Source organism: Pinus tabuliformis, chromosome 5_2, assembly GCF_031772625.1.
Source record: "Pinus tabuliformis cultivar Carrire ecotype Pingquan chromosome 5_2, CPIR1, whole genome shotgun sequence".
Taxonomy (NCBI): Eukaryota; Viridiplantae; Streptophyta; class Pinopsida; order Pinales; family Pinaceae; genus Pinus; species Pinus tabuliformis.
Genome location: NC_142306.1, coordinates 466,765,137 through 466,909,315, shown reverse-complemented (window position 1 = coordinate 466,909,315; position 144,179 = coordinate 466,765,137).

The window sequence follows — 144,179 nt, the reverse complement described above, 5'->3', positions numbered from 1 at the left end:
CTCAAGTGGGAGCTCAAATATTATGAGATAATCATGGTGAAAATGATAATGATCATGGTGAAGAATGAATGGAAAACTCTGTTATTTATAACAAGGTATTTGGTTAAATTAGGACTTGGAAAATAATAAAATATTATTGACCAAATCAAAATCTAGCTATTAGGAATACTTTGTTATATTTTTGTAGAGGACAAAGATATTCTAAATGGTCAAATATCTTTATTTAGAAAATGGTTGAAGTAATTAAAAAATAAAATTATTTATTAATCACTTTGTGAGGATTAAGAAAAATGTGAATTTGAAATAATTATTAAATAATGGTTTAAAAAATATTCCAAAAATAAGAATAAATAATAATAAATAAATAGTGATTTAATTATTCCAAGGTGATTTAGTCGGATGTGTTAAGAAATAATTATCAAAAAATGATTCAATAATTATTTCTAGATAAAATTAAATAAATAATGATTTATTCAATTATTCTCATGGGTTTTTATTTTATTTTTTGTTTTATTTTAACATAAACAATTTAAAAAAAGTGGTTTACTAAAATATTTCATATGGTTAAAGTGACTTTAATATGGTAAAATTAATCCTACATGGTGTAGATTCCACTTTCCATTCAGATCATTCCTCCCTCATTAAGAAGCAATGGTCCCCATTACATGAAGTTCCCTCCTGAGGAGTTTGTGTTGAATATGAAGAACCATTAAAGAGAAGAGTTTTGTGTGGTTAACCCATAACCATGATGAATGAAGATATGAGGATAGAGATACCCTGTAATGCTTGTGACCAACTGTGATATTGACAATGTGTGGCCCATAAAATGGACTTTGACGGTTTTTTAGATGACCCATAACCATGAAAAACAAAGATCCTGGGATAGAGATACCCTATAATGCTTGTGACCAACTATGATACTAACAATGTTTAGCCTAGCAAATGGACTTCAACGATAAGGATTTTGTGTGGTTGAACCATAACCATGATGATGATTTTTGATGAAGTAGAAGGTGCCCACATAACCCAGGGTTGGAGGATACATCTCCAAAGAAAAATCACAATACTACTTACAATACCATGGGTGGATAAATACCATGGGTGAATGATTACCATGGGTAGACGCCACTTTACATTTGGATAAGTGAGATCAGTGAGGTAGAGATGAAACCAAGGTTGGACTTGAACATTATCACACACTCAAAATAATCGTTGATATAACATTAAACACTTAGGACTCAAAATCAACATAATCCGCTTGATGCAATGACAAAACAACATTCTCCTCCAAGTGCGACACTTAAGATATACTTTGCGACGATAGGGACGACACTAGTATGATAAGGCATAAAAATTTGGGAATGTGTCTAATACATGTCTACATGATATATAGGACCCATTGTTACCAAAGTTTCCTCTTGAACTTAATCATAACTTCATTTTTACAATGTGCAACACTTCCCATGCAAAAAGATGACACTTGTAAGAGTAAGTGAAAAGTGTGAATGGCACTTGCCATTGCTTAAAGAAAGTGAAAGTGACACATTATAGATTCAGGATAACATGAAAACGATAGTTGTTAAAGCAAAACCAAGCCAAAATGACAATAGCGAATGTGAAATTGACATTTGTGAAAACAAAGGTGTGCTAGAGCGATAGTTGAGAAAAACCACCGAAATAATAGTACATTTGCAATGAAATTGAGGGAGACTATAAATGTAAAGTGCACACTGAATGTCAAAATATGTTACACAGTACATTGTGCTTATGGATTGCGCAGTCACTATCACTAGTGATTGCACAAGGCTTACCTTCAAGAGTTACACAGTGCCTATGTAAGCTTGCATTGAAAGAAGTGCACTCTTGAATTCTCCGAGAACTAAGCATGCATAAGAAAGTGAGTTTGATACTTAGAATTTGAAGGAACATCAATTGAACATGAATTAAATATGAATTATCATGGAATGACAAATCCTAAGATCATAAGTAGGCTCCAAAATTCAAGTGTAAGCAAAATTTTGGAGGGTGTTTGTCGCGATGACAACACTTGGTGACACATTGGTAGAACTCTAGCTTCTCTATTTAGGTTTTACATTTAAGTGCAAGGTATTAATATTTTAGGAAGTATTGATTCACCATGTAGATTACCCCAGCTTTTTCACTTATTCAAGTTAAAGCTATAGTCTCTTCTATTCCTTGCTCAACTTAAAACAAATCAACATATGACTAGTCACACCTCAATGGTTTCGATAAGGGAGAAGGATAATAAGTATATCGAGATTTTGATATTCATAGTTAAGCACATTCCCTGGTGTTTCTCCATTTCCAGTGAGCATGTTCAGTACCCTCATGGAGTCACCTCAAGGAAACACAGGCATCGCTTTGCTTCTAGCAGGCCTGTTCAATACCTCGACAAAGTTTCTTGCTTCACTTCTCTACATAGGAAGCATTTCTCTTCACCTCTTTATTTAGTTACTAATATAATGTGCAAAGGAAATTATTTATTTTGAAGGTGGAATAGGGACCTCATCTTATTTATTTGCAAGAGAGGTTGTTCCTTATTTAAGTGTTTTGAAAGATAACCGAGGTTAATATGCTCATTTACAATTTTCTACTTTTCCTTCTCTACATGGTTGATTTGACAGGTCGAAACACCATTTGATACAAGGCTATGTTAGAATGAATATCAATAAAGATACGAGTTTTGTGTTTGACCAAAGGCTTTCCATCTGGAACGAATCATAGTTTCCATTCTGACTTCATCGACTTTAAAGATATTTAAACCCAAATGGAGAATATGTAACAGATTAACCAAGTGTTATTCATCACCACAATTTCCCTTTTCAGGTTTCACCACATTACCTTTTGAGCCAAATCGGAGAACCTTTCATTCAAAGTATTAATAAGAAAAACACGCAATAAAAAACAAGACAAAACAAAGAAACAAGAAAAAAAGGAAAACAAATGGAGGGTGAACATAAAGAAAGCTGCTGCAAGAAGTAATAAAACAAAAGAAATGCATAGACCATATGGAGAGAAAATGTAGGATGAGTGTGAAAATGGAAACTAGAATACAACTAGACATACTCCTAACCTAACCAGCTAGAAGGTTAGGGTCAAGTGTAATGAAATTTCTAATGTGTCCATTGCAATTTCTCCTAACCTGCATACACAAAGAGCCCAACAATTAAGACCAATATATAATGATGTGCAATAGAAAAGATAAGAACTCAAATAGTTTGCACAAGATATTGAAGGTCTTGCCAAAAGGTATAAATATGTGTCATAACAACTAACCTTAACCATCTTGCAACCTTACCTTTTTTATTAGCACAACAATCAAATGAACCTTGAGAAATTCTTGTGAATGTACCTACATCTATGTTTTCCTTCTTAGCAAACATCAAGAAAAATCAAAGATTAATACTAGAAAACATGCTTTCTAAGTAAGATTCTTCCATCTAGTCATAGATTCGACCATGAAATTCAAAACAAGACTTTTGAAAACATTGATACTCTCGAGAGAATGAACTTTCAATTAGAACATCCGAATGATGAGAAGAATATTACAAGGGAAACATCCCGATCTGGCTCAAAGGCTTTGTCAAAATAGTGAGAACCTAACATAACCATCAACAAAGACTAAAGTGCCTCAACTATTTAACAAATATCTAAACAATGAAATGATAAATCATAAATACCATTGGATTCAACTAGATAAAATAATGTAAAACAACCATCATCAAATATACTAGTCGGAAAATGATTATTGAAATGTTAGTTGTTAGATCTAGCATTATGATTAGATTGGTAGCTTAACATACAAGACTCTTGATTATTGATCGATTCCCTTTGTGTCCAATTCCATACTAGACTAGTAATATGAAATCTTGTGGAATTAAAAGCAATTGTTGGCCTTGTAGATATGGGAAACTAATAACATGTTGACAAAATATTAGAAGGACATATCAAATTAGATCTAGAATCCATATCAGCATGGGGGTTTTGATCCACTAAATGATTCAATACTTGAATTCTGCTCAAAAGGATTGATTGGGCTAGAAAAAAATGGTTTGCTCAATGAAATTCACAATGAAGATTAGGATTTGATTTTTCACCATAACACTCAACATATATGAATTCTTCGGCCAAAGATAATATTTAAATTGATCATCTTCACAATTTTGAGTAGCCATGACAGACATACATTTGAATCTCGAGTTAGATACAACAGGTCTACATGAAGGTGAATTCACTACAACAATATCCTCTATCTTATCAGAAAATCGATCTTTAGAGATAGAAAAATTATAACGAGAAATCCCAAAATCCATAAAGGATGAGTTTTCATCTAGTGAAACAATATGAAGTAAAGAATTTTGTGAGGAAATATAGATTTGACATGGTTCAAAGATGTTACCAGGATTGCGAGAACCTGACATAACCATCAATGAGAGTTGAAGTTCCTTGACTTCCTGACAAGTTACGGAACTTTGAAAAAACAAATAACTACATTTTGAGAACTAAGTCAAATCACAGATTGCATGTGGACAACTAAACTTAAATTAACAAGACTACTGTTATCGGGAAATCTAGTGTCTATGCAGAGCTGCTAGTCCCACTAAGGCTAGTAGCTACCTTAGAAACAAACAAACTAAAACCACTTTCGTTTTCCTTTATGAGAAGTAGATAAGAGGGGAAAGAAGGAGACCATCCTTTGTCTTGTGCTTGGTTCCTTGCTTGATTCCTCTCCCTTCTGATAGATCTTTGCCACTCGCTTCCTCATTTACCCAGCTTCAAAGAGTACCTATAGAATCAAAGCAGCATAATACTATCCAAGAACATAGATCTACTATCATAAACAATATAGGACCAGATATATATTGACCACACAAACGCATATATCGTCAATCATACAAGAATGTGGAGGAAAACTTGAATAGCTTTATTAATAATCAAGAATAGCAAAGAGGATTACAACCAATTGTTCTGACCCAGCATCATCCTCTCAGCAAGAAAGCCCTTCTTCACCTCATGAAAAGCTTAGATCACCCAACACTATGATGTTACACCAAGAAACCAGCAACACTTCCTTACAAGATACAAAATTCCAGCCTCCGGATCTCTGGGATGAGGGATCCATATATAGATGTTTGCAAGGGGGGTGAGTCAACTTTTGAGATTTGATTAGTGTCCTCTCTCTGATAGTTCTTGATTCCACTTGGAGATTGATGATCTCTTACTCATCCCTGGGCGAATGCAGAGAGGCAAGTGTCACAGGAGAAGTTTCTTGAAGATTTCATGATCCTCCACCTTGCAGATTGACCCTGCCATTTGTCCACTCTCGCCCATCGCACCCCATAGAAGGGCTTTTCAGTATGCATCGCACCTCCCATGTGTATTTAGGTGGGATGCAGCACACTTTGACCATGGAGCAGGTGAGATGGTCCAGTTTTGACCAGTTCTGAGTAGTTTTTCATGGAGAACTTCTGGGAGAAGATGTAATCAGTTGACCTTGTTCTTTTAGAGGTTGGAACAACAATTTTAGGGAGTTAAGAGCCCTTTGTTTATGGACATTTATGATTGGGGTTGCAGTGCCCAAAAATGTCTATAACAGTTGCCCCCTAAAGCATGAGGTCGTTAATCTGTTGATGTCAGGTGAAATGATTTATCATGAGGATCTGAAGTTTTTTCGAGCTGGAAGGCGACCTGTAATAAGATACAATACAATAAATTATCTTCATAACATTTTCATGATCTAGTTGAGGCAAGCATTCCCATGCTCAGCTTTATAAATTCATTTTCATGTACATAAGATAGACAATTGTTTGAGTGTAGACTGATGATTCTGGTAGAGCCATCATCCCTTGGATTGGATGATTATCTGTGCAGCAATAATGTACATTTGATGTCTTTATTTTCCTGAATATATATATATATATATATATATATATATATATATATATATCGCAGCCTGGATGGATGAAACTAGATCCGGGGTCTTCAATCTCATTCAATCTTCACTCAAAGTACAAGTCGATCCACGTGAGAGATGTTCTGGAATCGAACATGGAAAGACATCGCTTGATTACCAGCCAATGATGTAAGTTGTTAACAGGCGTGAGAGGAATCACCGATAATGATGATGACCCTCAAGGTACTACAGTACAATCACATGGTGTGAATAAGGGACTTGGCATCGAACACCACACAAAATCTTTCGGTCGAAGGCCATTGATGTAACCTGTCACCGGAAGTGAGAAACTTGCCATTGAGGCATGCAAGCTTCAAAGTACTGAAAGGGTTGTTCCTAGATCGACTTCTTGGATAATGAGCTGATGTCGACAAGAAGCGATCCATCATAGGAGGGCCTTAGTGAATCCCACATCAATGACACTGAACGGAGCAAATGATTTTAATGGAGGTGAAAACGATCTGGTGATATAAGGTTCAGGTGGCGGTCATGAAAGAATGGAGCGTAAATGTATTGTAGTGGATGAGACACAGGTGAATTCTCTGAGCGACTTCTCTTGAACATATCGGTGACACTGACATGATGAATTGGTAGCGTTACCCCAAATATGGATGGTGTGATGGACCCATGGTGATATGACCAGTGAATGGAACAACCCAACCCGACTCAGATGCAGAGTGAAAGTGTCATGTTCAAGAAGGACTTGCTACGAATAAAGTTTCTTCAAGTTTTCTTCCCAATTTTTCCCCAGTGATTGCTGACCAGTACCTCTTTATTTTGTCAAGCTTGAGGAGGATAACATATGCTTGTTCTATAATTTTCCCTTCAGGCAAACCCATCGCTATGTTTTAACGAGCCTAGCGATAGTGAAACTCGTTCTTGTCTGTATGGACAAGTTTGTCGCTATTTGGTTTTAACGAGTTTAACGACAAGGATAACTTGGTCCTTTTCAATTTTAGAGAGTCTGAAAAAGGGACGTAAAGAAAACTCCAATAATCCTTTTTCGTCATATAATCCCTTGAGTCTGAAAAAGTATAAAACAATACAAAAGGGATGAATTTTCGGTACTTTTAATGAGCCGAACAAAACAAGCGCTTGATCTTTTTGTGTAATAATCCCTCAGGTCCAAAAATATTAAAATCTAAAGGAGGGATAGCACTTCCGGTCACTTTAACGAGCTGGAGAGGCCAATCGCTCGGCAATATTTTCATATTTTACGAGTTAGTTGAAAAGAGCTTAAAGGAGACTTTTTTTTTTTAGAAACGAGTGATAAATTTGGGTAGCAGCTAATTCCAGGTAAGGTTTGGAATTTTCCAATCACGGCAGTGTCATAAGGATGGCTAACAGGATCACTCTTCGCAGCTGTTCCTCAAAAAGGGTAAACAATGAAACAGAGGTGAATGATCGGCCAATACAGAGTGGAGGTGATGATGAGAACACAACCAAGGATTCAAAGGCTGATGATAATACATTCACGATGGTTATTTACCGGAACTTGGTTCATTTTTTAATGAGCTTAAACTCTGGGGGAACATTTGCTCATTGCTTATGTTTATTTTTTAACGAACTTGAATTCTGCGTTAAAACTGCTCGATATAATGGTCATTGATTATCTTGATTTTACCATTGACAACTTTGTTCTTTCAAAGGTTGTACTGCCTACTCAATTGCTTCATCAAACTAGTTAGAAACGAACAATATATGTTTGAAAAATGAGTTAAAACACTAATATTTTACTTGAATTATGTGAAAAGTAATTTAAAAGTGATTTTTACCTCTCATTTTACCATTTCATTTGAACTTTGGTTTGTTGGAGCTTTGGAGGTTCTTTCCCCCTTGATTTTCACTAGCTGATTCTGGGAGATTCTATGGACGATTCTCGGCGCCGTCTGGACTAGGTAGGAGCTAAACTTGAGCTCTTTAGTTTCATCCTTTCCTTTTTGAATTCTGAGCATGTTTTGTAGTTTTTCTGAGCCTCTGGGGTTTGAAAAACTTGCCCTGGCTCCATCACACCTCTTCTATATCGAAAGGTGCAATGCATGCCAGCTTGGCCATTGGCCAGTCAACATGCATCCCACCTAGAACAATACTGGGGGTGCAATGGGCGCAAAGAGGGCAATTTATGCACAGTTTTTCATGGAAATTTTTGCTTGTTTTTCACCAAATCAGGATTTTTACTCTTCCCTTGTTTGTTTCATAGATTCATTGGAGCAAACTTCCTATTACATGGCGAGAACGTGAGCATGAAGAAGAGGAAATGCTTGGTTTACATGATCCGGTTACGGTAAATGCACTGCGGAACTGTGGCCTGTTCAAGTATTTCTGCATCTCTTGCATGAGGCAACAAATCAACTTGTTGCAATATTTTCTCGATGCATGGGATCCTACCACCCAGGTGTCCTATATTACGGGCAATTCCATCCCCTTGACTATCGTGGACATCTATTTTTTGACTAGCTTATCGAGGTGGGGTGCCCCTATCTCGTTATCAGGTTCGGCCCTGGCTTCATTGGAAGTTTCATGCTCCTTGAGCTACAAGTGGAGATTGCAGTTTATAGGGTAGGTAGGAATGTGCAAATAAGCTCAAGGTAGGTTGATTAAGCATCTGTTTCAGTAGGTGTAGTTTGAATTCTTCTTTTAGACATCATTAAAGGCTTGAGGAGCAGATTGGGCAGAAGTTCAAAGTTTTATTCTAGAGGATGGATAGCGGCATTGAAGCTACAAGTTCTTAGTATACCACAAGGGCACACTATCCCTAGTGGAGCCACTTTTATCACCCTAAAATTTTTGTTTCTAAGCTTTGGAAAGTTTTCCTTGTTTCTAGTCATAGTCTAATAGGTTTTGAGTCATCTCATCTCAACAAGTGTCATTCTCTTTTCCAAAAAGTTTCATAGCCTCATTCCATGTCCTAAAAGCCTCACCATGTGTTTTGACATCAGTTTGATTCCAAAGGATTCATGTTAGTCTTGGTCTAGTATTTCCATGGTTGTTTTCGTATCTAAGATCTATAAAAGAGTCTTGTTGGTATGGTCAAATAGGGTCAACACTCCGTTCTTGCCCATCACTGGTCCCACATCACCTAAAATTCCATGTGTCAAACTTGTGTCAAGGTTTTCATAGTGAAAAAATCACTCTAGGTGTTTTCATAGTGCAGACAGTGTAAAAAACCAATTTTGCGCTACGAAATCACTGAACTAGGAGTTTTCGTAGCGCGCTACAAAACCCCTGAAGCAGCCTGTTTCAGCAGAAAACCCATTTTTACTAGTTAACTTCCAGAAGGTTTCCTGAGCAGCTGCAAACTAAATTTTGAAAAATGAAAGAGGCTTTTCTTCTTAATATTCTGAAATACAAAAACCTATTTCAGTTTCTTCAAATTCATTCTAAGGTGGGAGGAATTTATGGTTACACTTGCGCTATGAAACAGCTGAAAGTCAAGCTTGGTCTTCTGTTTTTAGCAGTCTTTTTCAAGATCAGTTTTTGGTCACATGAAAAGGTATTTTGGAATTCTGAAGGAGGTTTCTCTTCATAAAATCTCCAGATACAATAAAATATCTCAATTTCTTCATATGTTTTCTCAGTTGGGAGATAATAAGCTTTCTTTGAAACCAAAAATTCAGAGAAGGGATTTTTCCTGTTTGACACGTGTTTGTCAAGGATAGATTCTGGACAGCTGGAAAATTATTTTAAAAAACCAAGAGAGGGTTTTGTTCTAGACATCGTGGAATAAAAACACCTCCTTCAGTTTCAAAAAATTTATCATGGATGAGGAGATACAGGCTATTCCCCACGTGCCATTTTCAGGGATCCTAAACCTAAAAACAGGGAAACATGTTCCCTAATTTCTAGGGTTTGTCTTCAGCAGTCAGATGACCACGTGGGAGGCTTCATCAAATTCGACTTCTTGAGGTTGCAAGTTGTCAAAGAATGCTTTAAATTCTTAGATAATGTTTTTGTAATCATGATAAGGAGTTACACTCCTAGTTGTATTAGGTCACTAGCACTCCTAGTTAACAGCTAGTTCTAATTAATGGTTTGTTTTATGGTTAGAATAGGTGTCACTGATGAAAAATTCGAATTCTCTTGATGAGGGATGATGGAATCCTAATTGTAAATGCTTTATATAGAGCAAGAGGTCGAATTAGCAAAGGGTTGGATACTTTTTGGCTCAATTGCTGCTCTATGTGCAGACTGTGTATATTTTTAACCTAATGCAGATTTCTACTTAGACAACTCAAGATTCATGAAGAGTTCTTGTATGTTCTTGTTATGATGGCATATTTCAATACTTAAATTGCAGTGGTGTTTACTTATGATACTCAGAATGCATCAATGATGCTCTGATTTCCTTCATAGATAAACTAACTATGTTTCACTGTTTTGTATTTTCATTTCTGCACTTGAACTCTATAATGCCTTGACTTCCATGCTAGGTAGAATGCTTTGGCTTCACTACTCAGGATTCAAAGAGAATTTTTAGTTTCATAATGTCTCATGGATTTCCTCTTTCACTTACTTGCAGTGGTATGAATACATGTTACTTAGAACTCATCAATCATGCTCTAACTTCCTTCATGTATTTATAAACTGTGTTTCCTTGCATTGTATCTTTGTTTTGTTGATGCATAAAAAATATCTATGCCCTGAATTCATGTTAAGCTTATCTTGATGTGTACTGAAACATACTTTGACTCCATAGCCCAATGGTAGCCAGCCTTCATCTTTCAGCCTATAAACATATACAATTACAAACCATAGAGTTAGCCATCTATTCATATCATTAATCTGAATCATTAACCCTTTGAGAGAGCCCTCTTAGGCTGAGGAGGCTAAGCCTTAGCCTAAAGTAGGTTTGAAACAGTTACTTGAAGTCTTCCTGGTCTGCAGGCTTCCAGGGGTGTTATAGACATTTTTGTGCCTTACAGCATTGAGCATGAAATGTCCATAATCCAAGGGATCCAAAGTCCCTAAATGAGTTGTTCCTACCCCTAAAGGAACAAGGTCAACCAAAGACAGCTTCTCCCAGAAGTTCTCCACCAAAAACCACTCAGAAACAGTCAATTCAGGATCAATTCAGAGGCTCCACTAGCTGTCTGCGCTGAAATGCAGAGATTACACTGGCTAGGTGCACTGCAACGCAGGTAGAAGCACTACCAGGGTGCGCTGAGCGGGAAATGACAAATGGCAAGTTCATTCAACGAGGTGGAAAGACCCTGGAAGCTTCCAGAATCTTCTCCAATGACACTTGCCTCAATGAATTCGACTAGTGATGAGTAAGAGGTTCTCAACCTCCAAGTGGAAGCAAGAACTGACAGAGAGAAGCCAAAAGTCAAAACATGAGCTGACTCATCCTCTCTGCTCACATCTATATATGGATCTCTCACCCAGAGGTTCAGGAGGCTGGAATTTTGTACTTTGCAGAGAATTGCTGTTGGTTTGAGATTGACATTAGCACATTGGGTGATTTATGCTTCGTTGGAGGAGAGGAAGGGATTCCTTTGCTATCTCACTTGGTTGTATCTCCTCTCAGACTTTATTATCTTATCAATAAACTATTTGAGTTTCTCCTACATGTTGTATACCAATGATGTTTTGTTATGCTTACATGTTTAGCTTAATCTGATCTTGAGCTTTTTATGAATGTATATCTGTATCTTCGTGTAGTTTCTCTCTCTTGTGATCTTGCAGGAATTCGGTGAAGCTGGGCCATTGAAGGAGAAAGAAGCTGGGAGCTACTGAAGAGAGGAGTGATTTGGATCGACAAACTAGCGGAAGATACAGGTTAGTTAGATCCTTCTTCCTCATTTACATTTCATAAAGAAGAATACTCAAATAAGTTTACCTGTTTGTTGCTAAGGCACTATCACCTCTTAGAGTGGGATAGGGGCATTCCGTATTGGATACTTTTCCCAACAACAAATTGGCGACTCCGCTAGGGAGAGTATCTTGTTAGTTTATTTGTGTTTCTATTGTTGTTCTTCTCATAAACTCAGGAGTGCCGAATCGAAATGCACTTGCCATTTTCAAGTGCAAAGTAGAGATCTGCCGCTCTAGTCTAGTCACTGGGCCTGTTTTTATGATCTGAACAAACTGATCCACAAGTGCTCTAACAGCCCTTTGTGATAGATCTTAGTCCTCTTTTAAATCATCCTCCTAATTGTACCTAATTGATAGCTTTGATCTGGCCAAAAACTGTTGATTTAACTGCAAACCGTAACCCAGAACCCAGAAACAACTCTCGTTTCTGCTTCAGCGCAGACTCTGTGAAGAGGTTTTGCATTTCAACGCAGGTCCCGTGAAGGCTACCTGCGCTGAATGTCAAAACCTCTGTGTTGGGAGTGCGCTGATCAGTCTTTGCCTTGTGCAGCTGTGGTTCCCTGATTCCTTTTGCTCAGTTTCATCTCTGTTTTTTGCAGCCTGTTATCAGTCAGTGTACCTATCTGAAACCCCTTTTCTTTGCCTCAATTCCACCTCAGTTGTATAAAGAAACTGTATTTGTTCTTTGTGTATTTGTTACATCATTTGCAGTTTCCCATTACAAAAGTAAACTAGTCATACTGTCGCCCTTAGATCTAGACCTGTCGTAAGTGTCGTTTTGATCTTAGGAGTGAGTTTGTTTGTTGTTCACAGTTGATTTAGCTTTTACTTTTGTCGTTTGGTTTGAATTTATGCATTTCTAGTGTCGAAACAAGTAAATCATAAGGTGTCGTAATCGTCTTTTTGATTTTGAAAAAGGAACTTGTTTATGTTTTCACTTGAAATCGAATTCAAATTTGTACAACAACTTTCTTTTTAGGCATCAATATTAAGAAAGCGAAAACAAATACATGCATTTGTGCATTTGCATTTTGATAGTTTGCATGTGTTGATTTAGGGAAAAGTGCATTACAGTGTGCTCTATGCTCTTTGAGAAAAGTTGTATCTTCCTTTTCCCCTTGTAGCTAGGATTTTCATTGTTGAAAAGATATAAAAGCTTGCTTATCATCTTTAGACTGCATTTAGGAATTGTATCATACATCTCGTGGTGATCCAAAAAGGAAAACTTCTAAGAGAGATCAACCTAAAATAAATTGAATGAACTTAACAACGCTTTGTAACTTAACGCACAACATAGAGGTCTAGGCTAGAGACGTGTTCCGGCGTCGTAAAACCTGGTGACTGTCGATCTCGCTGATGGTTGGGTGATTCCTCCTGAGGGACGATAGCGCCAGTACGGATTGTGCTCCCACGTACCGTCGAGTATATATTAGGGGACCCCTATAGGCATAAAACCCTTATCCTTAGGAAGCCGTGTCGGCCGCCCTACTAATCGCAATGCACTGAACACAACATTCGGGAAGATTGACCGCCCGTACCTTAAAAAGTATTCTGCGGTTTTGCGAAAAGTTTGGCACACCCTCTACCTAGAACTCTAGAGCAGTTCCTTTTGGCCTTTTTGAGACTCTATAACAGAAAAAGTCCATCTGAGCATTTGTCACTTCGGGCTCGTTAAAACATCGAAGGAGACTAGAGTCATCTTTAGCTTTTTCTCGACTCTTTAAAATTGAAAAAGCAAGTTGTGTCTAAAGCGTCAAAAAATTCATTTAATTTGGAAACACACTTTCTCCTTTTTGTATTTTGGTTGACCGAGTAATCCGCAATCGTGGAAGAAAGTCAATTGAAACCCCATCGTTCGTGGAGGCTTACGAGTCAACCGTCTTTGTCTCCGGAATCGAAAACAGTACGGACAAAGCGAACTCGTTTAACCGGTTCGAAATCTCCTATCAAAGTTAGAACAAGTGTTCCAACCACATCTGAGATTCTGGTTACTCCAAACATTTCTGGAAACCCTGCCTCTACAGAAGAAGTTCAACAGCCACAGAGGGACAGTCATACTGATCCTAGTCTGAGAGCAAACACTTGTGTTACTGAACCAGTTCCATCTGTAACCGGTTCAGAGAGTCTTGTTCCTCAAACATCTGTCGCTGTTGATTCAACCCCTTCTTCAGCACCAGAAATATTTTATGGACCTGACGGTCTTCCCCTTCCACCTGGTTTGATTGCGATAGAGGAAATTGTAGAAGATCCGCAAGCAAGTACTCCAACCCATTTTGGAGTCGGGGTCACTCTATTTCCTTCAACATCAGAAGTTAGTCTACCACCAGTGGAAATTCCTGTAGAATCGCTAGGTAATCTTTTGGATAGACTCAAAATGTCTAAACAACCGTCAACATCTAGGACTATGTCGAATGACACAGCGACAGAAGAACTCCCTGCCGTCACTCCGACAATGTTTGCCGGCATACCATCTGTCCCGACTAGCTCACAACCGCTAGAAGGAGTCCACCCAGGGACTATTTCGACAGTGTGGTCCGTTCCTGTTTGTTCCTCCGGAATAATATCCGGCAACTCTTATGTTGATACTCGCCAAATTGATCCATTTGGAGGTCAATTTGGGCAATCCAGTCCCCAAGGGCAGACAATCCCCTTGAGTTCCGGATTGCCACCGTATGGGGGACAGTATGCTCTTTCACTACCCCCTCCGGGAGGATATCCATACGGGAGTTCACAACAGTATTCAGGTTATACTGGAGTTACATCAAGTGGTTGGGTACCTATACTACCCCAACAACCAAGGGTTGTGTATTCTATGCAACAATGTGTACCTATGTCGAACATTCCTACAACACCAGCTATTGTAACAGTGTCGCAAGTTCAAACGTTGCCTATTGTATGTCAACCTCAGATTTCTCAGGTTGTAATGCAACAGCCCCTTGACCCTGTGACTCAACCACAATCGCCAACTGGTGGGGCGACACAGGTCCAAACGGGTACAATTACCCCACACCTTGGTCCAACGGTTAGTGTAGCGCAACAGAACATGGCTTCGCAACTGTGCCTGGTGCAATATCAACAACCACAATTCCAACAAGTATACCAAGGTTCTGAGCAGCAGATCTTTGCAAACAGTGGACAACCGTACATTCAAAACGGTCAAAATCAACCACTTTACGGTGGTCAGGTCCATCAACCGTATCAGTCATACCAGCATCAATTACATTATGCTGGTATGCAAAGGCCAACTGCTCAGGCAATTCCATCGTATCCTGGGTATTCTTCACCTAACCTGAATAAACAGTTACCATTCGTGGCAACTTTAGAGTTACCCAATTTACACCGGTCAACAAATGATCCAATTGCTTACGCCGCTTGGTGGCCAGCGATTCCTCACAAACTTCCTTCAGACATTCCTAAATTTAATGGAAATCCAGGTGAGGACCCATCGAATCACATGATGACATTTCATCTATGGTGTTCATCAAACACTCTAAACGACGATTCGATAAGGCTTCGCCTTTTTCAGAGGACGTTAACGGGTCTAGCGGCAAAATGGTATATTGAATTACCTAGAGCTTCATTCGACAATTTCAGCACCTTAGCCACGACTTTCTTAACCCATTTTCAATTACCGATAAGGTATGAAACGGGAACGGAAATCTTAACCAACTTCAAACAGACAACGACCACTCACATATCTGATCATATACATGAGTGGCGACATCATCGTAGGATGGTAAAAATGTACGTTCCCGATCAGCTATTAGCTGAATGGTTTATCAAGTCGTTACTTCCTGCTATAACAGAAGATGTGGCAAAGGGGGGAGTCGTAACGGAAGAGCAAGTTATCGCTCGTGCGCAATATCTAGACTTGGTCTATACTCAGTCTGGCACGCTCTACGACAAAATACCTGACGCCCCTAGACTGGAATTCTCAATTCCTCCTCCTCCTAAATCAAACAATGACTCTCATGCTGGCGATGGCGTGATTGGCACGACAAACGCAAAGTCGACAAAGGCCAACTCCAAGAAGGCCCGTAAGACTTCAGATCAAAATGCAAAAGACAAAATTCTTGCTTCGGAAGTAAATGCCGTATCAGCAGATAAAGGCAAAGAAACCAAACAACCAGGAAGCAAGAAGAAACAAAGCAAAGGGAAGAAGAAGAAACAGGATGAATCATCTCCTGAAAAGACTTCTTCGAACCCTCCTGGAAATAGGAAACCAAAATTCCATGTTATATATGCGATGAGGATCATTGGACTGCGGAATGTCCGTACAGGGCTGAACTAAAAAGATTCTTTAAGAGTTCGAAAACCTCAGCCGTGTTAACTGATCCGTTCCCAAATCCAGGACAAAATCTGGTTGATAATGGAAATGCTTCCCCGTCGCAAGTGCTTATGTTGTCGATTTCCAAGCAACAAAATGATGCTTTGATTTCGACAAGGAACAAAGATTACGGGAATCCGCAGCTGTCGAACGGCAAGGAAAAATATCAACCAAGCAGTTCGACAACAACTTCGATAGAAGTTGTACCACCCATCATTCCTGAATTAACAATAAAACCGCCAAAGGGGGTAGTACACAAGTCAACATTTAATCCTCGCGCCAGAGCAGCGCAGCATTATAACATAGTGGAAGATTTGGCCCAATCGCCATCCGCTATGTCGACTCTTGAAGTACTACAAAATTGCCCATCCCAAAGGCAGGCTTTGTTATCAGCCATTGGTGGGGTTGATCCTAAGGATTCCAATCTTGTATCCTTTGACCACAAAGGATACGATCCTCAGTTACCAGCTCAACTAGCTTTCCTTATCCAAGTGAAAGCCCTCAACAAAACTGTTCACCGAACAATTATTGATGAGGGGGCATCTACATGTATTATGTCGATGAGTTGCTGGAAAACTTTAGGATCTCCAACCTTGTCACGATCTTCGACAACATTAAAAGCATTCGACAGAAGGACATATACCCCGTATGGTATCCTAAATAACTTGAAAGTTGAACTAGGGGGAAAAATAATAGAAATAGATGTTGAAGTCATCGATGGGAATCTTGATTACAACATCCTACTAGGAAGACCGTGGATCTATGCCATGGCGGCTGTGTGTCGACCTATTTTAGAAAGATTTCATTCCCTTTTCAAGGGGGGATTACGATCGTCGACCAACAAAACTTCCTCCCTAATGGTTCGCAAGTTACAGGAAGCATTCCCATGATCCATGGAAGCCCCCATTCACTTCAGAATATTGGAGTAGGCCTACTAAAAGATCCTATACTAATGGGAACTTTCGCTCTTCCACCTCCAATCGACTTGGCAGAAGTAGCGTCGATAGGTACCTGCAATATGATATCTTCCGCGAAGATCTCAGAAGACGATATCAACATGGATCATGCAATGGTTCTGCCCCCAAGCCCAATAGAAATATTGTAGAAATCAATGTTTCTGGCATGGGAGGCGAACCCAAGTCAACGCTCATCAAGCGTTTGGGTAGATAGGTCTAGAGAATATGGTACCCCTTTAGATCCTTGGTCGCGAGTGCATGGAACCGACAAAGGAATTATACAATCAATGTTGATTGAGGGGGCACCATGGAATGATTGCCACCATCATTCCCTTCTTCCAGATTATGAAGAAGATACTCGAGATGACCTTTATCACCCTACAATTTTTGAATTCCTATCAAATACTGTAAATACGGTGGATTCCGAGCGAAACTTATCCAATATTGAAGAGACTATGCCCATAAATATCTCGACTAAAACAAATGTTGTAGAGAATATTTATGTCGGCAAAATTTGTTCTCCTTCAGAACTGGAAATATATAACGCTCTTTTCGCGAGTTCAGAGATGTCTTTGCTTGGTCATATGATGAGATGCTCGGCATTGACTCGAGTATAGTTGAACATGAAATTAAGATGTATCCAGATGTCAAACCGGTACGACAATGGCTTAGGCAGGTGCACCCCAAGAAAGCCACTGCCATTAAGGCAGAAGTTGAAAAACTTCTCCATGCTGGTTTCATCTATCCGGTTCCTCTAACCGATTGGGTATCGAATATTGTCCCTGTTATGAAGAAACAAGGGACAATTAGAGTGTGTGTCGATTATAGGGATGTAAACCAAGCTTGTCCAAAAGACAACTATCCTACACCCTTCATCGACCAGATAATTGATGAATGCGCCGGATGTGAAATCTTTTCATTCATGGATGGATTTTCCGGGTATAATCAAATAAATATCCGCCCACAGGACCAGTCAAAGACTGCATTCATTTGTCCGTGGGGCACATTCGAATATCGAAAGTTACCCTTTGGTTTAAAGAACGCAGGGGCGACGTTTCAGAGGGTAATGAATTATGCCTTCCATGACATCAAGCACATCGTTCAACCATACCTCGACGACCTTCCGGCTCATTCGCGAAAGCGGACTGATCATCCGCAACATTTAAGAGCGATATTTCTACGTTGCCGATACTACAAGATACGACTCAATCCACACAAATGTGTATTTTGCGTCAGTTCTGGTCGTTTACTTGGCTTTGTAGTCTCAAAGGATGCGATTCGTCTCGACCCTTGCAAGGTCTAGGCAATCATCAATTTGCCTCCACCTTCAAATTTGCTTCAGATTCAGGAACTCCAAGGGAAAGCAAACTTTCTAAGGAGGTTCATTCCAAATTACGCCAAACTTGCTAAAGGTTATACACGTCTTTTGAAAAAGGAGGTACCCTTCGTCTGGGATCAGGTTGCGCAAGCTTCCTTTGATGCTTTAAAGGATTCCTTAATAAAAGCATCATTAATGTACGCGCCCGATTATCAAAGAGACTTTAACCTGTATCAAGCTGCAGCAGATACGACCATCGCAATGGTTTTAGTTCAAGAAGTCGATGGAATCGAACACCCTATATATTATTTAAGTAGAAACGTAAATGATACAGAAAGTAAATATTCTTATGTTGAAAAACTAGCGCTTGCAGCTGTTCAAGCGATACAAAGGTTTCGACACTATGTCCTCTTTCGGAAAACTACCATTCTGTCTGATTGCAACCCCATGACTTATATATTGTTGCGACAGTTACTGGGGGGCAAATATTCAAAATGGATAGCAATCCTTCAAGAGTTTCATCTGGAATTTGTAAAATCCAAATCAAAGAAAGCTCTAGTTTTCGCAGAATTATTGTGCGATCTACCATCGTCGTCCAACGATGAAACATCCGAAGAATCAATCGTGGATGAGAATTTGTTTCTGATATCTACAAGCAATGAGTGGTATGGAGATATAATAATTTATCTCCAAACCCAAAAGTTTAGGCCTAACACCTCTCACTCAGAACAGAAACGTATACGATACCAAGCAAAAGACTACATGATCGTCGGTGATACGCTTTACCATCGTGGTATCGATACAGTTCTGAGAAGGTGCCTCACCCATGAGGAGGCCGAAAAAGCCCTGAATGAGTGTCATTCAGGCGCCTGTGGGGGGCATCAATCTGGATATGCTACAGCACAAAAAATCTTACGAACAGGATACTTCTGGCCAACCATGTTCAAAGATTGCATAACCGCAGTCAGAAGTTGCCATGCTTGTCAAATTTTTGATAGCAAAACCAGAAGACCACCCGCACCTTTACAGCCAATAGTTGCTGTTGGGCATTTCGCCAAATGGGGCATCGATTTCATGACATGTAACCCCACCTCGATCGGGGGGCATGGGTATATTATAGTCGCCGTTGACTATTTTACCAAATGGGCCGAGGCGATGCCTACATTAGATAACACTGGTGAAACAGCTGCCCTTTTCTTTTTCAATCATGTAGTCGCCAGATTCGGCATACCATAGGCTATAGTTACAGATCATGGATCGTATTTTCGCAATCACATGATGGTTGAATTAGCTGCCAAGCTAGGGCTATCTCACGACAGCTCTACCCCATATTATCCGCAAGCCAACGGACAAGTTGAAGCGATCAACAAGGTCCTGAAGCGTATGTTGCAAAGGATGATCGGGGTTCACAAAAGAAGGTGGCACCTAATCCTGTACTCAGCCTTGTGGGCCTACCAAACATCGGTAAGGAATGCGACCGGGTTCACACCTTTCCAACTGGTATATGGCCTGGAAGTAGTCTTACCAGTCCAGTGTGAAATCTCGTCTCTTAAACTCGCAATTGATCTCCTCCCCGGGACTTCAGAAGAAGAGGCTCGTTTCTTGGAATTAATCCAATTGGATGAAACCCGTCGTGATGCCGCGTTGGCTAACGAAGCCCATAAGAAACGAGTCAAGGCGCAGTTCGACAAAAATGTCAAACCCTGTGTCTTCTCAGAAGGTGACTTGGTCTTGATTTACGACCAAGAATCCGATAAATTGGGAGCAGGTAAATTTAATTCTTTATCGATGGGCCCCTATATTGTTAAACGAGTGTTAGCAAAAGGATCCTACGAGTTAATGGATTATGATGGAATTCCACTGGTGCAACCCCGTAATGGGTTGTACCTCAAGTGTTACTATGCTTAAATAGTAACCAGTATGCTTTTGTTGTATTTTGTTTTCGCTAAAGTGTTTGTTTTGGTCGAGTAATCCACCTTTTTACATTTATTGCAGATGTCAAACCTTTTGGAGACATGTGTTGGATATGCTGACGGAGCGAGTCGTAGTTCGCGGAACCTGTCCTCCGTAGCCTGGGCCATTTTTGATCCAAGCGGCGAGTTAGTAAGTTTTAGAGGTGTATGTATTGGGCAATCAATGAATAACATCGCTGAGTATAGCGTGTTGATAGAACTGCTCTCTAATGCCATCACCCATGGTATACACCGAATAATCGTCAGGCTAGACTCACAACTCGTAATACTACAGCTCAATGGTATATATTTCGTCCGAAATCCAGCCATTTATCGCATGTTTCTAAGGGTTAAGATTTTGGAAAGACAGTTTGATTTAATTCAATACCAGCATATTTCCATAAACTTAAACACATTAATCGACTCATTAGCAAACTATGTGTTAGATAGACATTTGCGACATTTATAAAAAGAAACACATCATTAATGTTGTACATATGGATCATATAACTCAACCAAAATAAAACCCCGAAAATCAAAATATATATAAAAGCTGTTTATGGTTTACATATAATGTTCTGTAACCAAGACAAAATCGGTCGCATGACCCAAAAACTCAAAAATGCTAGGGGGCACCCTAGTCTAGTGATGCTCATGATAGCACGTCACGGCCTGTGCAATCATGCGTAAGAGACGAGTCCATCGTCTAGGCACACCAGTAGTATGCCGCTGCAACTGTAAAGGTAACTCGTCAATCCTCACATCTGGAATGCCGAGAGTAAGGCTCTCAACCTGCTCCTGCACAGCTGTAAGGGTCTCGACCACATCAAGGTCACGAAGAATAACCCTCCCAGCAGTCTCCCCTGCTGGGGCAGCGGCTAGCGCTCTCGGGCGAACTGCTGGACGAACAGGACCAACATCTGCATGCACACATGAGTTTGATTAAAGTCTTGATAGAATAAAACACAAGGACATTATAAATAAAAACAGTAAACAGTGATATGGTCGAAGATTTTACCAATAGTTCCCCACTGCTCGCCGGCCGGCAGTACCAAATCCGGATCGCCCCGGAAGTCCATGCCAACATATGGATACTCGGAATAGACCATCTCCTGACGCTCGAACCACCTGAAGAAGGTATCAGAGAAAGAAATCTGAGATTGACCGGCATGCCTAGACATGTGATCAACCCATCTCTGCATGCGTGGTTCAGTAGGAGAAAGCAAGTCGAGTGCAATGTACTGTGGCTGCATCAGTGGTATCTTCTCCAAAGCAAAGGCGGTCAAAATAGAACCAAACCCAAAGTTCTTCAACTTCCCATCCTTTACCTTGGTTAACTGACTTTTCATCTGAAGAAGTACTGCATCACACCAGTTGAAAATTTTCGGTTGGAGGCACTCGAAGGCATGCTGCATATAAGATCGGTTGGCCACATGAAGAGACGCACTACCGACCATCCTACCAATAGTGTACAGGATAGACCTGAGGGACCTGTCAGCAAACTCACGGATAGCAATCTTGCCGTCTTCACTCGGCTGAGATCCTTCCCTGCAATATTGGCAGACATAATCTCTCACAGAGTCACTCCCTCGGGCCGAACCTGACAAAGAAATGGGGGCACCCCGCCTCGACAAGCCAGTCAAGAAGTAAATGTCTACTGCGGTCAAGGGGATAGATTTGCCCCTAATCTAAAATACTTGGTTGATAGGATCCCAAGCATCGAGCAAATACTGCAGTAAGGAGATCTGTTGTCTCATGCTAGAGATGCGGAAGAACTTCAGCAGGCCACAGTTCCGCAGCGCGTTCACCGTGATAGGATCATGTAGGGCAATCATGTCCTCTTCTTCATGTTCTCGTTCTCGCCATGTAAGGGTCATTTTGCTCCAATATCTCTGAAAAACAAATATGAGATGAGTTAGATCCTGGTTTTGATGAGAAACAGGCAAAACTTTTCATCAAAAACTGTGCAATAAAATCCTTTTCTGCGCTCAACACACTTACACAGTGTTCCACCTGCGTTGAAGGTCAAACTGCCTTCATGCCACTTGACATTCAGCGCAGATTTCGAGTGAACTGGGTGCGCTGATGGCAGAGCGACCCCATCAAACCCCAGGGGCTCAGAAAAACAGGAAAACAAGCACATAATGCAGAAAGGAAACCATGAAATGAAATAGCTCAGGTTTAGCTCCTACCTGGTCCAGACGGCGCCGAGAATCGTCCACAGAATCTCCCGAAATCAGCTGGTGAAAATCAAGGGGAAGAGGCACCTCCAAAGCTCCAACAAACCAAGTTCAAATGAAATGGTAAAATGAGAGGTAAAAACACCTTTTAATAGCTTTTTACGTAGTTCAAAGTGAAATATTAGTGTTTTAATCTCATTTTCAAGCAAATGTTATTCATTTCTAACTAGTTTGATACAGCAATTGAAGGTACAGTACTATCTTTGAAAAGGGAAAAGCTAGTTATGGTAAAAAATCAAAATTAGACCGTGTTATCGAGCAGATTTAGCACATAGTTCATGCTCGTTAAAAAATAAACATAAGACTAAGCAGTGTTTTTCCGCGTTTAAGCTCGTTAAAAAATGAACTATCTTCCGGTAAATAACCACCGTGAATGTCACATTATCAGCCATTAAAGCCCTGGTCGTGTTTGCACCGTCACCTCCACTTTTCCATTGGCTGATCGTTCACCTCCATATGATTGTTTACCCATTTTGAGGAACAGTTGCGAAGAGTGATTTCACTAGCCATCCTTGTGACACTGCCGTGCTTGGAAAATTCCAACCCTTACCTGGAATCAGTTGCTAACCCGTTTCATCACTGGTTCCTCAAAAGACGAGTCTTCTTTAAGCTCTTTTCATCTGACTCGTAAAATATGAAAAGATTGCCGAGTTTTGGCCTTCCAGCTCGTTAAAGCGACTGAAAGTGCTATCCCTCCTCTAGATTTTAATCTTTTTGGACCTGAGGGATTATTACACAAAAAGATCGAGCGCTTGTTTTGTTCGGCTCGTTAAAACTATCGAAAACTCATCCCTTCTGTATTATTTTATACTTTTTCGGACTTAAGGGATTAGATGATGAAAAAGGACTTTCGGAGTTGACTTTACGTACCTTTTTAGACTCTCTAAAAATGAAAAGGACCGAGTTATCTTTGTCGTGAGACTCGTTAAAATCATTAAATAGCGACAAACTTGTCTTTAGACGAGAACGAGTTTCACTATCGCTAAGCTCATTAAAACATAGCGATGGGTTTGCCCGAAGGGAAAATTATAGAACAAGCATATGTTATCCTCCTCAAGCTTGACAAAAATAAAGAGGTACTGGTCAGCAATTACTGGGGAAAAATTGGGAAGAAACTCAAAGAACTTTATTGGTAGCAAGTCGCTCTTGAACATGACACTTCCACTCTGTGCCTGAGTCGGGTTGGGTTGTTTCATTCACCGGTCACATCACCATGGTCTCGCCAATACCATCCATCTTTGGGGTAAATGCTACCAATCCATCACACAAGTGTCGCCGATATGTTCAAGAGAAGTCATCCAAAGAAGTCAACCATGTCCCATCCACTACCATACATTATCCTTCATCCTTTCATGACCGCCACCCTGAACCATATATCATCAGATCGTTTTCACCTCCATCAAAATCATTTGCTCCGTTCCGTGTCACTGATGTGGGATACATTAAGGCCCTCCTTTGACGGATCGCTTCTTGTCGACATTAGCTCATTATCCAAGAAGTTGATCTAGGAACAACCCCTTCAGTACTTTGAAGCTTGCATGCCTCAATGGCAAGTTTCTCACTTCTGGCGATAGGTATACATCAATGACCTTCGACCGAAAGATTTTGCGTGGTGTTCGACGCCAAGTCCTTTATTCACACCACGTGAATTGTACTGCAGTACCTTGAGGGTCATTATCATTATCGGTGATTCCTCTCGCGCTTGTTAACGGTTTACCTCATTGACCGGTAATCAAGCGATGTCTTTCCATGTTCGACTTCAGAACATTTCTCACATGGATCGACTTGTACTTAGAGTGAAGATCGAACGAGATTGAAGACCCCGGATCTAGTTTCATCCATCCGGGCTACGATATATATTCAGGAAAGATAAAGACATTGACATGTACATCATTGCAGCAGATAATCATCCTACCAAAAGGATGATGATTTCATTAAAATTATCAGTCTACCATCAGACGATTGTCTGTTCTATGTATAGAAAAATGAATTTATAAAGCTGAGCATGGGAATGCCCGCCTTAGCTAGATCATGAAAGCAATATGAAAAATAATGTATTGTATTGCATCTTATTACAGGTCTCCTCCCAGCATTGGAAGAACTTCGGATCCTCCTAATAAAGCATTTCACCCGATAAACGACCTCATACTTTAGGGGGCAACTGTTATAGACATTTTTGTGCCTTACAGCATTGAGCATGAAATTTCCATAATCCAAGGGATCCAAAGTCCCTAAATGAGTTGTTCCTACCCCTAAAGGAACAAGGTCAACCAAAGACAGCTTCTCCCAGAAGTTCTCCACCAAAAACCACTCAGAAATAGTCAATTCAGGATCAATTCAGAGGCTCCACTAGCTGTCTGCGCTGAAATGCAGAGATTACACTGGCTAGGTGCACTGCAACGCAGGTAGAAGCACTACCAGGGTGCACTGAGCGGGAAATGACAAATGGCAAGTTCATTCAACGAGGTGGAAAGACCCTGGAAGCTTCCAGAATCTTCTCCAATGACACTTGCCTCAATGAATTCGACTAGTGATGAGTAAGAGGTTCTCAACCTCCAAGTGGAAGCAAGAACTGACAGAGAGAAGCCACAAGTCAAAACATGAGCTGACTCATCCTCTCTGCTCACATCTATATATGGATCTCTCACCCAGAGGTTCAGGAGGCTGGAATTTTGTACTTTGCAGAGAATTGCTATTGGTTTGAGATTGACATTAGCACATTGGGTGATTTATGCTTTGTTGGAGGAGAGGAAGGGATTCCTTTGCTGGGAGGTAGATGCTGGATCGGAACTCACTTGGTTGTATCTCCTCTCAGACTTTATTATCTTATCAATAAACTATTTGAGTTTCTCCTACATGTTGTATACCAATGATGTTTTGTTATGCTTACATGTTTAGCTTAATCTGATCTTGATCTTTTTATGAATGTATATCTGTATCTTCGTGTAGTTTCTCTCTCTTGTGATCTTGCAGGAATTCGGTGAAGTTGGGCCGGTGAAGGAGCAAGAAGCTGGGAGCTACTGAAGAGAGGAGTGATTTGGATCGACAAACTAGCGGAAGATACAGGTTAGTTAGATCCTTCTTCCTCATTTACATTTCATAAAGAAGAATACTCAAATAAGTTTACCTGTTTGTTGCTAAGGTACTATCACCTCTTAGAGTGGGATAGGGGCATTCCGTATTGGATACTTTTCCCAACAACAAGGGGTCTGATTTTGAGATAACACCTAGGGTCAATTTTGGGGTTAGTTAAACCAATTTTTTTAAGAGTTTTGTAAAAATTTATAGTGCGCACAGATAGATAGGAGTCAAAGGGGTCTTAGCCCCTTGTTTGGATAAGAAAATAGGTTGGTTTTGAGACTCACCCATGGTCTACGAACCATGGTATTGTATTGAAGAAAACTATATATATTCGATTCATAGCGAGTCTAGGAGGTAGTGAAAAAAAATAAAGTCAAGATAGAGACTATTTTGGTCAAGTGCTAAGGCAAGAAGGCTCTACTTCCTGTACTTAGCTGAAAGGGGAAGGCTCTTGTAGCTGAGTGCACAGGAGGCCTTGGTAAGTCGCAACTAAGTGCGTAGGGTGAAAGAGTCTATAAGTTTAACGTTAAGAACAAATAAAGACTAATTTTGAAGAATCATCTTACAATATGAGCATTATTGTTTATTTTGTTTATGTTATGATATGTTGCTTTATAATATGTTTTCTATGGAATAATGAATAAATGTTGCGCGAAACTACTAAATATATCTTATTTCTGCATTAATGAAGTAATTATCTATGTTTGTGAAGTTAAGGGGTTAATTCTGTTATGCTTTCTACTAAATCGGATAGATCTGTGCGAAGGTAGATCTAGGGTTATTGATTAATGTGCAAAAGTGGATAATATTCCCATTTAGGTTCCGCAAAGACTGATCATAGACCTTCTCGAAGGTCTAGAAGCCATTTTACCCAAGTTATAGTAGCAAGCCCTAGAAGGATACCGATCTGCATGAGGGAAAATATGAAAGGTCAGAGCTTAAGAACCACTTATCACATGTCCTTGGATGTAGAAACCTAGTTCTAGCATCCCCCAATATTGTTTCGGGTGAGATTGTAGCCTACACTATGCAGGTTGTTGCCAAAAGGGCCAACCGTTAGGGTTTTTTTTGTTGGCATGAACAACTTTGAACCTGGGTCAAGCCCCCTTAATCCAATAAATGGTTTCACTGTTGGGACCGGGATTTATCTGAGAGATGTGTGATAAGTGGTTTCCTATGAAGAAAGAGCTTGATAAGTGGATTGATAAAAAATCGCACGCATTCGTGGCTCAAGAGAATAAGAGCCGTCAATTATCCAAGGAGTAGTGGTTGCAAAGATTTTTGTACACAGATGAGACCGACATGTTCTTTTGTTTCTTCCCTGAAGAACTATACGAGTGGTTGTCTAAATTGGTCGATAGTCAAGGGATGTGGAGGCTCGAAGGCCCTATAGTGTGGAATCCTGAACTGGTGCAATGTCTGGAAGCATCAGAAAGAAATATCACATGAGTTATGGACCACTGGATTGATAGCACATTGGGAAGCTTTGTGACTTATTTCACGATTGATATAAATACCAACTATAGCGAAGCGGAACAAAGGATATTTAAAGGACCGTGAGGTAAGTATTTGAGATCATTGAAGACTTGGATTAAAATGTTGTTATGTGAAAACATGGTTATGTAGTTACCTTGATGTTTGGGGCTATGCGAAGCGGGATATTCTTTAGAAGAAATGTAGGATCCAGCCTAGAATATAGTCCGCTCATTGAACCCCCTTCAAGAGACGATGAAGGGATAGTGATGACTACGCCGCGAAGTGGAGTTCAGTTAATTATGTAGGGTATTCCAAGGATACCTCATCCATCCACTCCACCTCCACCTCTGCATCCGCCTCATACACCTATGCCTTCACACCCTCCACTTCCATTTCCACCATTCAACATGGTCAACACGATGAAGACGCTGATTTTTAAAGGAATAGGGACCAAAGATCCTAAATAGTTTTGGTTTGTCGCAGGAGCTGTTTGGATAGCACAAAAGATTACAAATGATAATATTAAGAAAGCGCAGTTGGTTATAGCCTTAAAGGATCGTGCATTAACATGGTATATCAAGTATTACACTGATAACCCCAACATGACGTTGGCGGATACCCAGCTAGATTTGAACAAGGAGTTCAATAAGCCTAAGTCAGAGGTGTGGTCTGTAATTGAATTTAAGGAAATCCAACAAAAGATAGATGAGACACCTTGGGATTTTGATCAGAGGTTGAAGTTCCTGATCAGGCAGGCCAATATGATAATCTCAAATTCCCAGCATCGCGACTGGTTTATAGCATCACTCTTGCCACATTTAAGAATACCTTTGTCATAGTAGAAGATAGTAGCACAAGTAGAAGTCTTGGAGATCGCAATGAGGTTGGATGCCTCACCTATCTAGGATACGAACCTGGGAGTGCAACAGATTCATCCATAGCTGGAAAGCCTGCACTTGGAGTTGCAGAGCCTGAATAAAGGAAAGAAATCTCAGCCAGAGGTGCGGGATGACGTATGGTGTCTGAAGCGTAAGATCCATGGACATGACAAGGACCATTTCCCGGTCTTTAAGAACTACGTTATAGGGGGAGGGCATATTCCCTTGAAACCAACGAATAATGTCGGGACGAGCGGGAGAGCTGCGCTCTGGTGCACTATCTATCAGGTTACAAGACCGCATGCTACTGATAACTGTCATTTATTGCAAAAAATTGTACAGACCCCTCAACAATTGTTTTTCAATTTCTGTAAGTCTGTAGGACACGATGAACGCCACTATAGGAGTTGTGAGCTAATGATGGATAGAACACCTACCTATATAATGCAGGTAGAGAACCAACCTCGGGATCCAGGTGCAAGAGCAGCGTGTAGAGGATTCCAAGGCCGAGGATGAGGAAGAGGTGCTGGACCAGGTCGAGGACATGGGCAGGTAATCTTCTATAACTATGGAGAAGTAGGGAACTTCACACGAGATTATACAAACCCCACACATCACTCATGTCAGTATTGTCGACAGTTTGACCATATCATAGAGGAATGTCTGGTGCTTATGGAAAATATGTATGAAAAGAAGGCGAAGCCCCAGTAACCTACGTAGAACATTGAGATGATAAGGGCGGAGCCCCGCAAAGAGGATCAGAGTATAAATATCGTGTTGAGAAGTGGTATGAAAATTGGTGCATATAAAGGTAAGCAGCCTGACAAAGACAGATGGGTGCGCAAGGCTGCTGAGAAGGAAGTAGATTTTGATATCAATCAATCAGGAGACCTTCATGGAATCAAAGAAGAACTTCACTGAGGCCTCCAGATTAGAAAATCATGAGAAAACACCAGAGACTAGTGTGACACAAGAAGTAGATCCTTCAATACTAGCTACATCCCTAAAGACTCGTATGGAGTTGTTGCATGACCGGAAAGCAGTAGATAGGTTGCAAGAGCTAACAGACAAGTGCACTAATAAATAAAATACTCGTACTGAACACTGCATAGTAAGAAAGATTAGTAAACATAAAATGTGAATGGGGCATGAGATGAGGCTAACTGCACAAATAGGAGAATATGAAATGGATGAGGTCATCTTAGATCTAGGGTCTGATGCGAATGTGCTACCTAAGCAAACATGGGAAAGGATGGGGAGACCTACACTATAGTGGTCCCCTATTTAGTTGTGCATGGAAAATAAACAAAAGATTATTCAAATGGGACGCTTATATGTTGTAATGGTGGACATTGAAGGTGTGAGTGCATTGGCTGACTTTGAGGTCATTGAAATATTGGATTATAGTAACCCATACCCTACGCTACTAGGAATTGACTAGGCTATTGATATGAATGGGGTAATCAACTTGAAGAAGTAGAAGATGCCGTTTTAGAGGAAGTCACTCAGTGTTGTAGTGCCACTAGATCCTACAGAAGGAGTGCGTTATACTGCACCTGTCCATGATTATGTATAAAGTGACGATGATCTGGATCAGATATAAAAGATAATAACGCGAGATGAAGATTGGGTCAATCCAACTGCTGATGGACGAATTGAATGGGACAAGGATAGCTCCCATGCCTTAGATTCAAATGAAGAACTTGAACACTAGCAAAATCTGCAGCATGAAGTATCTACGCTCTGCTGCAATATGACGACGAAATCACTGAGATGTATCTCGACTGAGGTAATAAATCTTCTGCATTATGATGCTTTGACTAACATGGAGTTGTTTCTGGATGAACTTGAAAGGGAAGTACCGGAAGAGAATCAATTCCAGGCACTAAAATTGGCGCTACACACTACGCCTTCCCATTGGTGGGGTATGCACAAGGAGAACTATGATGGATGGAAAGAATATAGGAGAATGATGAAGTTAAGGTTTGGTTATGCTAATGCTAGAATGACAAAAAAATACAGTGGGAAGGATGATCCACATGATCATTTGACACGATGGACCAAGGCCTGGGGAATAGAACCACAACCAAAATGGGTGCACATCTTTTTTCATATGTTAGATATAATCCCAATGAAATGGTATTTGGAGGTCGAGCTTCGCCATGGGACTACTGAATGGAACATTTTAAGGGAGAGTTTTCTATTAACCTTCAGATTTGAGGAGGGTTTTGAGAGCCTCGATGAGGCGCTACAGGAAATAAAATCAGCTATATTCAAAACGTCGAAGGAACCAGTAGAGTGGACTCAACCAGATTGGAGTACATAGCTGCACCATCCACTGGAATGTTATAATGTGACTGCTGAAGAAGAAGAGGATGATCCGCGGAATATTACCATTCCTGAAATTGAAGGACTGCGTGAACTCAAAGAACAAAAGGTGGCGAACCCAGATATATCAGAGCCTTTGAAAACTCGACAAGTGAACATTGGATTTGAAGTAGATCCTAAGTTCGTGAAGATAGGAGAATATTCGGATGAAGATACAGTTGATAAGGTCGATGAGCTACTGTGCAAGTACCAGGACTTATTCCCAACGAAGCTTTCAGATTTGAAAGGGATTATCATAGATTTAGGTGTTATCAAGATCACATTAAAACCGGATGCAAAGCCTGTTAAGCAGCGACCTTATCAGTTGAATCCAAAATATAAGGAGAAGGTGCATGAAGAACTGGATAAAATGCTGGAAACTAGTATTATTGAGCCAGTAGAAGAATCATATTGGGTAATCCCAATGGTGGTCCAAGAAAAGAAATAGAAGGGTGAGATCTACATATTTGTAGATCTATGGAAGTTGAATGATGTCTGTGTTGGGCGGGGGATTCCCCAAGAGAATTTTTGGGGCTTAGAGCCCAGATTTTGGTCAAAGATTGTAATTCTGATGTAAATACTCCGCATTTTATGGGTGTGGAGTGCGTATTTTGTAAAAGAGTCATAGGGTGTCCACCCTTAGTTTTGTTATTGTAATGTCGACTATAGAGATCTACCCATGGTCCGCATACCATGGGATTGTATAAATAGAGTGAGGCTCTAAGTAGTTAAGAGATCAATGGATAAGAAAACATGAACATATGATGTATGTGAGATAGATTTGTGGAGCAAAGTCTAGTTTTGGGTCGTAGAGTAGGAGAAGGCTCTGCAGCTGAGTGCGTAGAGGCCTAGTAGTCTGCAGCTGAGTGTCCAAGGCAAGTTGAGTCTGTAACAGTTTGAAGTATTAATAAAGAGAAGTTTCCTATCATTTATGTGTAGTTATTTCCTGTTTTATTCATCTATTATCTTGGGTATGAAATTCACTTCTAATACTTATATGATGTGCGAATTTGTATAATTGTATTGATTAAGTGAATGCAAGATAGAATATATGTTTACGAGAAGTTAACTAAGATCTGTTACGAAGATAAGTAAGATACGTGGTGTAGTTTGGGGAAATAGTGTAGTTTGCTCTCCTAGCAGCGTGCAAGCATCTCAGCCCCTAGTTAAGGCTGCGTGAAAGGTGATTATAATAGATCGCGAAGGTATTGAAGGTTGGAATAGTCTCCGAAATGACCTATGCAAAGACAAATCTAGTTGGACTAAATCGACATCTCAGACATCTCAGGGTGCAAAAACTTGGTTCCGGCATCCCCCCATACTCCTTCGGGTGAGACTTCAGTCCGTGCTCCACGGGCTGATGCTGAAAGGGCCAGTAGTGTAGGGATTGTTTAGTTAAATAACTATGAACCTGGGTTAGGCCTCCATAATCCAACAAATGGTTCCATTTCTGGGACTGGAATCTACATAGAGATGTCTGATGTTGTATCACTAGAATCCAACTAAGAAAGAAATTGAAGGCTGGTTGGACATAAAAATTCATGAGTTCGCGGAGCAAGAGAATAGGAACCCGTGACTGTCAAAAGAAGAGTGGTTAGATTGCTACCTGTATACAAAGATCCATGAAATATTCTTCGCGTCCTTCCCTACTGAGCTATACGAGTCGCTTGCGAAACTAGTAGATAGCCAAGGAAGGTGGAATCTTGACGGTCCTATTGTGTTGACCCAGAGTTAGTGCAAAGGTTGGAAGCATCGGAGAATAATATCGCACATGCCATTGATCATTGGCTCGATCGTATAATAGGAGGATTCATTACTGAGTTCACGGTTGACACCTCAGTTAGCTACAGTAAAGCAAAGAGATGCTTTCTCAAAGGACTACGAGGTAAGTACGTAAAGTCTTTGAATACTTGATTTAAAATTCTATTGTGTGAAAAGAGGGTTATGTAGTTACCTTGATGCTCAAGGATATGCGGTGTAGAAAAGCTTACAGGAACAAAGGAAATAAGGGAACAAAAATTAGCCCCTTGATTTCACCTTCACGAGGGGACGAGGAAGAGCTCGCGAAGGTCTCACCACAAAGTGTGATCCATCTGATAAGGCAAAGAATTCTGTGAATACCACCTCCACCCACACTGCCACCAGCTTCACCACCATCACCTCCATCTTCACCCATACCACCTCCACCACCATCACGATTCAATATGGCAAGCACAATGAAGTTGCCTGTGTTCAAAGGTTTGGGAAATGAGGATTCGGACCAATTCTGGTTTGTGGTAAGGGCTGTATGGGAAGCACAAGGAGTTACAGATGATAATATAAAGAAAGTGACACTGGTTAGTGCCCTGCAGGACCACACGCTGACCAGGTATATTAAGCACTCCAATGATAATCCAAATGTAGGAATCATAGATATCCAAGCAGCGCTAAATAGAGAATTTAGCAGGCTAAAGTCTGAAGCACAGTCGATCATTGGATTCAAAGAGATCACGATGCTACCAGGCCAGACTCCTTGGGAACTGGATCAAAGGCTAAAATGTACAATTTGTTGGCATTATGTTTCTTGTATGTCTATATGTTACAGATGTTGTACTTGATGGCAACTCCCGTGGCAAGGCTCTCAATATGTTGAAAATTAAGAAGTACGCAGGAGATCAGTTCAGAAGGCGCGTACCCGCAGGTACACCGTGAAGGGACCGCGGCCAGATATGCAGGTCAGCCGTTCAGGAGGTGCGTACCCCCAGTGCACTCATTTCAAGGCAGAGAAAAGCTCACGTGGGGTTTCTTATGTTTAACCTTTGGTATTTAGCCGACGGTATTTGTGTTACTATGGTTTTGGCTCATGGTATTGATCCATGATTTTAGGAGGAGCTTGCCTATATAAAGCAAAGGAGATCACTTGGCTAAGTATCTTTTGCAATTGAATATCTTAAGATCTGAAATATTGGGTTATGGTCTTAAAAGCTTGATCTATATGAAGTTGAAAGCGAATCTGTGAAGGGTGATCTCTCGAGCGCATGATCAGATCTGGGTATCTGAGCATCTGTGCCACTCTGGTGGAATGCCTATTCGGCCCTAATCAGAAGTACGCAGGTGTTTAATAGGAGAGCTACGCAGGTACGCAGAGCAGAAACAGAAGATCTGCGTGGGTACGCAGAGCAGAAATAGGAGAGCTGCGTGGGTACACAGAGCAGAAGAAGGAGAACTGCGTGGGTACGCAGGGCGACGAAGGTTCAGGTGCGTACGCACAGTAAAAGTACGCGGCGCGATAGTATATCTGGGTGTGTACCTGCAGTAACAGTATGCGGCGCGATAGTGTCTCTGGGTGCGTACCTGCAATAACAGTACGCAGTGCGGTTGAAGGAACAGTGCGTGGACACGCAGTGTGGCAGAAGGATCTCTGCGGATATACGCAGGGAAACAGAAGGTGAAGTGCGTAGCGACGCAAGCCACAGAAGGGAAAACTGCGTATCTGTCTTAAGATCTTCTGTTGATTGAATTTTTCTGTTGATAAGGTGTTCTGGGTTAGTTCTGTTATTGCTGATCTGATAACTGTAGTGGACTGTAACTTATATGTACTTGATGATCATTTGATGCTTTATGAAAAGAAGTAGGGGGTTGTAGCTCCCTTCCAGGAAAGACTGGAAAACGAGAGAGAGTTGTAGCTCTCTGCAGGTTGCAGCCTGTGTACTGGTAAAGGACTGCACCAGTACAAAATCATTGTAAAAGAAGTTTCTAATTTGAAAGAAGATAGAGACATATTGCAGCAGGTGGTTTTCACCCACATTGGGTTTCCACCTTACATCTGGTGTTCTTTGGTGTTTTTCTTGTTCATGCTCATTATTTTTATGGTACTGATATGCTGAAATAATTCAAAGTATAAATAAGGAAGATTTGCTAAAAAGAATTTGATAATACTGATTCACCCCCCCTCTCAGTATTATTTCCAACAATTGGTATCAGAGCAGGTCCTTCGGAGAAGCTTGATCGCTTGAAGGAAGATCATTCATCATGAGCAACTACGAGAGGGAAGCATCAATCAGGCCACCAATTTTTGATGGGACGAACTTCAATTATTGGAAGGTAAGAGTTACTGCCTATCTTCAATCTCTTGGTACAGAAGTTTGGGATATCATAGATACGGGCTACGCTTTTCCTTCAGCTACTCCTACAGATGCGGCCGAAAAGAAGAAATATGAAACAAATGCTAAAGCAGTCAATACTTTGCTGGGATGCTTATCTCAAACAGAATTCGTAAAGGTTATGCAATATAAATCCGCAAAAGAAATATGCGACAAAATTGTCTTGAGCTACGAAGGAGATGAACAGGTAAAGCATGCTAAACTTCAAACTCTCAGGATTCAGTATGAGAATCTCAGGATGTATAATGATGAAAGTGTGGCTAACTATTTTCTTCGGGTAGATGAGATTGTTAATTGCATGAAAATTTTGGGTGAAGAAATAAAAGAGGCTATTGTGGTCGAAAAGGTTCTAAGATCATTGTCCCCCAAGTTTGAATCTAAAGTATCTGCAATAGAAGAAAAAGAAAATTTACGAATTCTTACTATGTCTCAGCTTCATGGAATTCTAACTGCTTATGAAATGAGAAAGGGAGGTCCATCAGACAGAAGAGAAGTTGCTTTCAAGGCATCAGGCAAAGGAGATTATTATGAAGCAAGTCACGTACTAGAAGAAGAAGAAGAAGAATCAAATTTTGTCACAAATCTTCAAAGGGGTTCTGGAAGGTTCAGAGGTAAGTTACCTTTTAAATGCTTTTCTTGTGGAAGAGTAGGTCATTATGCTGCAAAATGTCCTTATAAGGATAAAGGAAAGGAACCTGCTAGATGGAACAAGAAACAGGGTGCAAATAAGAAAAGCTACTACACTCATGAAGATAGTGATGGTCTATCAAATAGTGATGAAGATGAACAAGGTAATGAATATAAACTGTTAATGGCATTTGAAGATGATGATTATATGGATGCTATAGATGTGGATAACCTTTTTGAAGAAATTACTAGACTCAAGAGATGTATAGAAGAAAAGAATATGATCATTGATACTCTACAATTTCAAATTGATGAAAAGGAAAAACATTTTGAAAAATTAGAAGGTGAAATTGTTGCTCTTAGAAAAGAGATTGAGAAAACAAAAGCTATTAATCTTAAGTTTGTCAAAGGATCTGAAACTTTGGATGAGATTATCAATGTACAGCGTTCTCCTCTAAACAAGACAGGTCTGGGCTATAATGGAGAAACTTCTCAAGCATCCACTTCAAAAAGTTATCTTGATGCAGCAAAAAGGAATGAGCAAAAGCACAATGGAGACTATCAGGTAAAGCAGGGACGAACTGCAAGCAAAGACTATCAGGGTGTTATAGCTCCAAATCTCACTCTTATGGTTTGTGATGCTGCACTTATGGCCTAGGGCAACCCCTCCTTCCAGACCTGGTCCAAAAATTTAAAAAACAGTGTTTTATTCCCTGTACGCGACTTTGCCCTGTGTTAAACGCGTGTACACGCGGGTCTGTCATACCCAACCCGCGTGTATCTATTAAAACACTTAAAAAAATATAATTTCCTCTTTTTCGGGCGGTGATCGCGGGTTTACCTGCTGGATCACCTGTTAGTGCCCGTGGCCCAACTGTTCCCAACCAACTCCTAACTAAAAAACTACTTTGGAGAGGGTATAAAAAGACATCAAAGGGAAGGCCAAGGGGAGAGAGAAAGGAGAGCAAGATTATTATGCTGAGATTTTTCCCTTAGACCAGGTCTGAAGTCCTTGGTGCATCCTGCACTTCCCCCATTTTGCATAGGAAACCCTTGTTTCCATGTGTATTGGTGATCATTCATCCTTGACATCATCATTGAGTAAGACTTGGAAGGAGCTCTTGTTGGAGGCTGGAGGCTGGAACGAATCCGGGAGGAAGCTTGCTTGGAGCCTGCTGAAGGTGTTCAGGTGATATCTTTCCGATATATGTACTTTATTTGCCTTTATATATAAAGAAACACGTCTTTGTTCCCGAATAATCTTTCTTTATGCTTATGAGATTCTTGTGTTGAATTCTTATGAAAGTGGTTACTTAAAGATTATTTATAACTAACTTTATAGCATAAAGATGATTTATACATAAACTTCTATACATGTACTGTTGTGTTCTTTGATTTGTTTGTCTTGCAGGTCAGAGAAAGAAGAAGGGAACTCCAAGAAGGGTTTGCACCCTAACGGTCTTCTCGAACGTAGGACCTTAGGTATGTACCCTAAACATTAGAATTTGCTTAAAAGTAAAAAAGATGGCTGTGTGTGTGTGTTTCTTTGTATAAGCAATTTTCAGTCTGGTAGAGTCTCAGCCCAAAGGACTCTAGGGGTACTTTCCCTTCAACCAGAATTGGCGACTCCGCTGGGGACAACACTCTTGTTGTTCCTAGTTTGGGTAGTCCTCAAGCCAATCAAGGCTCAGTCCCTCTGTTTGTTGGTTCTGACTGTCTGATATTTTCTTGAACTCCAAGCTTTTCCAGTTTTTCAGTTTGTGTTTTTTATTTTTCTTGAAACACTTCATATACGCACTTTTTCTGGATTACAGAAGCGTATATACGCAAGTTGCACTAAGTAAACCCGCGTATACGTAGGTTTCCTTAGTTACAGTCGCGTGTACACGCATTCTGCAAATAATTGCAGGCGCGTATATCACATAATTTTCAAGATTTATAATTTTTCTTTTGCTGAATGTCTGTCTGGTGGTTTGGGTCAGTTTAAAGCAGTCAAGTCCCAGTGACAGTTCTCTGTTTAACAGGGGGCATCTTGTTTCGAACTCTCTCTAGGAGTGCTAGTCTTGTTTTTCGTTGATTGCAAGCGTCATTGATTTTTGACACACAAGGTTTCTGTTTAAGAATCTTGATTGCTCTGTTTCGGCAGAGTGGGAAGATTGTCTTAAAATCTTTGTGTCCATTTTGTTTTCATGACATTTGTGTTTGCTTAACGAAATCATTTTTATGACCATTTGCTCCTTCGTTTCGGGAAAGTTGTTTGTTACCATTTCCTTGAAACTTGTCTTTTGATTTCTTGGACTTTCATTGCTGCTTTTGATTGTCAAAAGCGATTTCGAACACATTTTATTTTTGTTGAGTTCTCATCATTTGGAAGGTGTCAATTCACAAAAGTGTTTGGTGGCTTGTTTATCAATCATTAGTGTCAGTTTTTTTTTGAGAGTTTTCCTTTGAAAAAGACTTTTTGGTTTGATTGAAAGAAAATCTTTTGAAAGTTTTTGAGTTTCGCTTTCTTAAACTTGCTTCTCATCTGATTTCCTTTTTTGCGAAGTGAAAGTGCTTTGTTTTTTATCTTAAAACTTGTTTTTATTGTTTGGACGAAATGATTAGTAACAAATCATCTTCTATCTAAGCATTTCAGTGGCAAGACAAAATTTGGTAAAGCAGCAACTTTCCTTCTTTGTTTTTAGAGTAGTCTTTGAATCGTGCATCCACATTTAGTTCTTGCATTAGGGTAAGATTTGCATCTCTTTTTAGGCATATTTAGTTTTGTTAGTTTTTGTGAGTGTGGAGTCTGAAAAGAAAAAGAAAAAAAAAAAAAAAAATTTGTTTATATTACAAGTGCCTTCTGAACCTCATAGAAATTGCTATTCATCGAAAACAAAAGTGCATGTGCATGTAGCTAGGTTTTATTAATTTCTTTTGCGTCCATAAAACACCACAAGTTTCACCTCCATTACCTTTGACTTAAAGAACAGCCTAATAAAATCAAGCGCTTAATTAAAATCCACTAGAACTTTTTGTTTTAGTTATTACACCAACAAGTTTAGGATTTTAGGGCCTTGGATTAGGCGAGTGGAGAGTTAACTCTCCAAGGCCACACAAAACGTCAAACATAAGAGTCTGATTAAAGAGAGTAAATCCAATAGCGTTAGGGAGACCAGGAAAGCTCCGGATCTGGGAGTTAAGCACGAGGGTCTGTGAAGACAGGGAAGAGAGATACCCCCTCTCCTACTTGTCCGAACTTACCTCACGACTGTTCCGCCTGGCTTCTGCGACGAGTTGGTACCCATAGTTGCCTCTCATAGGGATCTGCATAGGTGGCTGCGGAGGGGAATCCCGTGGCACCTGAGGTCGACGTTGTATCACTCTCGACAGTACTTCCGGAGGGCACCCTTGCGAAGCTTGGGGGCTTGCACCGGCGCAGACTGTTGTTAGGAGGTCAGCGTAACTTCCTCTGATACCTTCGCTGATAGGACTGGGCCCTCATCATCCCAGACTATCCTCGGAAGGCCCTTTGATTCACTTTCTCGTATTTTGGTGTCCGGTCTCAATCACCCGGAGCGGAAATACTTGAAAGTTGTTTGACTGGCTGTATCTTTAGGAACTTTTTAGTGTGTGCTCTGTGCTCCTAGTTGGCCTAGCTTTTAATTTTTTGAGTCTTTAGATAAGATCATAACAAAAAATTCAAAGTGGCTGACCGGTCTCCAAGACGGTCTCGAAGACTTCGTGGTCTCTCGCCACCTAGTTTAGAGCCTTCTCCTAGAAGGCGCAGAGGGAATACTACCGGTGGGGTCCGTCCCACGCCGGCTGACGCATCGGGGATTGATCCTCCTCTCGGGGATATTAGCGGCCAAGCAAGGCCTGGTACTTTTGAACAAGAGAGGGACGCTCCAGTCTTTTCTCAAGTTCGCTTTCAAGCGGAGGATAACGTAGAGGTAGAAGAACTTTCAGAATCATTAGTGATTCCAAATTCTCCACTACCATCTAGTTACCCAGACGTATTGCAATACGTTGGGCCTCCATTATATAGACCAGCGAGTCCAGGTTACGCTACGCGCTTACCATTTATGATCACTACTGGAAGCATGGCTTCCACGAGTGCTGCGACTATGCAAACCCCAACATCGGTGCAAGGGGGAGGAACCATTTCCATCCCCTCCGCTTCCTTGTTCGGATCGTTTGCTAGCACATCTTTGGTTGGGTCTACCTCCATTCCGTCCACGAGTGGAAATGCCCAAACCAATGCTTTTAGTACTGGTTCCTTCCTTTTTGGCACCCAATCACAGGGTATTCCGTCAGTTCCGTTCAATGCCGCTACGTCCATGATGGGCGGATCGGCTTCATTTCAGGGTTTTCCTTTTGGAAGTGGTCATATTCCACATTCCAACCCAACGGTAGGATCCATGCCTTTTTCTTCAATAGGACAAAGCAGCAATCCTTTCCAAGGTTGGAATAACCCTGGGGTTAGTAACGCAGGAACTGCGAATCCATTCATTGGCCAACAAGGAAGTAGGCCGTATTCCACGGTTAGCATGTTTCAAAGTATTCCTCCCCTCGCTTCGGCTTGGAACCCATATCAGGGGTTATCGACTCCTTACAATTCTATAGGAGGAAACTTTGCAAGCTATGGAGCTTATACGGCAGGAGTTGGTCAAACTCCGAATTTTGCTGGACCACAAGGCTTGCCCTTTGGTTCAGCTGGTTCTACTGGTCACTTGGGGCAGCCTGGTGCCTCTCAAATCCCAGGACAATCTTTTCAGAACTTGGGGAGTTCTGCCCAGTCTGGGTGGAATCCCCTAGGTCCTCCTAGGCTTCCATTTCTGGCAACGTTAAACTTGCCAGATCTCACTAAGCTAACGAACGACCCTATCAGATACAATCCAGCCTGGCCTCCGGTCCCAACCAAACTCCCTTCGGACATCCCAAAATTCGAAGGGAAGAGTGGTGAAGATCCGGGCGATCATGTAACCACATTCCATTTGTGGTGCTCATCTAACTCCCTCATCGAAGATTCGGTTAGGTTGAGACTTTTTCAGCGCACCTTGACTGGTAATGCGGCTAAATGGTACATAGAGTTGCCAGGGGGCAGCTTTACATCGTTCGCAGACTTAGCTAATATCTTCTTGAATCACTTTCAGTTGCCTGTCCGCTATGATGCCGGAACTGAACTTCTGGCTACCTTTCGTCAGGATAAGGCAACCCACATTTCTGATCACATACAGGAATGGAGACGGAGAAAAAGGCTCATTAAAGCCGAAATCCCTCCGGAGTACCGTCTAGAGTGGTTTTTGAAGTCTTTGCAACCTGAGATCTCCAAGGATGTCTCCATGTCTGGGGTCTATTCTGAGGAGCAAGCCATTTTCAGGGCCCAGCAGTTAGAACTGATCTACTCTCAGTCTGGGATCCTCCAAAAGTACTTGCCAGATGCTCCTGGATCTAAGGTTGATTTAGCTAAGCCAAAGCCAGGTCCGCATGCGGATGGTATCGTGGGGTCTGTAGACTCGACTACAGTGAACTTGTTGAATCAATTGCAGCAGTTGTCATTACAAACTGCTCCTAACAACCAAGTCACAATGTCTAATCCTCCTGCTTCCCAAAATTCTTCCATTAACGCCGTCCAATCCGATAACCCCAAAGGAAATCAAAATTCCAATGGGAAAAAGAAAGGACGTGGTAAAAAGAAGAACTCGGATGGGAAGCCCGATGCAAATAAATCCGGCAACAACGCTGGTGGTGGTAAGGGTGAGTCGAGAAAGAAAGTCAAGTTTTCTTGCAAGTTATGCAGTGGGGACCATCTAACTCATCTTTGCCCTAGAATCGAAGACGCTCAGCGCTTGTTAGCACAGCAAGGGACTTCTAGTTCGCAAGCTGTGTTGACTAACCCGTTTCCCCAAGGGCAGCAACTTCTTGCTGGCGCAAATTCGAATCCTGGTACCTCCTCAGGGGGCAACCAGGAAGGGGAAAAAGCATCAAATGTTTTTATGATGGGTTCAAACGTTAACGTGACTACTCGGTCACGTGATTATGGTGAAGCCGAAACATCTAAGGATAAAACGGTTCCCGGAAGTAATGACCTTCATATTGAGCGACCTCCTGTTGAGACTGTACCTAGGATACCGAAAGGTTCCGCCAAACGCGCGACAATTAACCCCAATGCTAGAGCTGCTCAAAATTACTCCATTGTGGAGGATTTGGCTCAAAGCCCATGTGCTATGTCCGCTTTGGAAGTTCTCCAGTCGTGTCCGTCTCAGAGAAGTGCTTTACTCTCCGCCATTGGAGCAGTCGATTCAGCTAACTCTCTAGTGCTCTCTTTTGACATGTCAAGTGTCAAAAAGAGACTCCCTCATCATATGGCTTTTCAGGTAAAGTCAACATACCGGAAAATCAATATTTTTCGCACCGTTATAGATGAAGGAGCTTCCACATGCGTCATGTCCATGTCTTGTTGGAAGGCTATTGGTTCACCTTCGGCTGTTCCTTCACCAACCGTCTTAACTGCATTTGATGGCCATTCTCACAAGCCGCATGGGATTATCCCGGCCTTTCCTATATGTGTTGGAGGGAAGGTCGTTAATATCGAAGTTGAAGTCGTAGATGCTAACCTAGACTATAATCTCCTATTAGGAAGGAACTGGGTGTACGAGATGGAAGCCGTTGTTTCGACTTTGTTTCGTGTCATTTGCTTTCCTCATGAGGGGAAAATCGTTAAGGTTGATCAATTGGACTATGCTCCAATCGATCCTCAAGCAACCTCCGACTCTACTGTTCCTTTGGTGGATAACCCTCGCCCGCCGACTGAGAATTTAGGAGTAGGGATGTATTCCTCATTGATGGGTACGTTTGATCTTCCCTCTCCTTTTGCAAGAATCAATGCTATTTCATCATCCAAGGAATCTTCTCGAGAGGGGTTCTTCCGAACTCATCATTTTTCCGACCCTTGGACCTTGCCTTCACCTACGACCACATTAGTTGAAGGGCAAGTTAATGGAATGGCGTTTCCTATATCTGCAGCTGAGCTTAGATATCAGGCTATCGTAGACTCTGCAGATAACCATTCTACTCCCTTTTCCGAAGAGGAGCTAGATGGTCATGTGGCCCCCGCTTGGAGCTTTGATTCTAACTCTGCCTTGGACTGCTTAGATTCGGTTCTACCTTCTGAAGAAGCAATCCTCGAAATTATGATGGGTATAGATCGACCTTGGGAAGACTTACACCATCGCTCATATTTTCTTCCTCCATTGCAGGAAGTAGAATCTAGATTCTCCGAGCTCGTTGGTAGTGATGTTTGTACGGTATCGAACCCTTTGGCTCCAACACACACACGTGCTGAAGGTAATATGTCGGTAATCTCAAAAACGATACCTATAAACATCTCTAAAAATCCTAACATCATCGAGAATATCTTCATCGGAAGTGAGTGTTCCCCTGAAGAAATTCAAATTTACACCGACCTATTCAAGGAATATCGTGATGTATTTGCTTGGTCTTATGAGGAAATGCCCGGCATTGATCCTTCTATAGTCCAACATGAGATCAAGACGTACGAAAACGCAAAACCGATTCGTCAAAGGCTTCGGCCGGTTAACCCTAGGAAAGCAGCGGCTATCAAAGCTGAGGTTGAGAAGCTGCTAAGGGCGAGTTTTATATACCCTGTTCCTCTTACGGATTGGGTTTCGAATCCAGTCCCTGTGGACAAAAAGCAAGGAACAATCCGCGTATGCATCGATTTTAGGGACTTAAACAAGGCTTGTCCAAAAGACAATTACCCCACGCCATTTATTGATCAAATTATTGACGAGTGTGCGGGTAATGCGATTTTCTCCTTTATGGATGGTTTCTCAGGTTATAATCAAATCTCTATTCGTCCTGAGGATCAGCATAAGACTGCCTTCATATGTCCCTGGGGTACCTTTGCATATCGAAAGATGCCCTTCGGTCTTAAAAATGCTGGAGCCACCTTTCAGCGGGCCATGTCTTACGCTTTCCACGACATCAAACATATCATCGAGGCATACTTAGATGATCTCGCTGCTCGTTCTCGAAAGAGAACTGATCATCCTAGTCATCTTCGATTAGTCTTTGAGCGATGTCGTTTTTACAAAATCCGATTGAATCCTAATAAGTGCGTTTTCGCGGTTACATCAGGTCGGTTGTTAGGGTTTATAGTTTCCAATGAAGGGATTCGGGTTGATCCCTTCAAGGTTGAGGCAATAGTTCAGTTGCCTCCCCCGTCTTCAATTCGTCAACTTCAAAGTCTTCAAGGGAAGGCCAATTTCTTAAGAAGGTTTATAGCAAACTATGCCGAGATCACTAAAGGGTTCATGCGTTTGCTACGGAAAGGAGTTCCATTCCTGTGGGACGACTTTGCGCAGCGGTCGTTTGATGCTTTGAAAAAGGCATTAGTCTCTGCCCCGCTTTTGAGTCCACCGGATTACGGTAGAGACTTCCTTTTATATCTCGCTGCAGCAGAATCTACCATTGGTATGGTTCTAGTTCAGGAAGACGATGCTCTTGTCGAGCACGTGATTTATTATTTGAGCCGAGGCTTGATAGGCCCTGAACTCCGCTATTCTCCTGTTGAGAAGTTGGCCTTGGCAGCAGTCCATGCTGTCCAGAGGCTCCGTCATTACATTTTGCTACGCAAAACTTTTGTCTTAGCGGCGGTCAATCCATTCCAATTTGTCCTCAGTAGGCGAGTGATTGGGGGCAAATATAATAGATGGATAGTCATTTTACAAGAATTCGACCTCGAGTTCTTGTCCGCCAAGTCTAAGAAATCTATGGTCTTCGCGGAGCTAATTTCTGAGCTTCCTTGTGGAGAGGATGTTGTTTATGAGGAAAGTTTACCCGACGAACATATATTCCTCATCTCTTCACAAGACCCTTGGTATGGAGATATCATTGTTTATCTCCAGACTTCGAAGTTTCCCTCTACTTCCTCCAAGGATGAACGTCGCAAGTTACGTCACCTGGCTAAAAACTATGTTATCATTGGTGACACTTTATACTGTCGAGGGGTTGATTCAATTCTTCGACGTTGTTTAACCTTAGAGGAAGCAGAGTCTGTTCTTAATGATTGCCACAGTGGAGCTTGTGGTGGTCATCTATCCGGGCTTGCTACAGCCCAGCGCATCTTACGTGCCGGCTACTTTTGGCCTTCACTCTTTAAGGACTGTGTGGAAGCGGTAAAACGCTGTCACCCGTGTCAAATTTTTACTCGCAAGATGCGCGCGCATCCAGCTCCCCTTTTTCCCGTTGTCACCGTCGGTCCCTTTACTAAGTGGGGTATTGATTTTACGACTTGTAATCCGCCTTCAGCGGCAAATCACAAGTACATTATCGTGGCTGTAGACTACTTCACGAAGTGGGCTGAAGCCATGCCTACTTATAAGAACGACAGTGACACGGCAGCTTTGTTTCTTTTCAATCAAGTTATCTCAAGATTCGGTATCCCAAGAGAGATTGTCACTGACCATGGCAGTCATTTCCAAAATCAGCTAATGTCCGAATTGGCTTTTAAATTAGGTTTCCGTCAAGAGCATTCGTCTCCTTACTATCCTCAGGCCAATGGACAGGTCGAGGCGGTCAATAAAACTCTTAAGACGATACTCCAACGGACAATCGATAAAAATCGGTCCAATTGGCACATTATGTTGTATCCGGCTCTTTGGGCATACCGAACCTCCGTTAAAACGGCTACTGGTTTTACTCCTTTTCAGTTAGTTTACGGGGTGGAATCTATCTTTCCGGTCGAATGTGAAATTCCATCTCTGAAATTGGCTGTCGAGCTTCTTCCTGAGACTTCGAGTCTCGAGGAGCGCCTAGTTCATCTGGAACATCTCGATGAGCAGCGTCGAGATGCCGCCACGACGAATGAGGCCCATAAGAAAAGGGTCAAAACTCAGTATGATAAGTCTGTCAGACCTCGTGTTTTTTCTGAAGGTGACCTTGTCTTGGTCTATGACCAAGATAAGGACGCCTTGGGGGCAGGCAAATTCAAGCCTATGTGGTACGGTCCTTTCATTATCAAACGAGTCTTAGAAAAAGGATCGTATGAGTTAATTGATTTCGAAGGAAACAAGCTGGCGGAGCCCCGAAATGGGCTCTATTTAAAGAAGTATTTTGCTTAGTTTTACCAGGCAATGGCTTCTTTGTATTTTATGTATATTTGTACATATCTTATCGAGCGTTTTTCTGATATCAGCACTTTTGGTCTGCTTTGGCAGGTGTTGATGGATGATTTGGTTTATTTTGGATTCGCCGATGGTGCTAGTCGGCACACTCGGAATCTTGCTTCCGCAGCTTGGGTACTTTATTACCCAACTGGTCAGTTGATGACATCGAGAGGCGTGTGTATCGGTCCTGCTTCAAACAATATGGCCGAGTATACAGCTGTTATCAATTTATTATCCGAGGCAATCTCTTACGGGATCGACTCGTTGGTAGTGTATCTTGATTCTCAATTGATAGTGTCTCAGTTAAATAACATTTATCGGGTTAGAGATCCATCATTATATCGCCAATATTTAAGGGTGAGGTTGTTGCAAAGATCATTTACTTACATTAATTATTTGCACATTCCAAGATCTCAAAATTGGTTAGCTGATTCTATCGCTAATCAAGCATTAGACTGGCATATCAATCATTCATCATCATAAAATCATGCATCAAAAAGTCAAACTGTATATATATATATATCGCAAAGCGTCTCGAGTGTACATATGTGTGTCCAAAAATATACAAAATTGGGACTCAAATGCCCATAATCATGTCAGGCATATCTAATGCCTCGGCTCTGGATGAGCAGCTAAATAACTAACTATAGCATTGGCCACGCGCCGAAAAACGCGAACCCAGTCACGTGGCATCCCAACCACATGACGCTGCATATCTGGAGGAAGGTCCTCTATCTCGGCCATCGGTACTTGATAGCTCAATCTCGCCAAGTGTCGCTGGACGTTGGCGAGGGTCCTTTCCGCATCCGCAGCCGCCTCTTCGGCTCCTCGGCCACGCCGTCCGTGCCGTGGGAATCCATCTGGTCGCACAGGCCCAATGTCTGGAACATGATCATCATATCAGTCATTTGAATCTCATCAAAAAATATATTTTCAAAGTTCATCATTATGCTTGAAAAATCCTAAAAATCATAAAATCATAAAAATCAAAAAATCTTACCGATCTCGCCCCATGCTGCATCTGGTGGCAGCACTAGGTCAGGATCTCCTCGGAAATCCAGTCCAGCATAGGGGTAGTCGTCTATGGCGATGATCTGTTGCTCCCACCAAGCAAAAAAGTCGTTGTCGAATGCATTCCTGGGCACTTCCCCACCCCCCAGACGTTTCATCAAGTCAGCCCACCGGCCCATACGTGGATCACGTGGACTACTGATGGGAACAGCTACCCTGGGGCGGAGTGCAGGAACCTTCTCGAAGAAAAACGTGCATAAAATGGTTCCGTACCCAAAGTTCTTGGTCTGTCCCTTCCTGATAGAAGCAAGCTGCTCCTTCATGTTGGCAAGTAGAGGAGTACACCAGTCAAACACCGTGGTGAGACAGTCCACTGCTACGCTCATGTTTACCCGTGATGCCTGATGTAGCGAAGATGACCCGTTCACTCGAGCTATGGTGAACAGGATTATCCGCAGTGACAAACTCGCCACGTGTGGGATCGAGATCTGACTCCCGACCTTCCGATGACCTGGGCAGTAAAGTTGTACATAGTCGTCTACGCTGAGACTATTCCGGGTCCTGCCCCGGGAGTGGACTACCTCTCCCCTTCGGGAAAGGCCCGTGATGAAATATATATCTTCCACTTCTATCCTGAGTGGCATTTGATCAATCATAAAAGCTTCTTCCTCGACATCCCAATAATCAATAAGTCTCTCGAGCAGACGCACATTTGCTTTCATATTCGGCAACTTGAAGAATTTTAACAATCCGCATCCCCGTAAGGCATCTAATGCCTCATCATTCTCCATAACTTCATTATCTACAGCTGAGTGCTCTCTTTCACGCCATGTGAGAGTCATCCTGGAAGAAAAAATCAATTTCATCCATTAGTTTTTTGTATAAAAATTTTTCGCTGCGCACACGCGGTTTACCCTATACACAGTCGCGTGTAGGGCCGTCGTATACGCGATTTATATACATCCAACCCGCGTGTACGCCGCAGAGCAATTTTTTGCAAAAATCTAACGGTGAAACATTAATTAAACTTCCTAAAAACTATCACAATTGATTGCAAGACAAGTTTAGTGCTTACCTGGAAGTTTTCGGCAAGTTTGAACGGTTGAATAAGTCACGGGGAAAGTTTGCTCCTTTTGCTCCACAATTTGCTCTCCAAGTCAAACGGTGAAAATGGTAAGTCCAAAATTTCTTTTTATAAGTTTTGAAAATGCAAAATTTTTTCAAAATTTTATTTTGTTTGGTTTCATGTCACTTTTAACTTGGGAGCTTGGAATGTCGAGATTGAGTTGTTTTTCAGGACATTTTGGACATTTTTCGACGGTTCGAGACGGTTCCATGACTGCTGACCCGTCATGGCAGGTATCGTGTTCTCACTGGCATATAGGTTAGGGACACCATTTTTCCGTTGCATTATGCATACTAGCCTCCATTTGACCGATACATCTGCCGTAGGGTCGACCCCATCATGTTATGGTTCGCAAGCCATTTTCACTCGCCGATTCTTTAAATCATGACATGATGGTAGAGCCATCCTTTTACATGGGCATCCTAGTTAGCACCTCACTGACATTTGTTGCCCATGCTGCTTCGTTTTGAGTAGGCTCGGGAGTCCTCTGTAGTCCCGCCATGACTTATGCGTTGAAGACTCATTCTTCCTTGCTTCTTCGCTTCGTTCTGGCCTTATACCCTAGAGGCTCCTATGTGTGTTGAGTTGTACTTCTGCATTGCATGTTGACCATTTGCACCTTTTGGCCTATAGCCGGCTTCACTTGGACTCGTGTTTAAGCCCACTTTTGACCATGACGTCTGCAAAAAATCAACCTTGCATACCCTTGACCTCTGCAGCTTGGCATACCCAGATCCGTGGAAGGGACATACCTCTGAGTGTCACTGACCAGTTTTTCACCTCCCTGCATTGAGCATAGGAAAGTTCCTTTCCCAGGAACTAGAGCATCTGTTTCACCGACACTCGTTCTTTCCACTGTACCATAGCATTCTTTTATTCTTTTTCCGGCTTATCAGAAAAAGACAAAAAAATTAAATATTCCAAAAAGAGCGGGAACAGGGACATTACTTCCATTTATTGTTGGCAGCTAGAGTCAGTCGTGTCGCCCTTGAACAAAGCACTCAAAACAAAGTCTCCTCCGTATGGGTGGGATTTAGTTTGACTTAGGTAAGCCATAACCTTGTTATCGAGTCAGTTCTCCCCCGATTGGTTATCTCTTCCAATCATATGGAGGGTTCGTTCGTGCCTCCTGCATGACGAACTTATACAGATTCATTATATGCTGCCACATAGTCACATTGAGTCGTGCTTTTGTTCAAGGGAAGTTAGCCTGAGTCGGCCTTTCTGCGGTGTCTCTTGACTCATTTTTCAGTCGGCCATCCCTGGTTGTCAGTGTCATGTCTATCATCACATCAGTTATATTGGTCCTTCACTCGTGCCGGTTTGAGAAGGTCCCCATTGACTTCTTGCTGGCGGGTCTTGTCCTTATCGACGACGACACATTGCTCTGAGGGCAGACCTAGAGACAGCACCCTGGCCCTATTTTCATTATTGATAGGTCACCTTGTGCTCAGCATCGATCAGTATCATGGGTCTTTGACTGAGTGGTTTCCCTTGTGTTCGACATCAGCATACATTATCACACATTGGGATTCGTGCAGTACCTTGGTTTCCATTTGACCCTATTGGTGGATACCTCGCCTCTGTGTCAGCTTTCATTATTGGTTGGTTCAGAGGGTTTCTGCCGTGCGCTAGCCACATCTTGTGTACGCCGGAAACGTACTTCGGTTGGGTTACTACATCTTTTTCATCCGATTCCTTCCACATTATTGGCCTACGGGTTACACTCGCGCTAGATTGATGGAGGATGCCTTAATGCCTTCCTTCTAGCGGATCTTTCCCTATCGACTCCGACTCATTGCTCTGGGGCAAAGATCTAGAGTCCATTTGGCAGTACCTTGGGGTTTGCAGTCATTAGTGGCAGATTCCTCGCTATCGACAGTGGGAAACCATCATTGTCTCCTGATTGATAGATTCTTACAGGTGTTCGACTTCAGCTCATCTATTCACACTTGTTAGTTTGTACTGGGTACCTTGACGCTCATTATCATTATCGGTGAGTAGTCTCGCGTTTGTTAACGGTATACATCAATGACCGGTAATCAAACGATTTCTCACATGGTCGACTTCAGATCATTTATTCCCATGGTGTAGAAATGTACCACGGCGGTCGGTGAAGACCTCAGGTTGTATCAGCATTCATTGGTTCACTTGACAGTTGCTCCTGTTGCTGCTAGTTGATACCATTCCACCTTATATGTTGCAGTCAGTCATGGCGACATTCTATATGCTGGCACCTGAGTTTGCAGTGTAGTACCATCCTATTCCATCATGTTTAGTTGGTACCTTATGGGATCAGTCTTTGATTTCAGTGATCCGTTGCATCTTTCAGCATCATTGACAGTTTTATATGTGATATTCAGACATGTACTTACTCATTATGATCAGATGATCCATTATGTATTTTTACAGTCATTTATACTTGTATACTTAGTGGATCCGCTTGTACTTGATATGCGGACATGCTTTACTTTTCCTGAGCATGGGTATGCCCGCCTCAGACAGTGTTTCTTTCTGATCTCCTTTCGGTGGCTTGGCAGGCTGAATTCTGGTGAAGTCCTCCTCGGTTTTTTCGGCAGAGTTCCTTTCCTTGTACTTACTTAATGTATTTCGGCCATCATGTTCCCCTTCTGACCTCATACATTAGGGGGCATCTGTTATAGCTCCAAATCTCACTCTTATGGTTTGTGATGCTGCACTTATGGCCTAGGGCAACCCCTCCTTCCAGACCTGGTCCAAAAATTTAAAAAACAGTGTTTTATTCCCTGTACGCGACTTTGCCCTGTGTTAAACGCGTGTACACGCGGGTCTGTCATACCCAACCCGCGTGTATCTATTAAAACACTTAAAAAAATATAATTTCCTCTTTTTCGGGCGGTGATCGCGGGTTTACCTGCTGGATCACCTGTTAGTGCCCGTGGCCCAACTGTTCCCAACCAACTCCTAACTAAAAAACTACTTTGGAGAGGGTATAAAAAGACATCAAAGGGAAGGCCAAGGGGAGAGAGAAAGGAGAGCAAGATTATTATGCTGAGATTTTTCCCTTAGACCAGGTCTGAAGTCCTTGGTGCATCCTGCACTTCCCCCATTTTGCATAGGAAACCCTTGTTTCCATGTGTATTGGTGATCATTCATCCTTGACATCATCATTGAGTAAGACTTGGAAGGAGCTCTTGTTGGAGGCTGGAGGCTGGAACGAATCCGGGAGGAAGCTTGCTTGGAGCCTGCTGAAGGTGTTCAGGTGATATCTTTCCGATATATGTACTTTATTTGCCTTTATATATAAAGAAACACGTCTTTGTTCCCGAATAATCTTTCTTTATGCTTATGAGATTCTTGTGTTGAATTCTTATGAAAGTGGTTACTTAAAGATTATTTATAACTAACTTTATAGCATAAAGATGATTTATACATAAACTTCTATACATGTACTGTTGTGTTCTTTGATTTGTTTGTCTTGCAGGTCAGAGAAAGAAGAAGGGAACTCCAAGAAGGGTTTGCACCCTAACGGTCTTCTCGAACGTAGGACCTTAGGTATGTACCCTAAACATTAGAATTTTCTTAAAAGTAAAAAAGATGGCTGTGTGTGTGTGTTTCTTTGTATAAGCAATTTTCAGTCTGGTAGAGTCTCAGCCCAAAGGACTCTAGGGGTACTTTCCCTTCAACCACAGGGGAAATCCGTCTTGAGAGTGAACAAAAGCTACAACCAGCCATAGGTAAAATCTTCTCAATTTGGTTCAATAATAAATGACAATAGAGATTACAATCACTTGGCCGGTAGATTTGATCACCGCAGAAGTTTCTTCAATGGACAATGTTTTATTTGTCATAACTTTGGTCACAAAGCAACTCAATGTGTTGCATATAAAACAATCATGACTAGAGAAGCTCAAAAACAAAGAAGTATGACCGAGATTACAAAAAGGACCTATAACAACTTTTCGGCTCTTGAAAATGAAGTTGAATGTTCTATTTGCAATAACTTTGGTCATGAAGATTCTGAATGCAGGAGCAGGTTTCAGAAGAAAAAGGAACAAGCCTCAAGCACCAAAACATGGAGAATAAAAGAACCACAAACAGAAAGATGTGGGATAGCATTTTATGCAGAGGGACAGGAAAATCTATGGTACATTGACAGTGGATGTTCGAAGCACATGACAGGTGATAAAGAAAAACTTGAGTCATATTCTGCTCTAGAAAAGGGAAAGAAAGTTTCTTTTGGAAATGATACTCCTGCAACTATAAAAGGAAAAGGCATTGCTCAGTTAAAAGAAAAGGTCAAGGCTGGAAATGTTTTGTATGTTGATGGATTGAAGCATAATCTTCTAAGTGTCAGCCAGATGTGTGATCAAAGAACTGAGGTGATATTCAGATCAAATGGATGTCTTGTTCATGATCTTGATACAGGTAAAACAGTAATCAAAGGCAAAAGAACTCCAAATAATCTGTACATATTTGAAGAAGGACAACAACAATGCTATCTGAGCAAGGATGATGAGCACTGGTTATGGCATCGGAGGTTGGGACATCTAAGATTTTCACAAATAAGGAAAGCATGCAAATATCAGGCAGTCCGCGATCTTCCAGATATCAAAATTCCTTACAACACCATATGCAAATCATGTCAGTTTGGAAAACAAACCAGAACTAACTTTCCAGAGAAGGAAGGATCAGCTAGCATGCCTCTTGAGCTAGTACATACAGATACATGCGGTCCATTCAGGAAAAGAACACCTCGAGGAGAAGAATACTTGATATTATTCATTCACGATTTCTCCAGGTTTGTCTGGTTAGGACTTATGAAGCACAAAGATGAAGCATTCGAAAAATTCAAATCCTTCAAAGCCTTGGTTGAAAATGAATCAGGTCACAGAATTAAGTGCCTCAGATCCGACAGAGGTGGGGAATTTACCTCAAATGAATTTTTCGATTTCTGTGAAGAACATGGGATAAGAAGAGAATTCTCTACAGCTAGAACTCCTCAGCAAAATGGAGTTGTGGAAAGAATGAACAGAACAGTCCAACAAATGGCTCGTGCTATGCTTGATGATTCAGGAACTCCCGCAACTTTCTGGGGTGAATCTGCACATGCTGCAGTTGTTATTCTCAACAAAACAAATGTTTGGGTGAACAGCACTCAAACTCCTCATGAGCTCTAGAGTGGTAGGACTCCTTCGGTAAAGCACTTCAAAATCTTTGGGAGCAAATGCTATATCAAGAATACTGATGAGCAGCTTGGCAAACTTGAACCTAGAGCAGATGAAGGCATTCTTCTTGGTTACTCTCCACATAGCAAAGCATATAAATGCTACAATAAAAGACTTGGCAGAATTGTTGACAGCATTGATGTAGTGGTTGATGAGAAGGGATACATTCCTAGGCAAGTACATCATGAAGAAATCGAAGAAGATGAAGGCTACCCTCAACGATAGAATGATGAAGAAGAAGAACCTCAAGAAGAACCAGAGGAGCAAACAAGAATAGAAGAAAAGACTCCATCCAGATATGTTCAGAAAAATCATCCAGAATCTCAGATTATGGGGCAGAAAGAAGCAGGTGTACAAACAAGAAGAACAGTTGCAGAAGCCTCAAGCTATTTGGCATTACTCTCCTCTACTGAACCACAAAATGTGAAAGAGGCATGCAAAGATGAATGCTGGGTGAAAGCAATGGATGAAGAACTTGAGCAGATCGAAAAGAACAACACTTGGGAGCTGGTTCCTAGACCAAAGGATAAGAATGTTATCGGAACAAAATGGGTCTTCAAAAATAAATTGAATGAAAATGGAGAAGTAATTAGAAACAAGGCCAGACTTGTTTGTAAAGGGTATGCGCAGCAAGAAGGAATAGACTTTGAAGAAACCTTTGCTCCTGTTGCAAGACTTGAGGCCATCCGAATGTTCCTTGCTCTCTCAAGTTTTCAAAACTTCAAAGTATTTCAAATGGACGTGAAATCAGCCTTTCTGAATGGAGACTTGGAAGAAGAAGTATACATTGAGCAGCCAGATGGGTTCATTCTTGGAAATGATCCAAATCTTGTATGCAGATTGAAAAAGGCCCTCTATGGTCTCAAACAAGCTCCAAGGGCTTGGTACTACCGTTTGGACAAATATCTTCATCAACAAGGTTTTTCAAAAGGATCAGCAGATAGCAATCTTTATATAAAAGTTGAAAATGACAAATTTCTAATACTTGTTGTGTATGTAGATGACATTATTTTTGGCAGCAATGAAGAAGCTATGAGTCAAAGCTTTGCCTTGGTCATGCAGAAAGAATTTGAAATGTCCTTGCTGGGAGAACTGACATATTTCCTTGGTTTGCAAATCCAACAAAAGAAAGGAGGAATCTTTTTATCTCAAACCAAGTATCTCAAACAAATTTTGAAGAAATATGGCATGGAAGATGCAAAACCAGTATGTACGCCCATGGTCACAGGATGTAGCCTCAGTGCAAATGATGAATCTGCAGCAGTACATCAACCAACCTACAGATCTATGATTGCAAGTTTACTTTATTTGACAGGTACCCGACCGGACATCATGCATGTAGTTGGAATAGTTGGAATATTTCAGGCAAATCCGAAGGAGACTCATATTCAGGCAGTGAAGAGAATTTTCAAATATCTTCAAGGGACTCAAAATTATGGCTTATGGTATCCTAGAGATACAGATCTCACTCTTCATGCTTATACAGATGCAGATTGGGCCGGAAGCGTGGATGACAGGAAAAGCACAAGCGGTGGTGCGTTCTTTATGGGTTCTAGACTGGTATCTTGGTTCAGCAAGAAACAGAGTTCGATTGCCTTGTCTACAGCTGAAGCGGAATATGTTGCTGCTGCATCTTGTTGCACTCAACTTCTTTGGATGATGCAGACTCTGCAGGATTTTCAAATCACTTGTACACCACCTATCCCCATCTTATGTGATAACACAAGTGCAATCAACATCTCAAAGAATACTGTCATGCATTCAAAAACCAAGCACATACCAATCAAGTATCATTTTCTTCGGGAACAAGTGCTTGAAAAGAAGGTCAAGTTGGAGTATGTTCCTTCTAAGGAACAAGTTGCTGATATACTCACCAAACCATTGCCCAGGGACACTTTTGAATACCTCAGGCAAAAGCTGGGGGTTGTTGATGCATCATCTTATTACTGAACCTCTTCTGATGGATGGTTGTATATGCATACATGTTCTGGGTGGCTGATTGGTTGAAGATTGATGGTACAGGTTCAGGGGGAGCATATAATGCATTGTTGGCATTATGGAGGATGTACAGAAGGAGATCATGGAAGTAGCTGCAATATGTCTCTATCTCTTTCATGGTGGTTTATGGTTCTTCGCTGCAGATCTGGTTCATATTCAGGGGGAGCATGTTCTTAGGGGGAGCATAACCCTTTGCCCTTGATGTCAAAGGGGGAGAATGAAGCTGAAGTTTGTGAGGTTGCCATCAAGTCCAAAGGGGGAGATTGTTGGCATTATGTTTCTGGTATGGCTATATGTTACAGATGTTGTACTTGATGGCAACTCCCGTGGCAAGGCTCTCAATATGTTGAAAATTAAGAAGTACGCAGGAGATCAGTTCAGAAGGTGCGTACCCGCAGGTACACTGTGAAGGGACCGCGGCCAGATACGCAGGTCAGCCGTTCAGGAGGTGCGTACCCCCAGTGCACTCATTTCAAGGCAGAGAAAAGCTCACGTGGGGTTTCTTATGTTTAACCTTTGGTATTTAGCCGACGGTATTTGTGTTACTATGGTTTTGGCTCGTGGTATTGATCCATGATTTTAGGAGGAGCTTGCCTATATAAAGCAAAGGAGATCACTTGGCTAAGTATCTTTTGCAATTGAATATCTTAAGATCTGAAATATTGGGTTATGGTCTTAAAAGCTTGATCTATATGAAGTTGAAAGCGAATCTGTGAAGGGTGATCTCTCGAGCGCATGATCAGATCTAGGCATCTGAGCATCTGTGCCACTCTGGTGGACTGCCTATTCGGCCCTAATCAGAAGTACGCAGGTGTTTAACAGGAGAGCTGCGCAGGTACGCAGAGCAGAAACAGAAGATCTGCGTGGGTACGCAGAGCAGAAATAGGAGAGCTGCGTGGGTACGCAGAGCAGAAGAAGGAGAACTGCGTGGGTACGCAGGGCGACGAAGGTTCAGGTGCGTACGCACAATAAAAGTACGCGGCGCGATAGTATATCTGGGTGCGTACCTGCAGTAACAGTACGCGGCGCGATAGTGTCTCTGGGTGCGTACCTGCAGTAACAGTACGCAGTGCGGTTGAAGGAACAGTGCGTGGACACGCAGTGCGGCAGAAGGATCTCTGCGGATATACGCAGGGAAGCAGAAGGTGAAGTGCGTAGCGACGCAGGCCACAGAAGGGAAAACTGCGTATATGTCTTAAGATCTTCTGTTGATTGAATTTTTCTGTTGATAAGGTGTTCTGGGTTAGTTCTGTTATCGCTGATCTGATAACTGTAGTGGACTGTAACTTATATGTACTTGATGATCATTTGATGCTTTATGAAAAGAAGTAGGGGGTTGTAGCTCCCTTCCAGGAAAGACTGGAAAACGAGAGAGAGTTGTAGCTCTCTGCAGGTTGCAGCCTGTGTACTGGTAAAGGACTGCACCAGTACAAAATCATTGTAAAAGAAGTTTCTAATTTGAAAGAAGATAGAGACATATTGCAGCAGGTGGTTTTCACCCACATTGGGTTTCCACCTACATCTGGTGTTCTTTGGTGTTTTTCTTGTTCATGCTCATTATTTTTATGGTACCGATATGTTGAAATAATTCAAAGTATAAATAAGGAAGATTTGCTAAAAAGAATTTGATAATACTGATTCACCCCCCCTCTCAGTATTATTTCCAACAAAATTTTCTAAGCTAATATGAATCTGACGGATGGACAACATCACCAGTGGTTTGTAGCTTCGCTAATGCCACATTTAAGGAGTGCGCTATCACAGCAGAATATAACGACTTAGGCGAAGGCCTTAGAGATTTCTATAAGGCTACATGAGACCCCGATGTAGGATTTTAACTTAGGATTTTAAGTGCGCAAAGAAGTATGGTGCATAAAATGCAAGGGTCAAGGTCATGACAAGTTCCACTGCCTGGTTTTAAAAAATTACTTTGCAGGAGGAGTACCAATGCCCTTAAGGCCGGAAGAACAAGCGAGACCTAGTGGGGCGCCTTCTTTGTGGTGTGCAATTTGTCAAATAGAAGGAAAACATGCCATGGACAATTGTCACTTGTTACATAGGTATACACAAAATTTGCAACAATTGTTTTGCAACTTTTGTAGGTCAGTGGGACATGACGAGCACACTTGTAGAAGCTATGAGTTGATGATGGATAGAACTCCCACCTACAGAGTTTAGGAAGAAAAGCGGCCCCTTGACCAAAATGCGGGAATGGCGTGAACAGAATTTCAGGGGCACGGACGAGCTCATGGCAGAGGAGGACCTGGAAGAGGTCGTGGACATTTGATATGATACAATTATGAAGGGCCAAGACATTATGCCTGCGATTTCACGAATCCAACACGCCCGTCGTGCTTGTATTGCACCTTGTTTGATCATGAGACAGAAGATTGTCCTATGATGATAGCCAAGATACGCGACAAAGGAGCACTACCATCTCCCCTGACTCAGAACCTTCAAATGATGAGGTATGAACCACGCGAGGAAGATCTGAATGTGAACATTGTGCTCTGAAGTGGAATCGTGACGGGAGATGACAAAGGCAAATAGCCAAAAGATAGTACTTAGGTTCGCAAAGCTCCTGCGAAAGAAGTGGAGTTTGATTTGGAGAACACTCGGGAAACCTCCATGGAAGCTAAGAAGAGGTTCGTTTATGCCCCCACTTCAGTAAACCGGAGCGGGAGATGGACCCATCTATGCTCACAACGTTCCCGGAAACTTGTATGAAGCTACTGCGTGAAAGTAAGGCAGTGAAAGGGTTATAGGAACTCATCAACAGATGCGCTGAGACCACGCGAGGAGAACCGCTCGTAGTCTGGAAGATCGGAAAGCATAAGTTAGCAACAAGAAGAGAGATGATACTAACTACGCAGATCAGAGAATATGAGATGGACCAAGTAATTCTGGATTTGGGATTAGATGCAAATGTTTTGCTGAAGCATTCATGAGAGAGAATGGGGTGGCCTATGCTGCAGTGGTCTCCAATTCATCTAAGGATGGAAAAAAGGTAGAAAATAATACCCATGGGGCGATTAAAGGGAATAACTACGGATATTGAGGGAGTGAGCACACTAGCGGATTTTGAAGTGATAGAGATTGTTGATGATAACAATCCCTACCCCGCACTCTTAGGAATTTACTGGGCCACTAACATGAATGGGATAGTCAATCTGAAGAAGCGCAAAATGATTTTTGAGAAGAAGTCACTGCGCGTAGTTGTGCCCCTGGACCTTGCTAAAGGATCGTGCTATACAGAGCCAATGTGCGACTATGAAAGTGATGATGATTTGGACTACGTCTATAAGATAACAACGTGAGATAGGGACTGGGTGAATCCCATCGCGGATGGACGGATTTCATGGGAGCATGAAAGCAACTATACTTCAGATTCGGATGAGGAAACAAAGCGATGGCAGAATCGGTTACATGAGGTAACTACACTGAATTGTAATATGATGACAAGATCATTGCGTTGCATGTTACACTAAAATTTGTCACCATGACTATTTGCAGTTAGTATGGCTCCATCAACTGTCATACTATCCTCCTTGGCAAGTCTTATACCTCTGCTCTTCATGTCAAACTCCAAGAAAGAGAGAAAGTCTTTAAAAATCTATATAACTCTGGGTACACAGTTTCTCTTAGCCTTACCTGCGTGTACGCACCTCAACTTCACATTCCCTGCGTACTTGTACGCTCTGTCTGTAAAGGGGTGGGTGCGTACCCCTGTAAAGGTCAAAAGGTGCAAGTTTTACTTCAAAAAAGTTACTTGTGGTCGATTCTAGAGCATTCTAGAAGTTTGTTTGACGTGTATTGAGCGCCTCCAGATGGTTCATGTATCCCTATGAAAGAGGAACTTATCCCATCAAGAGGGGAGCTATCCCATTCAAAGAGGGGCTTCTCCCATTGATGGTGGACCTGATTAACTTCCTCCAAAGCACTATAAATATAGGCATTGGGCCAGAGGGAGGGGAGGTTGAAAGCTGAACATTCCTAAGGGTAGATGCTGCTGGAATTAGGACTCCCTTATAGAGCTTGAGAGGAGAGATTCCCATCCTTTCTTAGCTTCATTTGGAAGTGGGTGAGCTGATCAAAGTAAAGGAGAACTCTTGCTGGACCCTGGGAGGGACCTGCAAAACACCAAGGCACAGGTTGTAATGGTTTCTTTTGTTTCCACTTAATACAATTAAGCTCATTTTTCTCAACAGATTGTTATACATGATTTGTTTCATATACTCCTTGGTCTGTATGATGAATATGTTTTATTTTATGAGTTATTCAAGTGCTATGTAATCGTTTGCTTGTTAGTGAATGCAGGTTTCAAAGAGAAGGAGGATCTCATCCGGATCGGCGAGGCTGGACTGCTACAAAGCATTGGACTAAAGGTATGTTATAAACACCTGATTACTTGTATTCTAAATGCATATTTAGGGAAAGATAGTGTTTAATTGTCTTGTTTGTCACTAGAAAGCCTTAGCTTCTAGGGAGGTCGGTTTTGTCCGCAAAATTGACTCTTTCCACATGACAAAATGGTGACTCCACTGGGGAATCCATGGATTTGATTGATTTCTCTTTTGATTGATACTTTGATTTGAGAAAAGTCGTTTTCTTTCTGGTTTTTGACTGATTGACTGTGAATTTGGGTGGAATAGCTTAGGGTTAAGTTAGATTTTACTTTTCTTGGTTTTTGCTAGAAGTACGCAGCCTCTGCGTTAAGCACAGTGCGTACTTGTACGCACTGCAGCTTTGTACACAGAGCGTACACGCACCTATGAAAATAGGCTGCCTGCGTACCCTGTCAAAAGTTGAGAAAATTTCAATTTTTCCTTTTTTGCCTCTTAGATTTTGTTTTTAATTTGTTTTTGCTACCCAGATCCACTGGTTACCTGTCAGAAGTCTTCATCTAAGTTTGTTTCATTAGTTTCAAGGGTTTTAGTGAAATTCATAGAAGTTCTAGCCCTAGGGTTTGATTTTTGTATTGGTCTTGTAGTGACTTTGGCTTTAGAAGTTGTAAAACCTTGGATCTCCCTGGTCTTTTCAGTCTTCTTAGGAGTCAGACCTTTCATAAAATCCACCTGTGTGAGAAACCTACCTTTGTGTTGTCTCTTTGCGGAATTTCGAGAAAGCTTGTTGGTTAAAGTTGTGAATTTCATTCTTAAGAAAAAAAACAAAAGATTTTGATTTTTGTTTTTGACTGGTTTATGATTCTGCATGAACGAGTCCTTGGTTGAATTGTAACTGAGTAAAAATCCTGGAATTATACTTGGTAGGCTTTCGCCTCATTAGATTTGCTTTTAGGTGAATTTCTCTTAGATTTGCTTTTGGGTGAAATTGGGTTGATTTGATTGTCATAGATTTTTTAAAACTTGATTTTTGTAAAAGTAGTTTTACATGCTTTGTTAATATAGGAAAAATACAAAAAATATCTTTTGAAGAAAAGTTTGTTTTAGTAGCATTTGAAGTCTTTGAAAAGAAAAAGGAATTTTCGTGAAATAATTAGTGGTCATGTGTTGTATGCTTTGGGAAAGATAAAGAGTTTGTTTCTTTGATTTTCATTGCCAAGAAAGTTGTCTTTATATCAATTTTTGCATTCTCCAACTCTCTTAGCTAGGGAATTCATTGAAAAGGAAAAATAGTTTAAATCATCCTAGGTGCATCTTTTTAGTGGATTTGAGTCGAGTCTACACACCATCAGTTTCATCTCCACTACCTTTTGTCCTAAAGAAAAGCCATAAAAATTAACGCTTAAAGTAAAATTTACTTAGTAACTTTTTATTTACTAGGGCTCTGAAACACCAACATAGATCAGGCTAGTGTCTTGGAGTAGGAGAGTAATTAACTCTCCAAGACAACAAAACCAAACAAGTAGTTCATCTTGTGGTAGGATAAATCCAACTGTTACATTTATGCTCTGGGAAAGCTCCTCTTAAAGGAGAAGCACGAGACCATGTCCGAACCAGTGAGGGGATCAATCCTCCTTCATTGGGAAAGACGCCAGATACGCACGTACTACAAACGGTAAACCTCGGATTATTGTCGAGGAGCCTGGGGTCACTTGTCGGTAAACCTTGGATTATTGTCAAGGAGCCGGCAAGGGGATTGAGCTTGTTACTCTGCCCTTGCGTGCTATCAGGTCGTAGACTGTTCCCCCAGGTGTATTTGTTGTTGTTGGTGACCTTAGTGACCATTATCTTTAGGGTTCTACCCAAGGTAACGGTGGAGGGAAGATCCCACTGTACCTGGAGTAGACGTCGGCTAGACTCACTTGGATTTTCCGGGGGGTTCACTTCACTCGAGACGGTTAAAGTGGAGGAACTTGTGCCAGTCTATTCATTAAGCAGGTTTCCGGGGTAACTGTTCCACCCGCCACTTCTGTACTGAATTCGACGATGTTGGGCTTCATTACCAACTAGTGTTTTCGGTCCGGAAGGCTAGTTTTTGTGTATGGTTTGATGCCCTAGATTCTTTAGGCATGTGATTCGAATTTGTTTGGTTCTTTAGAGACTTTAGGCAGTATTCTTTGAGATTTTACTTTGTTTGCGTGTGCAGTAGTTAAAAGTTTTTAACTGTGGCTGAATTACCGAGACAGTCCCGTAGACTTCGGGGCCAGTCACCTGAGATTGTAACCGTGGCCAATTTGCTGAGGAAGTCCCGTAGACTTCAGGGCCAACCTCCTGAAGACGTCCCGGGTCATTACGAAGGTTTGAAAGTCCTTATAACTCCTAGTGGTAGTAAAGTAGGTTCACCTGAAGAAGGAGAGTCTTCGTTGGTAGTTCATCCTGATTACCAAAGTCTAGAAACAGGTTATAATCCCGAAGCTATTGCAGTTTCGGAGCTTGCTGGTAGTTTTTCATCTACTAGTGATATAGGCGAAGAACCTGAAATCTCTGAACCTATTACTCCAACTTCTAGTGCTCCTGATTCACCAAGGGTAGAACGAGTCATCACCGAAAATCTTCCTTCTGGTTTGATAGCTATTGAAGAACTTGCTCCAGAAGAAGAAATAGGCGTCCCTATCCCTGAAGATCAACCTACTATTGATCTAAGGGAGCGTGAATCCATTTTTTACAGTCCACCTAGAAGTACTACTTGGTATCTTTCGTTAACTAATTATTTGGACAACTCAGGGTCAAGTTTTTCTCCACCTCGTACTCCTTATCCACCTAGAGGTATTTATACTCCTGTAAATATGTCTGGTCAGTCGTCTATGTTTACTCAATCTCCTGAATCTTTCTTGTACGGCGGTCCTTCTGTTCCCTCTGGGTATCAGTCACTTTCTGGTACTTTTGTGGGAGCATCTCCTCAACCCATTGAACATGGGTTATTAACTGGAAACAATGGTAATAAACCATTGGGTGTAGGAGACATTTACATGATGTCAGGTTCAATTCCCAGTTCTCAACCTCAAGGTGGCCAGTTACCGCCTGGGGGGCAACCTCAAGGTACACAAATTGCGTCTGGGGGGAAACCTCAAGGACAGTATGTACCCGTGGTGCAATACATTCCTCAAGGTCAACCCCAGCCTCAATATGTACCCCAAGGTCAACCTCAGTATCAATTTATACCTCAAGGTCAACCCCAGTATCAGTACTTACCTCAAGGGTATCTACCCCAAGGTCAGTACTCGAGTCAAGGTTATCAACCACCCCAAGGTCAATCTTATGTTCAAGGTACGGGAAATGTACCTTTCAATTATCAATCCTACACTCAATCCGATTATGGATCTCAATATCCTCAAACTGTCATGGGTCAATACCCCGGAATGAACATAGTGTGGGATCCATCGCAAGTTCAACAGGTATTGCAACCAAGTGTACAGTTGTCATCTCAAGCTGGACAACCCTCAGTTTCTGGTTCACCCCAGCAACCAGCCCAGTCTAATGTTCAAACTTCTGTACCTTCGGTAGTTTCTCAGTCTGGGCCTATCGCCCCTAGTACTCCATCTCAAATGACTGCTGCAACTACCGCAACATCTGTTCAGTCTACCACACTTACTTCTGGAGTATCGACAGCTCCGATTTCTACTGTCTCTGCAACTACTCCTCAGACATCTTTACCATTGTCTGGATCCACGATTCAAACTACGGTTCAGATGCCTGTAGGACAACCTGGTTTAAGTATGGTTGTCACTAGTCAACCTCAATTCACTTATCAACCGTACCAGGGACAATACCAATACGGGCCTGCTGTCCAGCAGCCAGTTTACCAGTATCAGCCGTATCTTGGGTACACTTATCAACAACCTCAACAACCCCAGTACGATCCGGTTAATCCTGGTTTTCCGGGAGGATACATTATCCCGAATGCGATTCCTATCCCAAGTTATCCTGGATATCCTCCTCCTGGGACTAGTCTTGTGACCCAGAGCTTTAGGGATCCTAATCGGCAGTTACCGTTTATCGCAACTTTGGATTTACCAGACTTGTCGCGCCTAACGAACGATCCAATAAATTATCTTCTGTTTTGGCCGCCAATGCCAAATAAGTTGCCCAGTGACATACCCAAGTTCAAAGGTAAGTCTGGAGAGGACCCGTCGAATCATGTGATGACTCACCACCTCTGGTGTGCCTCTAATTCCATCTCGGATGATTCGATCCGCTTACGTCTTTTCCAGCGTACTCTTATTGGTCTCACGGCCAAGTGGTACATTGAGTTACCACGGGCCTCTTTTTATAATTTTAGCCAGTTAGCTACCTCGTTCTTAACTCATTTTCAGTTGCCGGTCAGATATGATAATGGCACAGAGTTACTAACTTCATTAAAACAATCGACGTCCACTTATATTTCCGATCATATTCATGAATGGAGACGTCGAAGGCGATTAGTGAAAGTTTTTATCCCGGACCAAATCTTAGCTGAATGGTTTGTTAAATCATTATTACCGAAGATTACTGAAGACGTAGCTAAGGCCGGAGTAGTTACTGAGGAGCAAGTAATTGCTCAAGCGCAGTACCTTGACTTAGTTTATACTCAGTCAGGTACGTTACACGAAAAGATCCCAGATCTTCCTAAGTCGAATCAAATCGCTGCTGCTCCTTCGGGGTCACATGCTGCTGATGGCATGATTGGTACAGTGAATACTAAAAGCAAGAAGAAATCCTCAAAGAATTCTTTGCCTATTATAACCTTACCAGACTCCCCGACAAGAGAATCTTCTGCTGAAGTTTCCGCTGATATTCACGCTGTAGAGTCATCTACGGCTAAATCAAAATCCGGTGGGAAAAAGAAAGGTAAGAAGAAGAATAAAGCAGACAAGGCTCCAAAGGAGAAAACAGAAAAGTCGGAAACCAATGACGAAAAGCGCAAACCTCGATATCCTTGTCTTATTTGTGAAGAGGATCATTTTACAAGAGATTGCCCTCATCGGGCCGAGGTTGTGAAAATCGTCAAGGGTTCCCCAACTCTTGTTGTTTTGAAAGATCCATTTCCAAAGCAGGAGAGTAAGATGATAGGTTCTTCCTTGAGTGCCAGTGAAGAACCCATATTGATGATGTCTCATGTAAGGATTGCGACTCGATCGCAAGATTATGGTAGTAAAAGTCTTGTTGATGGCAAAGAAGCAGAATCTTCTCATTCTAATCCATCAACCTCAGCTCCCGGTTCCGATCCACTACAGATCGAGAAGCCTAAACTGGATTTGGTAATCAAACCGCCTGCCAAGGGTGTACCTCGAAGGTCTACTTTCAATCCACATGCGAGAGCGGCCCAGAATTACATCATTGTTGAGGATCTAGCTGTTTCACCCTCAGCAATGTCGGCTTTGGAAGTGCTGCAATCATGCCCAGCACAACGCAAATTACTTTTGTCGGCTATAGGAGCTGTTGATGTTCAGGACCCGAACCTAATAATCTTTGATCTAGAAAATAGTACACTGCGTTTGCCTCATCAAATGGCTTTCCAGATTCCAGTGATAGTAAAAAACAGGCCTATTCATCGGACTGTAATTGATGAGGGAGCTTCCACGTGTATTATGTCGATACAGTGCTGGAGATTGCTTGGTTCTCCTTCACTAAATCAATCCCCGACCATTCTTAAGGCCTTTGATGGCCGTGGGTTCCATCCGTTTGGCATTCTACAGGATTTTCCTATAGGGGTTGAAGGAAAAACCGTTAGTCTGGATGTGGAGGTGGTTGATGCCCCTCTAGACTACAACCTTCTCTTGGGTCGAAGTTGGTCTTACGCTATGACAGCGGTCGTTTCATCGGTCTTCAGAGTAATAAAGTTTCCACATAATGGCAAGATCGTAACCATAGACCAGCTGGCTTACTTTTCATCCGACCCAGCCTCTTCAGAGAGTATCCAGCATGTCGGTAAAATGACTATCCCTTATAAGGATGTTGGAGTAGGATTAGTTAAAGATGCCGGTTTACTGGGAACTTTTCCTTTTCCTCCAATCAATGCCTTGTCTTCATTTGCATCTATTCATATGATTACTTCAGACACCATTGTTTATGACGATCCTTGGATTGTTCCTTCTGAATCTGAGATAGACTCATTTGGTGACGCTATGCCTTTGAGTCCATATGAAATTGCCTATGAAGCCGTGCAGTCTTTTACCGACCCGAGTTCAACCAAAATCGACCAAATGAATGTGGTCTGTGAGGAATCACTTTTCACCTCAACCTCGGAGTTAATAACGTTTCCCGAAGTTGTGTCATCTGACAAACAACTTTGTGAAGTCCTGTGTGTAGACGATTTACCATGGGAAGATCTCCATCACAGATCTTCGTTTTTACCTGAGGATGATCGTTTTGAAAACGATTTCTCATCAATCTTTACAGCTGAATATGTCAAAGAAGCTCAGAGTCCAATGAAACATCCTGATTCAGAGCTGAATTTGGGAAACATTTCTCGCACTATTCCCATTGACATTTCAGTCAAGCCCGGAATTGTTGAGCACATTCATATAGGTGCCTCGTGTTCAGATGACGAAATTCAGACATACAAGGCCCTATTTCAAGAATTCCGCGACGTGTTTGCCTGGTCCTATGAGGAAATGCCAGGAATTGATCTCACGATTGTTGTCCATGAGATCAAGACTTACCCGGACGCTAAACCCGTCCGGCAACATTTGCGTCAGATTCACCCACGAAAAGCGGCTGCAATTAAAGCAGAAGTTGAGAAGCTATTGAAAGCAGGTTTCATTTATCCGATCCCGTTAACAGATTGGGTATCGAATATTGTTCTGGTAAACAAAAAACAGGGAACAATAAGAATATGTATCGACTATAGGGATATTAATCATGCTTGTCCCAAGGACAACTACCCAACACCCTATATTGATCAAATAATTGATTATTGTGCCGGCAATGAAATATTTTCCTTTATGGACGGTTTTTCCGGTTACAACCAAATCAATATTCTACATGCCGACCAACCAAAAACGACTTTCATTTGTCCATGGGGGACATTTGCTTATTGCAAATTACCTTTTGGACTTAAGAATGTCGGAGCCACTTTTCAAAGGGCGATGTCCTATGCGTTTCATGACATCAAACACATTGTGCAACCGTATCTCGATGATTTACCCGCTCACTCCTTACATCGAGCTGATCACCTTGTCCATTTACGAGCAATATTCATGAGGTGTAGGCATTATCGTATACGGTTGAACTCACACAAATGTGTCTTCTGTATAGAAGTGAGGCAATTGCTGGGATTTGTAGTTTCAAAAGCTGGCATCCGCGTCGATCCCTCGAAGGTAGAAGCTATCATCAAATTGCCTCCTCCTTCGAGTCTTCGCCAACTCCAAAGTTTGCAGGGGAAAGCAAAATTTTTACGCCAATTCATTCCTAACTACGCTGAGATTACAAAGGGTTTTACCCGGTTGTTGAAACAGAACGCTCAATTCTCTTGGGATGAGATAGCTCAGAAATCTTTTGATGCACTCAAGCATGCGTTAACCCATGCACCGTTGCTGCATCCTCCCAACTACAACCAGGATTACTTTTTGTACCTCGCTGCCGTTCATTCCACCATTGGAATGGTCTTAGTACAGGAAGACGAATTCAGAATGGAACATGTGATATATTACCTTAGTCGGACCTTAAATCCAACTGAGCTCAAATATTCACATGTGGATAAATTGGCATTGGCAGCCTTTCAAGCTGTCCAACGTTTTCGTCACTACATTTTACTCCGTAAAACTACAGTTATTTCGGATTGCAACCCTATGATCTACATTTTGACTAAACAATTGCTAGGGGGCAAGTACTCTAAATGGATCATTATCCTGCAAGAGTTTGACTTAGAGTTTGAAAAATCTAAGTCTAAGAAATCCTTAGTTTTTGCAGAGTTAATGTGTGACCTCCCGCGTGCTGACACAGAAACTGTGGCAGAGGGACCCATTGCGGACGAATCTTTGTTTCTCATCAGCACTTTAGATCCGTGGTATGGAGATATAATCATCTATCTCCAGACCCAATCCTTTCGGCCCGAAGTTTCAAAGTCGAAACGTCGGAAAATTCGATTCCAGTCCCAACAGTACAAAATTATTGGAGATACTCTTTATCGCCGTGGGGCGGACTTGGTTTTTCGCCGTTGCTTCACTCACGAGGAAGCTGACAGGGTTCTGAATGACTGTCACTCTGGAGCGTGTGGCGGTCATATGTCTGGGTATGCCACAGCCCAAAAGATATTTTGCACTGGCTACTTCTGGCCGTCCTTGTTTAAAGACTGTAGTCTTGCGGTCCGGAAATGCCACAACTGTCAAGTATTTGATCGCAAGATGCGCGCTCCACCTGCTCCTCTCCACCCTATAATTGCCGTTGGTCCTTTTACCAAATGGGGTATCGATTTTATTACATTTAACCCTCACTCGGCCGGGGGGCATGCGTATATCATCCTTGCGGTTGATTATTTTACTAAGTGGGCCGAGGCGATGCCTACATTCGAGGCAGACGGCAAGACAGCTGCAATTTTTGTATTCAATCACATTATTGCTAGGTTTGGTGTCCCACAAGCGATAATCACTGACCATGGGCGCCATTTTCGAAACGTTATGATGACAGAACTTACAGGCCAGCTTGGTTTGCGTCACGATAGCTCAACTCCTTATTATCCACAAGCGAATGGTCTGGTTGAGTCCATCAACAAAGTTTTAGTTATCATGATCCGACGAATCATTGGTATTCATCGGTCGAATTGGCACAACATGTTATTTTCCGCGCTTTGGGCGTACTGAACCTCAGTGAAAACATCGACAGGGTTCACTCCTTTCCAACTAGTTTATGGATTGGAAGTTGTGCTGCCCATTGAATGCGAAATCCCGTCCCTTCAAATGGCTGTCGAATTACTTCCAGCTACTTCCGAAGAGGAGAAGAGTTTATTATACTTAGCTCAATTAGATGAGACTCGACGTGATGCTGCATTGGTGATCGAGACTCACGCAAAACGTATGAAAGCTCAGTATGATCGAAATGTGACCCCTCGAAATTTTTCGGAAGGAGACCTAGTGCTATTATATGATCAAGCTAACGATAAATTAGGTGCTGGAAAATTCGTTCCTATGTGGCATGGGCCCTACATTGTCAAGCGAAAGCTAGCAAAAGGGGCCTATGAGCTGGTAGATTTTGACGGGGACTCTTTGGGTAAACCCAGAAATGGACTTTACCTAAAGAGGTATTATGCTTAAATTATGGGTATGGAGATTTTAGTTAGGTTAGGTTTTTCTTTCTAGCTGGTGTGTTTGTTAGTTTAGACAGTGTGCTTAGCTTAGAAAGTGTGTTTTTCATCGTTATTCTGCTTATCTTGGTTTTACGCTTGATGTTTGGAGATGTCAATGCCTCTCCAAACATACATTGGATTTGCTAATGGTGCTTGTCGTAGTACACGGAATATCTCTTCCGCAGCTTAGGTTATTTATTCGCCCTCTGACGAGTTAGTTTCTATGCATGGGGTGAGCCTCGGTCAAACAACAAACAACATTGCAGAATACAGTGCAGTGATTGAATTATTGTCTGAATCTATTTCATTTGGGATTCGGAGTTTGATAGTGAGGTTAGATTCTGAACTCGTTGTATTACAACTTAATTGAGTGTATGCCATTAGAAATCCAGTGTTGTTAAGGTTATTTTTGAGAGTGCGTCTCTTGGAATGTGAATTTGATTACATTGAATATCAGCATATTCCAAGGTCTTTAAATACCTTAGCAGATGCAATTGCTTCTCGAATATTAGACAGACATTTGCAATAATCATACATGTAAATTTAAAAACATTTAATCACACATGTTTAACAAGATAAGCCGATAATAATGATATATATATAGGAGTGTGTCAAAAAATACATCGTCTTCGATCATAGGTTGAAAAACACCTTATGATCGGCAAAAATGATAAGTATAAAAAACCAAAATGTCACATGTGTCTACAAAAACGACCATCCAATCACTGGTGATGCTCTCTATACAACACCACTGCACGAGCCACCCTACACAAGAACCTCCTAAAAGGTCCTGGGACTGCGACTACATAGCGCTGAAGCCTGATAGGAATATCGTCTATAGTAGTCTCTGGTATATCTGCCGTAAGACGCTCTAGGTCTTGTTCCAGCTCAGCTAAGGTCTCTGCGGCCGCGTCCTGTGGGGCCGGTGCCGGTGCAACTGGTAGTCTCCTCTTGAAAGGCCGGAGATTGGCTGGTCGACGTGGGCCTACATCTGCATTTTGAAAATTATTACTGTCAGTTTTGAGATGATATAAAAAATAAAAAAAATAGATAATTTAAAAACTTATGAAAAATGAAGTACCTGTGTCGTCCCATTGTTCTCCCAGTGGAAGAACCATGTCCGGATCTCCACGAAAATCAACTCCGGCATAAGGAAAATCCTGTATCGAAAAGATCTGGTCCTCCAACTAGTGAAAATACTCCGGTCTAAATCGGACAACCTCCGTGCCCTCGTCAGGATGACGGGCCATAACCGCAACCCATCGCGTCAATTTGGGCTCTCGGGGAAGCCCAGCCTCAACAGTGAGATGTTGTGGGATCAGCATCAGAACCCTCTCTAAAGCAAAACTGACAACTAAAGCCCCATAGGTCTTCAGCTGTCCGTTTTTGGTTTTAGTCAGTTGGCTTTTTAAGTTAGCCAACACAGCATCACACCAGTTGAAAATGGTGCCCCAATAGCAATCAATCGCCATTCGCATCTGGGATCCAGTGGCAATGTGAAAAGCAGCAGCCCCGCAAAGTCTGGTAACTGTGAAAGCAATGACCATAAGTTCAGGGTGGGATATAGTTTTGATCTCTATCCCCTTCTCTTGGTTCTGCGTGTTGCACCACTCTAGTCGGAGACTAGCAATGGACTGGCCACCCGGCCTAGTCCCGAACAGAGTCAATTGTTTGCCCCTCTTGGGCAAACCAGTGAGAAAGTAAATATCTGAGGGCTCTATCTTGAGCTGGTGCCCTCCAATGTAAAAGCACTGGTCCTGGACGTTCCATCTCTCTACCAGCCACTCTAGAAAGCGCACCTGGGCCCTCATGCCAGGTATGGCCCAGTATTTGTAGAGGCCGCGTGCCTTTAAAGCATCGATGGATGGTTGGTGATTAATGGCGGCCAAATCTACATCTTCGTGCTCTCTCTCGCGCCAATCAAGCATGGTGGGCAATCTACACACCAAAAAACATTTGTTAGAATCAATGAAATCAAAAATTTCGGTCTATTTTTGAAGGAATTAGGGTTTGAAAACGCGTTTTGCGGGGCACGCACCCCGCCTTTAGGAACAAGACGTGTGTAGGCAGGTTCCCTTAAGGCAAGGTGCGTACGCCCGACATTTTCCCAACTGAGAAAATGTTGGGGTACGCGGGTCACCAGTGGAGCACCTGCGTACCCCGAAAAGCGGACCTTCAAACCCCAAAACCTCCAAAAAATGAATCTAGGGCCTAAAAGCAAATTCTAAATGGATGGAAATGAAGAGGAGGATGTTGTAGAATACCTGATGAGACGACGTTCGATTTCGACGGTCAGATTCTCCGCAATGTCCACGGGAAGTTTCTTGCCAAAAGCCATTTTTCTCTCCTCAACAGTAAAATGGTAAAAATGAAATGGTAAAAGCCCTTTTTATAGGTTTTTTGGGTAAATAAATGCTAAATTTGTTTATTTTTCACCATGAAAAGGTATTTTTCAAAGTATTTTTATCTATCTTTAAATAGGTATGAGTAATGTGTTGGTTTTTGTGCAGGATAAAAGGATTTTCAGGGAAAATTGTCATTTTTCACAAACAAAAACATCATAGTCATCTTTTAAGCCCTTTTCTGACTCCTAAAACATGAAAAGATTGCCGAGCGTTTCTTTTACACTCGTTAAAACAGAATTAAAAGACGGTCCCCTTATAGCCCTTTTTTGACCGTAAAAACAGGAAAAGATTGCCGGATTTTTGTCGTTTCAAATTCGATACTGGAAATAAAACGACGTGTCCTTGATCGCTTTTTACTTTTCAGGTCAAAGACACTAACTATGAAAGTACTCCTTGGTCGTAAAAGATCAAGCGGTTCTCTCAAGTATTATTTTATACTTTTTCGGGCTTGGGAGACACAAATTTACGAAAAAGTTCAACCCTGGAGTCTTCTTAAGTTTTTCAGACTCTCTAAAATTGAAAAACGCCGAGTTTCTCCTATACTGGACTCGTTAAAATTTCACAGTAAAGGACCTGTTCGATTACAAACAGGAACGGACCACTCCTTCTTAGGGTTCGAATCTAAACTAAGTTGGACTCATTCGAAGGATGAGCTTATAATCAAGCATATGTTATCCTCCTCAAGCTTGTAAAAAATAAAGAGGTACTTGCCAGAAATGGTGGGGGAAAAGAGAGGAAAATGAGCCTATTTGTTATCCTTTGTCTCAGAAGAAGCCTTATCACCACTCTTGAACACGACACTTTTCATTCACCTGGGTTGGGAAATCCTTTGCCTAACAGTTGATCAAACCACATTGAAAATCTTCAACCGGTTCCAGGTATTAACTTTGGGTCAATTGTCACCAAGCCATCTGTCGTGCCGTTATGTTTTCAAGAGGTCACTGCAAATAAACCATTCATCTGCAAAATACCCATCATCCATCTCGACCATCCCTGAGTCAGTCCTTACAGCTACATTTCTTCAACTTGATCTATGATTTCGAGTTGTGGGCTTGCCTGCAACGGGTCGCTTTCTATCGACATCAGCACATTATCTAGAAAGATGACCTAGAAATCATCAGTACCTTGAAATCTGCATGCATCAATGGCAGGATTTTCGCCTTTGACGACGGTTTACATCATTGACTTTCGATCGAAGGATTCCGTGAAATGTTCGACATCAACTCATTCATTCACATCTCATGGATTGTACTGGGTACTTTGAGAACCATTGACATCACTGGTGGTCTCTCTCACACTTGTTAACAGTTTACATCATCGACTGGTAATCAAGTGGTTTCTACCATGTTCGACATCAACTCATTTATTCGCATGGATAGAATCGTACCATTTCGGGAAGTAGAAATGAAGACCCTGGATCTAGTTTCCACCATCCAGGCTGCGAGGAGTTTTGTATTCATTATACAGTAGACTAATCATAAACAGATGGCTGCGTCCATACCGTGTCTACAAGAGTCTATGATTATGATGTACTGCGAAATCATTCCTATATCAGAGCAGTAGTTAGTTTGTTAGTTAAAGTTTTCAATCTGAGTATGGGAATGCCTACCTCAGCGATGATATGATATTATATATGTATTTTGTGTTGAATATTTGCAGGTTCCGACTGGGCTCTCCACAAGATAATCCTTGAAATGATAAAGTACTTCACCCTTCCTAGATGATATGAAACCCTAATCTACTACAGGTTTCGCACTTTAGGGGGCAATCTATTACACTAAAATTTGTCACCATGACTATTTGCAGTTAGTATGGCTCCATCAACTATCATACTATCCTCCTTGGCAAGTCTTATACCTCTACTCTTCATGTCAAACTCCAAGAAAGAGAGAAAGTCTTTAAAAATCTATATAACTCTGGGTACGCAGTTTCTCTTAGCCTTACCTGCGTGTACGCACCTCAAGTTCACATTCCCTGCGTACTTGTACACTCTGTCTGTAAAGGGGTGGGTGCGTACCCCTGTAAAGGTCAAAAGGCGCGAGTTTTACTTCAAAAAAGTTACTTGTGGTCGATTCTAGAGCATTCTAGAAGTTTGTTTGACGTGTATTGAGCACCTCCAGATGGTTCATGTATCCCTATGAAAGAGGAACTTATCCCATCAAGAGGGGAGCTATCCCATTCAAAGAGGGGCTTATCCCATTGATGGTGGACCTGATTAACTTCCTCCAAAGCACTATAAATACAGGCATTGGGCAAGAGGGAGGGGAGGTTGAAAGCTGAACATTTCTAAGGGTAGATGCTGTTGGAATTAGGACTCCCTTATAGAGCTTGAGAGGAGAGATTCCCATCCTTTCTTAGCTTCATTTGGAAGTGGGTGAGCTGATCAAAGTAAAGGAGAACTCTTGCTGGACCCTGGGAGGGACCTACACAACACCAAGGCACAGGTTGTAATGGTTTCTTTTGTTTCCACTTAATACAATTAAGCTCATTTTTCTCAACAGATTGTTATACATGATTTGTTTCATATACTCCTTGGTCTGTATGATGAATATGTTTTATTTTATGAGTTATTCAGGTGCTATGTAATCATTTTCTTGTTAGTGAATGCAGGTTTCGAAGAGAAGGAGGAGCTCATCCGGATCAGCGAGGCTGGACTGCTACAAAGCGTTGGACTAAAGGTATGTTATAAACACCTGATTACTTGTATTCTAAATGCATATTTAGGGAAGGATAGTGTTTAATTGTCTTGTTTGTCACTAGAAAGCCTTAGCTTCTAGGGAGGTCAGTTTCGTCCGCAAAATTGACTCTTTCCGCATGACACTGCATATCAACAGAAGTAAGAGACCTACCTACTTATGATAGTTTATGTAAGGTAGATACCTTCTTAGATAATTTTGAAAGTGAAGTACCAGAAAAGCAATGATTCTAGGCCTTGGACTGGGTACTGTGCACTACGCCCACGAGATGGTTGGGTATGTACAAATGGAGCTTTGACGACTAGCATGAATGTAGGAGAATGATGTGCACACAATTTGGGAAGCCTAGGGTGCAAGTGATAGATAAATACAATGGGCAAGATGATCCGTGTGTGCATCTAGCCAAGTGGACGCAGGCCTATTGAGAAAAGCCACAACTTGAGTGGGTGCACCTGTTCTGTCATACCCTAGATGTTATACCAATGAACTGGTATATAAAAACAGAGCTCCACCATGGGACAGGTGAATTGGATATCCTGTGTGAAGGGTTCGTGATGACCTTCAGTTTTGAGGATGGGTGGGACAGTATTGATGAAGCGCCACAAGAGGTAAAAGCAGCCATCTTTAGGATACCACAGGAGCCAATAGAATTGATTCAGCTTGAATGGGCTACTCAACTGAGTTGCACGCTGGAATGTTATAATGTAACTGCTAAAGAAGAAGATGAAGATCCACAGAAAACTAACATTCCAGAAATGGAAGGCCATCGTGAGGTTCAGGGACCATAGATTGAGAACCCTGACATAACCGTATCAGTGAAGACTAAGCAAGGTAATATTGGTACGGAGGAGAAACCTAAATTCGTGAATATTTGAGACTAGTAGGATGATGCGATGGTGGATAAGGTTGCTAAATTACTCTGCGAATATTAGGACTTATTCCCAACCAAGTTTATGGATTTGAACGGAATAATTATACATTTATGGGTAATGAAGATCACGTTAAAACCTGACGCGAAGCCAGTTAAGCAAAGGCTGTATCGCTTAAATCCAAAATACAAGGAGAAGGTCCACGTAGAACTAGACAAGATGCTCACAGTAGGCATGATTGAGTCTATGGAGGAATCTGATAGGGTAAGCCCAATGGTGGTACAAGAGAAGAAGCAGAAGGACGAAATAAGAATATGCGTGGATCTTATAAGATTGAATGACGTGTGTGTACATGATCCATTCCCAACTCCATTCATGAATGAGGTGTTGGACAATGTAGGTGGTCATGAAGCATATTATTTCATTGATGGGTTCTCAGGGTACCACCAGATCAAAATCGCACCAGAGGATAGGAGCAAGACAACCTTTGCGACTGAGTGGGGTTGCTTTCAATATACTATCATGCCATTTGGATTGAAGAATGCCCTTGCTATCTTTTCACGTGTGGTTGTTGCGGCATTCAGGGAATATATTCATAAGTTCTTGGAGGTTTATTTTGATGATTGGACTATATTTGGGCTGGCTAGGTGCCATGTAGCGAACTTACGCTTGATGCTAGACACATGCTGAAGATACCAAATCATGCTCAACCTCAAGAAGTGTATTTTCCTCATTCCTTTTGGGAACTTGTTGGGGCATGTGGTTTGCAAACAAGGGCTGATGGTAGGCCCCACAAAAATCACGGTGATTCATAATTTGGAAGCACCACGGAGTATGAAACAACTACGTGCTACTCTAGTACATATGGGGTACTATAGAAAGTTTATCAAAGGCTATGCCCAGATCACCACACTGATGGAAAAATTTGTTGAAAAAGGATGTCACGTTCTGCTGGAATGATGACTATAAGAAAATATTGGATGTATTGAAAGGAAAGATGGTTACTCCATTGATTCTACTCTTCTCAAATTGGAAGAAAGAGTTTCATGTCCATGTTGACGCATCGTGTATAGCGTTGGGGACAGTACTAACACAAGATGGTGGAGAAGGCTTGGATCACCCTATCGTGTTTGCGAGTCGCAGATTATCTAAGCGGAGAGGAACTATTCCACCGTTGAGTGCGAGAAACTAGCTATGGTGTATGTGCTCCAGAAGTATCGACACTACTTACTAGGAGGAAACTTTAAGATGTATATAGATCATTCCATGCTGAAGTACTTGGTCAATAACCCTATGTTGGGGGAGCACATATGCAGATGGCTTTTATTGTTCCAAGAATATGATTTTGAAGTTATTGTGAAGCCTAGATGATGCAATGCGGGACTAGATCACCTATCACGCATTGAGATAGGGGAGGAGCCTACTAATCTGGAGGAAGGATTACCCGACGCGCAGCTCTTTTCTATGCAAATAGTGGATGGACATTTTGAAGATATAACTCACTTTCTAACAACTGGAACTGCGCCGAAAGATTACTATGTCCAACAGAAGAATGAATTAGTGGTGTGTGCGACAAATTTCTCTGTCATTGCTGGGCATCTATACAAGATGGGGAATGATGAAACACTACAAAGGTATGTACCTAAATTTGGACGAAGTAGCATCCTCGAGGATGCTCATGGGGGCACCGCAGGAGGACATTATGCGGTAAGAGAAATCACGCAAAAGATTCTATGCACCAGGTTGTGGTGTCCAACCCTTCATCAAGATTCAAAATCACACTGCAAGGCATGCGATGTATGTCAAAGAGTATGTAATCCATCGCAGAGGGATGAAATTCCTTTGAATCCACAAATGACATTGCAACCTTTCGAAAAGTGGGCAATAGATTTTGTAGGACCTATCAAACCTCAAGGAAAAACATGTGTGAGATATATTATCACTGCAACAGAGTACCTAACTAATTGGGCAGAAGCACAACCAATGAAGGATTTCATAGCCACAACTATCGCAAAGTTTCTGTTTGAACACGTACTAACGCAATTTGGATGTTTGAAGATCTTAATGAGCGATCGTGGTACACACTTCCTGAATGAAACAATCACCGCGCTGACAGAAGAGTTTCAGCTGTATCATCAGAAGAGCACACCATATCACCCACAGGCTAATGGGATAGTAGAAGCATTCAACAAAGTACTGGAGACTGCGCTAACCAAGGTATGCAACATGCAACAAAGTGATTGGGACCTACACGTACCTGCAGTATTATGAGCTTATAGGATGACATGCAAGAAACTGACGGGACCGACATCTTTTAGGCTTTTCTATGGAATGGAAACCATAATTCCCATGGAATACATCGTTCCTAGTCTACGCATAGCAGCACTCACAAGTATGATAGATCACAGAGCCCTGGAGGAGAGGCTTGTGCAATTGGAGGAGCTCGAGGAAGAACGATTTTTGGCTGGATTTCACCAGCAGGTCCAAAAGCAGCGTGAAAAGGCTTGGCACGATCGACATATTAAGTTGCGCACCTTCAAGGTGAATGATTTGGTGTTGTTGTATGATAGTAAGTTCGATAAATTCCCAGGGAAGCTTAGAATGCATTGGCTAGGACCGTATGTTATTAAGGAGATCACAGATGGTGGTGTGGGCAGTTGTTAAAGTTAATGGATAACTCTTCCTAGGAAAAGCCAATGGCAGTCATTTGAAGACATACACAGGGGGATCGACCATCTAACTAACCAATACAAGCACAGTCTTAGTGCTCTAGGTAGCTGAAAGGAGGTGTAGGACTATAAACTACACTACCCGGGGACTGCGCGATCAAGGAAAATTTTAAGGATAGAAAATTTTCTTGAAGTTTAAAAACATTGGCGAATCTCACTAATCCCTAATATGCAAACTATAAATTTTTTAATGATATATTTGCAAAATTATTCAAATTTATAATGATTTTATATATAGTCTCTATATAATGTTGGCGATTTTTAAGATAAAATAATTTTATATTCTAAAATTTGGGCGAATCATCTTTTATAAAAATTGGAAATTGGCGAATCATTTTTTGGAAAAATCATGGAAAATTAGCCCACTGGGCGAACATTAACCCCTAAAATTTTCCATGTGCGCGATGTCAAGACTGTGCACAGTAGCGAAGTGTCCCAGGGTCTGCGATAGCGCACAGGTTGGCTGGAAAGTGACTGTTACTATCACTATTCACGATGTGATGCTTGGTTTGAGACCAAATGGAGCAGGCGGCAGGCATTTAAGGCAAACTTTATGGGCTAGATTCTTGAAAATCTACCGCCAATCAAGCATTAATGGACCGAATGTGGGGGGAACGGTCGAATTCAAATTCAAAAGGCACTATAAATTACAAAGGGTTGTCCAGCAAACAACACTTGGCAATTTGAGGACTGAGTTGTTGTGTGCACAGACATTCATGAACCCAGACTTGTTCGATCTTCTGAAGGCGAATTCGTTGCTTGAGCAATTACCTGAGACATTGAGAGAATTGTGGAATCGCACTATGGTAGCACCTGAAGAAGCCATGGATACCAGAGTAATGACCATCGAGGAAGTCGTGCAGGCCATTACGGAAGTGGAAGCCCCAAAAAGTGCTGGGATAGTCGTAGAAATCCCTAAATCACCGCACACGCCGAGACCCAAGAAAGACAAGCAAGCCATGGTACCAGTGCACATATCACCTAGAAATCCACTGAGGACTAGGCTCACCATGGAAGAAAAGGGGAAGGCTATCAATTTGGAGGCTGATGAGGAGGAAGAATTCGAAGAAATCCTGGTAGAGGAGGAGGATGTAGAAATGGAGGTTGAAACCCAGGGTGTGGACCCTCTTACCAGGCTGCCCACATATGTTCCTCCACGGAAGGGTAAAGCAAAGGTGCCCAAAGATATAGATGAGAGAAAGAGCTCTTTGTAGACTCCGCTACTCCAAGATGATATTATTTTTGAAGGAGCACACTTGGGATGAGTGCTCGTGTTGAAGTTTGAGGATTGGGATCTCACAGACCATGAGAAGTTCCTGCATCTCGCGATCGCACAGCTCATGCACCAGAAGAAGGATGCATTGGCCAGAATAATAGAATTAGAGCCACGTAAATCACTGAGAGGAGTTGAGAAGGCGAGGTTGCTAAACCCGCTTTGGGTGCCACATTACCATCACGCACCAGTGGCCATTTTTGTCATTAGGAAACTGCTCTGCTTGGTACATGATGGGTGCTTATGGATGGAGGAGCCCATCCCCATCACATACCATTTGATTCACAGAATTACCTAGCTTCCTTTCATAGGGGATGACCCAACAAACATCTCGGAGGGAAAGACCGATGATTTGGTCATCGCAGAGGCCATGAAGAAGAAGAGAGGGTATGCCATTTCCATCATCAACAACCCTATGGTTAAAGTCGCAATGCAGATATTGGCAGGGAAGAGTTATGCAAAAGTGCTATGTGGATGGGGTGCTTGCACCGGTGGTTGCACTAGTAGCGCAATGCACAGAAGGGGTCCAGTTCAACTAGGCAAACTATTTATGCAGAGAGTTCCTTGAGAACTGCTGCGAGGCACAAGAGCCTGGGAATTGCCCGAAGATAGCCAGTTCTTGATGATCGCGCAGGACCTTCCGAAGGCAGCGAAGTACGCTTTGTTGTGGGCAACTAGCGATCCATAAAGGATAAGGGACAACAAAATATTCTTGGTGCTCATGGAGATGAACATCAGAATGGGGATTAATTGCAAGCCGCTGTTATTGCCCACAATCTACAAAAGTCTGCAGAGCTTCGCGAAGTTCAAGGAATAATTTCACCATGTCTACATCAGGGCGCGGAAGGACCCCGTAAAGACGTAGTGTGAGTTACCCTATCTGGTGACAGATGATGTCATCTTCGTGGTCCTAGAGTCATGGCCTCTAGAGTGGCGTGCTCTAGCTGGCTCTATGGTGGAAGCAGAGAAGTCTACCACACAATGGAAGAAGGAAGAGGTGAAACTGTAGATGGCATAGTTGGCAGAGAAACATAGGAAGAAAGAAGTAGTAGCTAAGGCCCAGGTGGCACGTGACACTACGAAGTTGGCAGAAGAGCAGCAAAAGATAGTAGAAGAAGAGTGTGAAAGACAGAAGTCACCTTTGCCTGAGTCGGAGATCGATATAGAGCAAGGTGGGATGGACCCGCAAACAGTGTCCACCTAGCTAAAACGTACATGCCCAAGAGAATAGGTAGGGCTGCGAAAGAAGTCGATGGCATCAAAGACTTCATTCGGCTCACTCACCCTCACTGAGGGGGATCTCCATGATCTTGGCGAGATGGTGAGGGACGTCACCGTGAGTCCCTCCAGCAGTTTTAGGGGCAACACCAGATGCTGTTGGGGGCTCTCCAGACATAGATATAGGAGTTGTAGGTGCACACTCCACAGGTTGGCACTGTGTCCACCAGCCTCGCAGTAGGTACATCCACATCCGAGGAAATGCTACGTGCCTAAATGAATAACACAATAGTGCTGCCAGATGGCATACTCGTTACAGAAAATGAGGTCGACGGGCCTATGATCAGCAGGTTGAAGGGAATCAGATTAAATGTCGCTGCACTCCCTCGGGAGACACTCTATATTTTTCAAGATGGTGTCACTGCAGAACTACAAGCCAGGGAGGGTCACGCGCTTCAGGTAATAAGTGAGAAACGCATCAACATCGAACAATTGAGCTTATAGCGTGACGAGGTACTAGTGCAGAATAGAAAAATAGTGCAGGTGGTAGAGGAAGCTTGCCAGATGGTCCTGGAGTTGGCCATCCAAGCAGAAGAACCAGTGGAGGCATGCATTCGAAAATTAGCAGTAGGGGTGTGTGAGGCAAAAGAGGAAATGGCCAGGGTTTTGCTGGAGCTGAATCTTTAGATAGCAGAACTGTAGTTGAAGGCAAAGCCTTCAACTCCGCTGGAGCTTAAGGAACAATGCACCACCATGATTACCACAGCAATGGCGACAGTCAACACTGTAGTGACAGACTGCACAAAGTTGTTCGAGCAATCGTTCGAGGTCCTCACCACCCTGCCAAAGGACCTGAACATATAGTGCCTAGAGACAGAGGTGCACGAGTTGCAACAAAGATAGGATGAAGTAAAAGGGACCGCATAGATAGTTTCCCTTACACAGAGGCTCCCCGGGATGCAGCAGGCTAAAGCGCTCAAGGAGTAGGTGGATGCTTCTTGGCATAAGGAAGCAGTTTTGAAGGCGTGCTTATAGCCGTGGATTGATGAGGCGTACACCATTACAGCCTCCATTGAATAAAATCTCATGCAGCTACAAGCAACACAGGAAAGGATCCAGGGCAGCAGCTTCACCATAGCAGTCACTAAACAACACATCGAGTATGTATAGAAGGTAGTCACTCAGTGCGCTGCCAAGCTTGCAGCGATCCATTCAGAGTTGGGAGGTCTTCGCACAAATATCTATGCACAAATAGAGTGACTCGAGGGCGAGTCGTGATGTTTGTGTTTGGGGCCTGTTGGGCACGGGATCCCCCAAGGAAAGTTTTGGGGCTTAGAGACCAAATTTTGGTCAAAGATTGTAATTCTGATGTAAAGACTCCACATTTTGTGGGTGCAGAGTGTGTATTTTGTAAAAGAGCCATAGGGTTGTCCACCTTTAGTTTTGTTATTGTAATGTTGGCTATAGAGATCTACTGATGGTCCGTGGACCATGGGATTATATAAATAGAGCGAGGCTCTAAGTAGTTAAGAGATCAATGGATAAGAAAAGATGAACATATGATGTATGCGAGATAAATCTATGGAGCAAAGTCTAGTTTTGGGTTGTAGAGTAGGAGAAGGCTCTACAGCTGAGTGCATAGAGGCCTAGTAGTTCGCAGCTAAGTGCACGGACCCCTGCAACTGAGTGCGTAGGGTGAGTTGAGTCTATAACAGTTGGAAGTATTAATAAAGATAAGTTTCCTATCATTTATGTGTAGTTATTTCCTGTTCTATGCATCTGTTATCTTGGGTATGAAATTCACTTCTAATACTTATATGATGCGCAAATGTGTATAATTGTATTGATTAAGTGAATGCATGATAGAATATTTTTTTACGCAAAGTTAACTAAGATTTGTTAAGAATATAATTAAGATACACAGTGTAGTTTGGGGAAATAGTGCAATTCATTGCCCTAACAGCGCAAAAGCATCTTAGCCTCTGGTTAGGGCTGCACGAAAGATGATTATAACATATCGCGAAGGTATTGAAGGTTGGAATAGTGCTTGAAATGACCCGTGTGAAGATAGATCTAGTTGGACTAAATTGACATCTCAGACATCTCAAGGGTGTGGAAACTTGGTTCCAGCATCCCCCCATACTGCTCCGGGTGGGACTTCAGTCTGCGCTCTGTGGGATGATGCCGAAAGGGCCAGTAGTGTAGGGATTTTTTTGGCTAAATAACTCTGAACCTGGGTCAGGCCCCAATGATCCAACAGTCTATGTGCATGATCTGTTTCCAACAATGTTTAATGACAAAGTATTAGAGAATTTTGGCTGACATGAGGCATATTCATTTACTGATGGATTTTTGGGCTATCATAAAATAAAGATCATGCCAGAAGATCGAAGAAAAACAACATTTGCGACTGAGTGGGGCTACTTTCAATATACGGTAATGCCATTCGGATTGAAGAACGCACCTGCAATATTTTCCTAGTTAGTGATCGCGATGTTCAAGGAATTTATTCACAAGTTCTTGGAGGTATATTTTGATGATTGCATTGTGTTTGGGTTTGGGTTGGTGAAGCGTCATGTTGTGAGTCTGCGCCTAATGTTGGATACCTATCAAAGGTATCAGATCGCGCTGAACTTGAAGAAATGCATATTCTGTGTGCTCTTTGGGATTTTCCTTAGCAATGTCGTATGTAAGTAGGGATTGATGGTGGGCCCTGTGAAGATCATCATAATTGTGAATTTGGAAGCTCCTAGGAATGTGAAATAATTGCACATGACATTGGGGCACACTCGGTATTACAGGAAGTTTATCAAGGTGTATGCCCAGATAACCGTGCAAATGGAGAAATTGTTAAAGAAAGATGCTATGTTTTGTTGGGATGAAGACTATCAGCACAACTTGGATGTGTAGAAGGAAAAAATGGTGACAAATCCTATTTTGGTGTTTCTGGACTAGAAGAAGGAGTTCCATGTGCATGTAGATGCATCTTGTATTGTGCTAGGAGCTATATTAACACATGCAAGTGAAGGAGAGATTGATCATCCGATAGATTTCGCAAGAAGAAAGTTATCGAAAGCTGAGAAGAACTATTCTACTACAGAGCGTGAAGGGATGGAGATGGTCTACGCACTACAAAAGTTTAGGCATTATTTATTGGGTGGACAATTTAAAATGTATAAAAATCACTCCATGATGAAGTACCTAGTCAATAAGCCTATGCTAGGGGGGAATATATGCCCATGGTTACTATTGTTCTAGGAGTATGACTTTGAAGTGATTGTGAAGCCTGAAAGATAGGATGGAGGTCCAAACCATCTATCAAGGATTGAAACAGGTGAGGAACCAAGTAGTTTAGAGGAAGGACTGTCGGATGTGTAGCTCTTTGTGATGCACATCATGGACGATCATTTTGCTAATATCATTCAATTTTTAACAACGAGAACAACTCTAGAATGCTGTTCCACTCAACAGAAGAAGGAGTTAGTAGTATGCGCTGCAAATTTTTCAGTAATTGTGGGTCATTTGTATAAGATGGTAACGGATGAGGTATTGCGAAGGTATGTTCCAGAGTTTGAATGCACTAGTATCCTAGTTGAAGCCCATGGAGGAGTGGCAAGAGGTCACTATTCAGGGAAAGTGACCACGGAAAATATTTTGCACGTTGGGTTATGGTGGTCGACATTACACAAGGATTCTATGACATTTTGCAAGGAATGTGATGCTTTCCAAAGGATGGGTAAGCTTTCCCGAAGGGATGAATTGCCTTTAAATCCTCAAGTCTCGTTGCAAGTATTTGATAAATGGGCCATTGAATTTATACGTCTAATACAACCACCAGGAAAGAAGATGGGTGTTGGTGCACTAAGATGTCTTTTTACAGGCTGTCTTAATTCCTACATTAATTATCAACCCAAGGTAAGTCTTTTTATCTCAAGAGCGGCATCACAATATATGTTGTGAATTCAGAGGTTATCTAATGATAAATCATTTCAATCACTAATAAATATCTCTTCAACTCAATTCACACAATTCTGAAAGAAATAACTGAGGAAATAACTCGAAAAGAACTCTTAACACGCTTTGTAACTCTATCTAACTTATTCCAAAATCAAATGAATTTGAATGTGAATGCAAAGAATCATGCTTGGAAACATTCAAATAGAATTAAGACTAATTACTCAATCAAGAAAAAGAAATATAACAACTGAACAACAATGATAATCTATTGCAAATCAAAATTGAACAACAAATCCTAATTTGGATGGCAATCTCAATTGAATGGCAATTCCTAATTGAATGAAAATTGATAATTGAACAGAAAGCAAGCAAATAATGAGAAATGATTTCTAAACAACAACTGATCTATGTAAGCAAATTATGGAAATCAATTAATTCTATCTCTAAGATCTATGATAACATAACTCAAAATGAACAACAATCTACTATTGAAACTAATATAACCAATCCAATCAAAGCATTACTCAGATATATCGCACGACTAAGTATGAATCTAAATGAACAATAGTATGAATTGGAATTGTCAATCCTCACAATAAGCAAAATGATATTAACTAAACATTAACAATCAATAAAGACTCAATAGAAATATTATAACACAAGAAAGTAGTAGAACTTCTCTTGACTGGGCCCAGAGTCACTAGAAGTCTCCACTAAGGAATACTCAGAATATAGGTAAAGATCAAACACAATATTTCTTCATTAATATAAGTAACAAGATTACAACATCACTAAGATAATAATATTATATGTCTCAAAAAGAATAATTACAGATTACATAAGTCTGAACTGCTTTTCATTTGCCTTTCGGCCTTATATATAACATTAAAAGAGTAAACTAGATAAAAGAAAATCCTCAGGATCAGGGGATCCTAAGGATTTCGCAATACATAATCTAATTCTGTCATGAAATAGTATTGGTCTGCCTAGTCTCTCATTGCCTTGCCTGCCTTAGACGTTGTCTTTTCCTTTTACGGCCTAGTGCTACTCTGTCGATTGAACAACTATTGACCAATCCGCGTCTGCTCCACACAAGGATAGTGAAAGGTAAGTTTCTTGTGCTAGATTTATCTAATTTGTTACCAAGTGCTTTCATCCAACTTGAGCTATTATTTCCTTTATTTCAATCCATAAACATAGATGATCATAGAAGGATGAATGCCAAATAAAGCAATTACCAAGGAGAAAATATACATTTTTCTTGACCCAACATACTCGCCAGCTTACCTTGTTGCATGTCCTCATGCAATTAAATAGTTGATGTGTAGCTGAGTTAGGGAGTAGGTAGGATATACCTCCTCCTTATAATTTCTTAAGCCATTTTTCTTCTTTAGTATAGAAAAATCCTGGTTAACATCTTGATCCTTCAAGATGTAGTCATAAAGATACTTATCTGGAGGATACCATATGATTGGAGTCCTATTCCGACATCCTATCAATTCAGGCCCCATAGTTAAAATCATGTTACTATATTTATCGAAACGAGAGGAGGCAGCTTTGAAGTTCTGGTATCCAAACGGTTCTCGATTTCTAACAACAATGTTGGAGGCTTCCCACCTTTGTCTGGTTGCAGACAAGGCTTCCTCTTTAATCTCTTGGAAGTAATCCTTTCGAGCTTAGATAATATCCCTGTGAAATGGCCCCAGTTGGCCCACAACACCGTCTTGCTTCATGAAATGCTTGTGTTTGATCAAGAGTTGCAGGGGTTTGGTTAGTTCCCCTCTCACCCATAGGTCAATTCCTTCTTTACGCCTCCTAAAAGTATTGTGAGCCTTGGCCCACTTGAGTTGATTAGTAGTGAAAGAGAGGAATGCTTGGAGTTGTACATCCCCTATAAAGGGGCCAAGGTTGTTGTCCCTGTCATCTTCCAGAAAGAAATTGTGCATATAAAGTTCATAGAGGAGGCATTGTACCTACTCGTCCTATTCTCTAAAGCATTTGACAAAGTTCGGGGTGGTTTTGATTTCCACAAGCTTGCCAACCTTAGCACCCTTGATTTTCAACAGGAGGAACCTTTCCAGGAGGAATAAGGCATAATTTGTAGTAGGGGCTCTATATGACAGGGTGTTTGAATAAAGAGAGCAAACAGTTTCCAACTGCTCTTTGGCCTTCTACAATTTCTCTCGTGCCTTCTCAATCTTTTTTTGTTCATCCATGTACTGAGCAAAGGTCTCATCTTCAGCTATGGTTAGTGACTCAAAAATTTTCGTTAACTCTTGATGTATCCTCAAGGGGACTACCTCCTCCTTGTGCTGGGCTAATTCCTGTTGAACCTTCAGTAGTTCATTCTCCAATCTGCTAATAAATGCCTCCTTGACTAGGGGAATATAATCAGGTGTCTCTTCTATTTTGGTTTCTCCTTCTTGGGTCTCCATGGGATTGGTTTGAATAGTAGCTTCAGTTGCCTCTTGGATCATGTGATGGCCAATTTGAAGGTCCTCTTTAGCATCTATTTGAACAACAATATCCACAATAGGGTGGTCTGTTTGGGTCTCCTATGATAAAACAAAGTGGTCCTCAGTTTGCATTTCAATGTCTTCTACAAGGCATGGCTCTGCCTGAGTTTCATTTGGACAGGCCAAAAGATCCTTAGTTTGGGTTTTAACATCCTTTCCAGAACATTGTTCTAGCTGTGTGCATGTGGTCTCTTTTTCTACTTTCAAATTCCTGGCTCTAATGGCCTCTTTTAACCACTGCCTTAGCTTCCCAATTATTTGCTTATGTTTCCTATAGTTCTTAAGCATTTTTTTGAGCCTGTCCCTGTAGGACTTCTTTATTTTGGGACTTCCAACTAGTGGTGGGCTAACTGCATTGTCGTCTGGTTCCTGAATAGGTGGTAATGTGTCAGCATCGGGGAGGGTTCCATATGGAACAATATCTCCCAATGGAGCTTCACCTTCTAGCTCCTCTTTATCATGGATTTCTATTTCAGGAGATCCCAATACAACGGTGTCTCCTGAAAAATTGTCATTCTCCAGGTTTTGTTCTAGGTAGGCCTTGTCCTCAGGGGACTTAAAAAAAATATTATTACCTAGGTGATTTTCATCTCCCAGGGTTTCATCTACATGATTTTCTTTAGCTAGGGGGCCCACTAGACCGGTGTCTTCTATCTAATTTCCTTCTCTAGTGACTTCTTCTTCATGTACCTCCGCTTCAAGGGGTTTTTCCACAGAAGGAATTTGTTCCCTCTGTTTTTCCATGGAATCAGTGAATGATAGGGTTTGCTCATGACCAGGGTTGTCATTAGGGGTAGATTGGTTGGGGGTAGAGTTCTATTCTTCAACATTCCCGGATTGTTCTCTACCCTCTCCAAATATTCCCATGTTTTCCAATACCCTGGCCACTTCCTCCTGATATTCTTGCAAAGGGGGATTTTGCAGACTTGCAAGTGGTGTGCGGGATGGCCCAGCCTCATTCGTTTGAATTGGGATACTTTGTTGGGATCTCACTCGCACAGAGTGCCTATGTGTTGCTGGGTTCAGGGGAACGGAGGAATTCTTTATTTTTAGTGTCCTTCTTGGACCTAGGGTTCTTGGCCCTTGTTGCTCTGTTAATGTGTTTTCTGGAGGTGGAGCCAAAGTAGGATTTACAACATTGTCCCAGGTTAACTGTTTCTAGGCCAATCCATTCATGATAATTAATTTAATCAATCCATGATGACTAATTACTTTGTGTGGGTCCTTAATTGTCCTAACTCGATAAGCAACATCATGTAATAGGGAATTCAAATAAAATGACAAATTAACTAAATTTTTTTCTTTTAAAATGACTAGAAGTTTTAGTTGGTAGGGCTTTACCACATCATGTTGACCATCACAGGTAATGTACCTTTGCACGATGACAACCAATTCTTGCCATGACTTCCTTAACACCAAAGGATGGATCCCTTTTCCTGTTCACACTAGTTGCTCGCCTAGATCCTAGAATACTTCAATCACATTGTGTAGAAGGACATGTTTTTCTGTCCATTTGGTTCCTTCAGCCGGAAGTCCAGTGACTTCAGCTATGACCACTTCAGAAACTGTTATACTTCTGCCTCTGACTGTGGTGCTGCCATCTTGCAAATTATGCAGAAATTCCAATATCAGCTCCTCATGAAATCCCTACAACCTATTCAAATATTGCAACCATCCTGCATGCTCGAGAAGTGCACGAGCTTGATCTATACCATAATCACTGGCAGCTCATTTTGGATAGCTCTTCCTCCCATGGATACTATACCTGTAACTGGTTCTCTTGTATGCAATTGTTTTACACTTCCACAAGTCAAAACAACAGCAGAGAACGTTACAAAAATTAACAGAGAAATGACGATGTTTTGGGAATTAGTTTCATATTTAGTTAAGTCATTTTTCCTGTCAACCACACTTAATGCAGGATCATGAGTCCGCATGCCATCCATAATGGTTGTCATCCTTTCCCCAATTAGAAATACTTGCTAATTATTACGCATTCATAATCATCATGCAGTCCTTAGCCAGAAGTTAATTCAAATGATTATCACACAATTATACATAATTGTCACACATGTCGTGCATATGCGGGAGTCCCCCCTATGATGAGAAAAGGGCATCCATGTCCTTTTAGCATGTGAAAAGCAAGCGAAAGAATTAACAATACATAAATGCCGGCAACCAATCCCAAAAATAGTGTGCTAATCGGTAAAGCAATTAAAGCAATACACGTCATCAGATGTGAAATGGCCAAAAATAAATTAAAATAGATATTTTAATGCATTATGCAAAAATATTTTCATCGTAAGCGGTAATAATAGGAAAGGCATAATCGACGATGTATATTAATGACCGTCGTAAAATGAGTGGACAATTAGAATATAATGAATATATGATATAGGTTACCATGCAGATCGGCTTATAACAGTGATGTTCAAATGGAAAATTCCTTTTAGAAACAAATCCATAGGTGATAAGAGCTAGAGAAAATTTGGTAGTGTAAGTTGATGCTTCAATACCACAAGTAGAGCCGCTGCTGCCAGCAGGCATTCATAACCTCGACAGGGTTGCTTTTTAACCCCACAATTGAGCCAAAGTGCTCCTTTTAGTATGTATATGGTTCTTCTTTCTTTGTCATAAAGAGACCACAATGTTGGCATGGTGACCAGATGACCATAGTGCCATTCAGTAGGATATAACAAAGTGATGAGGTTGGCGCGTGATGAGACCCCCTGCCCTTCTGACAATTTTAAGCATCAAGAAGGTCATTACCTTGGTTTGGTAGCCAAATTGGAATGTCACTCATTAGATCCTTATGATCATGGTAGGCTAGCTCGAGATGAGACCCCCTATCCTCTTTAAGACAATGTTTGATTCATTTTCACATCTCATTATGTCCATTTTTTCTATTGAAATTTTTATTTGTTAAAAAGAGGGAGGCTCATTTGCTCCTTAAGAGTCAAGGATGGTGTAAGAAGTAAGAATATGCCAATGAAATTTTATACTCTTATCCCCATATCATCATGTCAATGAGATTTATCCATTTGAAAGTGTAAACATAAGCCAACATGGTTTGAAAATAATGAATCATTTTATGATGTGTCCAAAGAAGAGATGTTTAGTCAGTCATTATAATGATACACCATATCAACTTTTGAATAAAGATAACCATCAAAAGGCTTCATAGGTCATAATAGTATTGTCATTACTGTTTTTTCTTATATCAGGCACAAATCCATTCAAATGGTGTTTATTCACAATATAAAGGAAAAAAAATGTCATAATGATCATTAAAAAAAACAATTCACGATTTATCCTATTAAAAAGACAAAAAGTGTTGTTCAATGGATTGAACAGAAATTGTTCAATCAGTTGAACAATAGACATTAAAAAGAAAAGAAGAAAAAAACACGCAAAAGTGTTGTTCAATCAATTGAACAACAATCATTCAATCGTTTGAACAACAAAAATTACAATTGTAAAAGTGTTTTCTAATCAATTGAACAGCAATCATTCAATCATTTCAACAGAAAAAATTGCAAACAAAAGTGTTGTTCAATCGATTAAACAACAATCTTTCAATCGTTTGGACAACAATATGTAAGGACTCTGGACACCACATATCTCCACAATGATATGCTATTGTCCACTTTGGACCTAAACCTTCATGGATTTGCTTTTGGACTTACCCCAAAAGGCCTCATACCAATGGAGATATTTGTCCATCCTTATATACCCATGATCCTTCCCACTTCTAATCAATGTGGGATTTTGTTCGTATACCCAACAATCCTCCCCTCGAACAAAGGACCATCAAGCCTCCCCTCAAATGATTATCCATCCGCAGGATTCTCCCCTCTCTACCAACCAGGATTCTCCGCTCCAATGCATTGGAAGCACACGCCTTACATGGTAGCACCACCTGTCTCGAGAGCTTGCTCTAACTGAGCTCATCCACGGGCTTACTGGGGCTCACCATCTTCGTTCGGCATTCCGAGGATTCTTGGCTAACTTTGAACCTTGGCTCTGATACAACTTGTAAGGACTCTGGACACCACATATCTCCACAATGATATGATATTGTCCACTTTGGACCTAAGCCCTCATGGATTTGCTTTTTGACTTACCCCAAAAGGCCTCATACCAATGGAGATATTTGTCCATCCTTATATACCCATGATCCTTCCCACTTCTAATCAATGTGGGACTTTGTTCGTATACCCAACAAAATATTCAATCGTTTGAATAGGAAAAATGCAAACATAAAAGTGTTGTTCAACTGATTGAACAATAATCATTCAATCGTTTGAACAAAAAAAAATTGCAATCGTAAAGGTGTTGTTCAATTGTTTGAACAAAAAAAATGTAGACATAAAAGTGTTGTTCAATCGGTTGAACAACAATCGTTCAATCACTTTAACAGCAAAAAAAACCACAAAAGTGTTGTTCAATCAATTGAAAATCAATCGTTCAATCGTTTGAATAGCAAAAGAAATAAAAACACAAAAGTGTTGTTCAATCGATTAAACAACAATTGTTCAATCATTTGAACAGCAAAATAATCGCAAATTGAAAATGTGTTGTTCAATCGATTGAACAACAATCATTCAATTGTTTGAACAACAAAAGAAGAAAACACAAAAGTGTTGTTCAATCGATTGAACAACAATTGTTCAATTGATTGAATAACACTTATCAAACACACAAAGCAATAAAAATTCTCATATTTACATAGTAATGCCTATTCTTAATTGCAATCAATCAAAAAGAGTATATACATTATTTACAATTTTTAAAGAAATCTCAAGTTTTTGAAAGAAAAGTTGCTGGGTCATCACTCCCTACAGCTAATATTTGCATGGAGGGGTCCTCGCATACCTGCTCACAAAAAGACTCTTTGGTGAGTGGTTTGTGATAGAGGCGTACTCAGTGCCCATTTACCTTAAAAGAATGGCCATATCTGTCAATGGTAGTCAAGGTAAGAGTACCATTGCTATGCACTTCTTGAATCTCATAAGGGCTGAGCCATCTTGTTTGCAACTTGCCCGGGAAATCTTGGAATCTGGAGTTGTAAAGCAGTGCCCAATCCCCTTTTTGAAACATTTTCTTCTTGATAAGGTTGTCATGCCATTTTGCCTTTTGTTGCTGAATAATTTGCAGTCTGTTGCAAAGCAAGCAGTTGAGCCTCGTCTAGTTTGTTAATTTGCTGGAGTCACTTGGTTCGGGCTTCTATTAGATCTAGCCCCACTTCCTAGGTCGTCCTTAGAGTCTTTATTTTGAATTTGATCAGAAAAATAGGTTCTTTACTAAACAAGAGCTGGTATGGAGAGTATCCACTAGTATTCCTCCAAGTCGTGTAATAGGACCACAAGGCCTTTGGCAGTCTAGCAACCTAGTCTCGCTAGTGTGTTGAGACTGTCTTAGTCAGAATCACTTCAATGACCTTATTGGTGCTTTTGACCTGTCCATTCACCTATTTGGTGATATGGGGAAGTGATCCTGTGCGTAATATGATGATTTCTGAGAGTGGCAGTAATCTTGTGTCCTATGAATTTCCCTCCCCCATCTGTGATCACTTCTCGTGGTAACCCATACCGCACAAATAGTCCAAAAAGGAATTTAATCACAACTTCCTCTGTGGCTCTTGGTAAATCTATTGTTTCCACCCATTTCATCACATAATCCATGGAAACCAGTATGTAGGTTTTCTAATTGGATGGCGGATGGAATGGGCCAACGAATTCTAATGCCCATCTCTCGAAGGGTTCTATGACTAGTTGGGGTTGCAGAGGCATTTCATCAGATTGGCTAGGCCTACCCATCCTTTGATAGCTATCGCAAGCCTGGGCATATTTCTTAGCATCCTTAAAAATAGTGGGCCAATAATAGCCCATCTGTAATACCTTATGCCCTGTCCTTCGATCTACAAAATGTCCCCTACAGGGATCGTCATGGCAAGCCTTCAAGATGCCATAAATATCATCCTCATGGATGCATCTCCATATACACATGTTGGCCCCTATGTGAAAAAAATATTTGCCTATCCAAGAGAATCAGGTGTTGCGCTGAACGATTAGCTTCCTTTCTCTTATCGTCAAATGCCTAGGTAGCTTCCCGACTGCCAGATAATTTGGCACATTTGCATACCATGGCGTCTTAACTACCACGACACTATTATGGATCACAGAAGTCTCAATTCAACAATTGATTCCCTGCATGGTAAGGCCATTACTTCTAAGGTTCATCATTTTGAACGGGCATGCTTGCAAGTCTCAAAGTTGAAGACAGATCTAGCTTTTCTTAACACGCAAGGCTGGATCTATTTCTTCAACTTGTCCTGACGATGAGCCACACTTGCTGGCTCGAAACGCGTCGACAAAGGTCTTTCTATATGTGATTTATGCCGAAGCTCTTCTGATAACTATTATGGATCACAAAAGTCTCAATTCAACAATTGATTCCCTGCATGGTAATGCCATTAGTTCTAAGGTTCATCATTTTGAACGGGCACGCTTGCAGGTCTCAAAGTTGAAGACAGATCTAGCTTTTCTTAACACACAAGGCTGGATCTATTTCTTCAACTTGTCCTGACGATGAGCCACACTTGCTGGCTCGAAACACGTCGACAAAGGTCTTTCTATATGTGATTTACGCCGAAGCTCTTCTGATAACTATTATGGATCACAGAAGTCTCAATTCAACAATTGATTCCCTGCATGGTAAGGCCATTACTTCTAAGGTTCATCATTTTTAACGGGCACGCTTGCAGGTCTCAAAGTTCAAGACAGATCTAGCTTTTCTTAACACGCAAGGCTGGATCTGTTTCTTCAACTTGTCCTGACGATGAGCCACACTTGCTGGCTCGAAACGCGTCAACAAAGGTCTTTCTATATGTGATTTACGCTGAAGCTCTTCTGATAACTATTATGGATCACAGAAGTCTCAATTCAACAATTGATTCCCTGCATGGTAAGGCCATTACTTCTAAGGTTCATCATTTTGAACGGGCACGCTTGCAGGTCTCAAAGTTGAAGACAGATCTAGATTTTCTTAACACACAAGGCTAGATCTGTTTCTTTAACTTGTCCTGACGATGAGCCACACTTGCTAGCTCGAAACGCATCGACAAAGGTCTTTCAATATGTGATTTACGCCGAAGCTCTTCTGATAACTATTATGGATCATAGAAGTCTCAATTCAACAATTGATTCCCTGCATGGTAAGGCCATTACTTCTAAGGTTCATCATTTTGAACGGGCATGCTTGCAGGTCTCAAAGTTGAAGATAGATCTAGCTTTTCTTAACACGCAAGGCTGGATCTGTTTCTTCAACTTGTCCTGACGATGAGCCACACTTGCTGGCTCGAAACACGTCGACAAAGGTCTTTCTATATGTGATTTACGCTGAAGCTCTTCTGATAACTATTATGGATCACAGAAGTCTCAATTCAACAATTGATTCCCTGCATGGTAAGGCCATTACTTCTAAGGTTCATCATTTTGAACGGGCATGCTTGCAGGTCTCAAAGTTGAAGACAGATCTAGATTTTCTTAACACGCAAGGCTGGATCTGTTTCTTCAACTTGTCCTGACGATGAGCCACACTTGCTGGCTCGAAACGCGTCGACAAAGGTCTTTCTATATGTGATTTACGCCGAAGCTCTTCTGATAACTATTATGGATCACAGAAGTCTCAATTCAACAATTGATTCCCTGCATGGTAAGGCCATTACTTCTAAGGTTCATCATTTTGAATGGGCACGCTTGCAGGTCTCGAAGTTGAAGACAGATCTAGCTTTACTTGTCCTGACGATGAGCCACACTTGCTGGCTCGAAACGCGTCGGCAAAGGTCTTTCTATATGTGATTTACGCCGAAGCTCTTCTTATAACTATTATGGATCACAGAAGTCTCAATTCAACAATTGATTCCCTGCATGGTAAGGCCATTACTTCTAAGGTTCATAATTTTGAACGGGCACGCTTGCAGGTCTCAAAGTTGAAGACAGATCTAGCTTTTCTTAACACTCAAGGCTGGATCTGTTTCTTCAACTTGTCCTAACGATGAGCCACACTTGCTGGCTCGAAATGCATCGACAAAGGTCTTTCTATATGTGATTTACGTCGAAGCTCTTCTGATAACTATTATGGATCACAGAAGTCTCAATTCAACAATTGATTCCCTGCATGGTAAGGCCATTACTTCTAAGGTTCATCATTTTTAACGAACACGCTTGCAGGTCTCAAAGTTGAAGACAGATCTAGCTTTTCTTAACACGCAAGGCTGGATCTGTTTCTTCAACTTGTCCTGACGATGAGCCACACTTGCTGGCTCGAAATGCGTCGACAAAGGTCTTTCTATATGTGATTTACGCCGAAGCTCTTCTGATAACTATTATGGATCACAGAAGTCTCAATTCAACAAATAGATGTTCATCAAAAAATTGGTCGTCTACTACCAGTGGATCATTCACCTTCAGGATTCGTGATAGAAAGTTAGCAAATGGGTTTTCCTTCCTCAGACGATCCTTGATAGTAATATCGAACTCCTGCAAAAGCAATAGCCACCGTGTTACTCAACCATTTTTTATGGCTTTATTAGCTAGATATCGAATGGCAGAGTGATCAGTGTACAAAAAGACTTGGTAGCCAGTTATATGGTGTCTAAATTTGTTTATTGCATAGATAACAACTAAGAATTCTTTTTCTGGCATTGTATAATTAATTTTTGTAGAAGTGATATTTTTTCTAATATAATATATAGCATAAGGTTTCTTGTCCTCTCCTAGCCAAGGACAATGCCTATAGCTACATCTGATGCATTCATGGATATGTGAAAAGGTAACTCCTAGTTTGTTCCACGTAATACTGGTGCTGTTGAGACTAGTTTCTTTAAACCTATAAAAGTTGTGTCACATTTGTTAGACCTAGTGAAATCAACATTCCTAGTTAGAGCATATAGAGGTACAACAATTTGTGAATTTTTTTTAATAAACCTATGATATTAGCCTACATATCCCAAGAAGCTACGTACCTTTGTCTGAGTGTAGGGGGTAGGAAGTCAAAGAATTACATGAATTTTTGCTGGATCTACCTGTATTCCTGCTGTAGAGATATAATGTCCCAAGATTATGCCCTCAACCATCATCATGTGACACTTGACATTTCTCAAACATAAGCTGGTAGCAATGCATTGTTCTAAAACATTTTCTAATGTTTGCAATGTTTGGTCGAAGTCATCCCCATATGGAGTAAATTCATTCATATACACCTAAAGTCCTTCATTTATTAAATCAGCAAAGATTCTGAGTATAGCTCTCTGGAATGTAGCTGGGACATTACACAAGCCAAATGGTAATACTCTGTACGTGAATGTACCCCAGGGACAGGTGAAGGTTGTTTTGTCCTGGTCTTCAGGGGTGATCTGAATCTGATTGTAGCTACTAAAACCATCTAAAAAGGAAAAGAACTACTTCCCTGCCAAAGTATCAAGGACCTGGTCAATGAATGGGAGGGGGAAGTGATCTTTCTGTGTCACCTTGTTCAACTCCCGGTAGTCTACACAGATACATCACTTCCCATTTTTCTTAGGGATGACCACCAATGGAGAGACCCATTTATTGTCCGAGATAGGATAAATGAAGTTTACATCTAGCAACTTTTGTAATTCTTCTTTCACAATGTCCTTGAGATGTGGATTCAATCTCCGTTGAGGCTGCTAGATGGGTCGAGTGTCCTTCTCAGTATAGATGTGGTGTGTACATAGTTGTGGATCTATTCCTTTAATATCGAGATAATGCCAAGCAAAATCCCCTTTATATTTCTGCAAGACCTGTATGAGCTTTTGCTTCTAATCGTTATCCAGACTATCATTAATATTTAGAATTTTACCTGGTTCGATCTCAACAGGTTTTCTGTTATGAACAACAGTCATCTGAATATGCTGGTCGTCGGTATCCTTAAGAGGATCCTCCATGGCTTCGTTATCAAGGATTTCTTTCAACATTTGACACTTTACATTGCTCACATTAGCTGGCTTATTTATAAAATTATTGATAACATCATCTTTAGTTTGATCTTTAAATTCCAGTGCCTCTGCTACTGTGAGTGGTGACTGGATGCTTTCCTCCAGGTATGCTGGTGGTTGTTTACATATTTTTACAATGGCCAGACTTGACTTGGCTGGAGGATATAACACAGCATCCCCCTTTGCAATGTTCATGTTTCCTTCTCGGCAACCAATATAAGCATCAACTGTCACCAGCCAAGGTCGGCCCAGAATCAGAGGGTGCCCATCCAATTGACTCTTTGGGTTTATAACAAGAAAATCTACTAGATATTCCCACGAATCAACATAAACTGTAATATCCTATAAGGTTCCTTCTAGCCTTACCACTGAACAATCAACAAGTTTTAATAAAGTGGTGGTTGGTTCTAGGGATGTAATACCAAGTGCTTGATAGGTTTCAGTTGTTAAAATATTAATGGCTGCACCCAGATCAACTAGAGTATTGGGAAAAGAGCGGCCATATATCTGAACTGTCACTATGGGATTTCCAGTATCTTCATACTGTTGTGGAGGTAAATCCCCTCTGCGGATAGAGACGATCCCTACTAGCCTAGACCGGGTCTAGCAACAATCAAACAATTCTATCACGCAAGTTCCTAATTTTAAAGGTGGATGATGAGAACCTACTTGGATTCCAACGCTAATATTCGTAGAAGACACGTCGCTCTCATTCCTTTGCTTCGGCTGGTCACGATCCCCACGATCTCCGTGATTGGACACCTGCACATGCAAAGAACAACACAAATACAAGCATAAAATCCAATAGATGCATTATATATCAGTCAGAAAAGATATAACTCAACATCAATCATTACAAAGGACAATGAGAGTGGAACCATAATGATAGTCATCTATTATTGATAAATAACAAAGAAGAATACAACCATAGTTCTGACGTCAAATCCTCCTTTGGCTGGGTGATCAGCTACACAAGTCTTGCAAAGCTTGTTGGGATGGGAAACAAGACTCTCTCTCCTTGGTGACAAGAATCTCCTCACTTAGATTTGGCCTTATGGGTGCAAAGAAGTTTCTTGCAACTTCAATCTATTGAACTCCTGGAATTCTTACTATCACTAGCACTCTGCTAGAACTAGCTTGCTCAAGGCAAAAGAACAAGCTTTATAGATAGAGGGAAAGGAGATAGGATCAACCACAATATTCATGGGATTGGCTTTATCACTAAGAAGCTTCCATGAAAGGTGGCAAACCACTTCCCTTCTATGGAGATTCGAAGCCAAACAATCCTAACTCAACATGGATTCAGTTGGTGAATGGGTTAAGGAGAACCTTCGGAAGTTCGTTCGTTAAAAACTTTACCCAACTGGGTTGGCGCGAGTGCGACTCTGAGACAGAGCATGAACTAGCATGCCCTCTTTAGAGGATTTCCCCCACTGGCGTGAGCAGTACACTATGGAACCGCGCCAATGCAAAAAGAGGTCTTTTTATGGGTATTTTGCAGGAGATGTCTTCAGGGCATATGAAGCTCATACTTAGAGGAATATAATGCAAGTGGTTTCAGGTCATGTCACTTCTCACAGGTCCCGAAATGAGTCCTCTAGTGTGCGGGAGGGGGGTAACAGGGACGGTGACAAACGGTGACAAATTACTGTGTAACACATACTTTACTGGAGTTCCCTCCCTGAATAGTAAATCAGATAAGGTCCCTACAACGTGAATGGTGGGTGAGGTTTTTTCTTTCCTCGCAGGCTTCTTTCCACATAACTCTTTGATTGTTTTAGCATATATGGGTATGTCTTGAATGGCCTGGAGGAGAGGAATTTTAATACAAAGATTTTTTAGTTCCCCTACAAGATCGAAATCTGGATAAATAGTAGGTTTGGGTATCGTTAACCTTTCGAGGAATGGGGGAGAAGTGACTGTAAGTTTTTCAGAGTCTTCATGTTGATCTGTCTCTTCTCCTTGTTTTAGTTCGGTATTAATTACAGTGGTATATGTACAGGTCGGATTTCAATTTTGATTGAAGGTTGGTCCATGTTTTCCTTAGGGGTGATGATATTTCTTGACCTCAATCTAAGTTCATTACATTCTTTCTGCTTAATCTCATAATCTGAGCTTTCAATAATCTACACCAACTGGACTAGTCTATTATTAGGATTCAGATTCGGCTGAGCTAGCAATTGAGGGTGCATAAGAGGTTGGGAATTTTGTTGTAATGCATATGGAGCTGGTAGTGCAGGTTGAGGCTGAGGACCTGTACCCATAGGTGCGTTAAATATCCTCATAGGTCGCTGCCACTTTGTAGACCAATTTGGATTTTGAGAGGTGGAGGCAGGCCACTAGGATTGATAGGGATTGCCCTACCAAATAGGAGTAAAAGGAGAATTTGGCTAGCCATTACCTAGAAAAAATTGCGTTGGCTAGGATGTCATAGCGAATGGCTAGGTTTTCCAATTTGGGTAAGGTGATTGGCCTTGCCATGCTGCCCCAAGTTTTTGTTGTTTATTAAACTGTGAAGAAGGAAAGAACTGGGATGCATCTTGTGACATACCTCTAGGTTCAGCCTACAATTGTCGACGTTGGTTCATCAGATATACCAACTTTGTTTCTTCGTCTGCTTCCTTGAATACTGCTTTCAACCCCGGTAATGATGGACATTGTTCAGTGGTGTGGTCATTAGTACAGATAGCACATGACTTCACCATGTTTAATGGGAATTCCTATTGGTTGTACTTCTTTTGACAACATGGACAAAATATGGCCATGTTTTTTTCTTTTAAGGATTGCTTTTGTTTAGCCTGTAGGATGTCTAGCTACATTGTGAGAGTGCCCAGGATGTCCATCTTGAAATCTTCCAGGATGTTACCAATTTCAATCCATGTTACACCTCCACTATGTGGTTTGATTCCCCTACTCATGGGATCTCGGCTTCCTGCTCCCATACATGTGCTTCCTTGCGAACAACTAATACACAAGCGAATGATTTCATCATAATCTTCCTTAAAAAAGCCTTCTTTGCCCATTAGATTTAGATTTTCTAACCATTCCTCTTTCATTCCTTTAATTAAGATATATCTTAGGACTTCTTTTGGTAGGGCAGTGTGTGGAGACCTCTACAGATTATAATTAAACTGTTCTACATATTCTTCTAATGTTTCATTATCTTTTGTAGTCATCTTAGAAATTTCATCTTTTAGCTCCCTAGTCTTACAAAATTCTTGGTATCTTGTGAGGAAGGGGGTTTTCATATTGTCCCAAGAATTAATGGTTCGCCCACCCAAACCCATGAACCATCTTAAGGCTGCCCCTTTCAGGGTAGAAGGAAACAACTTTAGCTTTTCGGGGTTAGTGGTGTAGTCATACCCTCTGCAGATGACATTAAACTCAAACAGGAAAGCATTGGGATCCTTTGTGATCATCCCATGGAAATTTGGGATGCTTTGCAAAGGAATATCCTTCATGGGGGCATTGGCCACTTGGTTGACTATGGGATACTCTAATGTCGAGGTTTGACCTTGAGGTGGCTGGTTTACCATTTGGTCAAAGATGTTCCAAAAACCTTAAGGGATTTCAGGGAGTGATTTTTGAGGAAGTAGATGATTAGCAACCTGCGCCGGCTTTGCAGCACTTCCTATATCTGGGATCACATGTGTTATAGACATTTTTGTGCCTTACAGCATGAAGCATGAAATGTCCATAATCTAAGGGATCCAAAGTCCCTAAACATGTTGTTTCTACCCCTAGAGGAACAAGGTCAGCAAACCACAGCACTGAATAGCAGTTCTCCACCTGAAAACACTCAAAAACAAGGCAATTCTGGATCATGTCAACTGCTCCACTGAGCATCTGCGCTGAATGTCAACTGCTCCACTGTCTACCTGCGCTGAATGTCAACTGCAAAGAAGGCTACCTGTGCTGGGCAAGTTGGGACATGTGGCACAGTCATTCCTCAAGGTGTCAATGCCCAGGAAGCTTCCAAAATGACACTTGGATCAAGAAATTCGACTGGTGATGAGTAAGAGGGTCTAGATCTCCAAGTGGAAGCAAGAACCTCCAAGTGGACTCAAGAACTAAAGAATAACTAAAGTGAGAGAGGACACTAGTCAGCTTCATGCCAGCCTCAAGCTGACTCATCCTTTCTCTGAAACTCCTATATATAGATCTCTCTCATGAGGTCTAGGGAGGCTGGAATCTTGTGAATGTAAGGAAGTGCTGTTGGTTTGAGTTTAGAACTATTGGGTGATTTGCTTTGAAGGAGGTGAAGAGGAGATTTCTTTCTGCTGGGAAGGTGATGCTGGATTGGGCCTCTTATGGTTGTATCACTTCCTGAACTTTACTTCTTCCATTAATAAAGCATTTGAGGTTCTTCTATATGCATGTGTCTCAATGATGTATTGTTATACTTGTGTATTTGATTTATTCTAATCCTTGAATCAATTGTGAATGTATGCTTCTTGTAGTTTCCCTCTCTTGCCATTTTGCAGGATCTTGGTGTAGCTGGGCCAGTGAAAGAGCAAGGAGCTGGGAGCAAGCAGCAAGGAGAGAAGATTGGATCAACCATTAGCGAAAGACATCGGTTAGTGGATCTCTTTCTCCCCTATTTTAATTTCATAAAGAAGAAATCTTAGATAGCTTTGCTTCGATTGTTGCTGAGGTACTATCACCCTTAGAGTGGGATAGGGTCATTCCGTATTGGATACTTTTCCCAACAACAAATTGGCGACTCCGCTGGGGACCATATCTTGTTGGTTGTTTGTGTTTTTGCTATTCATTTCCTAAACACAGGGAGTACCGAATCGAACTGCATTTGGATCTTTCAAATGCAAAGTAGAGGGCAGCTACTCTAGCTTAGTTTCTGGGCATGTTTATGATTTGAAGAGCTGATCCACAAGGACTCTGAACAGCTCTTAGTGATAGCTTTTCATCCTCCTAATTACCCTTTAGTGTGTACTTGATTGATAGCTTTTGATTTGGCCAAAAATTGTGAATTTTTGAGCAATCTGTAACCCGGAAACCAAGAGAAACGAGATTTTCTCTGTTCATTGCAGGCACTGTGAAGGCAGTCTGCATTTCATCGCAGGTCCCGAAGGGGCTACCTGCGTTGAATGTCAAACTGACAGTGTACTACCTGCGCTGAACCAGTTTTGCTTTGTGCTACTGGGGTTCCCTGCTGTTTATTGCCCTGTTTTCATCCTTGTTTTTGCAGCCTGTTATCAGTCAATGTACCTATCTAAAACCATCTTTCCTTGCCACTATTCCGCCTCGGTTGTATAAAGAAACTGTATTTGTTCTTTGTGTATTTCTTACATCATTTGCAGTTTCCCATAACGAAAAGTGAACTAGTCTTGCTATGGCCTCTTAGATCTAGACCTGTGATAAGTGTCGTTCTGATCTTAAGAGTTAGTTTGTTTGTTGTTCATAGCTGATTGAGCTTTTTCTTTCGTCATATGGTTTGAATTTATGTATTTCTAGTGTCGAAACAAGTAAATCTTAAGGTGTCTTTTGATTTTGGACAAAGCTTGTTTACCTTCACTTGAAATTGAATTCAAAGTTATACAACAGCTTTCTTTTTGTAGTACATCAACATTAAGAAAGAGAAAAGAAACACCTGCATTGTGCATGTGCATTTTGACAGCTTGTATGTTGATTTAGGGAAAAGTGCATTAGTGTGTGCTCTATGATCTGTGTGAAAAGATGATGTCTTTCTTTTCCCTCAGTAGTTAAGATTTTCAAAGTTGAAAGATTGAAAAGCTTGCTTATCATCTTAGGCTGCATTTAGGAAGTTGTACCATACATCTCGTGGTGATCCATAAAGGCAAACTGCTAAACAAGATCAACCTTAAAATAAATTGAATTTACATAACAACGCATTGAAACATAACGCAAACACATAGAGGTCTAAGCTAGAGACGTGTTCCGGCGTCGTTAAACGTGATATCTTAGCGTTGAGTGGTTGGGTGATTCCTCCACGGTGAAGCGATAAGTATCAATACGGACTTGTGCTCCCACGTACCGTCGTGTATATATTGGGAGACCCCTATAGGAAAAAAGCCTTTATCCATAGGAAGCCGTGTCGGCCGCCCTACTGATCGCAATGCAGTGAACACAGCATTCACGAAGATCGACCACTCGTACCGGAAAACGTATTCTGTGGTTTTGCGAAAAGTTTGGCACACCCTCTGCCTAGATCTCCAGAGCAGTTTCTTTTGGCCTTTTTCAAACTCTATAACTGAAAAAGTCCATCTGAGCATTTGTCACTTCGGGCTCATTAAAACATCGAAGGAGACTAGAGTCATCTTTAGCTTTTTCTCGACTCTTAAAAAGTGAAAAAGCAAGTTGTGTCTAAAGCGTCGTTATAAAATTTATTTTAAACGGAACATAATCACCTCCTATTCCTACGTTGATCTGTAGGTTGAGAATATGGAACGCCCCAACCAAGGAATTCCCCATGATGGAAATCCTAGTCCTTTCTCCTCTTGGGGAGAAGTTGGTGCGCCCCACATGGCCACATTGTCGCTTCCAGGACTGACAATTGGCCTGCCAATATGGCTATTCTCAACCAATGTAGTTCAGAACACCATGGTTCCTGAACAGTCGAGTCAACAGTTAGATCAGTCTAGAGCTACCCACCAGCCTTCTACTTCCTATAACTCTTCCTCCAATCCTTCATCTTCGCAAGGTAGAGCCGGCAAAAGCCAAGCTCCCATGGAGAAGAAGGAGAGGAAGAAGAGAGAGAAGAAGAAGAAGGAGCCTAAGGCGACTGGGGGCAAGCAAAAGAGATCTGACGAAAATCCACACACAACACAGACCGGGCCTAAATCGCCGTGTGTCATATGTAGACGAGACCACTTCCATAGAGATTGTCCCTGTATTCCCCGGATACTAAGGGACTGGTCCCCTCGTTTGCACAATTCGGGAGCATCAACCTCTGATAGCCATGTTGAATGCTTACCGTCAACCAGCGAAAGTGAAGGTTCAAGACAAAGAGGGGGAGCAAGATCCCCCTGCAGACTGTGTGAAGGCGATCACGCCATCCACCGTTGTCCCTTCTTAGACGAAGCGAAGAGAGTTTTGGAAGATCGTCCGGTTTCACCGTTGAGACTTCCTCCTGGATACAAAAAACTCGTGCCAAGTCCTTCGTTGGTTGAGAATACATCTGGCCCGCTCAAGTGGTCAGCTGAAGCGTCAGTCATTGAAAATGAACCTACTGAATCCAGACCGGATGAAAGTCCAAAGGTCGAAACGGCAGTTGACCCGGTTCTTCCTTCAAAAGTTTCACCTTCAAATGACACCGTCACTGAAGATTCATCTTCAAATGACACCATCCAGATTCTTTTCATCAACACAGACTCTGATGAGCATCAGGGCAATGCGCCCATTCCTTTATCGCAGGAAGGAACATCGTCAGGGTCATATCCGGCCGTGTAGTCGGTCCCACCACCAAGCAACCTGGTTGTGTCCTTTGATTGGAACCAACTAGGCAGACCCCGGTTGCCAGCCAGTATACCATTCAGAATTATAGTCCAAATTTACAGAATGGTAATGGCTGGCACTATCATTGATGAGGGGGCATCTGTGAGTATCCTTTCCTCTGTTGCTTGGAAAGCACTGGGTTCCCCGACGCTTTTGCCTGAGATAAGAAATCTCTCGGGTTTCGATAAAGGAACTAGTCGACCATTAGGGATCCTCCCCAATGTGCCTGTAACATTGAAAGGGAAGACCGTTCAAATGAACGTGATGGTCGTTCAAGGAGCCTTGGATTATAACCTACTTCTTAGACGAGACTATATATATTGCATGGGAGCAATAGTCTCCTCACTCTTTAGAGTAATGTGTTTTCCACACGAAGGAAGAATGGTCAAGCTCGTAGACCAACTTTCATTTCCGGGATCACGCATCGCAAATAGTCACATACCAACCCTGAATGGTCTATTCAATCAAGAAATGTCTCCACCCCCAGTCCTCCTTCCCGATGAGTGCGAGTGATTCGGAAAGATGGGACTGGAACCCAGGGGGCATGCATCCTGGTCTGCTTCGGGCAGAGAAAACCCTGGGTGTAAGGTAGAATTTCCGCGAGAGAATATGACTAGTCCGTACCCCGTCCGTGGATGGAAGAGGGGTTGTTCTGGAATAGGATTCTTTTGTCAAGGTTACGTGTTTGACAACAGTCATTCACCCTTGTCTATTTCGGTAGACAGTGCCGAGGAAATGTTTTGTTTGAAAGATTAACGAAACAATCTTTGGGTAACCAGAAAGAGGCAAGCCTCCCTCAATAACACCAATGTTTTGTCTTTGAGTAGTGTTCTTCTCTTGTCGCAAGTAGCTGCTCTCTTGTCGCAAGTAGCTGTTCTCTTGCGATCTTGCGAAAGATCTGTTAAAAGTTGGGCTGACGAGAAGACAAGTATCGCATAAGACCCGTTAAAAATAACGAGAAGACAAGTATCGTTAACATTAGACTGGCAAGACGACAAGTAGCTGTGAACACCCAAAGAAAAACAGAGGTGGGAAGGAGGAGGGGCAGCCTTGAAATTGTATTTTATACCTGGGGGCATGCAAACCTTTTGGAGTGCAAGCAAAGAGCGGTTATTTATCTGTTTTTTGGATTAGTCGTTTCCGAACTTGCATAAAGAAAGGATATGGAGTAAAGCTTAGTGAAGATGAAACTCCTTAAAAAATAGAGATCTCACAGGAGACATTTCTTATCTTATGACTGGTATTTCGAGCAGTTTTAGCATAAAGTTCATGCTCGTTAAAAAATAAACGCAAGATCCGAGCAGTTTTAACGCGGTCTTCATGCTCGTTAAAAAATAAATAAAAGCAGTGAGCAATGTTTCCCCCAGAGTTTAAGCTCATTTTTAAATAAAAAATGAACCTATTCCGGTAAATAACCTCTGTGATCGTAAATTTATCAGCCATAAAAGCCTTGGTCATGTTTGCACCTGCCACCTCCACCGTCATTTGGCCGATCGTTCACCTCCATATGATTGTTTACCCATTTTGAGGAACAGCTGCGAAGAGTGATTTCACCTAGCCATCCTTGTGACACTGCCGTGATTGGAAAATTCCAACCTGTACCTGGAATCTGCTGCTATCCCTGTTTATCACTCGTTCCTCAAAAGATGAGTCTTCTTTAAGCTCTTTTCATCTGACTCGTAAAATATGAAAAGTTTGCCGAGTTTTGGCCTTCCAGCTCGTTAAAGTGACCGGAAGAGCTATCCCTCCTCTAGATTTTAATCTTTTTGGACCTGAGGGATTATTGCACAAAAAGGTCGAGCGCTTGTTTTATTCGGCTCATTAAAGTTATCGAAAACTCATCCCTTCTGTATTGTTTTATACTTTTTCGGACTTAAGGGATTAGATGACGAAAAAGGAATTTTGGAGTTAACTTTCTGTACCTTTTCAGACTCTCTAAAAATGAAAAGGACCGAGTTTTCCTTGTCATTAGACTCGTTAAAATGATTAAATAGCGACAAACTTGTCTTTAGACGAGAACGAGTTTCCCTATCGCTAGGCTCGTTAAAACATAGCGATGGGCTTGCCCGAAGGGCAGGTTATAGAACAAGCATATGTTATCCTCCTCAAGCTTGACAAAAATAAAGAGGTACTGGTCAGAAATGACTGGGGAAAAATTGGGAGAACCTCAAAGCTTTAATGGTAGCAAGTCGCTCTTGAACATGACACTTTTCCTCCGTACCACATCGGGTTGGGTTGTTTCATTCACCGGTCTCATCACCATGGTCTCGCCAAACCATCCACATTTGGGGTAATGCTACTGATCCCTCGCATCAGTGTCGTTATATGTTCAAGAGATGTCGTTCAGAAAGAGTCAACCGTGTCCCATCCACTGCCATACATTATCCTTCATCCACCCATGATCGCCACCCTGAATCATATGTCACAGGTTGTTTTCACCTCCATTAAAATCATTAGCTCCGTTCTGTGTCACTGATGTGGGATTCATTAAGGCCCTCCTTTGACGGATCTCTCCTTGTCGACATCAGCTCATTATCCAAGGAGTTGATCTAGGAACAACCCCTTCAGTACTTTGAAGCTTGCATGCCTCAATGGCAAGTTTCTCACTTCCGGCGACAGGTATACATCAATGACCTTCGACCAGAAGATTTTGCGTGGTGTTCGACGCCAAGTCCCTTATTCACACCACGTGAATTGTACTGCAGTACCTTGAGGGTCATTATCATTATCGGTGATTCCTCTCGCGCTTGTTAACGGTTTACATCATTGACCGGTAATCAAGCGATGTCCTTCCATGTTCGATTTCAGTGCAATTCTCACATGGATCGACTTGTACTTAGAGTGAAGATCGAACGAGTTTGAAGACCCCGGATCTAGTTTCATCCATCTGGGCTGCGATATATATTCAGGAAATATAAAGACATTTGACATGTACATCATTGCAGCAGATGATCATCCTACTCAAAGGATGATAATTTCAGCAGAGAATTATCAGTCTATCATCAGACGATCGTCTGTTCTATGTACCAAAATGAATTTATAAAGCTGAGCATGGGAATGCCCACCTCAGCTAGATCATGAAAGCAGAATGAAAAATAATTTATTGTATTGTATTTTATTACAGGTCACCTCTCAGCGATTGAATGAACTTCGGATCCTCCTGATAAAGCATTTCACCCGATAAACGACCTCATACTTTAGGGGGCAACTGTTATAGACATTTTTGTGCCTTACAGCATGAAGCATGAAATGTCCATAATCTAAGGGATCCAAAGTCCCTAAACATGTTGTTCCTACCCCTAGAGGAACAAGGTCAGCAAACCACAGCACTGAATAGCAGTTCTCCACCTGAAAACACTCAAAAGCAAGGCAATTCTGGATCATGTCAACTGCTCCACTGAGCATCTGCGCTGAATGTCAACTGCTCCACTGTCTACCTGTGCTGAATGTCAACTGCAAAGAAGGCTACCTGCGCTGGGTGAGTTGGGACATGTGGCACAGTCATTCCTCAAGGTGTCAATGCCCAGGAAGCTTCCAAAATGACACTTGGATCAAGAAATTCGACTGGTGATGAGTAAGAGGGTCTAGATCTCCAAGTGGAAGCAAGAGCCTCCAAGTGGACTCAAGAACTGAAGAATAACTAAAGTGAGAGAGGACACTAGTCAGCTTCATGCTAGCCTCAAGCTGACTCATCCTTTCTCCAAAACTCCTATATATAGATCTCTCTCATGAGGTCTAGGGAGGCTGGAATCTTGTGAGTGTAAGGAAGTGCTGTTGGTTTGAGTTTAGAACTATTGGGTGATTTGCTTTGAAGGAGGTGAAGAGGAGATTTCTTTCTACTGGGAAGGTGATGCTGGATTGGGCCTCTTATGGTTGTATCACTTCCTGAACTTTACTTCTTCCATTAATAAAGCATTTGAGGTTCTTCTATATGCATGTGTCTCAATGATGTATTGTTATACTTGTGTATTTGATTTATTCTAATACTTGAATCAATTGTGAATGTATGCTTCTTGTAGTTTCCCTCTCTTGCCATTTTGTAGGATTTTGGTGTAGCTGGGCCAGTGAAAGAGCAAGGAGCTGGGAGCAAGCAGCAAGGAGAGAAGATTGGATCAACCATTAGCGAAAGACATCGGTTAGTGGATCTCTTTCTCCCCTATTTTACTTTCATAAAGAAGAAATCTTAGATAGCTTTGCTTTGATTGTTGCTGAGGTATTATCACCCTTAGAGTGGGATAGGGTCATTCCGTATTGGATACTTTTCCCAACAACAACATGAGACCCCTATTCAGACAACTGTGGTTCTGCCTTAGCAGTCCCACTAGTTTCTCCTTCTCCTTCTCTTTAAGTTACAAGATTTTATCTCTTGTAGAGGATCATAATGTAAACTTATTGTAGCTTTAAGACTCTATTTAGATCCTCTAACTTGGCTTTGGATCTCAGTGTAAGCTACAGATGGTGAGCCTACTTCTTGAGGGATTACAGTAGAACCTTTTCCAGATACTGCTTGAAATCCTACTGATTCTTGAGACTGCTTTTCTTACGATTTCATCTATAAGGTCGTTCCCCCAAGGTTCCCCGATCCTTTGGGTTTTTCGAATTTAGGTGGGGGGTTCTACTCTTTTTCTATTTTTCTATTCCTATTCATTCATAAAAACCAATCACTATTTAACCTCTAAACTTTTTCTGAAAAGCGGGTTGGTAATCAAGCACTTTACTTGCTAGGTACACAGGTTCTTACCTTTCATTTTTAAAACCTAATTCTTTCATAGCTAGATAAAAAGGAAATCACTTGAAACACTCTCCTCGACAAACGACGCCAAAATTTTGGTGCACTAAGATGTCTTTTTATAGGCAATCTTAATTCCTACATTAATTGTCAACCCAAGGTAAATCTTTTTATCTCAAGAGTGTCAGCACAATCTATGTAGTGAATTCAGACGTTATCTAATGGTAAATAGTTGCAATCACTAATAACTATCTCTTCAACTCAATTCACACAATTCTGAAAGAAATAACTAAGGAAGAAATAACTCGAAAAGAACTCTTAACACACATTGCAATTCTGTCTAACTTATTTTGAAATCAAATGAATCTAAATGCGAATGCAAAGAATCATGCTTGGAAAATTTCAAATAGAATTAAGACTAATTCACTAGATCAAGAAAGAGAACCATAACAACTGAACAACAACGATAATCTATAGAAAACCAAAATTGAATACCAAATCCTAATTTGGACGACAATCTCAATTTAATGACAATTCTTAATTGAACAGCAACTGATAACTGAACACCAAGCAAGCAGATAATGATAAATGATTTCTAAATAGAAACTGATCTATGTAAGCAGATTATGGAAATCAATTAATGATATCTCTAAGATCTATGATAACATAACTTAGAATGAAAAGAAATCTACTACTGAAACTAATATAACCAATCCAATCAAAGCATTACTCAGATATATCGCACGACTAAGTATGAATCTAAATGAACAACAGTATGAATTGGAATCGTCAATCCTCACAATAAGCGAAATGATATTAACTGAACATTAACAATCAATAAAGACTCAATAGAAAGATAATAACACAAGAAAGCAGTAGAACTTCTCTTGACTGGGCCCAAAGTCACCAAAAGTCTCTGTTAAGGAATACTCATAATATAGGTAAAGATCAAACGTAGTATTTATTAATTAATATAAGTAACAAGATTACAACATCACTGAGATAACAATATTATATGTATCTCAAAAAGAATAATTACAGATTACATAAGTCTGAACTCCTTTTTGTTTGCCTTTCGGCCTTATATATAACATTAAAAGAGTAAACTAGATAAAAGTGAATCCTCAAGATCAAGGGATCCTGAGGATTTCACAATACATAATCTGATTCTGCTATGAAATAGTATTGGTCTAGCTGGTCTCTCATTGCCTTGCCTGCCTTAGAAACTATCTTTTCCTTTTACGGCCTGGTGTTGCTCTGTCGATTGAACGTCTATTGACCAATCTGTGTCTGCTGCACACAAGGATATTAAAAAGCCAGTTTCTTGTGCTAGATTTATCTAATTTGTTACCAAGTGATTTCATCCAACTTTAGCTATTATTTTCTTTATTTAAATCCATAAACAGAGATGATCATATAAGGATGAATGCGAAATAAAGAAATTACCAAGGAGAAATATACTTTTTTCTTGACCCAAAAATGGGCGCACGGTATATCATTACTATAATTGAGTATTTAACCAGGTGGGTGGAAGCGCAGCCAGTGAAGGATTGTACATCGACCACTCCTGCGAAGTTTCTATTCAAATATATCTTAACAAGGTTTTGGTGTCCTAGGATATTGATGAGTGATCAGGGTACACATTTCTTGAATGAAACGATCAATGCGATGCTTGAAGAATTCTAGGTGTATCATCAGAAGAGCACACCCTATCACCCACAGGTGAACGACATGGTGGAATATTTGACTAAGATTTTGGAACATGCATTGGCAAAGGTCTGCAACACACAAAAGAATGATTGGGACATACATGTACCTATTTTTTTATGGGATTATAGTATGACCTACAAGAATTTGATAGGCTAAACACCATTTAGACTAGTCTATGGGATTGAAGCAGTCATGCCTATGGAATATATTATGCCAAGCTTACATATTGTAGCATTGATAGGGATTGAGGATTGCAAGACCTTGGAGGAAAAACTCTCATAGATAATGGAGTTAGAAGAAGATTGCTTCCTTGCAGGATTTCACCAACAAGTGCAAAAGGAGCATGAGAAGGCATGGCATGATTGACATATTAAGCTGCACACATTCAAGGTGGATAATTTAGTGTTGTTTTATGACAACAAGTTCACGAAATTTCCAGGAAAGTTTCAAATGTTGGAAATAATACTGAGAGCGGTGTTGAATCATTATTTACAAATTAATAACATTTTCATTTCCATAATCAGATTTATATATGCTACTTTAGTGAACGGAACTTGCGTGTGCATGCAATTATTCTTAAGGTAACCAACGTATATCCAGTGAACCTATGATTCAGTTAGTTCATCATATGTTGATCTTTAATCAATGCATCAGTACTTTATTAAACATTAAACAGTAGCCATGCATAGTAATAACATAATAAACCATCACACTTAAGAGACACACATGAAAACCAAGATTTAAGGTGGAAACCCAATGTGGGTGAAAACCACCCGCTGTTGTCATCTCTGTCTTCTTTTAATAATACAAAGATATTTTTACAATCTTGTACTAGTGCAAACTCATACCAGTATGTAGGCACCCACCTGCAGAAGGCTAAAACCTTCTCTCGTTCTCCAGCTTCCTCTGGAAGGGAGCTACAACCCCATAGTTCTTGTACTAGCCGATACATTTACTAGTACATAGGCCTCAACCTAAAAAATGCTACAACCTTCACTCATTCTCCAGCTGCCACTGGAAGGGAGCTCCAACCCCCTGATCAAATCACCAGCCACTATTGGCAGGAAGCTTCGACTTCCTCACTGAAGGCTCCAACACTCAGTATCCTCCAAGGACCACGTTTCATAAATTTTCACACTGGATGCTTCTAGTACACAACAACACTATATGTAGGCCACATTTCATCAAATTTTCATACTGGACCCATTAGTAACATTGAAGCTCAAATTCAATCACCACTACAATACATCCATCAAATACATCTACATCAACCAATCACTAAAACTCAATCATCAATCTCTTATATAACTGAAACCCAATCATCAATCTCTGAATCAATCAATCATTGAAACCTCTGACATAAAACAATCACTGAACAATTGAATCAAACAATCACTGAACCTTTGACACAACTGAATCAACCATTCATTCAAACTTAATCAAATTCAACCAGTCAACTAGAACAGACAGATCACTGTAACCAATACATAGATATGAAGCCAGAACACTACATCATCATTCAGAACCAACTGTAACCTCAAAACCATGCATCAGAATGTATACGCTACTTAGATGAACCCAAACTACGTGTATATGATACTTCCATTAATAAAACCTGCGTATACCTTCAAAACTACTGCAAATATAAACTTTTGAATCAAGTTTGTACCAACCAGCAATATACTGAACATCTATTGTCAACATACAGAGATTTACACATGCAACAATAGAGATCACTTCTTCTCACTTATAAAATCAATCAATCAAATACCAGCCTCCTTATGCATTCAGTTTTACATTTAGATCTAAGAAGACTTCATTGGCAGACAACAGTAAAACAACATCACTGATCTGATAGATCAGTCATCCTTGAACATCAATCTTTTCTTTTTCATACGCTACTTGGAAGAGCCGAACAAGTGTGTATACGCATCTTCACCAAAGCAAACCAGCGTATAGATCTGCAAATACTTACTTATAACTTTGTTGCAATTCCAGACTTCATACATACCCAGATCATCACATATAAAGGATAAAACATGTGTTAGCAATCAGATCTAGCCCATCCATTATCAGATCACATAATGATAAGTCATTATGATGTTGTTAGGCCCCTATACTACTAGTGTAACCCCTTATTGTTATTAGTACAACCCCCTTATTATATTTATGTACCGATCTAGTCTCCATATTGTTACTATTGTGCACCATAGAAGCCCACTATTGTTATTACTGTGTCCTTACATTATTATTGTTATGTCGACTCTAATTATGTTATGACCCCTTAAACTCCTATATATAGAAAGGAGGTCTTGTCATTTGTATAATCCAAGAATTGTTCATTTGTGTAATGTAAAGGAGGTTGCCCCCTCAAACAGACTTATTTCTAAGGCATTGATCTATCTTTTCTATCTTTTTGTGAGCTAGATTCATAACATTTGGTATCAGAGCTTTGGATTCTAGGGTTTTCGCTGCTCCAAACAGGTCATCGTGGAATTTTCGCTATAACATTTTGGCTACGAGGTTTTAGAAGCTAAAACAAAAACCCATTTGAGAAGAAATCGGTATGCACCTTGGGTCCAAATTTCAGATATTGTCTCACTATATTTTCGGATATATGATCTAAGGAATTTAGGGTTTTTGCAGACTCCCGAATTACAACTTAAACAGGTGACCTTGGTAAAGTCATCATAACTTTCTCTTTGAGCATCAGATTGCAATTTCGTAAAAAGTTACAGAAAGAGGATGGAATGTAGTCTTTTTTGTGTATTTTTAAGATCCGAAGGTCAAAACAGTGACACGTGGCACGTCATACAAATTCGCTATTCTGAAGGTGTATAATCTGGTCATCTTGGGAGATTGTGCACAACTCTTTCTTGGAGAATCCAATTTCAATCAAAATGGTGGCACTGGAAGGAGGACGCAAAGGAATACTGCAAGTCATGATTTCAGAACTAGAAGATTCGAAATTATAGATTTACAGTCATTTCAAGATCGAGCTCCTAAAATCAAGAAAAAGCGAGATGAGGAAGATTGATGGCAAGGATCTGGTAAATTGGATACTACAGATGGAGAAATATGTTGATCTACATGGTGTGCCACTGTTACAAAAGGTATGTATTGCATCTAATTATTTAGAACCAAATCAATTTTTATGGTATAAAGGGTTTTGTTCTCATAAACCACTTCTCATGTGGTCAATTTTCACGGAGGAAATGATAGCACATTATGAGGATACAAAGAGAAACACCTTTTTTAGCCAATTGATAAATCTCAAACAAAAGTGTTTAGTGGCAGAGCACATTGAGGACTTTCAAAAATTAAATATAAGGGAAAATGATATTCCAGAGAAGCAGAGGATTGATGTCTCCATAGGGACTTTAAAGGATAACATTCAACATGAGGTTCGTCTTTGGGAACCTGATTCATTGGAGAAGGCATTCAGGTTGGCAAGAAAAGTGGAAAGCAAAATTATGGAAACAAGGAATTCTACCCCTCACAACTATAAACATGGAAGTGTTGTTTCTCCTAGCCTTCCACAACCTACAAGGGTGACACCACAACAATTGGAAGAAAAAAGAGAAAAAGGGCTTTGTTACAATTGTGATAGAAAATGCACTAAAGGTCATAAGTGTGCTGAGAAGAAATTATTTTACATAGATTATGAAGAGGAGGAAGAAAAGGATCAAGAAACATCAAAACAAGAGGATATACACCAGGAACCAACCCAGAGAAAGAAGAAATGAATCCGACCATATCTTGTAAAGCATTGGCAAGAATTACCACTCCTCAAACTCTCAAGATAAAAGGACATATCAAGAAGAAAAATGTTCAAGAAGTGAAAGATCACATTGAGAAAGAAGAAATGAATCCAACCATATCTTGTAATGCATTGGCTAGAATTACCACTCAAACTATCAAGATAGAAGGACATATCAAGAAGAAAAATGTTCAAGAAGTGAAAGATCACATCGAGCATCAAGAAATGAATCCGACCATATCTTGTAAAGCATTGGAAGAAATTACCACTCCTCAAACTCTAAAGATAGAAGGACATATAAAGAAGAAAAAGGTTCAAGCAGTGGAATATCGCATCGAGCATCAACAACAAGTTCTCCAACTTTTAAAGGATACCGCCACTTTGGTGTAGAATCGAATGAAACAATAGGTAGATCAACATTGCAGTGAAAAATGTTTTGATGTAGGTGATTTGGTATTTTTATGGCCACATCTCAAGCAAGCTATTTATGAGAAGGAAATGTTGGCAATACTACATGCACTTAAGAAATGGTGACCTTACCCAATGGAAAGAAAATTCAAGGTAAAAATGGATCATGATAGTCTTAAATACTTTTTAGAACAAATATTATCTTTAGAAGAACAGAAAAAATGGGTCACAAATATGTTGGGTTATGACTTTGACATCATTTATAGAAAAGGGAAGCAAAATTTTGTTGCAGATGCACTCTAAAGAAAGGATGAGGATGTGAAAGCATTGTTTTGTGCTATTTCTATTATCCAACCACATTAGATAAACAAAGCAAGGGATGAATGGAAGAAGGATGAAGAAGTGTGGCTCTCATTCAAAAGTTGCAGCAGATCCCAATTCAAACAATATTGCGAGAACTTGAAGAGGAAGGAAAAATCATATTGGAACCTGGAGCAGTCATAGAAACAAGAACCCAACAGCTATGAAATCGATCAATTTCAGAGTATCTCATCAAGTGGAAGAACTTATCCACTGAATATTCCACATGGGAGGACAAGAATTTTATACAGAAGCATCAAGAACTACTCCAGCATTGAGAACAACACTTTTTGAAGGAGAGGGGCATGTTAGGCCCCTATACTACTAGTGTAACCCCTTATTGTTATTAGTAGACAACCCCCTTATTATATTGTTGTACCCATGTAGTCCCCATATTGTTACTATTGTGCACCATAGAAGCTCACTATTGTTATTATTGTGCCCTTACACTATTATTGTTATGTTGGCTCAGATTATGTTATGACCCCTTAGACTCCTATATATAGAAAGGAGGTATTTTCATTTGTATAATCCAAGAATGGTTCATTTTTGTAATGTAAAGGAGGTTGTCCCCTCAAAGAGGCTTATTTCTAAGGCGTTGATCTATCTTTTCTATCTATTTTGAGCTAGTTTCATAACAGATGTTGATCCATCATTAGATTTCATCCATCATCAAATGCTCAGGTGCATATTTAGTCTAGATCAAGCAAAGCATCAGAAACCCATAACATGCATATTTTCTATTGATATAACACTACATAAGATATTCATTACTTGTGCCCTTAGCCCTTTGATCTTCTCCTCCTTGTATACTTAGATCCTTTGTCAATACCTCAGACCAAAACCACTTAGGACCAATAACTTGGACCAAATACTTAGGGTCAATACCTTGGACCAATACATTGGACCAAAATACCTTGGACCAAATACCTAGGGTCAATACCTCGGACCAAATACCTCGGACCAAATACCTTGGACCAATACCTTGGACCAAAATACCTTGGACCAAATACCTTGGACCAAAACCTTGGTTTTCCAACATGTACGTCCTTTTCCTCCTGATAGATTGCATGTATACGTATACGCTCTTTTTGTTCTGTGGACCAGTGTGTATATGTTGTTTTGACTAAGTGGACCCATGTATACTTCTTACACTGCTTTACATCAACCTTTTCCTTTACATTCTTTATTCTGATCAGTAGACCTAAGTTCCATCTTCCTATTCTTTTTTACCAATGTCCTGTTACTTCTGAATAGACCTGTTAAACTATAATTTTCCATATTACTTCTGAAATGATTCCTTTGAACTGCCATGTATTCTGTCACATCTGATATCTCTCCTGTAGATTGATCTAGTTAAGTAGATTCATCTGGTTACCATATACAAGTGAGTTGTTCTGCTACAAGTGGGTTGCCATCAAGTACAACACACGTATCATAATGACAACAATCTCCCCCTTTGGACTTGATGGCAACCATGTTGGTGTTGATTACTGCACGCTGTAGAAACTGTTAGAGATAACAAGCAACACCAAAATACTCTCCCCCTTTGACATCAAGGGCAAAGGGTGGACCAAGATATTCTCCTCCTTTGATATCAAGGGCAAAGGCCTGACCAAAATGAATACTTTCATATCTGAACATATAAATATGAACATTGATCATGCTACCCCTAGGCACATGCTAAATTCTCTGATTAAACTCCCCCTTTATACATGTTGAGATGCACTATACCATCCATTCTCCCCCTGAGCACATGCAAAGTCTACAAATATATTTTCTAAAAGAATAACATGACTCTATAACTCAACTATGTGAGTATGACCTTCTTATCACCAATGACTCATACATACATCAATCTCCCAACCAAGTGGGGATATACCAAATTTGACTCATCTACCCAACCAAGTGGGGATATACCAATTGTTTATACATGACTGAAATATATCAATTATTACATCATCCTTCCCATGCATAGTGGGGGTACAAATTACATCATATGACCAAAAAGGACTCATTAAAAGACTATGACAGACAGAGACATATTGTGGGCCTTTATATGACCTTTACATCAAATGATATACATGACATTTATAACAAAGACCAAAGATCTAAACAAGACCATGATAGTCATCAACAACTATCATACACCATATATGATCTACTCCATAAGCATCTGTCAGCAACATCTAGACCAACAACCTATATATGTCCATCATTAGTTCCCAAGATATGACAATGTAAATATCATCAACCTGTGATAAAGTATGCCACATATAGATATCAACTCATCCTCTTGATCTTATCAAGATCAACTTGCTCTATTTCCTTAGTAGAAAAAGCCTTATCATAACCTTCCATGAATCAACTATGCATATGTCATATCTCCAAGCAGTAACATAAAAACATATCATATGTATGTGAAAACACCATAGTCATCATCTATGATCATAACATCATCAACAAGAACTGCATGATCTTTCCACAAGAACCCTCAATATATCAACCATGTATCATCACTAGGGAACATCCCACATCAGATAAGCATCAACCACGATAATCAACATATGTGAGTATCAAGCCTATCATCATAAAGTAAGAATTCATCATCATTATGTGACTAAGTAAGCCATGTCTTCGAATATCCATGTCTTCAAATAGCTATGTCTTCATGAGACCTACAATAACACCATTCTCTTGCCCAACCAACAATATTTATCAATATCCAACTTAAGTAATCATCCATGTATCCAACATAATGTGTATCCATCAAAGAGATAGAAATATGTATCTAACAAACCATGAGCTCATAGTCATTTGTCAAGCTTTCTTGATACCAACTAGAATCCTCAACCATGTGAGAGCTAGGAACTATAGTAATCCTTCATCATATCTGCACCATATGAATTTTATGCATATTTCAAGGCATGATGAAAACAACATAAAAGAAATGAGTGACTCATCATCAAATAATGAAGTTGTTACTCAAGCTTTATATTTCTCCCTGTCCTTATGAATATCACAATGTATATGTATTGTATGCATCATCAAAAGGTCATCCACTATCGTCCATAAATCTGATCTGAATAACAACTATGTATCCCAAAGCAATACAAGTATCATTTGAGACTTTATCATAGGCAAATCATAACTGCAGCATAGCATGATGTATCATTGAAACACTTCAACAAAATAAGTACCAAAGACTCCTGAACATAATGCCAACAATGCATTATTAGAAGCACAACATATTCTCCCCCTGAACCTGTGCCATCTGTTTACTGTCAGATCTGATCATTACATATATTAGTAAGGATCATCATCAACTAGTTATATATCAAGTCATCAACAACTTATGAGGGTCAAAATCACTTCTACATATCATCAACAAACTATAATCATCATCAATCAGAATAGAAAAGATGATTGATAATTGACTGAACCATATCAGACCCCTTTTCCTGAGTCTGTCCCACAACTTCTTCATCAAACCAACATATACACGACAGTGTAGCTTCGAACTCGCATATATACATGACTTGTATTCATGATAACTGCGTATGAGAATTAGAACACTGAAATTTCATACTCTCAGTTTCTCCTGAGTCTGTTTTGTCTGTATACTGAGCTATGCCACATATTTCTAGTTGTACTTCCTTCTTCTTCCATACCTTGAAGTGTGATGATGTTTGTTCCTTTTGGTATGTTGGCTAAATTTTTCTCCAACATTCTTTTTCTATATGCCCAAAATTGTTACAAGCATAGCATCTTATATGTTTCGTATTCCCTCTATAGCAGTTAATGGCTTTGTGACCAAACATATTGCAAGAAAAACAATATCCCTTAAAGTACCTGGAAGTTGATGATCTTTCTATGTGACTGTTATTAGCTTGAACCATTCTACTTCTGCATTTAGCTGCAGCATGTCCAAAATTATGTCATATAAAACATTCAACATTATTAATCAAAGGAAAGAATCGATTAACACTTCCATAGTTAGGAGTAAATGGTTTTCTTTGAAGACATTCTTTCCTTGGTTGTTGATGTGGTTGACCTCTTATCTCATTGTTGAGCATTTTTTATTTTGCACTAGAGTTCCTTGCTTCATTTTGTGAGCTAGATTCACCTTTAACAGTTTCATGAAAACCAAGACCAGATTTGATGGCAGGAGACCTTTGACTACTAAGAATGTCATCCAAAATATTAGTACTATCTTGAAATCGTAAAATTTTATCCTTTTCTTCTAATTTACCTTTTAGGATATTTACCTCAACTTGATATTGCTCTTCCTTTTCAAGATACTGCTTCTTCATGATTTCTTTAGCTTTTCTTCCTTCTTCCACTTGTTGCCTTAATTCTAGAACTTCATTTTCTTGTTCTTGAAATGCTTGGAGTAGTTCTTCATTCTGCTTATTTAAATTTTTGAGATCTTCTTTTATAGAAATGATCACACCTTCAAGACCTTCACAATAGCTGGTTCTTTCTAAAAGATCCTTGGTTGTTGTGTCCTTTTCATTTGCTTCAATTCTCAATGATGTCACTTCATCCTGTAGCCTTTGACATTGGTCTTCCTTTTCCTTGAACTACTTCCTTACTTTGTTTCCTTCCTCCAACTTGGCTTTTAATCTGGTAACTTCTTCTTTGTAGGAACATTCCCTTTTATTAATTACTCTTTTTGATCTCTAATTGTGTCTGTAAGCTTTTTAAATTCTGACTCTAGTTGATTTCTTTCTCTTTCACCCATAAGAGAAAATTGAGTTGTTTCACTATCACTTTCATTATCTTCAAATGAACAACGAAATGTATCACCAAAGGACAACAAATTCCTACCTGATAGTTCTTTTGCTTGTCCATCTTGATTCTGAGGTGATTCTAAATCTGAATAGTTGCTTCCACATAAAAGCCAATCACCTCTCCCACTGTCATAGTTCCTTTGAGATGTCTTCTTCTTTTGAGGTGCTTTATTCTTTAGCTTCTTTCCCATTGTTACTACGGATCTCCTTCAAGCGATCAAGCTTTTTCCAAAGGACCTGCTCTGATACCAATTGTTGGAAATAATATTGAGAGGGGGGGTGAATCAGTATTTACAAATCAATAACTTTTTCATTTCCATAATCAAATTTATATACACTACTTCAGTGAAGGGAACTTGCGTGTGCACGCAATTGTTCTTAAGGTAACCATCGTATATCCAGTGAACTTATGATTTAGTTAATTCATCATATGTTGATCTTTAATCAGTGCATTAGTACTTTATTAAACATTAAATAGTAACCATGCACAGTAATAATAGAATAAACCATCACACATAAGCGACACACATGAACACCAAAATTTAAGGTGGAAACCCAATGTGGGTGAAAACCACCTGCTTCTATCGTCTCTATCTTCTTTTAATAATAAGAAAATCTGCTTACAATCTTGTACTGGTGCATACTCATACCAGTATGCAGGCACCCACCTGCAGAAGGCTACAACCTTCTCCCATTCTCTAGCTTCTTCTGGAAGGGAGCTATAACCCCATAGTTCTTGTACTAGCCGATATATTTACTAGTACATAGGCTTCAACCTATAGAAGGCTACAACCTTCACTCGTTCTCCAACTGCCACTGGAAGGGAGCTCCAACCCCTTGATCAAATCACCAGTCACTATTGATAGGAAGCTTCGACTTCCTCACTGAAGGCATGAACACGTAGTATCCTCCAAGGACCACGTTTCATAAATTTTCACACTGGATGCTCCTGGTACACAACAACACTATATGTAGGCCACATTTCATAAAATTTTCACACTAGACCCATTAGTAACATTGAAGCTCAAATTCAATCACCACTACAATACATCCATCAATACATCTGCATCAACCAATCACTGAAACTCAATCATCAATCTCTGAATCAATCAATCATTGAAACCTCTGACATAAAACAATCATTGAACAACTGAATCAAAATATCACTGAACCTCTGACACAATTGAATCAACCATTCATTCAAAATTAATCAAATTCAACCAATCAACTGGAATAGACAAATCACTATAACCAGTACACAGATCTGAACCAAAAACACTACATTATCATTCAGAACCAGTTGTAACCTCAAAAAAATGCATCAGAATGTATACACTACTTGGTTGAACCCAAACTGCGTGTATACGCTACTTCCATTAATAAAACCTACGTATACCTTCAAAACTACTGCAAATATAAACTTTCGAATCAAGTCTATACCAACCAGCAACTTACTGAACATCTACTGTCAACATACAGATATTTACATAGGCAACAACAGAGATCACTTCTTCTCACTTATAAAATCATTCAATCAAATACCAGCCTCCTTATGCATTCAGTTTTACGTTCAGATCTAAGGGACTTCATTGACAGACAATAGTAAAACAACATCGCTGATCTGATAGATCAGTCATCCTTGAACATCAAGCTTTTCTTCTACATACACTACTTAGAAGAGCCGAACCAGTGTGTATACACATCTTCACGAAAGCGAACCAGCGTATAGATCTGCAAATACTTACTTATAATTTCGCTGCAATTCCCGATTTTAGACATACCCAGATCATCACGTATAAAGGAAAAAACATGTGTTAGCAATTAGATCTAGCCCATCCATTATCAGATCACATAATGATAAGTCATTATGATCTTGATCCATCATTAGATCTCATCTATCATCAAATGCTCAGGTGCATATTTAGTCTAGATCAACCAAAGCATCAGAAACCCATAACATGCATATTTGCTTTTGATATAACACTTCATAAAATATTCATTACTTCTGCCCTTAGCCCTTTGGTCTTCTCCTCCTTATATACTTAGATCCTTTGTCAATACCTCGGACCAAAAACAATTAGGACCAATACCTTGGACCAAATACTTAGGGTCAATACCTCAAACCAAATACCTTGGACTAATACCTTGGATCTAAATACCTTGGACCAAATACCTCGGACCAAATACCTTGTATCGAGCAGTAAAAAGGGTCTTTTTCACCTCTATTTACCCTACATTAACTTATCAATCCAAGAACAATTTATTATGTCAAAGAGTGTACTCAGTTTGAGGTGGTCATTTGTCAAAGTAATGCTAGTAGTATAATGCTCTAAATACAAGAGTAAATGGATGCTTGAAATAAGATCTACTTATAGAAAAGAACCTTAAAACTCAAATCATGCACTCAGAAAGCTATAGAAATTTATCAGTCAAGGGTATAGTAATGGTAACTCATCCCTCTGTAAATTGAGGTAATTAAAAGACAATCAAGGAAAAGATCATCAATTTGGGAACTAGACAACATATGTCAATGCTCACTACAGTCTCAGATTGTTCTGCACACCAAAGCAATGATAATACAAATGACAGGAAATGGAACAACAACTATTCTTATGAACAAGATTGAACAGCAAAACCTTAATCTACGGAAATGAATGCAGCAATTATATCCTACAGGAATTAGGTAACAATCTTTACTCTAAAGATAAATCAGACAACAAACAGAAATAGAACAGAAACTAACAGAGATGAAATATAGAACAACAACTTGAATCAAATATAAATGTACAATAAACCAAAACGAATATCACACACAACACGCTTAATATTGAAAGGAATAGTAATCTGACTTCGATACAACAAGTATAAATCATAGTTATAAAGAATAACGATTGTGATTCGTAATGGAACAACAATGCCAGTTGAACAACAATCGTGGTTAAGTGTAAACCATAGATAAATACAATAATACTGATTTATGAATGTACAACACGGTTACTCTGTAATCGAGCAGCAATGGCAATCTATAAGGAACAACAATGTTATATCAATGGTTAAAGGAATAGCAATGCGTTATAAAGTTAGAATGAACAACACAACATTCCTATTACAGAGAACAACATTACTCAGTTGAGCATAAACAAAATATAACAGAACTGTTATGTAAAATAGAGAAACACATCAGATTATTGAACAGAGCTAATAATGAAAACCACACACGAATTAGAAATAATGGTACAGGAGAAAGTGCTCCACTAGGGCTGGGCCCTTAGCCTCCAGGGACACACCGCTTGAGATTACTCCAGAATGAAAGGTGGAATGACAACTAGATTTATATTAAAACATCAAAACAGAGTTACAGTGGATTTCTCTTCAACAAGAGTTGATGATCAAAGTTCCAAATACAAAGGAGAATTATATAAAAACAACAACAGTTCATCCCCCGAGCTAGCAGTGCGGCCCCTTCTTATAACAGCTGAGCGGAGATATCAACGATACAAAAAATCGTTAAGATAGCGATCCCTTAGGATCAAAGGATCCTAAGGGATTCATCAGACTATTAATTCCCAGTTATCCTCTTGTTCTCTTGCACCGATTTGGTATCTCCTTTTCCCTTTCCTAGTTGATACGCTCCAATTTGGATCGCCTTGTTTGCATGCAGTTCCCTGTCAAAGGGACAACAATTAACTTTGTCGTATCTTTTCCTTTGGGATGACAATCTTCCGTTTTCTCCTTTTCCTGCATAAGAAAAGGGAAATTATTAGTCATTTTGCGTTACATACAAATCCTATAGATTTTATCATAATTTCTTATTATCTACCTAGTTCATGATGCAAAGAGGTTATGAGTTTTAAAGAAAAGATGACAAAATAAACGATAATAACATACCTTCTCTAGTACTCAACACACCCCCCTGCTTACCCTTTTTCATGCCCTCATGAAAAAATTGTAGTTGACATGCAAGGCAGTGATAGAGTAGGCTGGAGATGGGATCTCATGAGGTGGTCTACAGCCATGATGCCTAGCTAGGTGTTCAAAAAGATGTCCTGTCTGACCCTCAGGCATTTCATACAAGGCTTGGTATCCTGGTGCAGGGTGCCAAATAACAGGACTGCGGAACCTACAACCTAACCAAGATGGGCCTTCTCCCAAAATAAGGTCACCATAGAATCCCAAGCGATCAACAACTACCTTAAAGTTCTCACAGTTAAATGATTCCCTGAGTTGGATGTTCAGATTAGAAGTTTGATATTGGAATTTGGCAGCTGAAATGGCAAGGTCCTTGATGGTAAAGAAATATTCTATCCCTTGCCGATTGATTACTGTATGAATAGGTCCTAATGCCTCAATCACGCCCAGAGTCCTCATGAGGTTCCTATGTTTATTCCACAACTGTAATGGGTTTCTAGGCTCAGCTCACACCCATAAGTCTAATCCATTTTCTTGTCTTTGTAAGGCATTATAAGCTTTAAGCCATTTTATTTGATTAACACCAAAAGAAATGAATGCCTGCAGTTGGATATCCCCAATAGAAGGGCTGGGATTCTGCTCTGTTTCTTGAGCTAACACAAGGTTATGCAGATAGAATTCACATAATAATCTTTGAACATTCACCCCATAGTGCTTACAACAATTTATGAAATTGTCAATATTGTTTATTTCTATCGGGGCTCCTGCTTTAACAACTTTAATTTTCAATTGCAAATATATTTCCATTAAAAACAAGGCATAGTACCTAGTAGGTGCTCTACACGCTAGGAAGTCAGTATACAAAGAGCATAAGGTATCCATTTGTTTGATGACTACATCTAGTCTATGAGTTACCTTTTTGACCCTTTCTTCTTCCTTTCGCCATCCTTCAAAGGCCTGGCTTTCAGATAAGTTGACATTCCTCAGCTGCTGTTGTAATTTTTCATACTTTTCTCGAGAGACAGTCTATTCTGTAAGTTTATCTACTATACGTTGGGTTTGTACCAAGTCCTTTCACAGAGTTACTGCCCTCGGATCACTGTACCACATAGTAGTTGTAAGCAGAAGGTTTAATTGAATCTTCTTATTGCGTTGTTCCGTGTTTATGGTTTGTATTTCCTCAGAGGACTGTGCCTCTGTCTGAACTTCTTTGTCACAGGCCGATATATTATCTATTTGTACTTCGACATGGGTGACAGCTGAATGCTATTCCTTTTGGTTTTGAACGGCAGGCTGGACTTGAGTCCTCCTAATCTTTTTCTTGAGGGGTTTCACCGGAATGGTTGCATGCTTTACCCCCGAGGTCCTTTTTGCTCTCTTTCCCATTTTCAAAACCCTGATTTTTTGTTGAAGTCATGCTATCACATTAAGCAGTCTTTGTTGTTCTTTTCGTAATCTTTTAATTTCTTCTGTTTTCTTGGAAGGAACAACTATCTATTTACTCGGGCCTGGACTTTCGCCTTGGCCAATTTCCTGGTTCTCTTCTTGGGGTGCTTCCTCATTGTTCTAATCGGGTTGTTCAGGAGTAAAAACCCTAGCTTGTTCTGTTATTTCCTGGGTGACTTCTTCTTCCACCCCTTCTCCTTCATGAAATTCTTCTGGTGTAGTCTAACTAGGAACAGATTGTTCCTCTTCTTTATCTTCATCACTTTTCTCTCCAGATATACTTTCATCATGAGCGGAGCGATTCTCTTCTTCTTCTTCCTCATCGCACAATTATTTGGATGCATTTTTGTCATGAGCAGAATGCTCCTTTGGTTCTTCTTCGATGTGGAGGTTTAGTGGGCTGAGAGGTTGAGCATATTCACCCATATTGGCCAGAATTTGGGCCAATTCATCCTCTTGCAATGGATTTTTCAATGGGCTTTCTTCACATTGCTCTCTCTCTTCCTCCACCTGCCTAGACTGCTTGGTCTCTTCCTTCATTTCTCCTTCCTCATTTTCCTCCAACTCTTTCTCATTCTCCTCTCCTTCCAATTGTAGGGGTTTCTCATTCCCTGAATCATCTATCTCCACCAGTTGACTAGTACTCCCTTGGGAATTTTCTAGCCTCCCTCTGATCCATGCCAATCAAATGGATTTCCTCCATTTCAATGGTCTATTCGATGTACTGGTAGCATGTTTTTGTTTTGGGGCTAGCAGAGCCAGTCCCTCATCTATCGTGACAATCAGTTCCTCCCAACTGCTTTGTTGTTGAGCAAGACTGTAGCTAACTATCAGTCGTATCAATCCATGGTGACTTACTACCGATTCTATGTGGCGTGATTTTTTCATGCTTCGGGCAACATCATGTAATAAATAATTTAAAAATGTAGGCAAATTCATATAGCATTTATGTTTTAATACGGCCAAAAGTTTAAGGTGACGTGGTCTTACCACGTCTTTCCTGCCTTCACAGGTGATGTAACTCTGGATGTTTCTTTCCAATTCTTCCCACGGCTCTCACAATGCTTCTGGTAGAACTCCCTTTCCTCTTACAGTCAAGTTCTGGCCTTCATCTTGGAATATTTTTATGATGTTTCACAGTCTCTCCTTCTTCAGAGTCCACACAGGTCCAGTGGCTGGCAATCCCGAGACCTCTGCAATTATGTCATCAGTGACTGCTATGTGTCTCCCTCTTACAGTGGAGTGATGTTCTTGCAAGTTCTACAAGAATTCAATTGCTATGGTCTCGTTGGATTGTTGTAAAAATTGAGATAAACTATCCATCCTGCCCTTGTTAGGATTTCTCATGCAGCATCAGAGACTGTCAATACCTGTGGTTCTCTCTGAATTGATCTTCCTCCCATGCTTAGCAAATTGTAAAAATGCAGAGATGACAATGGAACAATAGGCTTTCAAGCTGTTAGGAAACATAGAGAAAATAACAAAACAACAAGCTTGTTCAAATCTCGAGTCACTTACTAATTGTTGCAGAGCATAATATAGAAATATCTTAGGAATAGCAAGCCATGCAAATTGGAAAACAATATACCGTTAAGCCTTACTATTCCCAAGTGAAAATTCTTCAAATAATAGTCTAACATGTATGTCAACAAATTATGAGGTCACCTGCTCCCCCTGTAATGTGATAGGCCGTCCTTGACCGTCAAATGAGGGAGCGACGTGCAGAACTGCCATGGTATAGAGTCATAAAGGAATAGCGTATACAGAGATGCCATGTTTACAAAAGGAGCAAATTGCCGAAATTGAGGTGTATAATAAAATTGCTTAATAAATAATAAAATGTTGTGATATCCTGTGAGGTCGGGACGATAGGACAGTTGATGTGCGTAAAAAGTCTGATGCAGTCATTGTCAACATTTTCGGTCATAATTGGTTGTAATATATTTTCATGTGTTTAAAGGTTTGGGGAAGTTATATACATAATCTCATTTGACCTATTACAAAGGTATAAGACAAAGAAAGGTCTTGATAATTGCTATTGGTGTATAAGGAATGTGACTTCAATACCATCAACAAAGCTCTGTTGCCCACAAGTGTCCATAACCTTGACAAAGTTGTTTCTTTCACCCATGGAACCATGATCCTTTGTGTATGCTTAGGAAGTGCTGTGCAATGTCAAAATGGAGGCCATTATGCTAGCTTGGCAACCAGATAAACCATAATGTCGTTCACCATGAAGGAGTGAAAGGTGGTGTTAGGCCCCTATACTACTAGTGTAACCCCTTATTTTTATTAGTACAACCCACTTATTATATTGATGTACCCATGTAGTGCCCATATTGTTACTATTGTGCCCCATAGAAGCACACTATTGTTGTTATTGTGCCCTTACATTATTATTGTTATGTCGGCTCTAATTATGTTATGACCCCTTAGACTCCTATATATAAAAAGGAGGTCTTTTCATTTGTGTCATCCAAGAATTGTTCATTTGTGTAATGTAAAGGAGGTTGCCCCCTCCAAGAGGCTGAATTCTAAGGCATTCAACTATCTTTTCTATCTTTTTGTGAGTTGGTTTCATAACATTTGGTATCAGAGCTTTGGATTCTAAGGTTTCATTGCTCCAAATAGGTCATCGTGCCATTTTCACTATAACCTTTTTCTGCGACGTTTCAAAAGCTAAAAAAAAGATCCATTTGATAAGAAAAAGCGTTGAATCTTGGGTCTGAATTTCAGAGCTTTTTGTGCTATTTGCGGAGATATGATCTGCGGAAGTTGGTCTTTTTTCAAACTCCTGTATTACATTCCAAACAGGTGACCTGGGGAAAATCATCATAACTTTCTCTCTGAGCATTGGATTGAAATTTAGTAAGAAGGTATAGAAAGAGGACGGACTATAGTTTCTTCTATATATTTTTTAGAGCCAAAGGTCAAAACAGTGACACGTGGAACTTCATACAAGTTCGGTCTTTTGGAAAGGTCTATAATCAGGTCATTTTGGGAGGTTGTGCATAACTCTTTCTTGGAGAATCCAATTTGGATCAGATTGGTGGCATTGGAAAGAGGACATAGAGGGATATTACAGGTCGCAATTTTAGAACCTAAAGATCTTAAAATACTGAGTTACAGTCGTTTCAAGATCGAGCTCCTAAAATCAAGAAAAAACAAGATGAGGAAGTTTGATGGCAAGGATTTGGTAAATTGGATACTTCAGATGGAGCAATATTTTGATCTACATGGTGTACCATTGTTACAAAAGGTATGTATTGCATCTTCATATTTAGAACCGAATCAATATTTATGGTATGAAGAGATTTTTTCCCGTAAACAACTTGTTACGTGGTCAATTTTCACGGAGGAAATGATAACACATTATGAGGATACAAAGAGCAACACCTTCTTTAGAGCAACACCACAACAATTGGAAAGAGTAAAAGGGATTTGTGACATAGTGGAAAGCAAAATTATGGAAACCAGGAAGCATACCCCTCACAATTATAAATATGGAAGTGTTTTTTCTCCTAGCCTTCCACAACCTATAAGGGTTACACCACAACAATTGGAAGGAAAAAGAGAAAAAGGACTTTGTTACAATTGTGATAGCAAATGCACTAAAGGTCATAAGTGTGCTGAGAAGAAATTATTTTACATAGAATATGAAGAGGAGGAAGAAAAGGATCAAGAAACATCAAAAGAAGAAGATATACACCAGGACCCCACCCCAGAGAAAGAAGAAATGAATCAGACCATATCTTGTAAAGCATTGGCAAGAATTACCACTCCTCAAACTCTTAAGATAGAAGGACATATCAAGAAGAAAAAGGTGCAAGAAGTGAAAGATCACATGGAGAAAGAAGAAATGAATCCAACCATAACTTGTAATTCATTGGTCGAAATTAGCACTCCTCAAACTCTAAAGATAGAAGGACATATCAAGAAGAAAAAGATTCAAGCAGTGAAATATCACATCAAGCATCAACAACAAGTTCACCAACTTTTAAAAGATAGTGCCACTTTGGTGCAAAATCGAATGAAACAACAGGTAGATCAACATCGTAGTGAAAAATGTTTTGATGTAGGTGCTTTGGATTTTTACTGCTACATCTCAAGCAAGCTATTTATGAGAAGGAAATGTTGGCAATACTACATGCACTTAAGAAATGGCGACCTTACCGAATGGGAAGACACTTCAAGGTAAAAATGGATCATGGTAGTCTTAAATACCTTTGAGAACAACTATTATTTTTAGAAGAACAGAAAAAATGTGTCACAAATATGTTGGGTTATGACTTTGACATCATCTATAAAAAATGGAAGCAAAATTTTGTTGTAGATACACTCTCAAGAAAGGATGAGGATGTCGAAGCATTATTTTGTGCTATTTCTATTATCCAACTAGATTGGATAAATGAAGCAAGGGATGAATGGAAGAAGGATGAAGAAGTATGGCCACTTATTCAAAAGATCCCAATTCAAACAATATTGCCAGAAATTGAAGAAGAAGGAAAAATCATATTGGAACCTAGAGCAGTCACAGAAACAAGAACCCAACAGCTACGAAATCGATCAATTTCAGAGTATCTCATCAAGTGGAAGAACTTACTCGCTGAAGATTCCACATGGGAGGACAAGAATTTTATACAGAAGCATCAAGAACTACTCAAGTGTTGAGGACAACGCTTTTTGAAGGAGAGGGGGATGTTATACCCCTATAATACTAGTGTAACCCCTTATTGTTATTAGTACAACCCACTTATTATATTGATGTACCCATGTAGTGCCCATATTGTTACTATTGTGCCCCATAGAAGCACACTATTGTTATTATTGTGCCCTTACATTATTATTGTTATGTCGGCTCTAATTATGTTATGACTTCTTAAACTCCTATATATAAAAAGGAGGGCTTTTCATTTGTATCATCCAAGAATAGTTCATTTGTGTAATGTAAAGGAGGTTTCCCCCTCAAAGAGATTCAATTCTAAGGCGTTCAACTATCTTTTCTATCTTTTTGTGAGCTGGTTTCATAACAGGTGGGCAGGCTGGCTCATGATGAGACCTCTCGTTCCAAGGACTCTTTATTTTTTTCTAATGTGCCTCTTCGATCATATCCTTGGTGTGGTGGACATAGTGGGAATGCCACTTCACTTTCTTCCTTATGATCATGGTAGGCTGGCTCTTGATGAGACCCCATATCCTTCATTTGAAAAACCATATTACGAAATCATATAAACATTTTTCTCTTCTATAAAGTACTTCCCTATATATACACAAAGGGTGGTTCAGCGCTCCTTAAGAGTAGGAATGGTGGAATAAGTCTTAACATCTCAATAGAAAAATATACCCTTTGTTCTTATTCGTTAATAATGATTAAAGAAAATTATGGGAATTTAAAAAGAACCACCATGATAAAGATAACCAATCATATCAATATTAGTAGAATAATGACAACAAAGTGATTTATAGTTGTGTCCTTTCCTCTTTTCTCCTATCAATTCAAAATAATTTCTTGTAAAAACAAATAGCGATTTTATGTAATTTGTTGATTTCAGTATGCTCTAGTTTTGTATCCATTGCATAAGTGTATAGCTGTGCTCCAAATCACAAGAAAAAGACTCAAAACTCTTGCACATTGAGAGGAATAACAACTATCCTTTAATTGGAACAGCAAGGAGAACAAGCGTAAGTAAAAGAAATGCGAAAATATTGTCCTTTAAAAAAGGAACAACAGAAAATGCAAGTGTTGTTCCTTCTAAAAAGGAACAACAAAAAATGCAAGTGCTGGTCCTTCAAAAAAAGGAACAGCAGAAAACAAAAGTGTTGTTCCTTTGAAAAAGGAATAGAAAAAACAATCGTGTTGTTCCTTCGGAAAAAGGAATAGTAGAAAACAAAAGTGTTCTTTCGGAAAAGGAACAGCAAGAACAAAAGTGTTGTTCCTTTGGAAAAAGGAACAGCAGAAAACAAAAATGTTGTTCCTTCGGAAAAGGAACAACAAAAACGAAAGTGTTGTTCCTTTGGAAAAAGGAACAGAAGAAAACAAAAGTGATGTTCCTTTGGAAAAGGAACAACAAAAACGAAAGTGTTTTTCCTTCAAAAAAAGGAATAGCAGAAAACAAAATTGTTGTTCCTTCGGAAAAGGAACAACAAAAACGAAAGTGTTGTTCCTTCGGAAAAAGGAATAGTAGAAAACAAAAGTGTTGTTCCTTCGGAAAAGGAACAAAAAAAATGAAAGTGTTGTCCCTTCGGAAAAAGGAACAATATAAAACAAAAGTGGAACAACAAAAATGAAAGTGTTGTCCCTTTGAAAAAGGGAACAGCAGAAAACAAAAGTGTTGTTCCTTCAGAAAAGGAACAACAAAATCGATAGTGCTATTCCTTCAAAAAAGGAAGAGCAAGAAAATGCAAGTGTTGTTCCTTTGGAAAAAGGAACAGTGAAACGGTGAAAATGTTGTTCCTTTTGAAAGGAACAAAAGAATGCACAAGTGTTGTTCCTTCGAAAAGGAACAACAAAAACAATCGAAATGATATTCCTTCAAAAAGGAACAACAAAATGCAGAGGTGTTGTTCCTTGAAAAAGGAACAACAAATTGGTGAGAATGTTGTTTCTTCCTAAAAGGAACAGCAAAGTGCAAATACAAAAAAATATCTACAGAGAATAATTTACGCTAAGAAAACAAAAGAATTATGTATAGAATGTAAGAATAGTTGAATCACTTAATGAACCAGAGTTGAGGAAGATTTCTCTTCCTCCACCAAAATCTACATGTTGGAGTCTTCGCAGAGTTGCTAGTAGAAGGATTCCCGAGTAAGTGGTTTGCGGTATAGTCGAACTCAGTGGCCATTTGCCTTAAAGGTATGTCCAGATCCGTCAATGGTGGTTAGAGTAATGGTGCCATTATCATGTACCTTCTAGATTTCATATTGGCCCAGCCAACGAGTCTGAAGTTTCCCCGGAAAATCCTGAAACCTGGAATTATATAGGAGCGCCCAATCTCCTTCGCAGAAGACTTTAATTTTAATGAGGGCGTCATGCCATTTAGCTCGTTGTTGTTGGATCAATGCAGTGCGTTGAAGGGTAGAGAGCCTGATTTCATCTAGCTCATTAATCTGTTGTAATTTATTAATCTATGCCTCGTTTAGATCTAGACCGACTTCTTGTGCTGTTCGTAGTGTCTGTATCTCGAATTCTATCAGAAATATGGGTTCCTTTCCAAATACTAGTTGGTATGGTGAATAGCCAGTAGTGCTTCTCCATGTTGTTCTGTAAGCCCACAAGGCTTTCGACAATCTTGTAGCCCAATCATGTCTATGTGACGCAATGGTTTTTGTTAGGATTGCTTCTATTATTTTATTGCTGCTTTCTACTTGACCATTTGCCTGTGGATGGTATGGAGTAGTAATTTTATGCTGGATATGATAGTTTTTTAGTGTTGCAGCAATTTTGTTACCAGCAAATTGTGGTCCACCATCTGTAATTATATCTCTTGGGAGGCCATATCGCACAAATATATGGAACAAGAACTGTATGACAGAATCCTCTGTAGCTCTCGGCAATGCCTCTGCTTCAACCCATTTAGTGACATATTCTGTTGCTACCAAAATATATGTTTTCTGGTTCGATGATGGGTTAATTGGACCAACAAAATTGATGGCCCATCACTCGAATGGTTCAATAACTAGCTGTGGGTTTAGGGGCATTTTGTCGAATTGTCTAGGGTGTCTTGCTCTTTAGCAGCTGTCACAAGCTTGAACAAACTTCCTTGCATCTTTGAAGATCGTGGGCCAATAATACCCTGTTTGCAGCATTGTGTGACTAGTTCTCTGATCAGCAAAATGTCTGCCACACGGTCCGTCTTGACAAGCTTTCAAAATGTCAAAAATTTCATCTTCATGGACACATCTCCTGATGTGCATATCTGCCCCTGTATGGAACAGGTAGCCCCCAATCCAAGAAAATCGAGTACTACGCTGGACAATCTGTTTTCGTTCATTAGGGGTCAGATGTTTCGGTAATTTTCCTATTGCTAAATAATTTGCAACATCAGCATACCAGGGTGTTTTAACAGTGACAACAAACAAATGTTCATCTGGAAATTGATCTTCAACTGCTCCTGTGTCCATTGGTTTTGGCATTCGTGAGAGAAAGTCAGCTACATGATTTTCTTTTCCAGGTCGGTCCTTTATTTTGATATCGAATTCCTGCAATAAAATCAGCCATATGGTTACTCTACTGTTTGTGATTGGTTTATTTGCTAAATATTTTATGGCTGAGTGATCTGTATACAAGATAATAGGATATCCAGTAATATAATGCCTAAATTTATTAATATCATGTATTAGAACTAAAAATTCCTTTTCATTAAAAGTATAGTTCAATTCAGCAGGAGATAAATTCTTGCTAATATAATAAATTGCATATGGTTTTTTATCTTCTTCCTGCCCAAGGACTGCTCCAATAGTTGTATCTGAAGCATCTGATGAAATTTGAAATGGCAAGTCCCAATTTGGACCTCTAAGTACTGGGGCTGTTGACACAAGCTTTTTCAGATCCTGAAAAGCACGGTCACATTTTTCTATCCAAACAAAGTCAACATTACCTGTTAGTGCATATAGAGGTGCAGCAATATGAGAAAAATGTTCTATAAATCTTCTATAATAACCAGAAAATCCAAGAAAACTGCGTACCTCTATCTGAGTGGTAGGAGTGGGAATTAGCAAAATTATTTGAATTTTGGCCGGGTCTACCTGTATTCCAGTTGCTGAGATATAATGGCCTAAAATAAGTCCTTCAGTCATCATCATATAGCATTTTTCATGGCTCAAACAGAGCCTGGTGGCAATGCACCGCTGTAGCACTTTTTCCAGTGTGTCCAATGCTGGGTCAAAATCATCTTTGTATGGTGTAAAATCATCCATCTATACTTCGATCCCTTCATTTATTAAATCTGAAAAGATGCTGAGGATAGCCCTTTGAAATGTAGTAGGGGCATTGCATAGCACAAAAGGTAGAACTCTGTAGGCAAATGTTTCCCAAGGACAAGTAAAAGTAGTTTTGTCTTAGTCTTCAGGGGCAATCTGAATCTGATTGTATCCACTGAAGCCATCTAAGAAAGAAAAGAATTTCTTTCCTGCTAAAGTGTCTAATACTTGGTCAATGAATGGAAGGGGAAAGTGGTCATTTTGTGTTGCTTTATTTAGTTCTCTGTAATCTACACAAATCCTCCATTTTCCATTCTTCTTTGGCACCACAACAAGTGGAGAGACCCATTTACTATCGGAGATAGGGTAGATGAAGTTCACATCTAAAAGGTTTTGAAGTTCAGCTTTTACAATGTTTTTTAGATGAGGGTTAAGTCTCCTTTGTGGTTGGCGAATGAGTCTTGCATCCTTCTCTATGTAAATGTGTTGTGTACATAATTGGGGATCGATTCCTTTCATGTCAAGGTAATCCCATGCAAATTGTTCCTCTTCTTTATCTTCATCACTTTTCTCTCCAGATATACTTTCAACATGAGCGTAGTGATTCTATTCTTCTTCTTCCTCATTGCACAATTCTTTGGATGCATTTTTGTCATGAGCAGAATGCTCCTTTGGTTCTTCTTCGATGTGGAGGTTTAGTGGGCTGAGAGGTTGAGCATATTCACCCATATTGGCCGGAATTTGGGCCAATTCATCCTCTTGCAATGGATTTTGCAATGGTCTTTCTTCGCGTTTCTCTGTCTCTTCCTCCACCTGCCCAGACTGCTCAGTCTCTTCCTTCGTTTCTCCTTCCTCATTTTCCTCCAACTCTTTCTCATTCTCCTCTCCTTCCAATTGCAGGGGTTTCTCATCCCCTGAATCATCTATCACCACCGGTTGACTAGTACTTCCTTGGGAATTTTCCAGCCTCCCTCTGATCCATGCTAATCAAATGGATTTCCTCCATTTCAATGGTCTATTCGATGTACTGGTAGCATGTTTTTATTTTGGGGCTGGCAGATCCAGTCCCTCGTCTATTGTGACAATCAGTTCCTCCCAACTGCTCTGTTGTTGAGCAAGACTGTAGCTAACTATCAATTGTATCAACTGATGGTGACTTACTACCGATTCTACGTGGCGTGATTTTTTCATGCTTCGGGCAACATCATGTAAGAAAGAATTTAAAAATGTAGGCGAATTCACAGAGAATTTCTGTTTTAATACGGCTAAAAGTTTAAGGTGGTGTGGTCTTACGACGTCTTTCCTGCCTTCACAGGTGATGTAACTCTGGATGTTTCTTTCCAATTCTGCCCACGGCTCTCACAATGCTTCTGGTAGAACTCCCTTTCCTCTTACACTCAGGTTCTGGCCTTCATCTTGGAAGATTTTTATGATGTTTCATAGTCTCTCCTTCTTCAGAGTCCACACAGGTGTTTGGTCAATTTAGTGTGATCTAAATTGCTATTTATAATGTCAACCCGGGGTTTGTAAACTGACGAAGTGAAGTGTACTATATGTACTAGATAACCATTTCCTTAGTCTTTTGTCGTTTTTAGTTTTTTTTTTTAAGTTTGTTTTTGAATTTATCTTTCCCTAATGTGAGATGATGAAAAGGCGATAAAGCAAGTGAAATATGGATGATTATGGTGATATCTAAGTGGTTTTCAAAACTTAAAAGAGAGAAAGCTTTAAAATAACTGCAATGAAATCAATTCTTCAAAAGAAATAAAGACATCAAACAATGAACTATGACATCGGCCCAGTATCTTTGTTGCTGAATGAAAATGAAAGTGAAATCTACACTAAATTCAATTAAAAGTAAGAACAACTAACCCACACTATTTCAACTCTTCAACTCAATCTTCCTTGTGAAAAGATATCATGAAATGTTAAGCAATGTGAAATCTAAAAGAAGTTAAACTGCATAAAAGAAACTAATCACACTACTTTAACTTTCTTGACCTTTTTCCTTTCAGCTTAATTTACCCTGTGAGAAACAGTCATGAACAAGTCAAGCAATGTGAGATCTAAAGCAAACTAAATCAAGCTATAATGAGTGATATTCTGGTTCCTAATAAAGTTATTTGATTATAGAAAGGAACCGTTAACAGATGAATAGCATGATATCTACGAGCAGAAAATAAATGTACAACTTAAGGAAATGACAGTACTGGAAATCAAACTTCAGAAAACAAGAGTCAGCGACAAAGACAAGATGATCTCGTATGCCAATAGTTATAAAAAGAAAAGGTGAAAAATTGCCCCGGGTTACCTAAGAAAACCTACAAAAAAACTGATCAGTTGTAACCATAAAAGAGCAACGATGAAAATGTAAATCAACAGAAATCAAAAAGCTTTGTTATGTACAGCTAATATACATGATGAAATAAAACGCAGCATTTAAATGACAACTGTACAGCTAATATACATGAATAGGAAAAAGTAATGCAAGAGTTAAAAGACAACTGTACAAGGCTTCAGTAAGCAGGGGCCCTCTGCCACTTCAACCGATTGAACGAACAACTACAAGCTTAAGTTTAAACCAGTCTTCTCATATATTAAACAGCAACGTAAAAGTGCAGTGGGAAAATACAACAGCTTCAGATTACATTACAAAAAAGATTAACTTTTACAGTGTTCATGGACGCGTTATTTATAAGGAAAGAAAGCTAAACAGATTAACTAAATCTACGCTATTAACCACGCTGCCAGAGACACGTAAATCCTCTTCAGCCCTGATCTAGGTAACTGTCATCATGTTTATTAAATCTGAGAGGTATGGTTGTTGGATTCATGCTACCAGGATGTCTTCGTGGCTAAGGACTGTGCCACGTAGCTTCACGTGCTCAAAAATAGAGCTACGCAGAGCCGTGCCACCGCTGAACACTTCCGTTGACTATCCTTTGCCCCTTGTTTGACCGCGGGCTTTTATGGCCGTGTTGGATGATCTGGAAGGACACGTTCCATGTCCTTGACTCCTATAACTTTCCCATGTGGCTCATTTCTTCAGAGGACACCTGTAGCATGGTGTTTGACAAAACGGCTGCGGAATCCTGTGCTGGCTACAAAAACCTGGGTCGGCTGCGGAAACCTGTGTCGGCTGCGGAAACTGAGAAGCTTCCGTAGCTATCTGAACAAAATTCTAAACCAAACAACAGTCATCAGCGTAGTTATAAAACCATGTCAAAAGCTCGTTTTTAAACTAAAATACAATGATTTAATCAACGTGGTGGATGAAATGAGTGGAAAAAGAAGGCTGAGAGGGTGTATAGGAAGGTGCAGGTTCGAGGCTCAACATACCCCCACTATGAAGGTGTTGCATGTCCTCATGCAACCAAAACTTAGTTATTTTCCCTCAATCCATATGCTCTGAGGCTTCTGCAAGAACATCTAGCCCTCTTCTCTTTCTCTTTGATGCTAAAATGGTCTTTGGTTTCCTGACTAAACATTTGAACTTAATATTAATCAATGCCCTGCTCAACTTTTTACACTTTTTCTTCAGCTTCCTGTTCTTATTTTGCCACAGTCCTAAATGGAGCATAGTGTTATCATGGACAATCTTGTCTACCTTACTTTGCTCTTTGAGTGCTTCGTTTTCCTGTTTGATGGGCCTATTTAGGACTTCCAATTCAAACACTTCCTGTTTTAAAGACTGTACTTGTGCATCAAGTGGCAAGGTAGTGCTTGGTCCTGCAGCTGATTGTTCCAAGGACTCTAGGTAGTTATATGCTTCTTGCTGGTTAGAATCTACCTCAGGTGTCTTTCTCGGCCTGAACTCAAATTCTGGTGAAGGAGGACTGCTTTCTCTTTCTGGCTGAAAAGGGCTTTCCTCACGTGGAGGACTTGGCTCAATGCTTGGCTGAGTTGGAGATTTCTCAAGTGTCTCTTTATCTAGATCAATAAAGTGAGACTGTTTTTCTACACTCTTATTTCCTTTTAGCTTACTGCTCCTCCTCACGTGTGGACTAGTGCTCTTTTCCTGTGCACTCTGTTTTTCTTTTTGTTTCTTTGTTATGGCAGCAGCTTGAAGATGTACCAATATTTCTGCTAAAGTTTGAGAATCTTCCTCTATGGATGGTTCAGGGGATGGATAGGTTTCTTGAATGGTTATTTTTCCTTTGTCCTTCTTCTATTTCTTGTTTTTAGCTCCCTCCTCTTCTTCTTTCTGAATAGTTTCCTGAATGTCTATTGTAGGAGAGTCTTGGGCTATAATATTCTTTTCTTTCCTCCTACTTCTCTTTGGAATTTTTGGGGAACTGCTTCCAGAGGCTTCAGTCAGTTCTTGTAAGTGGTTTCTTTTCAAAAACTTTTCCCAAGTATCCTTAGTGTTTTTCAACTGATCTTCAATAAGGATTTTTATGAACCCATGATGGTAAAGATGGGGTTCAATACTGCCTACGTGTTTTTGAACAGTAGAGCTCATTTTATTCAAGCTTGATAACAGAAAATAAGGCAAATTAAGGGTATAACCTTCCATAAAATTCATCATTAGCCTGGCATGATACATGTACATGGTACCAAAACGACCCTCGCATGTGATAAATTTCTGGATAAGTAATAACAGAGTGGACCATTCTTCTTTTATTGCATGTACAGGGATTCCTTTGGTAAATACAGAGGTATCCATACCTGGGTTTTGGAGCATGATTCTCCATCCTTGATCGTCCACACTTCTGTTTTTGAACAACCTTTCACCTTCTTGTGGGAGACTTGTTGCAGCTGCTATTGTGGCCTAGTTCACTGTAAATTTTAAGTCTCCTATCTCCACTGCGTGTCCATTAAAGGACTGTGCAAAGGCTTTAGTCACTTCTTTGTTATAGCCCCTGAACTTTTGAATGAATCTGAGCCACCTTGCTTTCTTCAACGACTCCTTCATTTGAGGATAACCCTCCAGGTATTTTGGTCCCTTCGGTTTAGCTCTTAGTAGTTTTCCCATTCTCGGCTTTAAATTCCGACTGAAAATTCTACTGCGTATGAAGGTTCAGAAAAAAATGGGCTGATTACAGGATTTTTAGGGTAACTGGAGTGGCCGTAATCGAAGTTCAGGATGTATGTGGTGACTGTAGCCAGGGTTTGGAGCAAGCTGTAGTGGATGCAGCAGAAATGGAGAACAGAGAATGGTATGAGTACCGAGGGAGTAAAGGGTAAGCAACAGTAACGAGTTCAACATCGAATGCATGCGGGAGTGAAGTGATAAATGGGCAGAATAATGGTTGAGTCCTTTTGAATCGGATGACTTGCGCACACGTCTCAGCAGACGGCTGCGGAAATTATGGTGAAGGAGAGCCGTAGTACAGTAGGTCACGTCTCAAAGTACGGCCAATAAATGGAAGAGCAGTCCATAAATTTAGAATGATCATGGGACCGTTAGAAATGAATAGGGTGTGTTCTACAACTTTTGTAGGTCAGTGGGACACGATTAGTGCACTTGCAGAAGCTATGAGTTGATGATGGATATGGTTCTCACTTACAGATCTTAGGCTGAAATGCGGCCCTTAGACCAGAATGCAGGAATGGAACGAACAGGATTTTAGGGGCGAGGAAGAGGCCGAGGTGGAGGAGGACCTGGAAGAGGTCGCAGACAGTTGATATGCTACAATTGCAGCAGGCTAGGACATTATGCCCATGATAGCACAAACCCAATGTGCCCATCGTGTTTCTATTGCACCTTGTTTGATGCTGAGATAGAAGATTGTCCTATGTTGATAGCTAGAATACGCGACAAAGGAGCGCTACCACCTCCACCGACTCAAAACCTGCAGATGATGAGGTCTGAGCCACGCGAGGAAGATACAAATGTGAACATTGTGCTCCAAAGTGGAATCGCGATGGGAGATGACAAAGGAAAATAGCTAAAAGATAGTACTTGGGCTCACAAAGCCCTGACGAAAGAAGCAGAGTTTGATTTGGAGTGCACTCGGGAAACCTTCATGGAAACTAAGAAGAGCTTCGTTGATGCCTCCAGTTTAGGAAGCAAAGATAGACCAAAGACAGAGATGGACCCATCTATGCTCACAATGTTCATGGAAACATGTATGAATTTACTGCATGACAGTAAGGCTGTAAGAGGATTACAGGAACTCATTAACAAATGTGCTGGGACCGCACCAGGAGAACCGCGTATAGTCCAGAAGATTGGAAAGCATAAGACAAGGACGGGAAGAGAAATGAGGCTAACCACGTAGATCAGAGAATATGAGATGGATCAAGTTATCCTGGATTTAGGATCGGACACAAAAGTTCTACCGAAGCAGACATGTGAACGAATGGGGCAACCTTCATTGCAGTGGTCTCCAATTCAACTGCGAATAGCAAACCAATAGAAAATAATACCCATGGGGTGATTGCAGGGAATAACCGTGGATATTGAGGGAGTGATTGCACTGGCAAACTTTGAAGTGATAGAGATTGTTGATGACAACAATCCCTACCCCGCGCTCTTAGGAATTGATTGGGCCACTGACATGAACGAGGTGATTAATATGAAGAAGCGCAAGATGGTTTTTGAGAAGAAGTCACTACGCGTAATTGTACCCATGGACCCTGCTGAAGGATCGTGCTATATGGAGCCAGTGCACGACTATGAAAGTGATGATGACTTGGACTACATCTACAAGATAACAGCGTGAGAGAAAGACTAGGTAAATCCCACTGTGGATGGTTTCATGGGAGCGCAAGAGCTCCTATACTTTGAATTTTGATGAGGAGACAGAGCGATGGAAGAATATGTTACATGAAGTAACTACGCTTAATTTTAATATGATGACAAGTTCACTACGCTACGTATCGACAGAAGAAAGAGATATTCCTACTTATGATGGTTTAAGTGAGGTAGATACCTTCTTGGATAAATTTGAAAGAGAAGTGTGGGAAAATAAATGCTTCCAGGCCTTGGACTGGGTACTACACGATACGCCTGCGAGATGGTGGGGTACGCACTAAGGAAGATTTGACGACTAGCACAAATGTAGAAGGATGATGTGCACACGATTTGGGAAGCCTAGGGTGTGATTGAAAGACAAGTACAATGGATGGGATGATCCATGTGCGCATCTATCCAAGTGGGTGTAGGCATATTGAAAACAACCTACGCGAATGCACATGAACTCCACGTTGAAATATATGGTCAATGAGCATGTGTTGGGGGGGACAAATGTTCAAATGGCTCTTAATGTTGGGGAGACATTATGTAGGAATAACAATCGTGCAGAAGGTTCTCCATGTGGAAGCGTTCAAAAAGGTATGCAACGCGCTGAAAAAAGTATGCAATGTGCACCGAAGTGATTTGGACCTGCACATACCCACAGTATTATGGGCTTATAGGATGACATGCAAGAAACTAACGCGACAAACACTTTTTAGGCTTTTCTATGGAATGGAAGCCGTAATGCCTATGGAATACAGCGTGCCTAGTCTATGCATAGGAGTGCTCACAAGTATGATGGACCACAGAGCCCTAGAGGAAAGGCTCTCATAGTTGGAGGAGCTCGAAGAAGAATGGTTTTTGGTTGGATTCCACCAGCAGGTACAAAAACAGTGCCAAAAGGCCTGGCATGATCAACATATTAAGTTGCACACCTTTAAGGTGAATGATTTTGTGTTTTTATATGATAGTAAGTTTGATAAATTCCCAGGGAAGCTAAGAATGCATTGGCTGGGACTATATGTTATTAAGGAGATCACAGATGGTGGCGCGGTGCAATTGGTAAAGTTAAATGGAGAACTCTTCCCAGGAAAAGTAAATGGTACTCATTTGAAGCCATACACAGGTGGTCCGACCATCTGAATAGCTAATGGAAGCGCATTCTTAGTGCTCTAGGTAGCTGAAAGGAGGTGCAAAACTATAAACTACTTTGCCCGAGAGCTGTGCGACGTCAAGACTACTCACAGTAGTGAAGTGTCACAGGGTCCACGAAAACGAAAGGGTAGATGCACTGCTGCGCGGGTCAGCTGAAAAGTTACCGTTAAAGTGAATATTCACGATGTGATGCTTGGTTTGAGACCAAATGGAGTGGGTGGTAGGCATTTAAGGTGAACTTTATGGGCTAGATTCTTGAAAATCTACTGCCAATCGAGCATTAATGGACCGAATGTGGGGGGAATGGTCGAATTCAAATTCAAAAGGCGCTATAAATTACAAAGGGCTATCTAGCAAACAACACTTGTCAATTTGAGAACTGAGTTGTTGCGCGCCCAGACATTCATGAACCCAGACTTGTTCGATCTTCTGAAGGTGAATTCGTTGCTTGAGCAATTACCCGAGCTATTAAGAGAATTGTGGAATCACACTATGGTAGCACCTAAGGAAGCCATGGATACCGGAGTAATGACCATTGAGGAAGCCGCATAGGCAATTACGAAAGTAGAAGCCCCTAAAAGTGTCAGGATAATCACAGAAATCCCTAAATCGTCGTGCACGTTGAGACCCAAGAAAGACAAGCAGGCTATGGTACCAGTGCGCATATCCCCTAGGAATCCGTTAAGGACTAAGCTTACCATGGAAGAAAAGGGGAAGGCTATCAATTTGGAGGCTGATGAGGAGGAAGAATTTGAAGAAATCTTGGTAGAGGAGGAGGATGTAGAAATGGAGGTTGAAACCCAGGGTGTGGACCCTCTTACCAGGCTGCTCGCATATGTTCCTCCATGGAAGGGTAAAGAAAAGGTGCCCAAAGATATAGATGAGAGCAAAATCTCTCTACAGACTCTGCTACTCCCTGACGACATTATTTTTGAAGGAGCGCACCTGGGGTGAGTACCTGTACTAAAATTTGAAGACTAGGATCTCGTGGACCACGAGAAGTTCCCACATTTGGCAACCATGTAGCTAATGCACCAGAAGAAAGATGCACCGACTGGAATCATAGAGTTGGAGCCGTGTAAATGGCTAAGAGGTGTGGAGAAGGTAGGACTGTTAAACTTGCTCTGGGTGCCACATTACCATTGTGCCCCAGTGACCATTTTTGTCATTAGGTAGTTGCTCTGCTTGGTGCATGATGGTTGCTTGTGGCTGGAGGAGCCCATCCCCATCACAGACCATTTGATTCACAGAATTACCCAACTCCCTTTGCAAAGGGGAGGATATACAAAACATCTCGGAGGGCAAGAATGATGACTTGGCCATCGCGAAGGCCATGAAGAAGAAGTTTAAGTCGGAGAAAAAGAAGAGAGGGTATGCCATTTCCAGCATCAATAGCCCTGCGGTCAAAGTTGTGAAATAGATATTGGCATCAAAGGTTATGTAGAAGTGCCATGCAGATGAGGTGCCCGCACCAGTGGTTGCACTAGTAGCGCAATACACAAAAGGGGTCCAGTTCAACTGGGGAAACTACTTATGCGGAGAGTTCCTTGAGAACTGCCGCGAAGCACAGGAGCAGGGAAAAGCTTTTCACTATGCATGGCTTCTGTTTTCCATATACTGGTGGCATGGGAATTGCCTGAAGACAGCTAGTTCCCAACGATCGCGTAGGACCTTCCGGAGGCAGAGAAGTATGCTTCGTTGTGGGAAACCAAGGATGTGCAAAGGATAAGGGACATTGAAATCTTTTGGGTGTTCATGGAGATGAACATTAGAATGAGGATTAATCGCAAACCATGGTTATCGCCCATGGTCTACAATAGTCTGAAGAGCTTCGCGGAGTTCAAGGCAGATTTCCACCATGTTTAAATCAGGGCGCGAAAAGACCCCGCGAATATGTGGTGTGAGCTACACTATCTCGCGACAAATGACATCATCTTCACTATCCTTGATTCATGGCCGCTAGAGTGGCGCACTCCAGCCAGCTTTGCGGTGGAAACAAAGAAGTCTACTAAGTAGCAAAAAAAGGAAGAGGTGAAACTGTGGATGGCGCAGTTGGCAGAAAAGCGCAGAAACGAAGCGGTAGCAGCTAAGGCCCAGGCGGTGTGCGACACTACGAAGTTGGTGAAGAGCAGAAAAAGGCAACAGAGGAAGGGTGTGAAGGACAGAGGTCACCTTCACCTAATCCGGAGATAGATACAAAGCAAGGTGGCACAGACCTGTAGATAACGTCCACTCAACTGAAGCGTCTGTGCCCAAGAGAGCAGGTAGGGCTGCGAAAGAAGTCAAAGGCTTCAAATACTTCTTTCATCTCGATCACCCTCACTGAGGTGGATCTACACGACATTGGCGAGATGGTGAGAGACGTCATTGCGGAGGCCCTCCAAGAGCAAATACAGGAGTTGCAGGTGCACACTCCATAGGTTGGAACTGTGTCAACGAGCCTCACAGTAGGCACATCCGCAACCGAGGAAATATTGCACGCCCAAATGACCAACAACATAGTGCTTCCAAATGGAGAACTTGTTATAAAAAATGAGGCTAATAGGCCTATGGTCAGCAGGTTGAAGGAATCGGGTTAAATGTGGCTGCGCTCCCTCGGGAGACACTCTATGTTCTACAGGATGGAATCATTGTAGAACTATGATCCAAGGAGGGTCACGCACTCTAGGTTATTAGCGAGAAGCACATTAACATTGAACAACTGAGCCTGTAGGGCGATGAAGTAGTGGCGCAGAATAGACAGATCATGCAGGTGGTGGAGGAAGCCTTCCAGATGGTCCTAGAGTTAGCCATCCAAGGAGAAGAACCAATGGAAGC